At 50.5% G+C, this 135664-nt stretch overlaps 7 protein-coding genes across 7 annotated transcripts; 2 read left to right on the top strand and 5 right to left on the bottom strand.

The window, feature by feature from the left end:
• Window positions 1-2633: 2633 nt before the first annotated feature.
• GPR119 (G protein-coupled receptor 119) lies at window positions 2634-3611 on the top strand. The gene has a single exon (XM_063142064.1). The coding sequence runs from the start codon at window positions 2634-2636 to the stop codon at window positions 3609-3611; it is 978 nt and encodes a 325-aa protein (XP_062998134.1).
• An 8351-nt stretch (window positions 3612-11962) lies between these two features.
• On the bottom strand, window positions 11963-27052 carry SLC25A14 (solute carrier family 25 member 14). The gene is made up of 9 exons (XM_063141895.1): window positions 26909-27052; window positions 24029-24176; window positions 23733-23827; window positions 21796-21881; window positions 19892-19987; window positions 16659-16783; window positions 14597-14732; window positions 13868-13948; window positions 11963-12422 (listed from the first exon to the last, which is right to left on the bottom strand). The coding sequence occupies exons 1-9, from the start codon at window positions 26970-26972 to the stop codon at window positions 12381-12383; spliced, it is 873 nt and encodes a 290-aa protein (XP_062997965.1). The 5' UTR covers window positions 26973-27052; the 3' UTR covers window positions 11963-12380.
• Window positions 27053-28917: 1865 nt separating this feature from the next.
• Window positions 28918-35984, bottom strand: RBMX2 (RNA binding motif protein X-linked 2). Its single transcript, XM_063141894.1, has 6 exons — window positions 35905-35984; window positions 35047-35162; window positions 34884-34935; window positions 32463-32592; window positions 31872-32052; window positions 28918-29616 (listed from the first exon to the last, which is right to left on the bottom strand). The coding sequence occupies exons 1-6, from the start codon at window positions 35931-35933 to the stop codon at window positions 29201-29203; spliced, it is 924 nt and encodes a 307-aa protein (XP_062997964.1). The 5' UTR covers window positions 35934-35984; the 3' UTR covers window positions 28918-29200.
• Window positions 35985-43161: 7177 nt separating this feature from the next.
• Window positions 43162-49893, bottom strand: RAB33A (RAB33A, member RAS oncogene family). The gene is made up of 2 exons (XM_063141805.1): window positions 49568-49893; window positions 43162-44199 (listed from the first exon to the last, which is right to left on the bottom strand). Exons 1-2 carry the CDS (start codon window positions 49760-49762, stop codon window positions 43744-43746), a joined length of 651 nt encoding a protein of 216 aa, XP_062997875.1. The 5' UTR covers window positions 49763-49893; the 3' UTR covers window positions 43162-43743.
• Window positions 49894-54577: 4684 nt separating this feature from the next.
• MARS2 (methionyl-tRNA synthetase 2, mitochondrial) lies at window positions 54578-58386 on the bottom strand. The gene is made up of 3 exons (XM_063142030.1): window positions 58131-58386; window positions 56881-57215; window positions 54578-56468 (listed from the first exon to the last, which is right to left on the bottom strand). Exons 1-3 carry the CDS (start codon window positions 58384-58386, stop codon window positions 55320-55322), a joined length of 1740 nt encoding a protein of 579 aa, XP_062998100.1. The 3' UTR covers window positions 54578-55319.
• A 202-nt stretch (window positions 58387-58588) lies between these two features.
• On the top strand, window positions 58589-86886 carry AIFM1 (apoptosis inducing factor mitochondria associated 1). The gene is made up of 17 exons (XM_063141882.1): window positions 58589-58702; window positions 62993-63138; window positions 69109-69202; window positions 71076-71105; window positions 72220-72344; window positions 72437-72567; window positions 73950-74040; window positions 75462-75546; window positions 76556-76632; window positions 77102-77210; window positions 77658-77765; window positions 80265-80353; window positions 81295-81435; window positions 82050-82192; window positions 83164-83288; window positions 85270-85466; window positions 86628-86886. The coding sequence occupies exons 1-17, from the start codon at window positions 58630-58632 to the stop codon at window positions 86697-86699; spliced, it is 1836 nt and encodes a 611-aa protein (XP_062997952.1). The 5' UTR covers window positions 58589-58629; the 3' UTR covers window positions 86700-86886.
• Window positions 86887-90426: 3540 nt separating this feature from the next.
• On the bottom strand, window positions 90427-125382 carry BCORL1 (BCL6 corepressor like 1). Its single transcript, XM_063141696.1, is given in 15 exon segments — window positions 90427-91958; window positions 93075-93231; window positions 94097-94174; window positions 95477-95622; window positions 97710-97876; window positions 97964-98170; window positions 99486-99706; window positions 103573-103998; window positions 104462-104542; window positions 105889-106030; window positions 109075-109137; window positions 109139-111493; window positions 112438-112528; window positions 113945-114077; window positions 125198-125382. Coding segments are annotated over 14 exon segments (4503 nt in total). The 5' UTR covers window positions 114031-114077; window positions 125198-125382; the 3' UTR covers window positions 90427-91675.
• Window positions 125383-135664: the final 10282 nt, after the last annotated feature.

Here is a 135664-nt window from a genome sequence, read left to right as displayed (position 1 = left end):
ATGGTAGCAAGTGTGCGGCTGTGGGCCAGGCCTAGAAGATGATGCTCATGTTTATCTTTATTTCAATGTTATATATCCCTCTTTATCCAGAAGGCTCAAGAGAGTGAGCCAGATATTATTTTTTTGAAGAACAAATAACACACACAGAGACACAAATTCCTGGGGAGTTTGTTTCCTACATTTGTAGTTGGAGAAATGCTGTGTTAATTACTATAGGTAGACCACAGGAAAGTGCAAGAAGACCCGTGTAGCCTAAGGATGTAATCCTATGCGTGTTAGACAAAAAAGATCCTAAAACTGCCAGCATTCCTCAGTCAGACTCAGCCAAATTGTGGTTTGAGCAAAACTTCACAAATACTTCAATGTGTGGGGAGAAAATCCTTCATCTTTGCGGAGTAGAAAAGCAAACGGAGAAAAACCAAAAAGGTCTTTAAATAAATTCCTGGAGGAGAAGGCTATCAATGGCTACTAGTCTTGACGGCTCTGTGCTGCCTTCAGTAGCAGAGGCAGTAAGCCTGTGTGCACCAGTTGCTGGGGAACATGGGCAAGAGGGTGCTGTTGCAGTGCACCCATGTCCTCGTTGTGGGTTCCTGGTCAGCAGCTGGTTGGCTACTGTGTGAACAGAATACTGAACTAGATGGAGCCTTGACCTAATTCAGCATAGCTCTTCTTATGTTCTTAAATCCCATCCATGTGTTCCTGTAGCTGGCACAAGAATTTTGGCACAAGGCGTATATTTCCTTACAACTAGCATGTACCTCTTTGAAGTTTTTTCAGATCTCTGTTTGTATCAGTGTCCTGCAAATCTAGTTTTTGTGAACCGCCCAGGGAGCTTCAGCTGTTGGGCGGTATAAAAATGCAAATAATAATAATAATAATAATAATAATAATAATAATAATAATAATAGACCCTAAATATGATAAATTTCAGTACTCAAGAGAAACCATTAACATTTTATGAGAATCCTCTCTGCTGTTTTGGAACATACTGTGCTAAAAGTACTCAGCACAGCAGCAACCAAAAGTACCTAGCGATGACAACTCCAAACAGTTAAAATGTGGAGACATTTTGAATGGTATGGGTTGGTGAGCAGACGTTGAGTCAAAGTACCAAAAGAAGTAACAGCGATCAGTGAGGCCCAAAACCAAGGTGGCCACATAAGTATCACCAGATAAAAGTACAAAAAGACACAGATTTACATAAAGATTAACTGTGACCAGCTGAACTGTGTGCCTGCTCAATCCACCATCTGGGTGCCAACTGCTGATGGACATCTTCAAGGCCTCTGTTTCTCTCCTCTTTTATCTTTAAACCCATGTTGGACTGGGCAGTCCCTCAAATAAAGCAGTCATTCCCAACCTGATGCCCTCCAGATGTGTTGGACTACAATTCCCAGCATTCCCTAGCCAGCATAGCTAACTAGGGGATTCTGGGAGTTGTAATCCAACACATCTGTGGGGCTTGAGGTTGGGGAAGATTGAAATAGAGGACACCTTCAAATAGAGCAATGTCCTCTTTAAAGTAGGACACACGGCCACCTTACGTGACAGGCTAGGCCTTATTCTTGGATCAAGATGTTGGATGGTTTGGGATTCTGGTTGGTGCCAGGAGAAGGGCCAAAAGTTGGGGAAAGGGAGAGAACGCCACTACAAAGGAGCAGAAGCTATGGTGAGCAGTGTGTGTATGTGTGGTGGTGGGTGGCTATTGGAGCAAAGAAGGAAAAGTACCTGCAAGAAGGAATATGGGAATGTTGCTAGGGTATAAGAAACTATTGGGAGTAATGAAGCTTTCAGTATGCAGTTCGCCAAGGAACTAGGGAAAAACACTCTTGGTGTCTCCCTATCCACATTCTCCGTGCCATGCATAATTTCGTACACCTTTATACCGTCTCCCTTTAGCCTCTTTTTTTCCAAGCTAAACATGCCCTGCTGCTGCATTTGGGGGCCCTTCTGCTCATTCTGCTGAGTGGGCCCCCGAACCTCTGTCCGGAAATCTTACCCTGATGGCCCCACTGCATAGCTGCAGCCTCCCCCAACTGCTTCCTTTTGCCCGGTGTGCCTTCTTGAACAACTGAACATGATGTTTTTTAGACCTTTTGAAAATGGCTTTCTGTGCGAGGATGCTCAAGGAAATGTTCAAATAGAAAAAACCATTTAAAAATCCACAGTGTTCCATAAAAATTAGGAATACAATCAAATCATTTATGATTACACACACACACACACACCAAAAAAAAGGGGGTGGACTGTAAAAGCCCAGAGACAAACTACCCAAGACTCTTGGAAAGCTGAGTGCATGCAACAAAGCTGCAGGAAACATTTGAGCTCCTCACTCTCACGTTGTCTGGAAACTGGGGGAGGGCTTAGCACTTTAGCAGTTACTGCCGGTATGAGCCTTGGAAGGTTAGCAAGCTGAAGGTGACAGAAGGCGCTGGCTAAATGGGTTAGCTCTCCCAGGAAAAGACAGGATACACACCCAGACCCAAGTCCTGGTTTTTGAGATTTCCCTAAGACGTTCTACAACCAAGGTGGATCTACCTGAAAACGTTCACCCTGGTACTCCTGGTGAACCTCAGCCAAGGAGAACTAGTGTCTCACAACCCTTGCCTTGTTCCAGTCAAGAAAAAAACACCATGGGAAATGTTAGCTTTGGGGTGATCCTTGCTGTCTTGGCCTCACTCATCATGGCCATCAACGCCGTTGTGGTCGTGGCGTTGGTACGGCTGATCTGGAAAAGCGGCTGCCTTGGTCTGTGCTTCGTCTTAAACCTTGCTATTGCCGACTCCTTGGTTGGCTTCACCATCACGGGTCTGGTTGCTGAAGAGCTGTCCAGTTCTGAGCACCGGACCTCTCAAAAGTACTGCGTCCTGCGAATGGCCTGTATCACCTGCCCCTCGGCTGCCTCCATCCTCACCGTTATCCTGGTGGCCTTCGACAGGTACCTGGCCATCAAGCATCCTTTCCGGTACGTCAAAGTCATGCGCAGTCCAGTCGTTGGGTCTTTTATCGGAGGACTGTGGTTCCTGGCCTGCTTGATCGGCTTCCTCCCGGTGATTGCTCGTAGCTTCCAACAGCAGAGCTATCAGGGACCGTGCACCTTCTTTGGAGTCTTCCAGCCCACCTACCTGCTCACTGTCTTCTGCGTCGGCTTCTTCCCGGCTTTCTTCATCTTCATCTACTTCCACTGCCACCTGCTGAAGATTGCCTCTCTCCATGTCCAGCAGATTCGGGAACTGGAGCACATCGGGTTGGCGGAGCCTCCGCCCTTGAGCGAAACCAAGGCTCTGCGCACGGTGGCCATCCTCGTGGGCTGTTTTGCCCTCTCTTGGTCGCCCTTTTTCGTCGGGAGCATGGTGCAGATCACCTGCCGGCGCTGCGTCCTGCACCACCTCCTGGAGCGGTACCTCTGGGTGCTGGGCGTGTGCAACTCTCTGGTGAACCCCTTGGTTTACGCCTACTGGCAGAAGGACGTGCGCTTGCAGATCTATCAGATGTGCCTGTGCGTGAAGAGCAAGGTCTTCCCGTTGTTCCGGGTGGACAGCCGCCCTCATGCTCCCAGAGAGGCCGTGGCTTCGGTGCACACCATCTCGCTGGCTCGGCTCGAAGAGTGATGGGGTAAGCCAAGAGTCTGAGTGGACATTAGGAACCTAGGAGCCTTACACTGAGACAGACCATGGGTCCATCTCACCCAGTATTGTCTACACTGACCTACAATGACTCGCCAGGGCTTCAGGCCGGATTTTTTCTGGCCCTGCCTGGAAATGCAGGGGATTGAACCCAGGACCTTTTGCATGCAAATCAAGGGCTATGCCACTGAGACACAGCCCCTCCCCTTCCTATTTTTTTTGTTTTCCTGGCTAGGCCCTTTGACTTGAACGAGAACTCTTGCCTTGTGGGAGACGTTCAAAATAAAGTTTCACACTCTTTTCCTTTCAGTGGTAAGACGCTCAGGGCAAACTTGTATAGCTGTAAGTTACCTTTGGAGGGTTCTGAACAGGCTGTGTGACTCTCTCCTCTTACAAAAGGGGAATGGCTGGAGGGCTCAGAAGGAATGGCTGAGCAGGGAGCGGTTGCTGCCACCTCCCAGCAACTGCCGCCTGAAGTGATTGCCTCACTCTGCCTAATGGCAGGGACGGCCCTGCACACTGCTTCAGCTATTGTTATTATTATTATTATTATTATTATTATTATTATTAATAATAATAATAATAATAATAATAACCTGCCTTTTCCCAATACTTGGACTCAAGGTGGCTTTACAAAATTAAAACATGTACAATTAAAACAGGTTAGCCCCCAATGACAAGCACCCCATGCCTGGGGGAGAGAATAATGTCTCAATTCTCTCCAACAGAGCAACATGGCTCACAGCACTGCGCATGCTTGCCTATCAGCAAGAATGTTATACTTTGTTAGTACAACTCGTTTGGTTTTTATGAAAGGAGGAGGCAGGGGTGGTGCCAAGGGGCCAGCATTGTCGGGGCCCTGCCAAGGCCCACGATGTTGTAGCAGGGTCCCGGCTGCTGATACCCAGAATCTCCTTGCTCTGTTGCTCCTCTTTACTGTTGCTCTCTATTCAACTGCCCTACTCAAACGTGTGAAAGCAGGGACCACAGCAAAGAAGAGGAGGAGCAGGAGGAGCCTTTGCTTGTATCCCCCTTGCCTTGGTGAGGATTGGGCCCAGAGGGAGAGGGCAAGCGAATGGGCAGTGGTGACTGCAGAAAGGATGTGGGAGCCCCAAAGTCAACAAAACACAGGCAAAAGCCCAGAATCTATCATCTTGAGGGCAGCAAGTGTGTTCCCCAAAGTCAACAAAACGCTAGAAGGCCAGAAGGCATTGTCTTGAGGGCAGAACAAGTGTACGTGTGTACCCCAAAGTCAACAAAACACTAGCAGAAGGCCAGAAGGTATTGTCTTGGGGGCAGAAAATGTGTGTGTGTGTGTGTCCATCCCAAAGTCAACACAACACTAGCAGAAGCCCAGAAGATATTGACTTGAGGGCAGAAAGTGTGTTTTTGTGTATCCCAAAGTCAACAAAACACTAGCAAGCCAGAAGGTATTGTTTTAAGGGCAGAAAGTGTGCGTATGTGTGCCCCAAAATCAACAAAATACTAGAAGCCCAGATAGTATTGTCTTTATGGCAGAAAGTGTGTGTGAATTCAGCTCATCATGCTCCACAGGGTTTGTGCAAATTGGGAACCCGAGTCATATAGGAGCTCCACGCACGCCTTGGAGCACTGGCAGACATTTGGAGAAGGTTCCAGGTTTATACATGCCCTCATTTTGCACATGAATTCTGGCAAAGGAGAAAGACCTGCTTATGACAATAAAACAAGAGCCCTGGCTGAACCTATGGCCAGCAGACAGAGAGCGGAAAACACAACTTTGCTTGTGAGCAGTGAAGTGTGAAACTTTCTATTTCAGGCCCTGCCTAGTCATACAAGAGGAAGGAAGCCAAACAAATCAACCATTTTGCTTTGACGCAAATGCTGATTGGATAAGATAACAGATCACAGTAAAGTCCAAACTCACTTCCCAAAAGTACCCAACATTCTGACTGGAATGCAGCAGATACACAAAGCACAGGTGAATTGGGGATGCACTATTATTATTGCTATTATTATTACTTTTTATTATTATTTTTATCTTGTACACTATCTTGGGAGGTGTTCTCCGTCTTAGAAATAACTTTAAACAACTCAATTTTAAATAAATAAAAATACATTATTGTTGTTATTCTTGTTATTTAAAACACCTGAAGTTTTCTAAGCACTGTACAAAGATTGAAAGACAAGACAGCCCCTTCTGCAGGCCCACAATCTAAAAGACACAATACAAGAAAAAGGAATGCAACACAGGAACTGCAGCTTTTTCTTCAGTTGATGGATGGGGCCAGGTTCATCTCAGTTTTTTTTAATAGGTGTAATTTCCAGAAGGGAAGGGCAAAAGCAAGCGTCTTCTTTGGCTGATATACAGGGCCAGGTTGGATTCCCCGTACCTCTTGCCATGATGTTCTTTTGGGAGTGTTGCGTCCCAGTGGCCCTAGGTCCTGATGGATGAGGCCAGAATATGCTGCCTTTCAGTTCTACAGTCGCACCCTGAGCAACATTGCTAAACCCAAGAGCAAGGAAATACAGAGATCTCCGTCCTTGTTTGTATGTATTGCCCTCGGCACCCCTCTGGAATCAGGATGGTCAATCCCTACAGTAGCTAAGGCAGCACTCACACCAATTTGCAGCAGGACTCAGGAAATGGCACGTAAAGAGCTCTTCTGGAGCACATAGATGGCAGGGTGAGGCAGGGCCTCTCATGCCCTTTTTTATAGATGGGTTGACCATGTGTCCTGTTTCACAGAGGACAGTCCTCTATTTCATGGGCTGACTAATCCAAGTCTAGTTAAGAAACTTTTTAAAAAATGAAGGGAGAGCAAATTGCCCATGACACTGACAACAAAGGTCCGCATAGTTAAAGCAATGGTATTCCCCGTAGTAATCTATGGCTGCGAGAGCTGGACCATAAGGAAAGCTGAGCGAAGGAAGATAGATGCTTTTGAACTGTGGTGTTGGAGGAAAATTCTGAGAGTGCCTTGGACTGCAAGAAGATCAAACCAGTCCATACTCCAGGAAATAAAGCCAGACTGCTCACTTGAGGGAATGGTATTAAAGGCAAAACTGAAGTACTTTGGCCACATAATGAGAAGACAGGATACCCTGGAGAAGAGGCTGATGCTAGGGAAAGTGGAAGGCAAAAGGAAGAGGGGCCGACCAAGGGCAAGATGGATGGATGATATTCTGGAGGTGACAGACTTGACCTTGGGGGAGCTAGGGGTGGCGCCAGCAGGCAGAAAGCTCTGGTGTGGGCTGGTCCATGAAGTCACGAAGAGTCGGAAGCGACTGAACGAATAACCAACAAAGTACCGGGACCACAGACTGAATGACAGGCACGGAGATCACCTGGTCAGTTCTCTCACCTATGGTGAGTTGTAGTTTTTCTATTTACAGTATAGTAATTACTCATAAATGTGCATCTACAGATACAAATGAGCATATGCAAATGTTATCCTAACCTATGTCCCCTTTTTTATGCATTTCCTCTTCTTTTTTTGAGCAACTCTTAAATGGCTAACACCCTATCTGCACCCTATGAGCCATAGTCCTGTCCCTCTAGTCAAGTGGTTCTCAAACTTCAATGCTACTTTCAGGGAAGTCTTTCCACATCAGCCTGTCCGTCAAAAGAACCTTTGTGCATTACAGAGGACCGTGGATCAAGTTCCCCACGCATACGCAATTCAAGTGGGGAAGTGGCTGGGCCTTGAGCGCCATTTTTCTTGGTACATAGACCTGTCTCTCCATGCATGAAATGGGAGCATGGGCCACAAGAAAGCCAGCATAGAAACATTATGCCAATATTGATGATGAGGTTTGAAATAACAAGGACCATGGGGAGTGGCAAACTCACTTAAGCTGGGCAAAATTATGGCATACAAAACAGAATATGCATAACAAGTGCCAGTGAATCCGGTTTTATGGAAAGTTGATTTTGTTGCACTCACTCGTTGTTGCTTTTCACAAGAACACGTGGTTTTTACAGAGGCTGCAAGCTTTAGAACTCCACTGACTTGGTTGAGGCTAATGGAGTTCTCCAACTCTCTGGCCATTGACTGTAGCTAGGTGGGATATTATGCTCCAGCCATTGCCAGTGAATGCAACAGTTTAATTTTGTCTTCATGTTAGGAGTAGTGAGAGAAATAATACCGTGTACTGATGCCTCATGGAGAAAGGCAAACCTTTGATCACTTCTATACATTAAGGAACAGGATAGGAAAACAAAGGAGAAAGAACTGAACTGTTGATGTAAAACAGAATTGCATCTCTTTAAGAAAATTATGAATAAATTTCAGATTTTCTGCAGTAAACAGAGAAATTAAGTAGTGATGATTTCATATTTGTTGGGGCTGGCAGGTGGGCAACTTGCTTATACGCTATTCAGCTATTAATAGCTTGGATTCTCAAAACTGGAACCTCGTAAAGAACAGGTGGGGATAGGGCAGTGCAAAAGCAGTAGCCGTATGTCTCTTGGCTCTCTTCCCTAGGGAAGCAGAAATGCAGAAGGGAAATGGCAACATAGGTGAGGATATGGATGGGAAGTTTGGACAAGAAAATGTAATGCACTAGAGCCAATGCCTCTACCCGTTGATACTAAGGGCAGTATCCAACCATGTCATTCTATTAGTGCAAATGATGTGCTAGTGGAAACTAGGCTCTGAACAATGTGCAAGACAAGAATCCAACTAAAGTTACATTTGCGCAAACGATTTTGCATTATGCTTGTGCAGCTGCTTGCACCCGCTGTGCATCCAGTTGCACAACTGCTTTACACCCACCCTGCAACCACTTGCACAAGCATAATGGGCACCTGGCATACGCAACAGATTCAGGGAAGCTCTGCTAGCGCTATTTGCATTTGCGGGATGTCATCGTTGGATACTGCCCTGAGCTTACAACAAAACCTCTGGGCGTACAAGCTGTAGAGGCACAGGCCCTGGCCAGAGCTTTGTCCCCATTAAAAGGCAGTGCGGAGCAGTAAGTAGGGCTACATGAGGCCCAGGGAGATTAAGGTTCAAATTTCTGCTGAGGCCCACAGCTCACTGAGTGACTTTGAGCCTAGTCTCTCAGCCTAACCTACCTCACTTCGGTTGGTGCAAGGACAACTAGGTGCATTTGCCTGAGCTCCTTGGGAGTAAAGACAGGACAAAAATGTAATAAAACACATGGAGGTTGGAGATAGGGACAATGGGTATCATCACATCTACACATTCATAGCCTCATATACATCACATTACTAGGGCTCCTTTAAATTCCCACTTACGGATTTCATACTGAGAGAAAACGGCAGACATCGCGTACCGAGACAATATCCCAGGATCCAGCCAAGCTAGGAGGGAAGTGAGCTACATCATACAGTGTTTGCTTCCCATGTAGACTAGACTTATGAACCAACAATGGCCTGGGGTGTCATAACTGCTCTGGGGTGGCAGAAGCTAAATGGAAGTTTTCTTCCAAGCTATAAATGACTAAGGCCAGAGCTACACCTTGTGTCAAATCATTATGAATGTGGAATAAAAAGCAGGATATAACACTACGAAAGCAGTATATGGAATGTGGATTGGGCCCCAACTGTTATCAGTGCACTTCAATCCCGCTATAAAGAAGTAGTGTAGATCTAGCCTAAGGTAGCTAGTCATGTGTGGGCAGATGACTAGTGGAAAATGTTGTGGGGTGCCACCTTTTGCCAACTTAACTAGGGAATTTGATTTTGGTGACCCGCTTATGAGGAAGGGATGTCTGTATCCAAACCCTGAACAATCCTTGCTGTCCAGTTAACACCTAATATTATAAAGTTAACATGCTTCCAAACATGCAAACATAAAAGCCGCAAGCCATTTCCTCTTCGGCCAACTTTATTGTTCCTTGATTGTATTTGCACTTGCAAAAAAAAAAAAAGAGAAAAGAACCCTGCATGAATATTGGAAAGACCCTGAAGAAATAAACATTTTCTGAGGCCACCAGTGAGGGAGGAAGCAGCAGCCAGGCACCTCTCCACCGTGCCTGGGTCCAGCTCCAGCTGAGAGCCTCCCCCCCTGCTACCAACTGTCTCTGCAGAGGCCACCAGTGAGGGAGGAAGCAGCAGCCGGGCACCTCTCCACCATGCCTGGGTCCAGCTCCAGCTGAGAGCCCCCTCCCTCCTGCTACCAACTATCTCTGGAGAGGCCACCAGTGAGGGAAGAAGCAACAGCCAGGCACCTCTCCACCATGCCTGGGTCTAGCTCCAGCTGAGAGCCCCCTCCCTCCTGCTACCAACTATCTCTGGAGAGGCCACCAGTGAGGGAAGAAGCAGCAGCCAGGCACCTCTCCACCGTGCCTGGGTCCAGCTCCAGCTGAGAACCCCTCCCTCCTGCTGTCACCTGTAACTGCTGAACTTTCCAACTAAGATTGTAGTGCCTGAATTTGCTTTCCTTTTCCCCCTCCTCCTCCTCCCTCCCAATCCCCTTTCCTTTTGTGTCATGTCTTTTAGATTGTAAGCCTGTGGGCAGGGACTGTCAAGAAATACCTTTGTAAGCCGCCGTGAGAGCCTTTTTTGGCTGAATGGCGGCATAAAAATCCTTAAATAAATAAATAAATAAAAATAAACATTAGCTAACACGCTGGGGCAGAGAGCAAAAGTGCCATCTGTGAGAGCCGCCAATGCTCGCCAGCAGCTGTCCTGAACGCTGCCTGATAAAAGCATGAACTTTGTCCCAGGAAGACAAAGTGGGCGCAGTGGGCAGGAGGAGGTGGTGTAAGTCCATCTGACTACTGCAGGGTAGGGACGCTGCCCTGGCTGCTCTTCCACAGTGTCAGCTCCACAAAGCTCCTGAGAAGGGTCAAGGAAGGCAGCCCCTTGGTTTCATGCAGGCTCTTTGGCGTAGCTGTTGTTATGCAGACCCAGGCTCAGCCACATCACTAGAGCAATTTCTAGAACAGCCTTTCTCAACCTGGGGCGCTCCAGATGTGTTGGACTACAACTCCCAGAATGCCCCAGCCAGCTGGCTGGGGCATTCTGGGAGATGCAGTCCAACACATCTGGAGCGCCCCAGGTTGAGAAAGGCTGTTCTAGAAGGATAGCTGTCTTCTGCAGCAAACACAACGAACAGGTCTTGTAGCACCTTAAAGAGAAACACACTTAAACTGGCATGTGCCTTTCCTGGACACTGTCCACATCATCAGATGCACAAAGTGTTAGCTACAAATTGGGAGATTTATATACACATGCGACAGGGTGGGGCAGGGAGTGATATAAACTGTGGTTTCACAGGGAATTGAGGTTAACCCTCCATGCGTCTGATGCAGGTGGACTGTGGTTATGAAAGCTGATGGCTTTAGCACATTCTCTGGAGGGTAAAGGGCTGGATAATGCACTAGGGGTAACCAACAGCCTTACTTCTATCCATTTTTCTTCATAGCATTGGCTAACAGGCAGTAAATCTAACATGGAGACATTCAGAAACCTGTTCTGCAGGGCTATTTTTATTACTTCCCTGCCCTGCCTTGCACCTGTGTTCTCCAATCTGTAATTGAATTTCACCAGCAGGATACATTTTCCATCCCAATGGGCAATCCCGTTTCCAATAATGTCTCAGATGTCCACATCCTTAAAAAGAAACTCATTTATCATGTGTTAGCATTTGTTTGCCACTTGTATGCGATGGACCCTTTATTTTCCCTCCCTCACCTTCAGTAACTTCATACATAGGAGCTCCTTTATGTATTGTTTCTGACCTTCCCGAGGTAAAAAACAAACAAGCAAGCAAAAAACCTCAAGTGAGTCATTCTCAGTCCCCTTAGAAGGAAGTCTATCACCTTTATGAGCATGGTTAAAACGTATCAAGGGGTTTCCAGTTTCTGATTTGACCTTTAATAAGCTCAAGAGCACCTGTGATGGCAAGTATATTTACTAGAAACACACAGCCATGTTATTTGGTTATTTCAAAATAATATAGGACATTCTCATCCTCTCTGACGCCCTGTTTTCCCCAACTGTCTAGCCTCCCTCCCGTCAAAACAATACAGCCCTTATTGGTAGCCCCACCTTTCTTATCACTAGCCCAAGCATGAATTATCACCCCAGCCAAACTGACTTTCCAACTCCTTGAATGACGCTGCAGAAATGTTGAATTTTCAGAACTGATCCTTTCTCCACGGCAGTTAGAATGTTCGCCAACATTCTGTGTCATCACAACAGTTCGGTTCTAGGACTTAACATTCTACAACATCACAGCAGTCCAATTTTGATGGCTGGTAAACAGGGCAGTTGGACAAGTAATTCTCGTTTTTCATCTAACAGAAGACCAGCTGTTTTAGTGCCTGCTCCAGCAGCAATACGAGACTACTATGCAATTAAAAAACAACACAAGGCACCCACCTCCAATAAATAGTTTAATACGGTCACATGACAATGGAGGGAATGCAGCAGCCCCTTTGAGTCCACCCCGTCGCCTCAGGCATGACTTCGGGGAAGGCACAGCCTACTGCAAAACCCACATTGCAATAAGCTGAACTGGGAAGGACCTCAAACACACATGGCTCTTCACAGAAGATACAGACTCGGACCCATGCGCTCTCCCCGTCACACCCCACCCTTCCCCTTGTGGGGAAGCACATGCAACAGGCTCTGAGGGTTTCTGGCCCCACTATCCCCCTTCTCATCCAAGCCAGGCTCTTGAGACTGAGCATTCAGCTGGGTCTGGTGGGCCTCAGTCTGCATAGGCAAAAAGGCATGAAGATGCAGGAAAGGAGGACATGAGCAGGAAGGGCAGCCGGATCACCAATCTGAGCCAGTCCCTAGAAAGTGAGCCTCTTCAGCTGTTCATAGGTGATAAAAAACTGCCACCGAGTTAAAGAAATGCTTTCAAAGGCTGGGTTTCCCCATTCCATTACCCATGTGTCATTTTCAGCTTAGCAGCCATTTTAGTTTCCCATTTCAAAGTAGTTTAAAGAACGGGCAGCAGACCAGTCACACTCGCTTTTGGGCTGCTATTGCTGGGACAAGGAGACCCCCAACCAAGCTCTTGCTCTGGCTAAGGAAAGGAAAGGAACCTCTCGTGCCAGCACTGAGTCATTACTGACTCTTGGAGGGATGCCAGCTTTCGCTGTCGTTTTCTTGGCAAGCCTTATAGCGGGGTGGTTTGCCGTTGCCTTCCCCGGCCATTATTACCTTTCCCCCAGCTAACTGGGTACTCGTTTTACCGACCTCGGGAGGATGGAAGGTTGAGTCGACCCGAGCCGGCTGCCTGAAACCAGCTTCCGCTGGAATCAAACTCAGGCCGTGGGGAGAGTTTCAGCTGCAGAAACTGCTGCTTTACTGCTCTGCGCCACACGAGGCTTTTTTTGCTCGGGCTAACCACCTACAAATTTTCACTTCCAAAACTTTGGAGAAGCCACTTCCCACCCCAAATCACAAGGCAGCTCCGCCATCCAGACTTGCAGAAGTTAAGGGAATAGGACTCTTTGGTCAAAAAGCAGGACAAGAGTCAAATCCAGTAAACAAATATCCCTGGGACTTCCCCGATTACTTTCATTTGGAATCTACAAAGGCTGCTTTTGCTTGGTCGTGTTGGAGGATGGCATTCCCCCCCCCCCCGATCCCCTAACTGTAACTGGGGAAAGGGGAAAGCCTTCCCCACCATCGGAGAGGAGAAGACAGCTGTTCCCTCAAAGACAGGCTAGTGGAAACCTTGACTCTACATCTAGTCAAAATGCAGTGAACATATGAATAAGGATCAAGATGGTTCTCCAGGGTCACTCTTTCCCAGTCCTGACACCTATTAGAACTGGAGCTGCCAGGGATTGAACTGGGACCTTCTGCATGGAAAGTGAAAAGCTCTGTCACCGCTGTACTCTGTAGTATCTCCGGCCCCTTCCTGACTCTCTGCTCTAGCCTTCCCTTGCCCACAGACTAGTGCAGGTGTATGACACTTCATTACACAGAAGCAGAGTTGGGAAAGGCCAGAAAAGGGGGCCAACTCTCCCTACACCTGTCAATTCTGGGAAGATAACCTGTCAATTGGGTGCTCTCTAAATCTGCATAGCACTGCACAAAAGGCTCTGCGGAGTGAATATTTCCAGACGACACTACAAGGACTAGAATGTTGTCATCTTTGTTGTCTAAAAGAACCACTACTCCCACAATCCCACACAATATTGCACCTACAAAAACCCCAGCTGTGACAACGGACCTAAGTCCCCCCAAAATGATTATGCAGCAACTGCTTTGAGAACCCCCTCCATCCCTCCTTGCCCAACAAGGCCTCACATTATATGAAGGATACAATGATGTTCCAAGGGCCGAGCCTCAGCCAATTTGGCCAGAATCCTTTGTAAAGAGCGAAGAAGCCCTCGCTTTTCCATGTCTGGGAAGGAGATAGAAAACATTCAGAATTCCTTCGGATCAACAGTCCCTAGTGCCCTCAAAGGAATAAGGCTATATGGCGGAGCAGAAAACAATTTGCTTTCCAATTGGTTAACCTCAATTTCCTCACCAGTTTCCTCCGCCCTGCAAGAGTTTTCACCTCCAGTAGGCAGGCTGGGCACTGGAAACTGCCAGAAACACAGAGACATGTGCTTGTGGGCCAGTCTCATTTATTAGAATGGGGCTTGCGACAGGACAGATTCCTGGTCGGTTGTTCCCGGGGATGAAGACCATCCCACTTCACCTCACCTATGAGAAGAAGCCTTCTTAAAGGAGCCAAATCCTTGAACCGTCTATATCCATGCTTATTTATTATTTTTGGTAAAGGAGAAAGGGATTGAAAGAGGGCCCTTCATACCCCTAAAAAGTGCAAACGCACAGCAAAAGTGCTGGGCTCCTTTGGGGAACGAGCGCTTTTGAGGAGGCAAGAATTCCACCACCTCTCTAGACACAAAACTGAATTCGTCTACAACGGTATGAGCAAAATCAAAAGCATTTTAGGAATTCCCTATTTATTTCTTTATTTTTAGGATTTCCCCGTCTCTCTGTCATTAAAGACGACCCCCCCTCTCAAAGGGACTGCATTTACCTTTACCAGACCATCCAGCGTACCCCTGTAGAGGTCTATGCTTCCCACGATGGCCCGCTGATTCATCATCCGGGTCCGCACCACATCCACCGGATTTGAAGCAATGGCGCCAGCTAGCCCGCAGGTAAAGCTGGAACTAGAGAGACAAGCATGCCAGAGGGCACTCTGAACAAAGCCATTTGGGGTTGCGAAATCCACCCACCCTGGATATACTCCTTCCAGAAACAGGCCCACCCTATTTCTCTGAACGTGTGGATGGAGCAAACGATGTGTGGAGGAATCCACAGATTTTAGCTGGACTTCGCAGTCAACTATTGTTTGCAGTCACCGCCAACCCCCTGCCAAACCCTCTTGTGCAGGCGCAGAATCCCAAGGAGGACTGGGGTAGATCCTTGGCCTGGAGCTCGCTTTGGTGCAAGTCAGAAGCAGCAAAAGTCTCCCTCTCTCTGCTGCTTCTGACCTTTCCTCAGTCCCTGGTGTGAACTTAAGAGAGGAGACGCCTTTTCCTCCCGGAGCTCTCTGTATGTGTCAGAGGACACAACAGGAGACAGTGCTGACTTCTCATTCCCAGCATGGAGCAAGAGACTGAACCCTTTCCCCTCCTAATTATCTGCAAAGTGTGGATGGCTCAGAGCCACAGGCGGGCGGAGAGAGAGAGGAGGTGCCTGTCAGAACTGAATGTAAAGTTACTACTAATGATCTGGCAACTGCATTTGTGGATTTCTTGACGTGTGTACATCAGATGGGTACTTCCAGAATACAGAGAGACACAGAAAAGAGCACACCCAGCCTTCAGGAAGGGCAGAAGGGAGACATCTCGCAGAGATGTAGTGCTAAAAAAGCTTAAAGGAGATGCAACCAAGCCTCCAAATGTAAGCAGGAGCAAGTCCAGCCATTCCTTGGACCCCAAATGTGGGCTCTCTTGCCAGGCTCCATATTTCTAATCTTCCTCCGGTGGGGAGGGGCCGTAGAGCACCTGCTTTGCATGTTGAAGGCCCCAGGTTCAATCCTGGACGTCTCCAGGAAGGGCTGGAGAAACTCCTGCCTAGTCAAAGAGCCACAGCTAGTCAGTGTTGGCAGCACTAGGCTAGATGGACCAATGGTCTGACTCAATATAAGACAGTTTCCTATGTCCCCTTTTATAGCACAAGTTGTATGGGGCAGACGTTTCATGGGCCACCAGATGAAGAGAGGCTGAAACAACTGGGCATGTTTAGCCTGGAGAAGAGAAGATTGAGGGGAGACATGATAGCACCCTTCAAATACTTAAAAGGTTGTCACACAGAGGAGGGCCAGGATCTCTTCTCGATCCTCCCAGAGTGCAGGACATGGAATAACAGGCTGAAGTTACAGGAAGTCAGATTCTAAAACCCTAAAACCAAGAACATTGACACAGAGAACAAGCGGACCTTCCTCTCTCTGGCAGTACACGGCAGTACTACATGGCAGTACTACTCTGGCAGTACTACTCTCTGGCAGGACACGGAATAACAGGCTCAAGTTAAAGGAAGCCAGATTCCAGCTGGACATCAGGAAAAACTTCCTGACTGTTAGAGCAGGACGACAATGGAATCAGTTTCCTGGTGAGGTTGTGGGCTCTCCCACACTAGAGGCATTCAAGAGGCAGCTGGACAACCATCTGTCAGGGATGCTTTAGGATGGATTCCTGCATTGAGCAGGGGGTTGGACTTGATGGCTTCATAGGCCCCTTCCAACTCTACTATTCTATGATTCTATGTATCTTCAGCCCTTGATATGGGACGGCACTCCTAGGGCTCTCCTATTCAGGCCCCCTTGCCTGCCCCCCCCCCCCCCGCCCCCCCAAGATCTAGCAAAGTGGCTGATTTGCCTGCAAACAGATAACGGAAGGAATCCCCAGAGACCACGGGGGGAGGCTCAACACAGACCTAAGGCACGTTGCAGGGCTGATGCAAACGGGCTGGTCTCACACCTTCATAGCAATGCCTTGGCTGCTCCGCGCCAACAATTCCTTCAAAGAAACACACCAGCTCCTCTCACAGCCTACAAAGCTCACGAAGCAGGCCAGCTGACAGACACTCACATAAAATGGGTGAGGATCGTGTCCCCCATCAGTCCCGAAAGGATTAAGTGCTTCTTCGTGATGTCGTAGACTGGCAGCTCGACTCCCACCACAATGGCAGCACGCTGAGCAGTGGGGACCACGCCCTGCCAAGTGAAAAGGCTGGAAGTTAAGAGCGTGCTTGGCCCCGAGGTCACTAGGAGAGCCTCCCCCTGCAGTAATACCCTTTCATCCCCATCCTTGTCTTGCTGTTTGCAGTCTGCAAAAGCTTTCGGAAGACAAAGGCCCAGTGGCTGTTAGGTTTACTTCCAGGATTCTGGGCAAAACTTCAACTATGCCTAGAAAATTTAGCTTGCTGTGTCCCTACCACCATCACCACCACCACCACCAGTTCAATGTTCCTTGGCCAAATTCTCAGTTTTGTAATAGAAATCCAAACAGGAACACACTCTGACGATTTGCGTATATTACTCTGTCATTCCGTCTCTTATCTAAGAATTTGCATCTTATTCTTTTTTGTTTGTGCTAAGCTTGAGAAAAGAACAGGGGAATACGGTTGCATTGGATCCTAATTTGTGGACTTGCAGGCCTGGTTCACAAATAAAGCTAATCCATGGGTTCTTTAACCCATAGTTTGTTAGCCTAGATATGATTTGTCTGGTAGATGATCAAACAAACTTTGGTTTGTTTTCTGTTTTTGGATTGTTCGTTCCCTCCTTCGCCTACTCCTTCCCTGTATCTCAAATGCTTTTGCAGTGGTGTAGTACTGGCATGGAAAATGGCTGAGTTTCTTTTACTGCCTGCCTCTGTAACCCGGCAAAACAACCTATGAATAAGCCATCGTTCTTGGTTCGCACATAACAACAAGCCACGGTTCAAAACCCAACAACTCACAGGTTCTCTTCCTGGGTTGTTCGTGGTTAACAAATCATGGTTTGTTAGCATGGCCACGTTCATACATCACAACCCAGAATTCAACAACTCATACCATGAGATAGCGTTATGTGTGAACCAGGCCAAAGAGTTCTAAATCCCCTTGGTTATACCACCTCAGTTCAGCTCTACAAATCCTACTAGTCTGCAATGACAACCCCAATCACTTCTAAAGCTACTGAAACCACCAGGCGAACTGGGCAAATCAAGATCCCGCAGAGTTTTTTATTCCCCGGATTCAGCAGCTACAAGAGGGTGAGAAAAAGGCAGTGACTGATAGGTGTTGCTGGACTCAAGTCAAGTTCATCTTCTTTGCATTCCGACGCTTTGCTAGGCATGCGACCAAACTGACAGGTCATTTAAGCCTCCAACTGTGTAACAGAATGAGCTTGCTTTGATCATCCCAGCAGAGGCAAAGACACCATATGAACAAAGTTGGTTTAAGGATCATATGAAGTGACCCAGAAGATTCCCCCCTTTTAGTGCATGGAGGTTCAGCTGAGATTAGGAAACTCTGGTAACAGAGTCACGGAGAGCGTCTTTGGACGCAAGCCAGAGAGCGGGAGCTGCAGGTGCACAAATCGTTAGTCTGGAATTCTTAGAGTTTCAGCTGCAGGTTAAAAAGGAAGTCGCTGGACTTTTAGCGGAGAAAATCTTGAAAATAAGTGGGCTCAAAGGGGGGGTAGGGGAAGATGTGTAGTCATATCTACATAGCCCTTAAACTCTGCCCTAGGTCATTAGTGTCCCCTATTTCATACTTCTCTGCTCTGGGGGGGAAACACTCACCAAATTTTGCAATTAGAACGGTGCCTATAAATAACACTGCATATATTACTCCACTTTTTGTTGCTGTTGTTCTGAGAACACAATTTGCATTTGCACAGAGTTGGGCTAATCCTGATTCAGATCAAAGAAAGATCTGCTTAGGAACAAAAAGAACAGGACCTTAAGAAAGGAAAGACCCTTAGCAGCAATTCAGTTCTTATGGAGTTCCAAAGATAGACCTGTTGTAAGTACAGTGATACAGGCAGCGAGCCTTAAGGGCAAATGCCCCCAGTAAAAGTACTGAAACCACTGTGGTGATGTAGATAAGAGTGTTGGACCAACCAGGGAGATCCGGGTTCAAATCCCTTCTCAGCCCTGACGGCTACTCGGTGTCCTTGCACCAGGGTTAGCAGCGTGGCGCCTGTGAGCACCAATTCCTTGGTGCCCATCGAGCCTTCAGAAGCTCAAAAAGGCTGAGCCCATCTCGGAAGTTCTGTGAGCAGGAAGGTAACAGCGCAACGGCATCAAAGTCTCTCTATATTTGGCACTATTTGGAGCACCGACTCATTTTGTCGGAAAGAGATTTGTCCTGGATTAGGGAAAAAGCAGGCATGAATTTGCCACATTTTCTTTCCCGCATATTTCAAGCCAAGTCCTTGGCACAGAGAAATGACTGTACCAACTGGATTGAGTTCCCTGTGTGCTTTAAGACACAAGGATGCCCTCAAGGACGGCTTGCCTTGAAGGACAGCCTGCCTCCACATATACCTACCTGGATTTTCACCAGGTGAAAAGATCCTCAGACGAGGTGTGCCGGGTGACTAGAGGGGAAAGGGCCTTTTCAATGGTGGCCCTACAACTACAGAATGCCCCTCCCTCCCCAGAGAGGGTTGCTGGGCACCCACCGCCACTGTAATTCTGGCACCAGGTAAAGACCTTTCTATTTTTCCAGGCCTTTTAATCTGTTCCAGTTCTAACTTCTTCAATCCTTGCTACTGTTTTTATAAGTTTTTTTTCCTAGTAGACTGGTGGGATGCAGTTTTCATTTCTTCTTACTTCCATGCAGCATTAAGATGACAGTCAACCATGGAGAGAATCCTAAAACAGTGCTCAAATTGTGGGAGAAAAGGTAAAGGCCCCCTTAATGGAATCCGTAAGCCCAACTCTCTGACTCCTCCTAATTTTAACGAAATCGTGCCTCCCTCAATAGCTTATAAAACCAGTAGTTAAGGGGGAATCACTAAAGATAAATGGCCTAGGCCCCTTCTTGCTCCCTTTTCCCGTTGTGTTTTGAGCTCTATCTTTAGACAGGACATGCTGATATTAGGACACACTAGGAATATTCACCTGTTTCCTCTGCTACACAATCACCGGACTAAAACAAAATGGTTATCTACATAGTTCTGAAACCAAAGTTCGGCAACTGTTGCTGTCTTTGACGAGTCTTCTCCACAAGGGTTTCTTCTCTAAAGAAACAAGACTGCAAAATGCAGATGGGTGGTGATGCAGGCATTTCAAGAAGTTAGGTGTTAGTGAAATGCTCAAGCAGCACGTACCCTATAGAGCCCCCGTGTGCCTTCCTGCTGGTAGATGTCTATGAAGCTTCCAATCATTCCTCCCTGGAACAGACTGCCCTGAGCCTGCATTCGGATCTAAAAGAGGAGAGAGAGAGAGGCCAGCAAGTGAATCCCCTGACAAGTGAATCAACAAAGTTCATGGAAATTTGAAACAGCCAGCTGCCATCCAAAATAGTTGCTTGTATGACCAAAACACTAAAACATGACTATTCCTTTCTGGGAGCACAAGCCTATACAGCAGTCTCACACACTCTCAAAATCAGCTGTTCTACACAACTGTAGCCGCCACGGCTCGGAGTGCCTTTTACCATCTTCGGTTGGTTCGCCAACTACGGCCTCTCCTGGACAGGGATAGCTTGACCACGGTAGTACAGGCATTGGTAACCTCAAGATTGGATTACTGCAACACGCTCTATGTGGGGCTGCCCTTGAAGCTGCTCCGGAAGCTGGAGCTAGTGCAGAATGCTGCAGCTCGGCTGTTGTCTGGAGCTGCCCCTTTCCAGCGTGTAACTCCTCTGCTGAGGGAACTGCACTGGCTGCCTATTCGCTACCGGGCCAGGTTTAAGGTTCTTGCACTTGTGTACAAAGCCCTAAACAACTTGAGACCAGGATACCTGAGAGAGCGCCTTCTCCCTTACCAACCTGCCCGGTCACTGAGGTCATCCGAGGGCCTGCTCCTGGTGGTTCCACCTAGATCCATCCTCCGATTGGAATCCACCAGGGGAAGAGCCTTCAGCGTGGTGGCGCCCCTCCTGTGGAATTCCCTGCCTCTGGAGGTCAGACAGGCACCAACCTTGTACTCCTTTCGGCGCCTCCTGAAAACATCTTTATTCCAAGAAGCCTTTCTCTAACATGCAGCCTTGGATTACTGTTATTGCTTCTTTTAAATTTTGTTTTAACTGTTTATATTCTGTTTTTATTTTCATTTTACCTTGTACACCGCTCCGAAATTTTTCAATGGGGAGCGTTATATAAATATTCTAAATAAATAAATAAATAATAAATAAATAAACTGGCCTTTAACCAGTGGTTTGGGCCTCACAAATGGGTCATGCTCTAGTGCAGGGGTAAGGAACCTTGGCTGGGGGGTGCATTCCTTCAGGGGGGGGGGTAATCTGTCAGGGACAGCACACTGGCAGTGGGTGGGGCTAGAGCTGGAAGTGGGCAGGGCACCCCCTTCTCTCTCTCTTTCTGCCGCCTCCTTCTCTCTATCCTCCATCCTGCACAGCAGCCTGCTGGGGGAGGGACAGATCTTTTGTGCCAGAGATCTGAAGGCTTTTGAAGTTGGGCTGAGGGCAGCAGGTTGCCCATCGCACCGTAATATACCACCACCACGGCCTTTAGTTTATTTATATGGATATTCTGAGAGAGAGAAAACAAAGACAGGGTGACCAGATGCAGAGAGGACAGGCCTCCTGCACCTTTAAAATATTGTCCAGAAGGTGGAATTTTAAGAGGTGTAGCTTTTCTCATCCCTGAATGACAAGCGGCACCTGCTGACATTCCCTCTTCTGCACAGCTCTTTGTTCTTTACATCTGGTCGCCCGACAGCGAGGAGGAGGAAAACGGCCATGCGTGGTTAAATAAATAAATAAAATGGGGGTTTGTGTTATGATTAAATGCGGATCCTGGATCTGAAAAGGTTGGAAATTATTGCTCTACATCCTCTCTAAACCATTACAAGAGTAAGCTGAATCAAGCAAAGGCAAAAGCTGAGCAATACTGTACTCCATCTCTTCCCTTCTTCCTTGCTTTTGTTCTTGGAAAGAAGAGTGGGACACATGTGGGACTAGCAGCTATAGCAGCAAGAGTATCTACAGTTTAGGCCCCAGTGTAGATGGCACATGGAAGCGGCAGACACGCAAGCAAAGCAGGCCCCTTACCTTCAGCACATCTGTTGGATTCGCCAGCGCAGAGGAGATCACCCCTGACACTACCCCACAGATGACATTGATCAGTAACGTTTCGTCTGCAATCAGGAAGAAGGAGTTTGGAGAAGGCGTTATAACCCAAAGACTGCCCAAGGCGGCAGAGTAAAATTCAGGAAGGAAAAGTGAAGAGGACGAAGAGACGATGCTACGTAAAGACCAAGCGCTCCCAACTTTCCAGCCTCATCTTTCCTGGGCCTACGGCATCAAGGACGGCATTGTGTGACCGCTGGATTATAATCAACGCTTCTGCAACTTGATAAGTGAGAGCAAGAGATCAGACTACCATTTAACTTGTTCTTCACTGCAGCTAACTCTAAAGCAGACGAACGGAATTTTAGGCCTGGGGTCTAATCCAGCCTGCTTAGGTTCCTCAGATGGCCCCACACTCTTTCCCTGGACCCACCCCCAATCACTGATCGTCTGGTGGTTTCTGCTTTTTGTGAACTTTCCCTACCCCACTTCTGTTTTAAAACGTTGAAATGCCTCTCCCAAGGCTTAGTCACTGACAGGAAAAGCTCTAAGCTTGAAATACGCTTGTATTTTTGGCCCAGCCCACCCCTGGGATGCAGCCCTCCGAGAGCTTCTCTGCCATTGAATTCGGCCCTCTGGCTGAAAGTGGTTCAACACTCCTGCTCCAAAGGAATGGCACCCAATCCCGTGGGCCTCTCAATGTTCAAACACCTTTGAAAGGGGGAGAGGGGATTCTATTGAGAGCGCGAACTGAAAAACCCAGCAGAGGAGATTAGGCAGTTAGTTCAGAAAGGAAAAGCCAAGAGTTAGAGGGAAGTTACGCTGGGAAGGGCAGTTGTACTGACCGCAGCGCTCTCCAAAAGAGACCGGGTCACTGGCTGCCCCAGGCCTGCAGAGAAACAAAATTTAGGACATAGTACCCATAAGCAGAGAGACTGCAACACAGCACATGTGACAGGGCACAGAGAGAGGCAACTTTGCTGAGCAGTGAAAAGACAAGCAGGGAGGCACGATGGCTAGATTTTAATCAAGGTGTGATGTTCCATTCTTGCGTGTTCTAGAGGATTTTTTCCCCTTTATCTGCTCTACATCAGCAGCCTGGAGGTGGCAGGACTACCAACTCAACATGGATTCTTTAAGAGCAACAGCACTGAGGTCCAAGCTTCCAGAAAGGAAGAGAAACTGTATTTTAATCTATCTATCTTTCTATACTGTCCAATTGCAGAAGTTCTCTGTACTGCCCAGGGACTTTATTCCAATTCACAAGAAATGCTAGAGAGGTTGCCAGGAAATGGAAGCAGGTGAAACTAAGTAGCAGCCACTAGCCTGAATGAAGGCTACAGCTTTGCTGACTGCAGCAGCTTCACTTAATTCCATGAAGGAGCATTCCCCCCACCCCGCCTCCCCAATTTGGAATAGCCTGTATGCCATCTGTGTAGAAGCATCCCTGCATGCTTAACCCGGTGTATCCAACACCAAAAGATTCGATCTCAGGTAGAAGCTATTGATGAACATCGAGCAGGAAGTCTGTTTTAGCCTGAATCGTGAGGAGACAATTATATCCAAAGATGTTGAAGAAAGCAGCAGAGACAGCAATTAAGTGGAGAGAAAGGTAGCACCCTCTCCCTTGAAAAAGCTGAAGGAAGGAAGAAAAAAGTCCCCTAAGGAAGAGTGATGGAACTAGAAACATGTTAGATCTTTTAAGAATAAAAGTAACTTTCAACAGCATCTTTGGGTGCAATTATGCATTTTGTGCATTGGATCGGTACAGAACTTTTGTCCACCTTGAGATGAAAAAACAACATGGGAGCCAGAGCCAGATAAATAATGGATTATTATTTATACAACAGCATCATTATATACGGCACTTTACAAATCAAGGGGAAAAAAGACCCACAATGTTTTCCTGACATACTGACCTTCTAAACGATCCACAAAAAGCCGTTTCAAACTCTGGTATATACCAATCTTTATGGTGCCGTAAGATGCTTGCCTTAACAAGGCTGGCGCAATCCTACGGTAGGGAAAGAAAGAACATTTAGATGCATTTAAGAGAGCAGCAGCCCCACCATTCTTTGGCGGGGGAAGGGGGCTGTGCTCCCCCAGCATTTCAGTCCTATGTAAGTTCAGACAGAAGGAAAGCCTCAACTGAGAGGATGAGAGAAATACATGAGACACTGTGTGGTGATTGACAGGGAGATGGACCAAGCATTACCCGGAGTAGAGTGCCAGAACGCCTTCCTCCCTGGAGATGCGGAACAAGGCGTGGAACATGCCCCGATACTTGATCTCTCGGAATCGGGCATCGATGCTTTGGCCTTGGACCTGAAGTCGTGTTTTGGTGAGATCCACAGGGAAGGTCCCTGCAAGGGAAAAAAAAGAGGCCACAGCTCAGACATTACAGTGACAGATAAGAAAGGAGGTGACTGGGTGATCTTGCCTAACATTCAGGTCAGCAGAAGCCACCCTGTAGCAACCTGTGGATTTGACTAGGATGCAAATAGGCTCATACAGTGTGGTGTAGTGGCTAAGGTGTCGGACTGGGAGTCGAGAGATCTGGGTTCTAGTCCCCACTCGGCCATGGAAACCCACTGGGTGACTTTGGGCCAGTCACAGACTCTCAGCCCAACCCACCTCACAGGGTTGTTGTTGTGAGGATAAAACAGGAGGATTGTGTATGCCAACTTGGGTTCCTTGAAGGAAAAAAGGTGAGATATAAATGCAATAAATAATAATAATAATAATAATAATAAATTTGCTTTCCTTTCTACAAAGCATGGCCTATGCTATTCTAAGCCATCCAAACAGATCCCTTAAGATTTGTTCCATCTGTATTTCACATTTCCCCAAATAGGTCTGAGCAGCATCAATGATATTTTTTTGCAGTGTTCCATAGACGTGTTCGGGAAAACCCCACTTACTTATCTTCAGAGATGGAATTATAACCAGCAGTCAGTTATATTTACAGTGATGATGAACCAATAACATTGCCACTTTGTAAGTTACTGCAGTGTAGGAGCCAATGACATGGCTGTAAATCTGACGGCCCTAACCCCCATCTCCACAAGTGTGGCAGGCAGTCTAAAAGAAGCTTACAATGTCTCAGTCATGCATTCTACAGTAATACTGACCTACATTACAGAGCCGTTGTAAGGATTACTGAGACAATGTAGGAGAAGTGCTTTGAACACACTGAATTGTGATGTATTTACTTGCCACATCGATATATTGCTTTTCTACTAATGCAGTCAAAATAGTGTACAATATGTACAAAAGGAGGTGAAACAAATGGTCGAGGGATGAGAAAACACCAAATTCAGGTACCAGTTCTCTTAGAATGTTATATAATGACATTATATAACCACCACGTGGAACAATCATTGGAATGACAAACACAAGCAGGTAAATGCTAGTTATTGATTGGGAGAAAGCTACAGGCAAGTCAGGGCATTTATACAACTCAAAGGCAAATTCAAAAGGTTTCATTTGTTACAGAAAAGAGGAGAAAAGTGGGGGGGGGAAGAGTGTTGGGCACTTTATGGACTGATTAACTGTGGCATGAATTTTTGTGGACCAAGGATCACTTCATCAGATGAATTCTGTGTGTGTTTGATAACTACACACACACATGAAATATATATATTATTATGCCCAATTCCCTCCTAAAAAGGGAGAAATGAGGCATCCAGCCCCACTCCATCAGCTCAGCTGGGAATAACTGTCATTTTGTTCCCCTTCTCCTAGAACTGTCTCCTTCAGTAGTCATTTCACCTGGTAATTGTTAAGCAGTTTATTATACATATCTACACACAGAGAGAACATTTCCTGCAGGTAAAGAAGTGGGCTCCAGTCAACAAAAGCCTGTGCCACAATGAATCTGCTTAACCTTGAAGGTGCCACAGGAGGATTCTCAGTTGCTTTTACAGCCAGAAAACGAAGACTCATGCACATGGCTAACCAGTCCCCATATCAGCGGGGAGACACTGGAGAACAGACTCTGCCATGGCTTCGCTTTAACTGCCACATGTTTGTCCCGCTCTTTCTCTAAGGAGCATAGTTTGGCAAGCAAGCGATCTTCATTCTCCTAACAACAACACTTTGAGGTAGGTTAGGCTGCAGGAGAATGCCAGGGATTCAAACCAAGTTCTCTCCTAGCCGAGCCCTCTTATCACTGCCATGAGGCCACCCAGGCTTCCCTTCCTATCCCATCTTCCTTCCATGGGGGGCAATGGGTGCACATGGTTTTCCTAATTTTCTCCACAACAATAGGGTGACCCTATGGAAACGAGGACCGGGATCCTGTACCTTTAACAGTTGCATAGAAAAGGGAATTTCAGCAGGTGTCATTTGTATATATGGAGAACCTGGTGAAGTTTCCTCTTCATCACAACAGTTAAAGCTGCAGGAGCCCTGCCCTCTTTTATTCCAAGAAGCCTTTCTTTAACATGCAGCCCTGGATCTCTGTTTTTGCTTCTTTTTAAATTTTGTTTTAACTGTTTTATTCTGTTTTAATTTTTATTTTACCTTGTACACTGCTCCGAAATTTTTCAATGGGGAGTGGTATATAAATATTCTAAATAAAATAAATAAATAAATAAATCCGGTCACTCTAGTATAGCTCCTGCACTTTAACTGTGGTGATGAAGAGGGAATTTCACCAGGTTCTCCATATATACAAATGACACCTGCTGAAATTTCCTTTTCTATGCAACTGTTAAAGGTACAGGAGCCCTGTTCTCCTTCCCATAGGGTCACCCTACACAACAACCCTATGAGGTAGGCCAGGTGAGGTGGGCCCAAGGTCACCCACTGGGCTCCGGGGCTAGGAGGGGATTTGGGCCAGGGTCTCCCCCTCAGCCCGAGCCTGACTCTCTGCCACGGCACTAGAGCGGCTCCCCTGCCCCCATGAGCAGCCATCAAGGGGTCGGCCTAGACCTCCACAGCAGCCTCGGAGCAGGGCCACGTCGTTGCTAGGCAGCGGGAAAGGGCGTGGCCTGTTGCCCGGTAACGGGGGCGGGGCGGGGCTACGCGCGCGCCTACGGCCTATCCTTTCCTCCGTCCCCCGCCCCCTTTTTTCCCCTGCCCTCTCACCCACCGAATTCGGCCACGAGCGAGGCCAAGCCGCCGTAGACGAACGGCTTCCAGCTCAGCACGGACATCGCGGCTGAGGAGAAGGAAGGGAGCCGCCGGGGCCCCCTTCCTACCTTCCCGGGCGGCAGCGTCAGTCGCGCGGCGCTCCTTTTTTTTTTTTTTTCCCTCAGCTGAAGAGAAGACCGGGTTCTGGACAGTAGCCGGTAAAGGCCAAAAAGGGCTCCGCCGCCGGGTGATCGGCAATGCGCAAGGCCGTTCCAAAGCGTGTGACTGGACGAGCCAATGGACGCTCAGGAGGGACGGGACAAACCTAACCAATGGCAGGGCCGCTGAGGGTCAAGGTCCCGCCTGCGCCGTGAGCGTGACTTTGTAGGCGTCCGCCCCGCCTCCTTTTTCTAGGCAGGATGAGGAGGCGCGGCTTGATAGTAACGATAGTAACGAGGCGGGGGGGGGGCAGCAAAGTGCGTAGAGATAGAAAATGGAAGAGTGGGCTGTATGATCGACAGATGCTGAGGACACCCTTGTGCAAGCTGAGATATGCCAAGCGAGGGATGCTAAAAGGCGACCTAGGGCAAACATTTTTGGCCTTCTAAAGCCAACAGAAAGGGACTCCCTCCCCCCAAAAGCCAAGGGCAAAGGGATAAAAAAAAGATGTTTAATATAAAAGAGCTCTTTTATATTAAACACACTTTTTCCTACCCCTTTGCCCTTGACTTTGGGCGTCTAGCAAGCCTTTTTCAGCTTTAAATTACTGAGTAGGCAGAATTCAATAGGCTTCCTCGTCCCTGACAGGAATGATCTTCTATTATTATTATTATTATTATTATTATTATTATTATATTTATTTGTATCTCACCTTTTGCCTAATACTGGGCCTCAAAGTGGCCTTACAAAATTTAAAAACCTATACATTTTAAACCTAGGAAAAGAAATGTACATTTTTTTAAAAAAAAAATACAATATTAAAACATAAACGTTTAAAATACACAACAATTTTACAAGTCCTTAGCATAAATGGAGGACCAGATTATTCTCCAAAGGCCTGTTGGAACAAAGCCCATCAAGGAGGGAGCCAGTCTAGCTTCCCCGGGAAGAGAATTCCAAAGCACTGGAGCAGCCACCGAGAAGGCCCTCTCCCATGTTCCCACCAAGCGCGCCTGTGGAAATGGAGGGACTGAAAGAAGGGCTTTCCCAGAAGATCTTAATGCACAGGCAGGTTCATAAGGGAGAATATGGTCTTTCAGATAACCTGGACCCGAGCCATACAAGGCTTTATAGGTCATAACTTTGAATTGTGCCCGGAAACAGACTGGAAGCCAGTGGAGCTGTTTTAACAGGGGAGTTGTCTGCTCCCTGTAACCAGCCCGTCAGTAATTGTTGAATTTCTACCTGCCATACACAGCTATAAAAGACACACAAGCACCGGCAATGAAAATAGCCATCCTTCCAGAATTCCATCTGCCTTTATGAACTAGAGAAAGGGCGGGGGAGAATGGTCCTGCCCACTTTTGGCTTAGGGCACACTCACTACCTGTATGCAACACCCAACCACTTCCCTGAAGCAGGGGTGGAGAACCTCTTTTGGTTCCAACACCGAATTCAACACCAGGGCTAAACCCACCAAAAATAGCAGCATATTTTAGCTGAAAACTGGTGCTGCCAGCAGCTAAGAATCAGGAGAGGCATTTCAAGTGCTGGGAATGGGGAGGGGTGGGGAGGGGAATACCACAAGGCCAACCCCAAACGATTGGTGGAAAGAGGATGGGGACATCTGTGGAACCCTAAGGCCTGGATCGGGACCCCGGGGGGTTGGATTTGGCTCCTGAACCTGAGTTTCCCCACCCGAGATAATACCACACTGCCCCCTGCCCCCGATTCCCAAGAGGCTGCCCGTCCTTGCCTGAGTGTTTACACAGCCTGATTCAACAATGATACGTACAAAAGTCCAAGCAGCAGGAATGTAAGCTCTGTACGCACCAGGCTCTTTGGGAATAAACTAGTGCAAGCAACCACAACCATTCAACATGGATTTATTAATCCCAGATTTGAAAAATAAAAAATAAAATTCCAGAATACTGCTTGCGATCCAAAATTCAGGGGATGAAGATGGAGAGCCCAGATCTGTTCCTTATGCCTCTCTTTTCTGAAGAGAGGAAGCAAGCTCAGCAGAAAAGACTGCCCCATATCACCCCCCAAAAAGGATTCAGGCCAGTCACCCGACCCCCAAGTTGATAGACTGGCAGTTTGGCCACCATGTCCCTCTTTCCCGCTTGCAAGAGTGGAAAGGGCAGGTGGGTTAGTAGCGGCTCGAGGACTTCTTCTCCCTGGAAGGCTTGTCTCTGCTCTCCCACTGCTCTCGGGATCGTCTGCTTTCAGCTGCTTGGAGCCTTTCTTTGGGAGCGTCTGCCTTCTTGTGCTTCTCCTCACTGTGGGATGTCCTCTGCTCTTGCCTGTCCCGATCGGTGCCTCTTTCCCGAGACCTCTCTCTCACCCGCTCGTACTTGGGCTCTTGTTCTTGCTGCACCCGGCTTGCATGTTTGTGCCCGGACATGTTGCTCCAGGATGGCTGACTTCCGCTAGCGTATCGTTCATAGCCCGGGTCTTCCTTCTCCACTTTGATCCTGGCTTTAGAAGGTGGGACATCAGCAAGCGTTTCCTCTTTCACACGCTTCCGATGCCCTCGCTTTTCTTTCTTCTTCTTCTTGCTTTTCTCTTTACAGAGAGGACAATACATGGATGTCAAAAAGGTTGCTGCAAATATCCCTCCCTCAGCCCTTCATGGCCTCTCCTCTTCTATAGCTACCTAACATATGCTCAGATCTTCCACCTTTCCAGAAAACTCTTCTTCCTAGCATTTCTAGAACCAAAACTGCCCCACTACAGTGAACATTTTTTTAATTCATGATCTCAGCCCTACTGCTTATTCTGCCTTATACATCAAGCAGAGACTCTTACCCTTAATCCTTACAAAGGCCCCGTTCAGACAACACACTAAATCATGCTGCTTAACCACAAAATGGTTTTTTTAATTATTATTATTAATTATTATTATTATCATCATCATCATTTGTATATCGCCCCATAGCCGAAGCTCTTTGGGCGGTTCACAGAAAATAAAACACTTAAAAACAATATACAAAGATTAAAAAACACAAAAACAAGCAAAATACACATACATTTAAAACCACTATAACAACTTTAAAAACGATGTGCCAAAAAACCAGGGTCATTACATATTGCTAAATGCCTGGGAGAAGAGAAAAGTCTTGACCTGGCGCTGAAAAGATGACAATGTCGGTGCCAGGCAGGCCTCGTCAGGGAGATTGTTCCACAGTTGTGGGGGCCACCACAGAGAAGGCCCTCTCTCTTGTTGCCACCCTCCAAGCTTCCCTTGGAGTAGGCACCCAGAGGAGGACCTTAGATGTTGAACGTAGTGTTCGGGTAGGTTCATGTCAGGAAAGGCATTCTGTCAGGTATTGTGGTCCCAAGCTGTGTAAGGCTTTATAGGTTAAAACCAGCACCTTGAATTGGGCTCGGAAACATAGAGACAGCCAATGCGAGTGGGTCTTATATGCTCGAACCTTCTGGTCCCAGTTATCAATTTGGCCGCTGCATTTTGCACAAGCTGCAGCTTCTGAACCGTCTTCAAGGCAGCCCCACGTAGAGGGCATTGCAGTAATCTAATTTGGAGGTTACCAGAGCATAGACAACTGCAGCCAGGTTATCCCTGTCCAGTTAGGGGCATAGCTGGGCCACCAGCTGAAGCTGGTAAAAGGCACTCCCTGCCACTGAGGCCACCTGGGCCTCAAGTGACAGAGATGGATCGAGGAGAACCCCAAGCTACAAGCCTGCTCCTTCAGGGGGTGTGCAACCCCATCCAGAACACATTGAACACCCTCTATCCAGTCAGAGGAACCACCCACTAACAGCATCTCAGTCTTGTCTGGATGGAATTTCAGTTTATTATTTATTTATTTATTATTTATTTAGAATATTTATATACCGCTCCCCACTGAAAAATATCGGAGCAGTGTGCAAGATAAAATGAAAATAAAAACAGAATAAAACAGTTAAAACAAAATTTAAAAGAAGCAAAAACAGAAATCCAAGGCTGCATATTAAAGAAAGGCTTCTTGGAATAAAGATGTTTTTATTAGCCCTCATCCAGTCCATTGTTGCAGCCAAGTACCGGTTCAGCACATCCACATTCTGTTAACCATTTTGTGGTTAAGCAGCATAGTTTAGCGCAGCGGTTCTCAACCTGTGGGTCGCGACCCCTTTGGGGGTCGAACGACCCTTTCACAGGGGTCGCCTAAGACCATCGGAAAACACATATTTCCGATGGTCTTAGGAACAGAGACACTGCTACACCATGCTTCAAGACAAAATTTCATTTATTTGTAATTAGAAATAAATATTTCACAATATATAATTACATATTGTTTTTGTGATTAATCACTATGCTTTAATCATGTTCAATTTGTAACAATGAAAATACATCCTGCATATCAGATATTTACATTACAATTCATAACAGTAGCAAAATTACAGTTATGAAGTAGCAACAAAAATAATTTTATGGTTGGGGGTCACCACAACATGAGGAACTGTATTAAAGGGTCGCGGCATTAGGAAGGTTGAGAACCACTGGTTTAGTATGTTGTCTGAACGGGGCCAAAGATGTATAATTTGCCCCCTCCAATAGAAATTCAGATTAGAATGAATTAGAATGAATGATTAAAGCATACATCCCAGTACAGCTATCCTACAGCCCATGCTAATCAGATAAAAGGCTCAGAAGCCAAGAAAGACAGAAAAATGACAGGACTTTGGACTCCCAGCATGCCTTGCTACTTTCCTGCCCTGTACTCCTTTCCAGGGAGCAGAAACTGGCTCATATCCAGCATTCCTACACTTGAGATCTTCAAATGGACTTAAAATGCAACACAAAGAACGAGCAATATCACCTTTTTTGTGCTTCTTCACTTCCACCTCAACGTCTTCAGAGGACTCAGAAGAACTTGGGGGAGGCGTTTTAATACCACATCCCTTTTCCCGGAGGGTTTTCGTAACATCATCGATGTCCTCTGAGTCTTTTGGTGGGCGATAGTTAGCCACGTGATCCACACGAATTGTCCTTCCCTTTATCTGTGAACACAGAATCATTACTGTTAGGAAACAACCATACAATATTCGACAATATTCTTCTTTCCCTTTTCTTTGGGGTGAGGTGGGAGGGGAGCCCCAAAATAAAGACTTGCAGCAAAATAAGGAAGTCTATCTTGTAAGTTAAAAGGCCTGGGAGAATGCTTGGATTAGTTCTTCGAGTGCTCTTGAAAAGGCTTGATTTCTGTGGCTACAACATGAGAAAAGGGCTGTTCCTTCTGGCAAGAGCCCTTAGGAGCCCTACTCTAGACTCACCATCCACTTCTACAAACCCTCTATAGGAGCTGTTGAGTGTAATTTCAGAACAGGAGCTCATCACAGCCCAACCCTAGTAGCCAGACAGAGCGGAGAGGATTCCCAGACGCTTCAGTGCCTCCAATTGCCAAACCAACCTTTATCCCGTTAAAATTATCAACCGCGAGAATGGTGCTTCGCTGGTCTTCATAACAAATGAAGCAGAAACCTTTGGATTTCCCTGTCTTCTTATCGCGGACCAGGTTTATGTTCACAATTTCCCCATACCTGAAGGGAAAGACAACAGAGGTGACAAGAGCTTAGCCTTCTCACTAAAATGGAAATCAAGGAAACAGCTCAAGAAGAGGAAGTACTGGAGGAAATGCAAAGGTTAATGTAGGACTTCAAGCTGGAGAATTCATCAAAACAGGTCAGTGAAATGAGCATAATCCTGCTCCATAAATTGGGACTATGGACATAACAATTGCCTTGCAGACCACACCAAGATCTATCTAGCTTAGCATTCCATTTCCAGCAGAAGCCAACTAGTTGCCTTTGAGCACTCAGAAACAAAAGTATGAAGGCGACGGCCTTCTGTTCCCATTTGTCTCTAACATTTGGTATTGGGCAGTATGCTGCCTTTGGTACATGGATCTTCCATTAGCTATCCTGGCGGATATCTGTCCTCTCCTATTATGTCGAATAATTCTTCAAGGCCCCTACCTGCTTTACAAAGAATAACATCCTGTGTGACCCAAGGCTGGTGCTCAAAATCATGTTTCCAGAGGGAGTTCTTTCCCCTGTGGCCACTGGGCAGCAACAGCAATATGAAGGCAGGGCAGACCTGTGAGGCCACCAGTGAAGGAGGACGCAGCAGCCAGGCACCTCTCCATCGTGCCTGGGTCCAGCTCCGGCTGGGAGCCCCCTCCCTCCTGCTGCCAACTGTCTCGGCAGAGGCCACCAGTGAAGGAGGACGCAGCAGCCAGGCACCTCTCCATCGTGCCTGGGTCCAGCTCCGGCTGGAAGCCCCCTCCCTCCTGTTGCCAACTGTCAACTAACTGCTGAACTTTGCAACTAAGACTGTAGTGCCTGAATTTGCTTTCCTTTCCCCCCTCCTCCTCCTCCTCCCTCCCAATCCCCTTTCCTTTTGTGTCATGTCTTTTAGATTGTAAGCCTGTGGGCAGGGACTGTCAAGAAATACTTTTATAAGCCACCGTGAGAGCCTTTTTTGGCTGAATGGCGGCATAAAAATGCTTAAATAAATAAACAAACTGTTGTGCATCAGGCCAGTGTCTCCAGCAGTCACCACCATCAGAGTTCAGAGACCCAAGACCAACTTCCCAGCAAGGTCTAAAATAGGTGGGGAACAGGGTTTTTTTGGGGTGGGTGGGTAGGGTCTTTGGCCCACACAAAAGTCAATCAGGAGCTGTACCTAATAATAGATAAGAGTTTTCAGTATTATGAGATTGCATAGCTTTTCCTTTCTCTCTCTCTCTCACGCACACACCAGAAGTGATTCTCAAAGAGATGGTCCAGAGCGCAAGAATGGGTCCATAGTATCTAGGGCACTAGCTGATGCTGGCGACCGCATAAACTAAACTAAGGGCTGCATGCAGGCCCTGCACATAAGGACATAAAAAGAGCTCTCCTGAATCAGACCAAAGGCCTGTCTAGTCCAGCGTTCTGTTCAGACAGTAGTCAACCAAGCTGCTGGTGGGAAACCCAAACGTAGGACTTGAAGCTGCCCACCCCGGATCTAAAAGAATCAAAGAACCTCCTATTCAAAGAAGACGGCTGATGAAACCATAGTGAGAACCTTCAAGATATTTTAATCATTCTCCAGTCTAAGTATGTAAACTCCTTTGAGAACTTGTTGTTGAAAAGTGGCATATTCAAATGTTGCATATAAATACAAAAATAAAGCTAAGAGCCTTCACCACATACTGAGAAAGAAACCTGGCCCGGATACTTATTATTGTCAGCACAAAGTGATCCAGTGATGATCTGTAGGCAATGGGAGTTAACAGCAAAGGCAGATGGGGGTATTCTTTGTAACCACTCTGTGGCTTTGGAGTTTACTTCTCTTAGAGGTCCACTAAGCATAAAAAGAACTGTTGGATCTTTCTCCTGTAAAGCATTCAGCAGTCAGGGATGAGCAGGGGATTTTTTTAATGGCATGAATTCAGACAGCTTATTGGTCATTTTTTTAAATATACATTTTATTAAGGGACTTCAAATTTAGACTTAAAATCTAAATAAATAAAAACGTTTCCTAGCAACACAGCGATCGGAGAGAACCAGCAACACAGCTGGAGCTGCAATGACTCAAGGCTACAATCCTATATTCACTTACCTAGGAGTAAATTCCACTGAACTCAATGGGACTTGCTTCTGAGTAGATATGTAACGTACTGCACTGTAAATCTTTTAAAGTAATTTTGTAAACTACCTTTTTAAAAAAACAACAATTTTGTTACCTGCTTTGGGAATGAGTTTTAATCAAAAAGTAGCATTTTAAAAACTTTAATCCTTAAAACAAGTTCTCCGCTTCTGATATTAGATCTTAATTTCTCACTTACTGTGAAAAAACACAGATAATGTCACCTTCTGTCAACTCATACGGCAGACCCCCTAGGATAAAAGACAAGAGGGTTAATAAGTATGTTTTTAGCAAAAATGATTTGTCAGTTACTATATTCCAGGGTCTGAGCACCCAACGTTGTCTTTGCGCTTGACACACACCCACAAACACCCAGGCACTGTCACTGTACTCCGCATGCCAGGAGACCTTATCTTGCACGCCCAGCTGTGCCTCACGTTCATTCAGTTCATTGATCAGCTTCACTTTGGTTAGCGGGCTAGAGAAAAAGACAGAGAGGATAACACAAAATTGAGTCGCAGGCAGGACCTCACGCTGCATTGCTAATCACCTGATTTCTAAAGAGAGGTGTACATGTTAAGATTTAATTATATTTTCACATATTTTTATCCCACCCTTTCACCAAGGCACTCAGGGTGATATATATGGCTCTCCTCCCCAATTTCCCTCACAACAACAATCTTGTGAGGAAAGTTAGGCTGAGAGAGAATGGCTGGGCCACGGCCACCCCGTGAATTTCTTGACCACGGAGTGCCCCCAGTCCCACTCTGACACCAACTTTCCCCAACCTGTTGCCTTCCAGACGTGCAGGACTGCAACTCCCATCACCCCCGGCCAGTTCAACCCAATGGCCAGGCCAGCTGGGAATGATGGGGGCTGTAGTCCATCACATTTGGAAGGCACCAGATTGGGGAAGGCTGGTCTAACGACTACACCATGCTTTGCGGCTCAAGACTATCCCCAAATTCAGAACCCTAACTCTAGGAGCGCGCGAGTGGGCTGCAGTTACAGCATGATGACAAGACACTCTGTGCAAGCTCAGAAGCACTCTTCCCGTGCTTGTACTTCACATGTTCCAGGCCAAAGCCTGGTTCACAAATATAGGCACCGGGAATGATCGCCGGTTCAAGAACAGTCCTGCTCCTGTTCCCACTCCTCCGTAACTACCTATTCTCTCCCCGGCCCCCCAATTCAGCCCCAATGACGACTCTCCCACCTACTTCATCTTGGCACCTTCGCTTCTGCGCATGCGTCCCGCGTCCTAGCATACTGCGGGAGCGTGATCCCGCCTCCCCGCTCCCTCATAGGCCGTGCCTCCTGCGCAGAGCACCAATCCCGATTCTTCCTTCTCCCGTCAATCTTTACGATAACCCCGCCCACCTTGCCTTCAGTAGTTGGAACATAGAGATAGACATTGAGAGTGACATATAGCTTAAACTTCCATTCAAAATTAAAAGCCAACTTGATTCTCTGTCGTCACAGAGTGCCGTCGCTCTGGAACAGAGGGTAAGCAACCAGTGCCCTCCAGAAGTGTTGGACTACAATTCCCATGATCCCTGTCTATTACCCATGCTGGCTGAGGTTTATGGGAGTTGTAGTCAAAAACATCTGGAATGTTGAAAATCCCCTATAAAGTATAGGATATTTTCGTACAGGAAGGTAGAATGAAGGTGGGGAGTAGTTCCATTTGAGATCGGAAGTGTTATGAAAACTGCTATGGTATGTGACTCTATTTTTTTAATCTATGCTCTGATAATGCATTCCATAAAACTATTTAGTTAGGGTGACCATATGAAAAGGAGGACAGGGCTCCAGTATCTTTAACAGTTGCATAGAAACCCTGAATTTCAGCAGGTGTCATTTGTATATATGGAGAACCTGCTGAAATCCCCTCTTCATCATACCAGTTAAAACTGCAGTTGCCCTGCCCTCTTTTAAATCTGGTCACTCTAGTATAGCTCCTGCAGCTTTAACTGCTGTGATGAAAAGGGAATTTCACCATATATGCAAATGACACCTGCTGAAATTCCCTTTTCTATGCAACTATTAAAGATACAGGAGCCTTGTCCTCCTTTTCATATGGTAACCCTAATTTAGTAAATGCAAGACATCCATTTAATACATTTAAATGTAACAGTTTAAAATACATTTTAATAAGTTTAATGAATGTGTTAAGCTGCAAACCAATGCACACTTGTATGTGGGAGTAAATCCCATTGACCACAGAGGCAATTCATTGGCTAGTACTGTTTTTATCGCACCACAAGACTCTATGCACGTTATGCTCTTGAATTATATAAACTGTGCTCCAGCAGCACCCTGGATGCAAACGAACAAAAGATGGTTGTTTCCTTGCAGATGCTATCCAGCTGATGCCCTTAGCACAGCCCAATAATGGTGCCCCCTTGGCCCTTCCATTGCTTAGCCAGCACTCTAGGTATATATTGAGACAAAGATTGTCAGAAAGTTATCTCAGATGTCAGATGACGCCGTGGGACACATAGAGCCTAAAACTGGTTGATTGGGTGTAATAAAATAAAGCCCAAATAATTTTTTTAAAATGCCGCTCTTAGAATATGCCCCAAGGCCTTTTCTATGAATCTGGAATTCCTTAAAATTCGATGGCTACAGCTATGGTACCGGTACTCTGTGGTGCCACCCTTCCCTTGGTGCCCTAAGCACGTGCTTATATTGCTTAAAGGTAGGGTGACCATATGTAAAGGAGGACAGGGCTCCTGTATCTTTAACAGTTGCCTAGAAAAGGGACTTTCAGCAGGTGTCATTTGTATATATGGAGAACCTGGTGAAATTCCCTCTTCATCTCCACAGTTAAAGCTGCAGGAGCTATACTAGAGTGGCCAGATTTAAAAGAGGGTAGGGCACCTGCAGCTTTAACTGTTGTGATGAAGAGGAAATTTCACCAGGTTCTTCATATATACAAGTGATACCTGCTGAGATTCCCTTTTCAATACAGCTGTTAAAGATACAGGAGCCCTGTCCTCCTTTTCATATGGTCACCCAACTTAAAGGTTAATCCAGGGCTGTTACTGACCATTATCTGAAGCCCAAAATCCAGTTCCCTGCCCTCACTTGGTGGGAGAATTCCTAGCCGCCTTCTAAATATGAGCAAAAAGACAGATCTGGGTGAGGGGAAAGGGTAATGATTCAGAATTATATAGTACAACTAGATAGGGCCAAACCAATAGGAAGAATAAAGATGTGTGTGTGTGTGTGCACGCGTGTATGAGAGAGAGAACAAGAGACAGAAATTTGGAACAGAGAAGAGGCCACAGATCTCCCTTATTCAATCTCCCACAACCACCACTGTCTGTTAAAGGCTTCTGTTCTCACCCTGAAATGGTGAGGAACGAAACGATCCCAATTCCCTTCCAATTAATGTGTGCACATAATATATTTATAGCCTAGAAGGAAAAAGGTCCTAATTGCATAGCTAGCATTGCTCTGTGTCATTCAGACCTGAAGCTCAATTTACAATTTTTTAAAAAATATAACCTATGTTTATAACTTTAAAAACCCAGCATATTATTTACATACTTGTTACAGTTATTTATTTGTCACTGTTCAGGATGAAAATCCTGCCAAGGCTGCTTACGTAAAAAAGAATAAAATCGCAATCTACATCATTAACATTTTTTCTAAAACCGTCAAGCTCCTTCCCACAGGACAGTTGGTGAATGGTGGTCCTGGGGTCCAGGAGAGACCAGGAGGAGATGCTCTCCCTCTTCTGGAATCCTTCTCACTGGGTAGTGGATGGTAGATAGCTGGTCGCTACCACAAATTCAAATGGCTTTAAAAGGGGGGTTGGATGAATTCCTGGAGGAGAAAGCTATCAACGGCAATTAGTCCTGATGGCCATGTGCTACCTCCGGTATCAGAGGCAGTAAGTCTATAAACACCAGTTGCTGTGGAACATGGGTGGAAAGGTGCTGTTGCACCACATCCTGCTTTGTTGGTCCCTGGCCAATGGCTGGTTGGCCACTGTATGAACAAAGTGCTGGATCAATCAATCAATCAATCAATCAGTTTATTACGGTCTGAGACCAGCACAACATTAATCCAGCAACAGCAACAAAGTGGCTTACTCCACTGGCAGTAAGTCTATAAACACCAGTTGCTGTGGAGCATGGGTGGGAGGGTGCTGTTGCACCTTTGTCCTGCTTGTGGGTTTCCCCATAGGCAGCTGGTTGGCCACTGTGTGAACAGAGTGCTGGACTAGATGGACCATTGATCTGATCCAGCATGGTTCATATGTTCTTACATGGTCAAAGATTATATGGATGAAGGTGGTCCTTCAAATATCCTGGTCTTCTTAGGTTTCATTGGACTTGCCAGTTTTGGCTTCTCTTTAGTCTATCTGCAACGTTCATGGTTTTTGTGGTTAATTCACTAACCTAAAGCCAACCCTCCCACCATGTACAATAATCAAAGCTGTGATGTATAACCTTTCAAGACATTTTGCTCTCTTAGGAACATAGGAAGCTGTCTTTTGCTGAGCCAGACCATTGGTCCATCTAGCTCGGTATTGTCAACACTGACTGGCAGCAACAGCTCTCCAGTGTTTCAGATGGGATTTCTCTTCCTCGCCCTACCTGGAGAAACCGGGGATCGAACCTGGGTCCTTCTGCCTGCAAAGCATGTGCTTTATTGGACTGAGCTATGACTCCTCTTGACACCCATTCTTTCCTTGCAGCATGAATCAGAAGTAGGTCTGTTAAGAGACAGTTCATCAGTTAACCATATTAAAATATGTTTACATATTACACGAACCTTGCTGGAAAATGACAGAGGAAGATGCCTTAGATAGGTAGAAAGCTGGATATGTCAGTCCTTTGTTAAACACAGTGCTAGGGGGAAATACATGGCTTACTGACTTACCCTGCTCCTCTGACATTTCCAGCAGATTTGTGGAGAAGGCAAGCAGTCAGGTGTGAGCAACGGCAGCTAGCCAACCTTGCAAAATGCCAGCTAATTATTTTTTGGAAGGCAATGACCTCATTGGTGCCTGAGCTGCAGTCCATTTCTGAGCCTTTACCTCACCCTTGGGGGAAAAGAAAAATCCTCTCTCTGGCTTACTACAACTGACATCAGGAAGCCACAGCTGCAGAATATTCTTAGGACGCTGAGCACCAGGATAGCGTAAACTTTTGTTTGCTTCACCCTGGACCATGTTTTTGGCAGCCTGGTCCATTTGGCTGCCCAAAACAGGGAGGCACCAAATAGCTAAAAAAGGCCATGTGTAGCAACCGGATGCTTTTGACTAGTGCTGGTAAGAGGGTGGGTGGTTGTATTTATTATATTTTAAGTGTTTGTAACATTCACGTATGAGGTTTATTTGTGATGTTGTGTGTGTGTTGAAAGTTTGTAATGCCGTTGTGAATAGATGTAGTTATTTAGACTGCATCCATGGTATGTTTGGTGCTGTACATATATTCTGGATGTATTTTTTTATTTTTTTATTTTAGCACTTTGATCCCGCTCTTTAGCCAAAAAGGCTCTCAAGGCGGCTTACAAAAATATTTCTTAAGACATGTATGTGTATAGAATTATATGTCACCCTGTGTTTCTCTGAAACATTGCACAGGCTGGCACAAAATAAACAGGCACTTTTGTGATTTTGTGTCACTTTAGTTTTATGGTCCATTTGGCTACCAAATGGGGAGTTCGAAACATACACACACGTTGCAACAATCTAGCATTGCCCTGAGCAGGAAGAGAAACTTAGGTCAAAAGAACTCACCACATTATCTAAATTAGGGCTGGGCAGAAAGTAGATCTCTAGATGATTTGGACTTCAATTCCCAGAAGCCCCTGCCACCAAGGCCAGTGATCATGAATGCTGGGAGTTGGGAGTCCAGACCATCCAGCAATCTATTTTCTATCCATCCCTGATTTAAATCACAGGTAGGTGACATCTGGCCCTCCAGATGTTGGACTATAGCTCCCATGATCTCTGACCATTGGTCCTGCTGGCTGGGGCTGATGGCAGTGGGAGTGCAACAACCTCTGGAGGGTTGGGGATGGCTGCATTAACAGAATGCCCAAATAGGCCATGTCCATAGGAAAGAATAACGTGGAGCCAATCACAGCTGTAATTCCTCCCCATTCTATATTCTCCTACCTCCCTGGGAGAGCCAGGCAGCAATACTGTAGGAAGGCATCACATTCTTCATCCAACCCATATGGTTTCTTCCCCTGAGATGGCCCAGGCTATTTTGGTGTCCGAAGAGTAAACATCTAAATGTCATTCCGCATCCCAGTGAAAAAAGTATCATACATACATTAGCAGAAACTGAATTCTCAGAGTGTGCGAACCCTGATGTAGCCAGAAGAAACTATTAGCAGCCTTGGGAGAACCCCAGGGTTTGCAGAAGGAATTAAAAGCAAAAAGCAAAACCCCAAAACAGTCCACTGATGTACTCGGTACTCAAGGAACAACAGCTGACTGTTGCGGGGGAGAATTGATAACTAGGGGGAGAGGGGAGGGAACATCCCAGAAGAGGGTATGGCTGCCTTGAACCCCAAACAAAAGCACTCCAGACTGCAATATTTTGTTGCATGTCCCAAATTAATTGTGAATTTGCTGTCCTTTAATGTACCCTATTATACCGAGTCTGAACCTTGTATTGCTGATGCTGGTTCTCCAGGCTTTCAGGCAGGAGTTTTTCCTGGCTACCTAGAGAATGCCGGGGATCCTCTCTTGCATACAAAGCTGGTGCTCTATCACTGAGCCACGGCTCCTCCCTTAATTGCATTACTTAATTACTACAGTGACACACAACAAGACCACTGGAAAGCATGTCCCACATGCCTCTAGCAAAGTAAGACTCAGGCCTTTCTCAACAATTAGATTGTAAGCCTATGCGGCAGGGCCTTGCTATTTACTGTTTTACTCTGTACAGCACCATGTACATTGATGGTGCTATATAAATAAATAAATAATAATAATAATAATTGGATTTCCACTATCTGGAGGGCCCAATCGCTGAGCATCACAATCTTTTTTCCAGATGTAGGACGCAACTTTACCCTGCAACAAGGAATTGACTTATGCCGTCGTTGTTAACCACACAGGGCTATCTTCCTGGTTTTCATTAGTTTTTTAAATGGCGCTTCGTTACATACCATGGCCTGGTTTGCATGATCACGGCGGGGGGAAAGTCACGGTGATTTATTTCCCCACTGCGTGTGCCGGTCCCATGCTGGGGGGGATTTGTGTAATTACCATCTCCAGCATGGCTTGCTGTGTCTCGCGAACCAGGCAAGGGGGTTAAGTAGCCACCCAGAACCCATGGGCAGTTTTAAAGTTCTGGGGTGGCTTGTTAACCATAGCAACAAGCCACACTCACCGGGTTTGCACAACACAGCAATTTTACCTCCAAGACTTCAGCATAGCCTTTTACATTGCTTTAGTACCCACTCTACGTTCCCCTTTTGCCACCTATTGTATTCCTTTAATAAACACCTTTTTTCAATTTGGACCTGAGGTTTGAGCATGAGTTTCTGACAACCCCACGAGAGTGGCTTCACTCCGCATCTACCTAGCTTGGGCTCACCTTAGCTGCGTTTACCTATTTGCACCTAAGAGGAAGTAACAGGCTGCCTGCCCAGGGCAATGAGCGGTCACTCCAGCACCTAACTAGTTTGTAGCTCCGGGGTTCCCCTACCCAGGGTTAGAGGGAGAAAAAGAGGCGTGGTGGCAGCAACCTACCAATCATAATGAAGCGTGCACAACTGACCTAACTTGCCTTTTGCCAACCTCTGTGGTAAGGCCTCCCATGACTGAACCTGTGCAGTGCTGATCCGCCAGCATGCACAGACACATGAATATTACACACAACAGCATGCACAGACGCAGGAATATTGACACACAACAGCCCCTTAGGCTTGTCAAACCCATCTATCCCTTCTCTCCAGTATTGGCTTGGTCCTCACTTAACCAATAACCCATGGTTTATTTAACCCATGGCTTGTTGCGCTACACAGTTGATTGAACAAGCCACGGTCCCCCCCCCCATTTTCTAGGTTGTTTCTTTCCCTCCTCCTTTGCCTGCTCCCTCCCTGTATCCCAAATGCCTTTGCGGCACTGTAATACTGACATGCAGAGTGGGTGGTTTATTTGACCATTCTTGCCCACTGCCTCCATAGCCTGCTGAAACAACATACGGTTCCAAGTTCACAAGTAACAACAACCTATGGTTTAAATAACTCAGAGTTCATTACCCAACAAAACATAGTTTCTCTTTCTGTGTTGTTCTCTTTCTGGGTTGTTCATGGTTAACCATGGTTTGTTTGTGCAACCGCGTTCACACTTCATGAGAACCCAGAATTCTACAACCCAAACTACTGAGCTAGTGTTATTCGCAAATATTCCTACTTCTTGTGCCGGTATTCTAAATTTCCCTGCAACAGGGAATAGCTTTCACCCGCTTTTGTCTTGCAAAAATAAACACACACCATTTTAAGTATTGCATTATTGGTTTTTATTTTTTAAAGGCCCAGTGCTGCAACAAGCTTGATAGACGTACTTTTTCATATTGATCAACTCAAAGAGATTGTAAAACCTGTCCCAAGTTGCTTGATGGTGGCCTTTTACTCTTTGAAGTACTCAGCATTGTGGTTAAATCCAGCCCAGGGAAACTGGGGAAGAACCAGACAGTTGAGAACAGGAGTAAGGCGACTTAGAGCTCTCCGGATGTTTTGGACTACAACTCCCAGCAACCCCAGCCAGGATGGCCAATGAGAGGAGAGAAGCTTTAGTTCAAAACATCTGGAGGGCACCAAGTTGCCTTAAATCCTGGTTTAGGAATTGAAGTCTACCACTGCTTGTGCTCAGGGCTTTTTCAGGCCACACACCTGCAAAGACAAACTCACACCCAAACTGGTTGTGAGCCATACAAATTTTATTATTAACTTAACATTAACTTAGATTGAGACAAGCGGGTCTTGATTCAGTTTATCGGGGCACAAAACCATCTGCCGTTTTCTGCCTCCCTCTCCCCTCAACCTATGAAACGGTCAGGAATGGCAAACTCAGCAGTTCAGCAAGGGCAGGCGTTTTTGCCACTAGCTTCCGGCGTGAGCTCCGTTTTCTGCCCCTTGCCCTGCTGTCTTTCCATGTCCCGATAAAGTAGCGACTTCTGGGCCTTCAGCCGGCAAGCCAGGCACATGAAAATAGACTCCACGTTCTGGCTCTCTTTGGGGTCCTTGGCCGAGGTCTCGAACAAAAGCATATTGTGAGCGTCAGCAAACTTTAGGGCAACGCCGGAGGGCACCTGGATTTGGTTCCGCAAGTCACACTTGTTCCCCACGAGTACCTTCGGGACGAGGGCAGGGACTGCGTGGCCGTTGCACTCCTCAATCCAGGTTTTCAGGTTAAGGAAGGAGGCCATCTTGGTGACGTCATAGACGAAGACGACAGCGTGGACGTTACGGTAGTAATGCTCCACCATGCTCTTCCGGAACCTCTCCTGGCCTGCTGTGTCCCACACCTGCACCTGGAAAAACAACAGCAACAGAATTCCTAATGAGACTACAAATCATAACAGACTTCCCCAACCTGAGGGGATGCTTTCGACCCCAACTCCCATCATCCCCTAACCATTGCTCATACTGGCTTGGGCTGCGGGGGAGTTGTATTCCATAAAAATCTAAAGGGCACCATGTTGGGGAAGGCTAAGTTAAAGCGTTTATTATGGCATTTATAGAGGGCCTACTCCAGGCCTCAGTGGGCCCTTGGCAAAATGCCTTCTGGCGGGGCCCCTCTTATGTTGGTGAGTCCCCAGCTCTGGCCTTACCTGGTAGCAGCAGCAGGCAGCAATGAGTCACCATTTTAAATTTCCCAGAGTGCTCCTGCTGTAAGTGTCGCCCATAAGGGCTGCTACTTTAGTTTTGCAGTGACGTGGAGTGAAGCAAATGTTGGGGGCATTGTGGGAAATTTAAAATGGTGGCTCAGCCACCCACTGTGGGGGACCCAGGGCAGGTGTCTATGCTAATAGTGGACCCTGCTGAGGGTCACTGGAATCCTGGCAGCTCCTAGAGGATGCCAGACCTGTGTTTAGATCTGTTTTTTCCTCGAAGAAAAATGGGGATGGAATACATGGCTCTTCCCTGTCTGTTTTATCCTCAGAGTAACTCTGTCATGTCTGAGAGAGACAGGCCAGATATAACACTTTGAAAGTGGTTTGAAAATTGTATATGGAATGTGCCCTGGGCCCCAACAGTTGTCAATACCATTATTGCTACCATTATTGCTACCTAGGGAGCATTATTGCTACCTAGGGAGCTACCTAGGGAGGTTGTGGGCTCTCCCACACTAGAGGCATTCAAGAGGCAGCTGGACAACCGTCTGTCAGGGATGCTTTAGGGTGGATTCCTGCATTGAGCAGGGGGTTGGACTCGATGGCCTTGTAGGCCCCTTCCAGCTCTGCTATTCTATGATTCTATGATTCTATAAACCGTTATAAAGCAGTAGTGTAGATCCTGCCAGAGAGAAAGAGAGACCGGCCCAAGGTCTCCAAATGAGCTTCATGGCTGGATGGAGATTTGACCTCAGGTCTCTCCAGTCCTTCTTGGAAACTTCATGGGTGGAACCAGCCCTCTCCCTAACTCAGGCACGGAATGCTGGAACAAGAAAAGGAGGGCTAAGTAAACACAGGTTAATGTAAACCTTAATGTAAACCTTCCCCTCAGCAAGCAATCTTTGCACATGGTGGCCTTTGTACTGTGACCTAGAAGCCTCCCTAGGCCACAGGACCATTCTTTGTCCTTAAAAGGTAGAGGTGTGTATGTGTGGGAGAGAGAGACAGACAGACAGACAGAGGCCATGGCTAGACCAGGCCTATATCTGGGGATCGTCTGGAGATCATCCCTGTGCATCCAAATGATACACAGGGGATCCCGGGAGCATGCAGGGACGACCCCTCCATTTGCCTGAGATAATCCTTAGGTCTAGCTAAGGCCAGAGTCTACACATACAGCATAATGAGGTGAATTCACTCTACCATTCCATACTTGTGTTGTAGGGGAAGGAACACACCATTTTTTAATTCTCCCCCACATTTAAAACATATAGGCCCGGTTCAAACAACACGCTAAACCAAGCAGCATGGTTTAGCGTGTTGTCTGAACGGGGCCATTGATATCTGCAAGCGGGGCGAACAACTTATCTGAGGGGGAAAGGGCTCAGCCCTTTACCTGCTGTGCAGGATGGCCCTTTGAAGGGAGGTTTTCCCAACACAGCGGTGCATTCAAAGAGGGGATTCTCTCACCCAAAGTGGTCCAGTCCATTCTGTCACCTCATTTTGCTGCAGGTACAGATCGAGCCATAGTTTTTTACATCACAAAGATGGCATCTGCCCATGCATCCTCCTTCACACCCAGCCCACTGTGCCAGCAACAGTCAGGCAGAGATTCTGCCTGGCACAATACAGCAATTGCATTCCTTATAGCTGCAGGGTGGGTGGGACACACACCTCAAACTGACATGCACGGACCTTTGACAGTCCCTAGAAAATCTCAGCTTTTGCCACCGGGGAGCAAAACTGAGAGCGTTGCTGCACCAGCTGCCGAAAGCAAGTAAGGGAAGTTGGCATTGGGTACGTATTTTCACCTCAACCAACCTCTGCTGTAGGGATAACATACTTTGTTGGGAAAGGATGCAAGCTTGCATTACAAAGAGGGAAAATGTGCAGTTGCGACCATGCGTGGCAGGAGAAAACTACTTGGGGAGAGGGTGATTTGGAGCAAAGAAATGAAGGTGAGAAAAGGAGCAAGTCCTCCCTTTCTGGCAACCTGTCCATTGAAAACTGCCCTGCCCATTGAAAATTCCCCGTTCCGAAGCACCTTCTTTTTTTGACCCCAAATCCACAGTTGGGAATACCTTGATTAGAATCAAGCAAAATGCCACAAAAGTGTGCAAGGTATCTTTTAGTTCTAATAAAAGTATTGCCCAACTGCAGATTCTGGGTTTTCCCCCTCCCTCATTGACCAGCACGGCTATCTTTTTAAAAAGCATCTAAATATTACATCTATTAGTACACTGATCACCAAACTGGTGGGTTGGCATCAGCAACCAGATGGCACTGTGGAACACAGGAAGCTGCCTTATACGGAGTCAGATCATGGGTCCATCTAGCCCAGTATTGCTGACACGGACTGGCAGCAACGGCTCTCCAGGGTTTCTTTCCTTGCTCTACTGGGAGAACTCAGGGATTGAACCTGGGACCTTCTGCATGCAAAGTAGGTGCTCTGTCAGAATGAACAGTGTGATTTGTTGCATCTCTACCATTTCTTTTATTTTTTTAAAAACGGAGAAACAAAAACCAGGACCGGACTGCTAATGTGAGGCAGAGCGAGTGGGCTGCCTCAGGCAGCAAATAGCTGGGGGGTGGGTGGGTGGGCCGGGGCATATAGGAAGCAATTGCAGAGTTTGGGAGGACGGAGCGGTGTCTGTATGTCATAGGATTTTCTTTGTGTCCCCTAAGCTAATGGAAGATGCTCTCCCATTGCAATAAAGGTAGGCATTGCAATAAAGGTTGGACTACAACCCCCTTAATCCCTGACCATTGGCCATGCTGGCTGGGGCTTCTGGGAGTTGTAGTCCAACCACCTGAAGGATACCAGATTGCCTAGCCCTGATAGTAAAAGCAAGATTCAACTGCCAGTCCAAATTGGCATCTATATCTAAAAATGGGGATTCACGTCATCTTCTCCTTTGTCTCAGACAGCAAAATGTCTTTGGCCAGCTCTGAAAAGGGGACAGAGTCCATTTACCTTTCGGTGTTGTATAGAAGAAGGAATCCTGGTGGTTGCAGGAGGTCAGGAAAGCTGCAACTGTCCCCAAATCTCCTCTCCTGCACAAACCTCTAGGAGCCCTACTATTCTTATTTGCATCTGGGCATCCTAGTGCCAAAAAAAAAGGGATGGACATATAGACTAAAAACAAAATAAAAAGCACACATAAAAACTGGGTCATACGTTACAAGGTAGGATGAAAGATAAGCCCTGGGTCTGGAAAGGTGGACGAGTAGTGTGGTAGTTTGCCCCAAATTTGGTCCAACACACGACCCTGAATGCTTCTGCAGAAATTGGTTCAATGAAAGGCTATCTTCTGAACTATTCTGGAATTGTATGCCTCTTCCCCCAACCCTCTGCAATATCAGAGCTCTTGATTGGCATAACGTAACAAGGATGCAGCAAAGAGGACAGCCAGACTTGTATTACCCAGGCCTCCCTCCATGATATTCAGGGTGAGCGACAACAAACATTTCCGGGCCAAATGCTGGTTTAAAACCCCACACAATGTGTCCTCAGTCTTTTGTGTAACCACACAGAGAATGCAATAGAAAGATGCATAACGGCACAGTCCCTGGGCTGGAATGAGACCATCACAATGACCTCACCCCATTTCTCCTAGGCCTTTGCTTAGTAGAACATGTGAACTATTCCCAAAGAAGGGAGTGCATCTGAGCATAGTACAGAGTTCAGGGCTGTTTCATCCATGCAAAAATCTCTCTGAAGCAATGCAGATCTAATAATAACGCAGACTGGATTTTCATCTCAAGTGCAACATTTTCCAGTGCATCGAGGCAGGCGGGGGGGGAGGTGTCTGTTCAGAGACACAACTGCAAGTCATCGAAAGTTGAGTAATAATGTAAATGCAACTTGTATACCGGTCCCGTTTTCTTTTGGTACTGGGGAACTGCAATCAGCTTCAACACATCAGGGGGATGGGGGGGAAGGAAGGCTCCCAAAATAATTGACTTACAGAGATGGTGGAGGCCTAAACATTTCTCATTTCAGAAAGTAAACACTGTGCTTTTGCTTTTGCTTTCTCTCTCTCTCTCTCTCTCTCTCTCTCTCTCTCTCTCTCTCTCACACACACACCACAAAGAGCTAACTGTCTTTAGATTCATTATGATGTAGCCATCAGGGCAACGTTCCCCTAATTGTTGCCCTCCAAATGTGTTGGACTGCAATCCCCATCAACCCCACTCAGCAGGGCCAAATGGCTGTGCTGGCTGTGGATTATGGGAACTGTGGCCCAATGCCTCTGGCAGGTGCTGAGCTGGGGAGAATTAGAACAGTCTTCTTTAACCTGGTGCCCTCCAAAGGTGTTGGACTACAACTCCCATAATTCCCCAGCCAGCTAGCAGCGTTGTTTGGGGAAGGCCGCACTAGGGTGTTAGTTCAGGAAGAGGTCGGAGACCAAGTTTCAAATCCTGGCTGCTTTGTCATGGAGTTTCCTGGGGGTGTCTGCAGGCCGGTCACTTCCTCTCATCCTAAAGTCCACTCTACAGGGTTGTGAGGCAGCCGGGCGGGGGCGGTAGGCAGAGCAGAAGAATCCCGCGATTCAAATGAGATGAAACACAGACATCCTTTTCTTTTTACATCTTGTCCATCCTTGGTTTGAGCTCGTTCAGATAATTGGAAGCTGGGGTGACATAAGACGAGCCATGCTGGATCAGACCAAGGGTCGGTGGGGTGGGGGTGGGGGTGGGCTGCTGCCTCCGCCACTACTCCCCCCCCTTGCTATAGGGCTTTCCTGTGGTCTTCCAAGACCAAATACGGTTTCACACATCCTCCCTCCCTCACTGGGAGACCATCGATCTCTGCCTCCCTGCTCTCTACCAACCTTCCACAGCTCCATGGGGGGGACTCTCCCACCCGCTTCCCTTCAGACAAGACCAGCGGAGAACGGGCCTTCCAGACCCCACCTTCTCCTCCTCCGATCATGGCTGCAGGAGAAACCGGTACCCACAGACGAAACCATCTGGAAGGATGGAGACGCCGTCTCTGTGCATGTGCAAGGTGGGGTGGTGGGTGGTGGGTCCCCCCCTCCCAGGCCCCTTCACCCCTCCCTACCTTGATGTGCTCGCCCTCGATCTCCACCGCCTTCTCCCTGAAGTCGACGCCGATGGTGGCTTCGGTGCTGGTGGGGAAGGCCCCCCCGCAGAAGCGCACCGTCAGGCAGGTCTTGCCCACGTTGGAGTCGCCGATGACGATGATCTTGAAGATGCGCGTCTGCACCGACTGCTCCAGCGAGGCCTCCAGCTCCATCCCGGGAGGAGGAGGAGGAGCAGCGCGCGCCGTCGGCTCCGAGGGGGCGCTGGGTTAGAGCCCGCGAGCGGGAGGCGACGCGGAGCCCAGCCCAGCTCAGCCGAGCGCACGGCCGCGGAGGACAGCGCCGCGCACGGGACGCGCCCAGCCAGGCTCACGACCGGCTCTGCGGGGCCGGCATCGAGGCACGCGGAGGGGCGCGCTTACTCACCCGCCCGCCTGCCTGCCTGCCTCTCCGAGCTATCGGTCCAGCCAGCCGCCTTTCCGCGGCGAGCAGCAGCAGCAGCAGCAGCCACCGGAGCGCCCTCGCTTCGCCGGCCGGGAGCCGCCCCTCCGGCCGCCTTTCCATTGGCTGCCGGCCGCCAGCCGGCTCCGAGCGCCCAGCCCCAGCGAGGCGGAGCCTCGGCGGTGGCGGCCCCCCGCCGACGCCTGGTGCTACGCCAAGCTCAGCCGGGAAGGAGCGTGGGTATACAGACCGGCAGGGCCGGTGCCAGACTATTTTGCGCCCTAGGCAAGGTGAGCTACTTACACACACACACACACACACACACACCCCAAATGCCAACTTTGATTTTTAAGAACATATGTTTCCTGGAAAAAATAAGAAGCACAAAACTTGAAACTGCTAAATTTATTTTAAAGTGCAAGAAATACGTCATGCCAATTATAGCAAACAAATTGGAAAGGAACGTCTATGGGTCTAAAATGCATTATTTAATAGGAATATCACCTCCAAATCATCCCCCCCCAAACTCACACACGTGCACACACACACACTCAGCATCACTCACTCCAAACAAACACACGCATGAACACATGCATTCACTCAAAGTCCCCATGCACCCCATTCACCCATACATTCTCTCTCTCTCTCTCTCTTCTGGGTGCGTTCCAGATGTCCAAACGTGGAGCCACCCCCCACCCCACCCCAGCATCCCTGGCTTCGCTTTGGCTGGGCGGGCGCGGGGCGCCATCTTGCCCGCCCAGGCCCAGCTGAATCCTCGGACTGGGCCGGCTCACAGCCAACACCCCTCTTAGCTTGGCGCTCTAGGCGGCTGCCTGAGTGGCCTCTATGGTAGCACCGCCCCTGCAGGCCAGCTCCTGCCTGCCTACCCAACACCCCCATCCATTGTTACTTTTATATCTGGCCTTTGGCAAAGAGCCCAAGGCGGCTTTTATGGCCCTCTTTCTTCTCTCCATTTCATTCTCACAACAACCCTGTGAGGTAGAGTGGGCTAAGAGTCAGGGGCCGGGCCAAACTCACCCAGCTTCCCACTCCCGATCTGAAAACAAGGGAATACTTCCTTCCCCGCCGAACAACTGTACTCCTGCGCAGATTTAATAAACCACTTAAAGCCCATAATTAATTCAGGTGTATTTAATGAGCCTGCAGCGATACATTTTAATACGTTACATGTTTTACAATCTTCCTTCCTGCCTCACCTCTCATTGTATCTAGCTTATATCTATGCAAGATAGGGGGAAATATATCCGGTTGAGCCACGGGAGGGAGAAACCAGCTTACTGCCCTCTATTTAAAACGTCAACCCAGACCCAAACTTGGAAAGATGCCAGTAGGTGGCTACTGGATTTCAGCATTTCTGGGCCTAATCTACACCAAGCAGGATATTGCACTATGAAAGCGGTATATAAAAGGCAGGAGCCACACGCCCGCCTTATAGTAGCATTGAACTGTTGGACCCCATTGACACATAAAATATACTGCTTTCATTCCGCTATATTTTTGTGAACCACCCAGAGAGCTCCGGCTATTGGGTGGTATAGAAATGTAATATATAAATAAATAAACAAATAAATACATCCTGCTTGGTGTGGCTCCTGCTTTTTATATGCCGCTTTCATAGTGCAATTAGCCTGCTTGGTGGTTTCAAAGGAACACTGACAAGCTAAAATTAGTCAACGTTTTGCATTCAAAGTAATGCCTGAGAAAATTATGCTGATATCGGCAAAGTGTGAAATAACTGCAACCCTCTAGCTCTTGAAGATGCTCACCTTGTCCTCTTTCCGTATATTCCCTTTGCAGGTCTTTTTCCTGGGTTTCAATTGCATTATCCTTGAATAGCTCCTTTGTTTTGTGATGGGAGATGTTACTGTTCATGGCGACGTGGAAACACCTACTGAAATGAATGGGATTTTCCTCCGAGAAAACATGGCTCCAGTTGGACTGTCTGGCATTATCTTGTACACTGATGTTTAATTACATTAGTAGATTGGTTTGGCTACAGCCCAGTTCCAGTGCTTCACTTCTGACTAAATTAAAAATTGCTTCATCTCCTCTAGCTTCCAGGATTGGCTGCTTATAAAGAGATACTTTTATAGCAACCATAAATTGAATGCACATAGAGAAACAACGTTTCATCGGTCAGTAAGAAATCAATAGAAATCACCCTTTCCTAGTACTTGGCGCTATTGTGGCCTCTCTAATCTCCTCCAGCAATTAGAAAGCATCAGAAGTAAAGCATTTTAGACGCAGTTTTATAATTAGTTTTCTTCGCCTCTGAAAGCAGGAAAGAAATTAAGCCATTAATACTGGGAATGGTGAAGACGCAGCTGTGAGGAGTGGACAAAGGCTGCGATCAAAGAAAGACTTGGGCTAGGTTCACACATGCATATTCCATCACTTGACAAGGGTTAATATCAAGTCGTGCCTGGTTAAGTGTGAATCAGCCATTGGAGTTTAAATATCAGACGGAGAACTTTCATCTTATCTCCAGAGCAATGCTTTTCACTGGAGTTGTCACATTCAGCTGCAAGACGTCAAGTATTAGAAATGCATGTGTGAAAACAACACACACACACACACGGTTCCAATCTGGAAGCCTTTTATCCCCAAGTTCAGGGGAGTGTGCCTGGGCACATCCCTTGTGCACGCCAGTGCCGGTCTCATGGTGAGCCTGCCCAGTTGATAAGCTCTGCAGGAGGGGATTTTGAGGGCACCACAGTCCTATTCGTGGGTTACACGTGAAACAGCTTTCCCTTATGTCACTCCCAAACTCTGCAACGCACTCCCACAACAATAACAAATAGCCTCACTTGCTCAACTTTTAAAGAAGGGGTGGAGGCACATCTTTTTAATTTAGCCTATTAGGGGTGCAATCCCATTGGGATGCCTGTCAGTGAATTCGGAGGTTGATGGGCATCCTTTGCAGGGTGGGAGAAACTCAGGGACTATCTTCACCTTTGCGCTCCTCCGGCTCTGCATTTGTGCTAGATGTGCTTTTTTCCCTGGGGCTCTGCGGAGTGGGAGAGAAGCAGACTGGGGAGGCTGGAGGTTTCTTTGGAAACTGGCTTTCCCAGTCCTCTGCCCTCTGTGTCCACAAAACTCCTTCCTTTTCCTCCTCTCCAAGGTTGCCTGTGTGACCTCGGAGACGAAGTTAGCATAGTTCTTTCTGTGCCCGCTTCAAGAGGGTGGGGAGCTCGGATGTCTGTGTCCGAGGTCGGAGCATGGCGTCTGATCTCAGATCCAGGAATCTGAGAAATCCTGGGCAGTATCCAGCAGCGACATTCTGCAAATTCAGATACTATTAGCTCTGCTAAATCTTTCTGTTGCATGAGCACTTGCGCAAATGTAACTTTTGTTGGATTCTCTTCTTGCGTAAAGTCCAGAACCTAGTTTCTGCTAGAGCAATGTCATTTGCACTAGTACAGTGGTTCCCAATTGGTGGTCCGTGGACCCCAGGGGGTCCGTGTAACCCACCCAGGGGGTTCGTGGTGCCATTCATTTCTGCAGTCCACTGATGCCGAATTCCTACCAGAAGTAAAATATAACATCACTGAGCACCTGTGTGATTTAGCGACTAGCCTCAGAGATTACTTCCCTGCACCTAATCCTGAAAATTCATGGATAAGGAATCCTTCTGAATGTGGTGATGTACAATCAACAACTCTATCTGCGGAAGAGCGAGATGCACTTGTTGACGTGACTTGTGATGGTTCATTGAAATCATTTTTCAAAGAATATAGACTGGGCCAATTCTGGGTGACGGTTTTTCCTGATTCTAAGAAGTTAGGTGAAAAAGCTTTGAAACATCTAGTTCCCTTTTGTTCCACATACCTTTGTGAACAAACCTTTTCAACATTTTGTTGTATGAAGAACAAGCATAGAAATCGGCTTGGTGTTGATCCAGATTTGAGATTAAAAGTAGGAAATACTGAACTGGATGTGGAAGGGATTGTTCAGGACAAAAAGAGGCATGATTTCTCCCATCACATTTAGGTTTAGTAGCTGCTAGACATGTCATAACTTGTTCAGTTGTAAACTAGACGTTAGTGAAATTAAATTCGTCTTTATATTCCTAACTAAATCATTGTCATTTTTGCGTGGTAATATCCCAAAATTTATGGTGTTTTTTTAAGTATAACTAAAATCCTTTGCTTATTAGGGGCTAACCCTTATTTGCTCCAAAAAATTGCTTCGCACAGGTAACTACCATAGAGATAACAATTTTTTCAAAAGTAGGGGGTCCATGGCTTGGCATTTGAAAAACAAGGGGTCCACAGTACATAGCTAATTGGGAATGACTGCACTAGTAGAATGACACAGGTGGATACTGCTCCCTATGGCCCCCCCAGATGCTTTCTAGGGGCCCTAAACTCTTTTGCTGTTTTAATGTCTCACTGGCTTTCATTGCTCTTGGGTTTTGTGTGTGTGTTAAGGCTTTATTGTTTTACATTGGACACCGCCTTGATGGCCTTTTTTAGCAACTTAAGCCAGCATGTTTGTATTAATAATACATAAACAGTAAATAAGACCTTTAGTCCTCTCCCACCTGCTTTGCGTCAGCCCCGCCACGGCTGCCGTTCCACCAAGAAAAAACTGGCACGTTCAATGCGTTGACATGTTTCACACTTCAAGGTACGCCTCTGAATATGTATTTCTAAGGAACATCCCGAGTGTGGGCTTCCCATTGGCACATGGAGCTAGCCACTGTGGGAACAGAACGCCGGTCTACATGGGACTTTCGTTTGACCCAGCAGGGCTCTTCTGACGTTCTCAAGAGCTAAGGCACCGTCAGGAAAGAACAGCGAAGAGAAGGAGCTCTCAAGGCACAAGTTGGGTGTTACGCTAATTCGTGTGTTTGCATGAGAGAGAGGCACCTAAACAGGAATTCTTATCCCCGGTGGGACCATCAGAGGATGATGCATCCCAGCCAGCCAGGCTGGCTCTCACTTCAAGCGTTTGGAATGGTCCTTTGTCAAGAGAATTCTTGTGAATTTAACCAGAGACAAAACATACACTCAGCGCCTGCAGCCATTGGCCAAAGCATCATCAGGCGGAGATGCTACCAATGTTTTCCTTCCGAAAGCAGGAAATAGACCGGCCTTCCCTAACCTGGCGCTCTCCAGAGGTGTTGGACTACAACACCTATCATTCCCCAGCCAGGAGTGATGGGAGTTGTAATCCAACACTTTTGAAGGGCACCAGGTTGGGGACTGCGGAAACAGACACTCTCAGAAGACTCCATTCTCCCTGTGCCACATCTTCTTCCCAAATATTTTATTCAGAATGATTGCTTTTTAAAATGTAAGGTTCTCCTCAGCTTCCGTCTTTGGCTTTCTTCAGCTTGGGAAACAGGAGCCCAGCATCAGGTCCGAGCGTCCTCCCTTCAAAGGGGGATTTTTTGCCGTGGTAGCGGGAAAGGAAGTCCACGTTGCTCAGAGACCTTTCTGCGGGACTCCTCACTCCCAGCCTGGTGAGGAGCTTATCTGCCATGGCTGGGATCACCGGTTGCAGCAGGGTCCCGTAAACCCGGAGACATTCTAGAGCGACGTGGAGGATGGTGTCTAGCCATAGCTGCTGTTCTGGATCCTCACGGCTCAGTTTCCAGGGTCTGTGCCTCTGGACGAAGCCGTTGGTCTGCCTCACGCAGTTCACAATGGCCTCCAAAGCCTTGTAGATCTGGAAGCATTCAAAATGGCTGCTCACCTGCTGAGGCAGGGCTCCTACCGATGACACCAGCTCATAGTCCTCCACTGAGGCCTTGCCAGAGCCCCCGCTGTCCCTAGGGAAGCAGGCCTCCGAAAAGCCTGGGTAGGTGCTGCTGGGGTTCAGGCTGGGGGACGTGCAACGGTTGAGGAGCCCCCCCAGAGCGTCTGCCAGCTCCGAATTGATCAGCTTGACCGCCTTCTCGTCGTAGTAGTCGCCATCGCGCTCGGGGACGCCCTGCCTCAGCAGGAAGTACCGGAAGCCGTCCACTGAGTACCGACGGAAACAGGCCCATGGATCCACCACATTTCCCAGGCTCTTGGACATCTTCTGTCCTTGCACCGTCCAGTGAGAGTGGACCAAGATCTGCTCCGGAGGCTCCAGCCCAGCAGCCATCAACAGGGCTGGCCAGTAGATGGCGTGGAACTTGAGGATGTCTTTGCCCACCACATGGCAGGCGGCGGGCCACCAGGCGCGGTGTCCCTCAGGATAGCCCATGATGGTGAGATAGTTGACCAGGGCGTCCACCCAAACGTAGATGGTCTGGGTCGGGTCGCCGGGCACAGGGATGCCCCACCACAGCCGGGCCCGGTCACGTGATACGGAGAGGTCAGGCAGGTCTTGCTCTAACCACTGCAGGACCTGCTGGTAGAAGGGCTTGGGAGTTATGGCCAGCTTCCTCTCCTGGAGCCATCTCAGCAAGGGTTCCCGGAACTCGGACAGCTTGAACATATAGTTCTCCTCTTTAGTCCAGTGCACCTGAGATGCAAGAGAGAAATTGGTCACCACCAGTGCCAGCTCCTGGCTTCTGAGAGCCCTTTCCCCCTCAGTGAGTCTATTTTCTCACCACCAGTGTGGCCGCCTCCTCCTCCTCCTCATCATCATCGCTATGACAAGTAGGCCTCTACCTGTGATATTTCTATTCCGCCTTTCTTAACTCGAAAACCAAGGCAGAAAGCAGACCAAAAGGTCTTCTAAAGATAAAAGGCTTCCTAAATACACCGTACACCGGGCAGATCTGGGCCCTCTTGAGCAGGGAGTACTACAAGCTTGGAGCCATCACAGAGGAGGCTCTGTTGCAACCCCCCAAAGACACGTTCCTGAGTGAAGGAACTCAAAGCAGGCCTTCTCCCACAGATCTGGGAACTCAGATGGTTGGGTGGCTTGATACCTGGTGGCCACTCTCCAGTGAGACCACATGCCTGCGGCCTAGGGCATCCGGGCGTTCCGTGACCTGGGAAGTGGCCAAGAAGCTCTCTTCAGCTGTGCAGTACCAGCCTTCATAATAAGCCCGGTAGAGCCAGCCCCGGTCCCGTAGGGTGGTCCAGAAATGCTCTACGGCCCGCTTGTGCTGCGGCTCTGTGGTACGGATGAAATCAGTGTAGCTGATGCCCGCCTGGGTGAAGAGCTCCCGGAATTTGGCTGAGACGCGGTCACAGAACCGTTCGGGGGATGTGCCTGCAGCTGCCGCTGTCGTCTGGATCTTCAGACCATGTTCATCGGTTCCTGGGTTGAGAAACAGGACAGTGCAATGGGCTAAGGAAGCAATGGACAAACGATCCAGTAGCCGCAACAGAATCATGAAGCTGATTGGCGGGAGATTTAGGAAAGATCAAAGGAAGCACCTTGTGGAATTTACTACCACAAGATGTAGTGATGGCCACCAGTTTGGACGGCTTTAAAAGAGGATTGGGCAAATTCATGGAGAAGGCGGCTATCAATGGCAACTAGTCCAGTATCAGAGGCAGTAAGCCTATATACGCCAGTTGCTGGGGATCATGGGTGGGAGGGGGCTATGGCACTTGTGCCCTGCTTGTAGTTTTTTTCCCTGTGGGCAGCTGGTTGGCCAGAATGCTGGGCTAGGCGGACCTTTGGTCTGACCCAGCCTGGGTCTCACATTCTGACGTTCTGGTGATCAAGAACGCTGTTAAAGTGAGGGAGCCGCCGATGTGAAGTCAGACCGTCTCGCAGGTGAGATGCTGCTGATAACGCAGGTGAGATGCTGCGGATTGTTGTTTTTATACTGTTTTTATGTTTTTTAAATTTTTGTATACTTTTAATGTTTACTATTTTTAATTGTTGTAAACCGCCCAGAGAGCTTTGGCTGTGGGGCGGTATATAAATGTAATTAATTAATTAATTAAATAAATAAATAACACATACCGGTGGGTGTGGTGTTTCTTGCAGCACATGAGATGCTGCAGCATCTCATGCGCTGCAAGAAACACCACACCCACCGGTATGAAAAAAGACGAAGAGGTCAAACCGGGGAGGAACCTACACGCGCATGCACCTTCTACGAACGACCAAGCACAATCCCACAGCCTCCTGACCCGAAGCACACACGTGTCTGCAGCATCCCCGTTCACACGACCACCACACACACCCACACACACCCCCCGCTCCTCCTCCTCCACTGACCGGTGGCAAAGCGGCCCCCTGCCTGGCCCAGCAGCTGCCGGTGCCGGTGCATCGCATCCGCCAGCAACGCGGAGTAAAGGTGCCCGATGTGCGGCGGGCCGTTCACGTAGAAGATGGGCGTGGAGATCAGCCGCTGGCTGGGGCTCCCGGCGCCCAACGAAGCCCGGCAGCGCCTCCACGGCCGCGGCCAGGAAGCAGCAGCAGCAGCAGCAGCCCGGAGCTGGCGCCGCGCGGAGGGAGAACGGAGCAGCGGCATGCCGGCCGGCCGGCTCTTCCTCCTCTTCCTCCTCCCCCCCCCCCCCGCCTTGCCCTCCCCGGAAGGCGTAGAGCGCGGGTGCCTAGAGCGTCGCTGGTGCCGCGTGCCGGCCCGGCCGACCACGCGTGCGCGGGGGGAGGGGGGAGGTGGGCCGGCCGGGTGGCGCGCGCGTGCGCACAAGAGGCGAGCCCTCCGGCCGCGCTGAGGGGAACAGCCGGAGCGGGTCCGGGGTTCGTCGCCATCATGTTCCGGTGCCGCGTGGCTATCCGGCTGGTGCGGGGGCTCGGGCCAAGGTCGCGAGGTCGTGCGGGGGCAGGTGAGTGAGTGTGTGTGTGTGTGGGGGGGGGTTCGTCGGGGTGGCCTGGAAAGAGAGAGGGAGGGGCGAGAGAAAGAAGAAGAAGCCTCAGTCTTCCCCTCCGCGGAATGGGCTCAGCGGTCGCTTGGCTGGGTTGATGGGCAGCTGTCAAAAATGAGGGGTGGGGTGGGGGGCCTGACGGATTCCACGTCGTGCCTTGGATTGCAAAGTAGCAGTGGAGAAATATAAATTGAGCTGAGGAGTGGGACCCTTCTGTCAATAATTCGATTTAAATCCAGTGTATTTCTTTCTTATTTCCTTCCTCCTCCCCCCCCGAATCTTTATTTTTCTCTATCTCCCCCCCTCCGTTGATATTGTTTTGAAAACTAATAAAATATTTTCTAAAAACAATGCCGTGGGGTGCTGTTGCTGCTTTAAAATGTGTATTATTATTATTATTATTATTATTATTATTATTATTATTTTAAAAGTAAGTTAGAATTATGGATCTAGGCCCTTGTAACCAACTTTACATTATTTTATTCAAGTAGCATTTAAATTTATGTTTAGGTGGCTCAACTAATCTTTGCCTCTCAGTTTTATTGTACTGGTGTTTTCATTTGATGTCTTGATTGTGCCGAATGTTGGGTCTTTATGTACACAGCTCTGCAACCCTCTTTGAGATGAAGGCGCAGTTTATAAACTGGTAAAATAAACAAATAAGGAAATTGATTTCATTTCCATGGAATCTTGGGAGCACTATTTAGGGGAACCATTTAAGACTGAGTTTACAGTTGACAAAATATGGTGGGTATCCTGAATAAAGTTAGCACTTGATTGCAAGAAAATTATAGCTAAACATGAATTCTTATAAGTAAAATATTTAAAAGTTGCTGTGCTTTTTGGGAGTAAATGCATAGGATTGCACAGTTAGGCTTTCTTTCCTAAGCTCTTAAATCAGCCTTTCCCAACTTGTTGCCTTCCAAATGTGTTGGACTAAAGCTCCCATGCTGGCTGGGGCTGATGTGAGTTGTAGTTCACATCTGGAGGGCACCTGGTTGGGGAAAGCTGCCTTAAAAGGGGGGGAAAAAACTGCATTCAACCTATTCTTCCCAAACTTGGGGCTCATCTACACCAAGCAGGATATTCCACTACGAAAGTGGTATGAAAGCTGTATATAAAAGGCAGGAGCCACACAACTGCTTTATAGCGATATTGAAGTGCACTGACAACTGTTGGGGCCCATTGACACAGACCATATACCGCTTTCATACTGCTATATCCTGCTTGTTGTAGATGTTGTCAGTGCACTTCAGTACCACTATAAAGCAGTAGTGTGGCTCCTGCCTTTTACATACCACTTTCAGAGTGGAATATCCTGCTTGGTGTAGGCGAGCCCTTAGAGGCTAGTCCCATTGATTTCACTGGAACTTACTGCTTCAATAATAAACATACCAAGGCAATAGATCTTTATTGCTGTTTATTTATACTGGCTTTTTGCTGGTTATTTATACAGCTTCATGTGTCTTAGGGTGCAATTCTCTGCATATTTAGAAAGAAATGCTGGGAATTGTAGGCCTTTTTTCTATCTAAGCATGCATACGATTGCATCCATCTTAACATCTGAAAGGAACACAGACTTTCCTAGCTTAAGAAGTAGAACGATTGTTTCAAACTATACAGAGCCATGTATAACTGTTGTTCATCTTTACTTATACCCTAAAAAGCCTCTGTTGGCATCCATACGTGAGTACTCTCTGAGCTTGTGGAGAACCTTTATTTCTGTATTTTCAAATTGATTGGGATTGCATTTAGGATGGCTGCACCACGGTGTTAATTTCAGACTACTGTGAGTGGAGAATTCAACATCAGCGGATTGGCAAATATCAAAGCACAGTGTATAGAATGAACATGCCCTACAGTCTTGGGCAATCAAATGCAAGAGAAGATCAGCATTTGGGGGTGTTTCTGCATTAGATTAGTTGGGCAATTTATGCCCCAAAGGCTCAACCTGGTTGTTTGCAAGAAATGTTTTCTTGGAAGTAAGTCCCAATCATTTTGGTGCAACTTCCTTGTTGTATGCTTAGGAGTGTGTCTTAGTGGCAAGCGCTGTACTCCACCATTCCTTAAGTCAAGCTAGTAATATAAGCAGCATTGAAAAGCTCTTAAGAAAAAGCCATGCAAAACAAATTCATTTTTGGAGCCCATTTAAAGACTTGAAACGTCAGGATCAAAGGCAGCCTAGTGGGGAAAGTGTTCCACCACTACAGAAAGGAAGGCCTCCCAGCCATGTAGAATTTCCAGGTGTGTGTGTGTGTGTGTGCTCCTAGGAGAGTCTCATTGCATGGGCAGGTGTGTATAGGTTTGGGGCAACCTTCCCCAACCTGGTGCCCTCTAGATTTGTTGGAATACAACTCCCATCAGTACCTGCCTGGCAGGCCAAAGGCCAGAAATTATGGGAATTGTATTTTAAAACATCTGATGGGCACCAGGTTGAGGAAAGGTTGGTTTAGGGCTTTCAGGCTAAAACAGCTGTCAGCTGAGTTGGCCAACTGAGGCAGAAATGGGGAAAGACTACAGTGTAAGCTGTCCTGAGAATAGATTGAGTCCCCCCCCCCCCCAATGATTTCTATCCCCCTTCTTGAAGCAGTTCACATTAATGCTACCGCTACAAACTGTAAAATGTGAAATCATAATTGCAAATGCAAACTAACCATAAAATAGTAAAACATGGCAGTTAAAACATCCAAGAGGCCATATTCAAAGAACGTTCGCTGGAATAAATTGCCTTCACCTGTCAAGAAACAGGTTGTCAGGGGGTGGGGGCAAACTCATCTCCATGGTTAAGCTGTTCTGTTTTACGAGAACCTTGAACTCCACTCATGCCGCATTTTCACATAACACTAAACCATGGTTTAGCACAATATGTGCAAGCTGGAGAGAGGTTTGGGCTTACACACTCCTCGTCCTCCCCTTCTCCTCTTGCAAGGCTAAGAGAAGGGGTTCAGAAATATTTGCTTACCCTTTGGGTTAATTGCAGCTTCCTGTCTTTGAACTAGGAACTGTGGTTAACACTAACTATGGTTAGTGTCAACAAGCCAGTTTCATAACCCATGACATTGGCTTTTTTGAAATTAACCATAGTTTGAGTTAACCACAGTTCACTGCACCAGACAACACAACAAACCAAGGTTAAGGGAAAGCAAAAGCTTCCAAATGTCTCCAGCTATCTGTGCCGGAGGAGGGGGGAACGCTGTAGCTTGTTCCCACTCAAGCACATTGCGCTAAACCAGGATTTATTTATTTATTTATTTATTTATCATATTTATACCCCGCTCCTCAGCCAAAAAAGGCTCTCGGAGCGGCTTACACTTAGCAAAAAAGACAGTCCCTGCCCTCAGGCTTACAGTCTAATAAAGACATGACACACAAGGAAAAGGAGTTCAGGAGGGAAGAGGTAAAGAGAGAGAGAAATTAAGTGGACTGGGGAAAGGGCTGATGGGATTGTCCTGCTCCCGAAGGTGGGGAGTCCAACTGGAGCAGGCCCCGATGTTTCCTCGGCCTGCTCCTGTCCCCTCGGTCCTTCTTCTTCCCCACAGGACCAAGATGGCAGTTTGCCCTGTGGGGGTGGGGGAAGAGTCCAACAGGAGCAGGCCCCGATGTTTCCTTGGCCTGCTCCTGTCCCCTCGGTCTTTCTTCTGATTTAGCACGATGTGCGCAGATGACCATAGTATATATCTGTTTCTATAAAGTTTTTATAGGAATGTGGGCACTCAACTGAGTTAGAGGTATGTGAAACGTGTAATGTGAGGATTAGAATCAATTCATCTCTCTTTGAGAGAAGATCCACGAACCCCACAGTTGTGCTTAAAATCTGGTCAAAAGCAAGTCGCTTTATCTGAACATGATCTGGGTTCTCTCAGTCAACATTATCAAATACTTTCATGAAGATTTTATCTCTTGACTTAACCTTCTTCACTGGGTAGTTATAAAGATAAATGTGCACCGGAGAGAGGGGAGAAATCCTGATGAAAGCTATCTTAAACCTCTTGGAGAAAGCGAGACACAAACGTCCTGAGTAAACAAAGGGACTGGCCTTTATGGGTGTTCTTAATGCATATGTCCCTTTGTCTTTTGAAACAGAGGGTTAAAAGCTTCAACTTTTAGCACTGTCATTGGGATGTCCCAGCGAAAGGATTTCACTGCCAATGTACGGACTGGCGGATTGTTCAAGTGTCTTTTTCTAATTTAGTACAGTGGTGTGTGAGAGCACATTGCTGACTATTCTCCATTAACAAATTGTGTTTCCAGGCAACTTGTGTCAGCGATGGAAAGTTCCCTTAGAAGTTCAGCTGAGCAGACAAATGGCTACTAGTTCTGGTGTTCCGGGGGGCACAGGCGAAAATGCCTTCTATGCCTTCCTTGTGGGCTTGTCCACCTTAGGAGCAGGGGCCTATGTAAGTAGAAACGCTTGATGGCCAACGAAAGGGCGATGTGTCCCCTGCTTCCCATGGGCTGTTCTTCTTTTTTCAGTTTATGCTCTTCTTGCTTCATAGCTCTATGTCCCCCCCCCCCTTTTCTGGCAAATCTTGCAGGGATCTTAATACCTTAAGGAAGCAAAGCTGTGATTGCCTCTGAGCTAACTGTTTCTCCCCTCGTCGTTTCAGTTATCTCACCAGAAGGGCACATGGGACACAAACGAAAATGAGCTGTTGCCTGGCCTGTTATCTTGGGTTGGCCAATAAACCAGCTTGGAATTCTGTGTTTACTCTCACCAGTTAAGATACCGATATTTAAAAAGAGAGAGAGAGAGAGAGAGAAAAAAACTTAGGACAGGATTTCTTATTTTTATTTATTTATTTTTATTTATTTAAGCATTTTTATGCCGCCATTCAGCCCAAAAAGGCTCTCACGGCGGCTTACAAAAGTATTTCTTGACAGTCCCTGCCCACAGGCTTACAATCTAAAAGACATGACACAAAAGGAAAGGGGATTGGGAGGGAGGAGGAGGAGGAGGGGGAAAAGGAAAGCAAATTCAGGCACGACAATCTTAATTGCAAAGTTCAGCAGTTACAGTTGACAGTTGGCAGCAGATTTCTTGTACTATAAATGGAGTGTGCCTAATGGGGAATGCTGTAAATGACATTGATCATGACATTAGCTGCAGGTGAACCTCGTTCTTTCTTTCTTGTCCCAGAATACTGACACCTCCTCCAGTAATTTTGGGAGACGAGTACATGCAAATTCATGAGGTCCAAGAATTCCCCTCCCATGGTATCCTAAAAAGAGTGTGCAAAATAATTCCGGTTACGCCACGGTTTAAGACAGAGATGCAGACCTGCATGCTCCAGCACCTAAATTGCAGCCTCCAACGGTGCCCCGACCCCACTGCCAAATCCCAACCCCCACTGATCCTGATACAGAGATGACTTTCCACTCCCCAACCCCTAGATCCTCATACAGTGTGTTCTTTCCCCGGTGCTAGTACCAGCAAGAAAAGCGTGGTCTGTGTCAGGATCATTGGGGGTGGGGGGCAGTGGTGCACGCATTCATGCAGCCCCCAAACCATTATCACAAGTGGCTGAAAAAGTCGTGCTCCCCTGATTTAAAATCAGCTTCTGACATGGCAAGGACTCATCTGAGGGCAAAAAAGCTGATTTGGCTCAGTTCTCACAGTTTGGCTAACAGGGCCATACTTGGCCTCATGCACTACCTCCACCTGTCACACGCTCTGATACCCTCTCTCATTTCCCTCTTTGGATAAACCATGGTTTGCCTTTATATCCAAATTGGGTAAACTAAAGTTTGCCTCCATACCAGAGTTGGAAATGGAAAGCTGTTTCAAGCCATGATTTCCAAGAGATCAATAAATACCTCATGACGGCAAAACCGTGGCTTGTCTGTCAATGTGAGAACGGAACCTCCGAGTCTTTAAGTAGCCCTGGATTTTCAAGAAGCTTTGACGATGTTCATATGTTATCACCTACGCTTTAGGCCAGTGGTTCCCAAACTTTTTCAGGTAACCACCCCCTTGGTTCCACAAACTCATGCCCAGTGCCCGCTACCCCACACTATAAAAACCATTATTCAGAATAGCGGTTTTCAACGACCCACTAAGGAAGATAATAACAATAAAATTCAAAACAGTAACAATTAATTGAATATTTATTCAAAATCCAATTTCATTTTTTTACTTTATTCAATTAAACATAATTGATGAACTTGATCCAGTGATATCATCTTTTCAAAGTCTGATAGTCATTTAGCAAGTATATTAGATATCACATTTAGTAACTAGGGTAGATTTGATTTGATTTGATTTATTGCATCTATATACCGCCCCATAGCTAAAGCTCTCTGGGCGGTAGAGTACCTCACTATTCTTTAAATTCTTAATGTGATGGATGGGCTTGATGAAGTGATACCAGTTTCCCAATGTCTGGTTTAAAGTCACTTAACATGAGTCTTAAGTCACCACGTTTAGTAATCTGTTTTGTAGCCAGCGTGGCGGGGCACACCACGCAGGGTATGTCTCTTCATTAGCGTTTTGGTGCTTTTGAAACATTTCAATTTACCGTCAAAAGGACTCTTCTTAAACGGTATTAATACATGTGTGGATTCTTCCCCTATATGGCTTGGGACCAAACTACCTTCTCCCATAAAAATGTCCCTGGGTTTTAAGACCTTCTGGAGAGGTGCTTCTCGGAAAAGACCACCTCGAGCACCCCCCTGCTGCCCCCTTGCCTCTTAAAGCCCCTCTATGCAATCCCACCGCCTCCAAGGGGGCAGTACGCCCACTTTTTGGAACCACTGCTTTAGGCTCATTTGTCCTGATTGAAGCCTGATTCAACAGGCTTCTCATGTACCACTAGAGACTCTTATAAAAGTGGAGACGCTGCTTTTATTCAGTGTCACTTCCCCTGTTGAGTGGCCCTTCTTCAGCGGCTCTGCCAAACTGGCCGATAAAGCTGTACTCCTCAGCTATGGCTGATCCCTTTAAGAACGGGGTGACAGGCGGTCTTGAGGCATGTTTTGATGGTGTGCAATGACCTGCCAACTTAGGGACACCATGGCAGGATGCCCAAACAGAGAGTAGTGTGACTAGTCACAAACTGCAACCGGATGAAGATTATTCCAAGTGTAGGTTTCAGTGGTCTTGAATGACAGGAAAAGACCCTTGGAATCGTTTGCACTTCCGGGGCAACATTGGCCGCTTCGCACATCATGTCCAGGAGTCAAAATGTCGAGAACCCAAGGTCAAAGAGACAAAATGGCGAGAACCCAAGGTCAAACAGGTGGCACCAGGGTGGGTGGGGAGAGTTGTGGAGCTGTGGGATCCAGGAGTAAGTCAGTTTCTGGCCTAATCTTGTCTTCTGCAAGAAGATGTTGGCGAATCAGTCCGTGTCGTGGAGTTGAGCCTCTCTAGTGTCTTGGCTGCACAAGAGAGAGGCCTTCTGGACAGGTCATCCTCTCTCCATGGAGAAAGCTAAATCTACCATGAATAAGGGATGAAAGGAGGCCTTTTTAAAAGTGTCGATGAACAAAGCTTAATCATGTTGACACCTTCTATCTTCTAGCTGTTCTGGTTTTGACAAAGGGTAACTGAAACAGACATCAGCCCTTGCTTGCTCCCAGACCTGTGTAATCCGGTGTTCTCATTTAATACTCTGCGCTCTGTGCTTCTTCTCTCCCCTTTTCTTCCCTTGCCTGTCTCCCTCTGCAGTTTTGCAGTGTCCGCATCTCAGACCCCCTTCTAGATCTCTCACGTCTCCAGGTGCTCCCGGCAAGGATGGCAGCAACCTAGTGTACTTCTTAATTGTAGGCGGAGCGGTCGCAGGGGCAGGCGCTTATGTAAGATGCTCACCCTTGAGTTTGGTTCTGGGGCCGGGTGGGTAGTGGTGCTGCTGCTGCATGACCCAACTGCAGTTTGTCTTCCCATGTGTGCCAAATTAAATTCTCACGACCCAGTCCTGCTACGAAGTTGTCCCTTATTGCAACTGAATTCTAAAAGGATGCTATAAAATCGTTTCTCCCTCCTCTTGATCAGTTTGGTTTTACAGATGGAAGTCTTCTTCCATTCCCTAAATGTACAATGCTAGTTACCAACCAGCAGTTGCACGGGCATGCTGAAAGTGATGTTTTCTTTTTCTTAATATTTCCAATTAGAATATAAGAAGCTGCTATATCCTGAGTCTGTCCGTTGTTGTCAACTCTGACTGGCAGCAAGTCTCTGAGCACTTGAGCGGTCTTTCTGATCCGTGCTACGTGAAATTCGTTTATTTTATTTACAATATATTATATACGTCTCCCCATCCAAAAGTTTGGAGCGGAGTATAAAATAAAATAAAAACAGAATAAAAACACATTAATAATAGGTTTTTAAAAGAAGAAAGTGAGCCGTGGCTGGTCATCGAGGGAACCCTTCATGGAGCAACGGCTTTTGCAAGAGGTGTTGAAAGGAATACAAAGTTGGTGCCTGCCTGACCTCCAGAGGCAGGGAGTTCCGTAGGAGATATCAGGGGTTGAATCTGGGATCTGACACGTGCAAAGCATATGCTTTGCCACTGAGAAATGGGTCCCTCCCTGAATAGTTTCAGACCCATCCTATTCCATCCTATACTCCGTGGGTTTACTACGTGTTTGAAGCCCCCAGTGAGAATCATGACCCTTGTCCAATGAACCCTTGCTTAAAGAAAGTCACAGCCCCTCTCAGAATCCAGCAGTGGCATTCTGCAGCTTGCGGGTCTGGCACAAAAGACGTACCTGGATATGCCCCTTCCATCCTTTCTAAGCACGTGCCTCTGCTGACGTTGGATGTCATGCCTATGGCTTCGGGTTCTGCTGTCTGACGGAGTCGTGTCTCAGTTTATGACTCTTCGTGCGACCGCTCTCGGAGAACTCCGCAACAGATTCAGATGAGTTCAGATTTCTATGACTCTGATCTACAGATTCCGCAGCAGATGGCCTTTTCCCAAATTTGCATGGATCCCTCAGAGTTGCGTACCGGTTTTTCCACTCCGGAAGGGGTTTGTCCCAACACGCGCTTGCCCTAATGTGGAAATGTGGATTTGCACTAATGCGGATTAGCGCAAGTGGAACGAAACTTCGGTTAACCTCTCCACAAATTCCGTCAATGAGCTGATGACGGAACAAAAGATGCCTGAGAATCCAGGAAACACAGACAGAAGATATATCACACACACACACACACACACACACACACACACACACACACACACAGAGAGAGAGAGTTCTGATTCCATTTTCTACCTGCTTTGCATGCTTCCATGTTTAGCATTTTCTACAAGCTGCTGCTCTTTCTTCTTCTCCTCCTTCCTCCTCTTGGTCTTTTTTTGCTTCTTGCTAAGAAATGCTTTTACCCCCCTTTTGCCTGGAGTTGGGCAGCCCTGCTCCTGGGGTGCTGTGTGTCCTTTTTCCTTCTTCTTTTTCAGTTCCCTGCTTAAGTGTTTACATGTGTGCACGAGTGGGGTGGGTAGGTGGGGTGGGGAATTAGCCTGCCCAGAAGTTTTGAAGCATCCATATTGCTAAGAAATACAGTCAGCAGCCGGCTTTACCGGAGGGCTTGGAGGATTAATGGCAAAAAAAACCCCAAGTGGTCTGCTGGCAAGTCCCACGGCCCCAGCCGCTGCTCCCCGCCTATAACCTCCTGCCTCTGGATTAATGGTACCTATGGGGGCTGGGATTCATCCCCAGAGGCCAATAGTTCCTGATCCTATACTCAGGTTTGTCTGTAGTTTGCACCTTAAAAATGCAGACAAACAAAGTCTCAGCTTTTTCTGTCCTCTGCAGCAAACTTCGCTTGGAGTTCTAGAAATCCCTTGCTTGTGCAGGGGTGCAGAAGCTCAGAGCCGGGGGACAAAGCCAGCCCTCCTGGGGTTCCCAATCTGTTCCTCTGGGGTTGGCCAGGCTCCTTCTCCACCCTCTTTCCCCTCAACCGCTGGTCATTTGGTGGTTTCTCTGTTTTGGGGCAGGCCTCCACCCTCCATTTTAAAAGGTTGAAATGCCTTTCCTAAGGCTTAGTGGCCGGCAGCAAAAGCTTTAAATTAAATGTGCTGTGTTTTAGCCCCGCCCCTTTTGTTTTAGCCCCGCCCTCCACTGGGATGCGTGGGGGGGGGCAGCTTCTTTGAAATTGGATGTGGCCCTCTGGCTGAAAGAGGTTCAACTTGCCAGTTCTGGTGCCTCTAGCAAGGCCTTTGAAGAAAGAGGGACCCTCGTCCCCACAACCCCGTCCCTGCCATGCAGATGTTTTCCCTTTCCTGCACAGCTGGCTGGGTTTTACTTTGCGCCCTTGACAAGAAATGGGCAGGGTGCAAAGCTGAGCATGCCCCCCCCCCCCCTGCCAAGGGTGTGTGTGTGTGTGTGCATGTGTGCGCGTGCGTAAAATGCCATGTCTTTGGTTACCTTAGGTGTACAAGATACTGCGGGATGATCAAGAACGGTACAACAAGCGCATGAAAGCAATGGGCCAGCGCCCCCAGGAGGACGAGAAGCCCTTGTCAGGTAGGTGCCAGGATGGGGGACGTGCCTCCCTCCGGGAGTTGTTGGACCGCAACTCCCATCATCCCTCACTATTGGCTACCCTGGCTAGGGCTGATGGGGGATGCGGTTCAACCCCACGTTCCCTGCAACCCTGCTTTTGGAGGCTGGCTCTCAAGCGGGGTGGTGGGGGTGGTGTCTGCAGGTGCTCCTTTCAAAGACAGACGCCTGAAGTTTTTGTCCAGAGCCTATTTTCCGTAGTGTCAGGACATTGCCATCACTTACATTGTAATTCTATTCCATCGTGAAACTCAAGGTGGCTTCTTGGGATTCCCAGGTGGTCTCCCCTCCAAGCACTGGCCAGACTCAGGCTTGCTTAGCTTCAGCAAGGTGGCTGCTTCATGTGCCTTCAGACCATGGACTGTCAAGAAATACTTTTGTAAGCCGCCTGCGTCTGAAGGCACATGAAGCAGCCACCTTGCTGAAGAGGGTGAACAATCCTCTTGCTGTCAGGTAGGGGTGAGCAAGGCTAGGGGCTCCAGACTTCAGTTTCAACCTGCCAGGGCTGCACGACCCCTATGAGTGCACCAACCCTTATGCCCCCCTCCTCATTCCAGGAACTTGGCTCTTGAGCACTGAGAGGGGCCTAAAGTTCAGGCCTCTTCCTCCTCCTAGCAATCAAAGTTGCTGGGATTAGTGGGGGGGCTTTAACCTTGTCCCCCACCCCCCAATCCCCAATCCCAGCAACCTGGTGGAGAATAGTGAGGGCAGGGCTCCTGCGTAGCTGCCTGTGGGTTGCCCACCGCTGCTGTAAGGCTTGGTAGCAAACACAATTCTGCCCCTATTAGGGATGGATGAATCTGTCAGTGTTGCTTCCTCCCACATTTATTTATTTATTTATTTATTGCACTTATATACCACTCCCATAGCCAGGGCTCTCTGGGCGGTTTACAGAAATTCTAAAATTGAGATAAAAACAAGTATACAAAATTTAAAATTCTAAAACATAGAACATACACACATAAAGCATTAAAAACCGTTAAAAAAAAACTAAACATGTGGGTGATTAAGATGTGCCGCCATATGCCTGGGCAAAGAGGAAAGTCTTAACCTGGCGCCGGAAAGACAGCAGCGTTGCTGCTAGGCAAGCCTCGTCAGGGAGATCATTCCACAGTCTGGGGGCCACCACTGAAAAGGCCCTGTTCCTCGTTGCCACACTCCGAGCCTCTCTCGGAGTAAGCACCTGGAGGAGAACCTTAGATGTTGAAAGTAGTGACCGGGTATATTCACGTCAGGAGAGGCGTTCTGTCAGGTATTGTGGTCCCAAGCCATGTTCAGTGTTGTTGTTTTTTGAATCCCCAATTATTTCTGCCCCGTTTATGAAGATGTGTGTGAATTTTGGTAGATTCCTATCAAAACTGAACAAAATTCTCACCGGCCAAATTCAATAGGTAGAGGAGGATGTTGTACCTGCCTGTCATGGGACTGTTAAGAAATGAGCCCCTCAGGAAAAAAAAAGGAAATGGAAACCTAAACTCAGCATCACAAATGGGGTTTAATACACAGGATTCAAACCTAGGCTTTTAAGAGCTAGGCAATCAAAGCCCCTGGGCCTGGTTGGGAAAAATATGTCAGTTTCAGTTTATCCCACAAACCCCTTTTTTCCCCCTTAAAAAGAAAAATATAATCTCAAGTTCTTTCTGGAAAAAAACGTACATGTTTTGGTAAGTTCCTATCAAAACCTGAACTGAGCAGCCTTCTCACTTCTCCCTAGCCTTTTTGAGCTGCTGCAGCCATCCCCATAAAACGGTCATGTTGTCATGGTCGGTGTGATGTGAAATGCATTCTGTTTACCTGCGCTGGGCATCTTTCCAAATGGCTTCCTCTCTCTTTCCAGAAGCAGATGCTGCCTCCCAGAGCACAGCAGGTGAGAGAGCGCTTTAAAGACCTGCAGAAGCTGGTCCCACGAAGTGCCTTAAGCTTAGGATTCTTTCTACGAGGCGTGCTGGTAACGAGCCGCTCCGTCTGCCAGGGGGAAGGGAAAACCAAACCCTGTTCTGATGGAGGCGAACCCATTCGTCTCCATTTTGGGTTATAAGATGGCGGAAGTGCAGGCGAGGAAGACTGAGCTGTGAATCGGGACGTTTGACTCTCTTCCCCTACTGTTAAGTCTCTAGACAGCCATTAGCCAACCGGCTGTTCGCTCAGCTCTACCCCAGCCCCTCATTCTGCAATAGTGACCTACCTCGCAGGGCCGGTCTAAGGACTGCAATGAGAAAATCTGTGTGATGGGTTTTGAAACACTTGAGATCACTATATGCAGGCTGTCATGTCTAACCCTACTGCCCCTGTTTGGGGAGAAGATGTTTCAGGTAATCAATCAGAATCAGATTCAGAACTAGAAGACGCAGCGCCAGACACCAGCCAGCCTGGACCAGTGGGGGAGGAAGCTCTCATGGGCGATTCCCCAGCTGGGAGTCAGCCCTCTCCAGAGCTAATCTCCTCAAGGCCAAATCCTACACACTCGGTGGGAAGTGAGGCTTCTTTCGGAGGTGAGCGTCCTGCCAAGCTAGCTGATGCTAGGGTCCGCCAGAAGCTGAAACGCATGGGGCGGAAGGAAGGTGTGAGAAAGTTGGTTCGATTACACCAGAACCTGCCTCTGCACCAGGCTCTCTGAAGTTACGGGCGTTTGGGAAGTGGCTTCCTATTCTTCTTGAGCAGACACTTGTCTTGCTTAGTTTGCCTAGTTTTGCCTAGGGGGACGTTTCCAAGAGGTTAGACTCTCTTCAGGTAGAAGAGACGTTTGTTGCTTAATAAAAGCTTTGTGGATTGCTTAGCAAGCCTCGTCATTTGCCTCCCATCGGAAGCAGGAGTGTTCTGAGAAACACGACACAGGCCTAGCATAACTATCATCATCCTCTGCAGAGAGATCAAAGCTATCTCTCTCTTTCTCTCTCTCTTTTTTTTTTGGGGGGGGGGAAGGCAGAGTTCTTTTCAGGCGTGTCTTTGGGAGTGCCTTCACTGCCTTCTGTTCCTTGCAGCTCCAGCAAAGAAGGCAACCGCTCTCTCTGAAGTTCCGTCCCACGCACCTTTCCTTCTCATCGGCGGAGGCACCGCCGCTTTTGCCGCTGCCAGATCCATCCGGGCTCGGGATCCTGGGGCCAGGGTAAGTGACGGCAGCTCAGGGCAAGCGACGGCGGTTCTGCTGGGTCGTCTGTTTTTGTGGTTGAGACTCTGAGACGAATCTTGCCGTTCAAGGTGCTGATTGTGTCCGAAGATCCCGAGCTTCCCTACATGCGGCCTCCGCTTTCCAAAGAACTCTGGTTTTCGGAGGACCCGGACGTCACGGAAACTCTGCGGTTCAAGCAGTGGAATGGCAAAGAGCGGAGGTTGGTTTCCTGCTCCCCTTTCTCCCCCTCCCCTTCCCCCGAATGAGAATTGATAGGAGCCTGCGTTTGAGACTTTCATCCAAACATGTCCAGGGAAGGAGTTACTGCCATCCCAATCGGTTGCCCTGGCCTGTACTTGGTGGTGAGTGGAACAGAATGACTCCCCAAAGTCCTCGTCCTCGGGTGGGCAGCGTTTGGGATCAGGGGCAGCTGCGCCTGCAATTGCCACCGCCGTTTGCTGCTGTTGCAGCGGCGCGGAAGCAGAGAAAGGAGTGGGTTTGCCAGCAAATGGGCCCTGGGAAGTGGGCGTCTGGTTTGTGAGCAGAACTGCGCCCCTGGGAGGCTTCTCGTAGCCCTTTCCCGAACTTGAGGAAGGTGATGGTGATGCTTTGGACAGGGCTTGCTTCCTCTGAAGATATTAAAGCGTGTGGTGGTAGATATGGGAGGAATCACCCCTTAAGGCAGGGGTAAAGCGGCCCAAGTTGATGTCGCCTTCTGCGAGAGATCAGGTCATAGCTCTGTCCCTCTCTCAGCAGCCTGCTGGACGGGGAGAGAGGCAAAGCGAGAGAGGAGGGTGGGGTTGCCCACCGCCGGCTTCAGCCCCCAACAGATGTCCCCTGAAGCAGTGTCGACCCCTTGGTAGAAAGGAAGGTTCCATGCCCCTGGAATTGTTGTAGATCACAAGCTGAAAATGAGCCAACAGTGTGATGTGGCTGCAAAAAAAGCAAACGCTATTTTGGGGCTGCATTAATAGAAGTATAGCTTCCAAATCGCGCGAGGTACCAGTTCCCCTCTATTCGGCACTGCTTAGGCCTCATCTTGAGAATTGCGTCCAGTTCTGGGCACCGCACTTCAAGAAGGATGCAGACAAGCTGGAGGGGGTTCAGAGGAGGGCAACGAGGATGATCAGGGGTCTGGAAACAAAGCCCTATGAGGAGAGACTGAAAGAACTGGGCGTGTTTAGCCCTGAGAAGAGACATGATAGCACTCTTCAAGGACTTGAAAGGTTGTCACACAGAGGAGGGCGAGGATCTCTTCTTGATCCTCCTAGAGTACAGGACATGGAATAACGGGCTGCAGTTACAGGAAGCCAGATTCTGGCTGGACACCAGGAAAAATGTCCTGACTGTTAGAGCAGTATGACAATGGAACCAATGACCTAGGGAGGCCGTGGGCTCTCTCATACTAGAGTCATTGAAGAGGCAGCTGGACAGCCATCTGTCAGGGATGCTTTAAGGTGGATTCCTGCATTGAGCAGGGGGTTGGACTCGATGGCCTTATAGGCCCCTTCCAACTCTACTATCCTGTGCCCTGAGGTAATGGCCTCTTTACAGTGGAGTATCTCTTTTCTTACCTCCCCTGTACCCACCCACCTTCTGCAGTATATATTTCCAGCCACCTTCTTTCTACGTATCTGCTCGCGACCTGCCTCAAATAGAGAATGGTGGAGTGGCCGTCCTCACGGGAAGGAAGGTTAGTGTAACGTAGGTCGCAGCTGTTGTATCAGTCCTGTGGCTCTTTGATACCTGCAGCCAGGCTGTATTTTTATTTTACTTTATGAAGGGGTTTATATCCTGCCCTTCAAAAAAAAAAAAATCCAAAAAATCCAGGGCAGTTTACAACACACTGAAAGAAAAATACAATCAGAGGAGGGGGGGAAATTACATTGGTATAAAAAATAAAACAGATAGAACTGTGTATATAAAAACAGCACAAGGCATTTCAGCAGGGAGTTCGGGTTAGTGGCCTAGGTCTTTGGGAGAGCACATGTTCTGCAGGCAGAGAGACCCAGGTTTAATCCTGGGCCTGTCTGGGTAGGACTGGGAAAGACCCCTTCTGAAACCCTGGAGGTGCTTGCAATGGCTGCCTATACGTTTCCGAGCCCAATTCAAGGTACTGATTTTAATCTATAAAGCCTTACACGGCTCGGGACCACAATATCTGACGGAACGCCTCTCCCGACATGAACCTACCCGCACACGATGCTCAACATCTGAGGTCCTCCTCCGAGGGAAGCTCGGAGGATGGCAACAAGGGAGAGAGCCTTTTCAGTGGTGGCCCCCCAATTGTGGAATGATCTCCCCGACGAGGCTCGCCTGGCGCCAACATTGTTATCTTTCCGGCGTCAGGTCAAGACTTTTCTCTTTTCCCGGGCAGTTAACAACATGTGCTGACTTTGTTTGTTTGACCCCAGAATCGTTGTTTTAAAAGGATATTGTTGTTTTTATGTTCTTGATGGTTTTAAATTTTGTATACTTGTTTTTAATGTTCACTGTTTTTAACTTCTGTAAACCGCCCAGAGAGCTCTGGCTATGGGGCGATATATAAATGTAATAAAATAAAAATAAATTGAGAAATAATAAATAGATTGAGGGGAGACATGATAGCACTCTTCAAATATTTGAAAGGTTGTTACACAGAGGAGGGCCAGGATCTCTTCTCGATCCTCCCAGAGTGCAGGACACGGAATAACGGGCTCAAGTGACAGGAAGCCAGATTCTGGCTGGACATCAGGAAAAACTTCCTGACTGTTAGAGCAGTACGACAATGGAACTGGTTCCCTAGGGAGGTTGTGGGCTCTCCCACACTAGAGGCCTTCAAGAGGCAGCTGGGCAACCATCTGTCAGGGATGCTTTAAGGTGCATTCCTGCATTGAGCAGGGGGTTGGACTCGATGGCCTTCTAAGCCCCTTCCAACTCTGCTGTTCTATGATTCTATAAAGAAAAGAAAATAAAGAACCAGTTAGTATAGATCATGGGTGGGCAGATTTTAGGCTTGTGGGATCTACTTTGTATTTTACTAGAACCCTGAGGTCTACCTGCGAGGTGATGGGGCAGGCAAGCTGCTGCCCAGCCCTGGAACTTAGAAGCTGCCTTCTACTTTATGACTTTCAGGTGGTCCACATGGATGTCAGGGGCAATGTTGTGAAGCTGGACAACGGCGCGCAGATCTCCTACGACAAGTGCTTAATCGCCACAGGTGAGCGCTGGAAGGTCTCTCCTCCTCCTTAGTCTATTGGCAGTGCCGGCTCCAGGTTTCCGAGAGCCCTTGGAGGGTGTCTTGTGTAATGATTGTGTGTTGATTGGGTTAAAAGAGTAAATTTGTTAGAAGGAGAGGAAGGAATAGAAATATCTAAACAATATGAAGATGTGTTTCAGGGATTAGATGTTTGCCAGGTCAGTATGTAATTAAAATGGATCCACAGGTAACACCAGTGGTGCCGCTTCTCGCAAAATTCCAGTTATGTTAAGAGCAAAAGTGGATAAAGAACTTAGAAGAATGGAGCAAATGGGTGTAATTGTTAAAGTAGAAGAACCTACTGAATGGGCAAATTCAATAGTAATTGTGGACAAACCTGGTAAAGATCAAATAAGAATTTGTTTGGATCCAAGGGATATGAATAAAGCAATCCGGAGAGAATACTTTCAATTACCAACACCCTCCATGGCCCCCCTCCCTCGGTGAATCCTTCTTTTCACCACCATCGCCATCCGCTGCTTCCTGTTCTTCATCTTCATTTGCATCGTGGCCCCCCCTTGCATTTCTGACTGGGAGGCAGTGGGAACGGCGGCTCCTCCTTCTCACCGTCACTGTTGCCTGGTCAGAGCGAGAGGCAGGTGAACATGGGGGATTGCAGTGGTGGAAAGAATGAGCAAGTCCAGGGGACTCCTGTCTGTGGGCCCCTACTGAGATCAGGGCCCTTGACAGGTGTCCGACCATGTTGACCCTGGACATTGGCCCTGTCTGCAGGTGGGAGGGCAGCAGGGGATGCCAGAGAGTTCTGATCTCCCAGTGACCTAGGGAGGTGGTGGGCTCTCCCACACTAGAGGCATTCGAGAGGCAACGGGACAACCATCTGTCAGGGATGCTTGAAGGTGGATTCCTGCATTGAGCAGGGGGTTGGACTAGATGGCCTTATAGGACCCTTCCAACTCTACTATTCTATGATTCTATGAATGTGACCTTGGTCTCTGTCTTCTGTGCCCAGGTGGTTCTCCAAGGAACCTTCCTGTGATTGAAAGAGGAGGCAAAGAGGTGCAAAAGAGACTCACTCTGTTCCGGAAGGTAATCTTGAGGGGGGCATCTTTTTCTTAAGGTTCATCCACCAGCTGCTGTGCTGCGTTTATGTTTATTAAAGTACTGTTAACTTAAAACACACACACACACACACACCAGTATTGAATTGCAAGTAGATTGATTTTTTTATTGTTAGATAATTTCTTATATCATTTGGTTTATTGTTTTGATACTGTTGCATCTTTTTTTTTTTTTTAGTATGCTTTAGTGGGCTTCTTTGGGAGAAAAAATGGAGCACAAATATTGAAATTATTTTTTAAAAAACGAAGGAAATGCAGTCAAAATGTGGGGCGAATGGCAGAGTTTCCTTAAGCCTCTTGTGCCCCCAAACTATAGGAAAAGAGAATGGGCTCCTAGCGTCTCTGTTTGCTCCTGGCAGCCTTCTGGTTTCAATGAGAATCTTGTCTGATAAAGGTACTGGGAGAGACAAATGAAATGGATCCCTTTCTCCTTGCAGATTGAAGATTTCCGTTCACTGGAGAAAATTTCCAGGGAAGTCAAGTCGATCACCATTATCGGCGGCGGTTTCCTGGGTAGCGAGTTGGCTTGTGCTTTGGGGCGAAAAGGTGAGTTTGACAGACTAATGGTAAAAGCCAGGAAATGGCAGCGTCTCTGTGTGTGTGTGAGGCCTGGATTTAAATAGCCACTCAAGCCAATTGGCTAAGTCCTTCTCGCTCTCTGGCTAACATGCTTTGGAGGGTGGCTTCCGTGAAGGTAATTGAGGCAAGAAGAATTGTAGAGTGCTCTATGCACAAGGCAAGGCAACAAGTTGCTTTGTATTGTATGATTCAATACAGCCCTGATTGTTTGTCTCATTCAATACAGCCCTGATTGTTTGTCTCACTCAATACAGCCCTGATTGTTTGTCTCTTTCAATACGGCCCTGATTGTTTGTCTGAGACATTTTTCGGGGTATATGATCATTCAGATGCCCGGTCTCAGGCCATTGAGAGCTTAAACGCGCACTTTTGCATTGTGGATAGGTAGCCTAAGTTCTCCACTTCCCTTTGCAGCGCAGTTGAGGGGCCTAGAGGTCATCCAGCTTTTCCCAGAGAATGGCAACATGGGCAAGGTTCTTCCTGAGTACCTGAGCAACTGGACCACCAACAAAGTCATGCGAGGTAAGACATGCTCCCCTCCTTTTTTCCAGTCTTCTTGATGCTGCAGTTTGGAGGCCACTTGAGAGCGCCAGGGCGCACGTTGGCCTGTGCTCTCGGCCGACGCAGCCTGGTTTTGAGTCTGCCACGTCCTCTGGGGAGGATTGTCTCTGTTGGGAACCGTCTCTGTTGGGAACCGTCCGCCTCATCTCACAGCGGTCGCAGAACAGAGATGAGGCAGCTCCGCAATTCAGTCCCAGGAGGCTCAGCTGAGGCTTGAAAACCCAGCATCCCCATCGCCAGGTCTGCAAGCAGGGTCAAGCCACGTCCTTCCGACCTAGAGGAAATCTTCCAGCCCTGCTCCTTACGTGGTCTAAGACAGCTGCCCTTGCGTCAGCGTATCCCAGCTGCCCTCAGCGCCTTTTCTGTCTTTCAGATGGCCTGATAGCTCAGCCTTCCCCAACTTAGCGCTTTCTGGGTGTGTAGGACTGCAACCCCCATCTAGCCATCCCCATCATTCCTGGAAATGATGGGGATTACAGTCCACCGCATCCACAGGGCATCCCTTAGGGAAGCCTGCCTGAGCTCAGACTGCAACCTCTCCTACTTACAGAATTAAGGAATTCGTTAAGGCGAGAGGTAGCGATGGCCACCAATGTGGATGGCTTTAAAAGGGGGTTTGACAGATCCGAGGAGGAGGAGGCTATCAGTGGCTACTAGTCCTGATGGATGTGTGCTCCCTCCAGTCTCAGAGGCAGAGTGTGCCTGTGTACACCAGTTGCTGGGGAACATGGGGTGGGGGAGGGTGCTGTTCCACTACTTGTGAGCTTTCCAGAGGCAGCTGGTTGGCCAATGTGTGAACAGAATGCTCGACTCCATGGACCCGTGGCCTAACGCCGCGTGGCTCTTGTAATGCCTGGGGCTTCTTACGCTTTGACCTCCCCACTGCTTTTCACAACCCGAGGTAATACCCTCTTTTTACAGACCACATCCTGGTCTGCTGTGCCTCTCTAACTCACCTGCTGAGTCTCTCTCGTCTCTGAGTAACGTCACCTGTAGATTTCTCTTTCTCTCTCTGCTGTGCTGAAATGGCTGCAGGCACCCATGTCCCCAACCACCACGTTGGATTATTTATTTGCAAAGCTCTTAAACGTTTACCCAGCCCTGTACAAAGATTGGGAAAGCACCACAGCCCCTGCTTTGCGGGCTCATTTTAAGACGGCCTTCCCTAACCCAGTGCCCGCCAGATAGTTTGGACTGCAACTCCCATGAGCCCCAGCCAGCCTGGCCGATGATTAGGGAGGCTTGGGGCTGTAGTCCAAAATGTCTGGAGGGCCCCAGGCAGGGGAGGTTGATCTGATAGGCACGATACAGATGTTTAAAAAGGCAAAGAGGGGATGAGCAGGAAACGGAACAAATTGAAGCGTAATGGTTCAAAACAGGCACATAAAGTGGCACCCATGCGCACACATCCAGCGTTTTGAGGAAACGCAGCAGCCGGGACTACGGTGCCAGCAAGTGTTGGAAGCAGCCAACTGTGTGTGTGCACGCGCATGCGTTTGGAAGTGGGTTGAGGCGCATGTGATTGAATCATAGAATAGTAGAGTTGGAAGGGGCCTATAAGGCCATCGAGTCCAACCCCCTGCTCAATGCAGGAATCCACTTTAAAGCATCCCTGACAGATGGTTGTCCAGCTGCCTCTTGAAGGCCTCTAGTGTGGGAGAGGCCACAACCTCACCAGGCAACTGATTCAATTGTCGTACTGCTCTAACAGTCAGGAAGTTTTTCCTGATGTCCAGCTGGAATCGGGCTTCCTTTAACTTGAGCCCGTTATTCCGTGTCCTGCACTCTGGGGGGATCGAGAAGAGATCCTGGCCCTCCTCTGTGCGACAACCTTTCAAGTATTTGAAGAGTGCTCTCACGTCTCCCCTCAATCTTCTCTTCTCCAGGCTAAACACGCCCAGTTCTTTCAGTCTCTCCTCGTAGGGTTTGGTTTCCAGACCCCTGATCATCCTTGTTGCCCTCCTCTGAACACGCTCCAGCATTTGTAATTGGGTCAGCCTGCACCACAAGTTGTTTTGCTCGCTGGCTTAAATGGAGGGTGTCACTCTGCCAACTGTGTTTCCTTTTTAAATAATCCTGTAGGGAGTGAGATGTAGTCGGGTTATTGGTGCTCGTTGCTACCATGCGCCTCTTGTGTGCCATACGGGAACGGCTGTAGCTCAGCAGTAAAAGCAGCATTGCATGCAGAAGGCCCCAGGTTTGATGCCCGGCATCTCCGGGTAATACTGGAAAAATGCCCGCCTGAAACCTATGAGAGCCGCTGCTGCCAGTCCGTGTCAACAATATTGGGCTAGACGGACCCTTGGTCTGATTCGGTATAAGGCAGCTTCCTGTGTTCCTAGGCTGGGCTCCACGGTCTGACCTACAGGCCCAATTTGTCGGGGGGGGGGCAAGGTCACTGGCTCCCCCCACCGCACCTCTTCCCCAGGCTGCAGGTGTCTTCTGTGCGTTTGCTTTCAGAGGGGGTGAATGTGATGCCCAACGCAGTGGTGAAGTCGGTGTCTGTTGCTGATGGCCGGCTGCTAATCAAGCTGAAGGATGGAAGGAAAGTGAGTACCGCAGAGCAAGAACGTGGGGCGGAAGGCTGGGGAAAGAGAGTTCCCCCTCATTAGAATGTGGGACATCGACTCCCATCATCCGTGATTGCTGGGGCTGATGGGAGCGGTAGTCCCAAACATCTGGAGGGACCCAATGCTGGGGAAGGCTGTCCTATTGTAACCAACCCTAAGACTGTTAGGCGGGATAGAAAGGAGAAGTATGTGAAAGAAATGCATATTCTCCCCCCCCCCCCCTCGGTCGGGTTTTGGGTTGTAAGCCCCTTGGGGCAGGGACCCGTCGTCTTGCCCCTTGCAGAGCGCCGCACATACTGGCTAAATACATAACGGCCGGTTGCATGTGTGCTTTTTATTTATTTATTTATTTATTTATTTAATTACATTTATATACCGCCCCATCAGCCGAAGCTGTCTGGGCGGTTTACAACATTAAAAATAGTAAACATTAAAAGTATACAATTTTTTTTTAAAAAAAACATAAAAACAGTATAAAAACAACAGTATCCATTTAAAAACAACAATTCTGGGATCCGTTAAAAACAAACTTTACGTTGTTAAATGCTGTTAAAATGCCTGGGAGAAGAGAAAAGTCTTGACCTGGCGTCGAAAAGATAACAACTTTGGCGCCAGGCGAGCCTCATCGGGGAGATCATTCCACAGTCAGGGGGCCACCACTGAGAAGGCTCTCTCCCTTGTTGCCATCCTCCGAGCTTCCCTCGGAGTAGGCACTCGGAGGAGGATCTTAGATGTGGAGCGCAGTGTACGGGTAGGTTCATGTCGGGAGAGGCGTTCCATCAGGTATTGCGGTCCCAAGCCATGTAGGGCTTTATAGGTTAAGACCAGCACCTTGAATTGGGCTCGGAAACATATAGACAGCCAATGCAAGCGGGCCAGAATCGGTGTTATATGCTCACCGGTGTTTTTCTGCTACTCAGGTGGAGACGGATCACATCGTGGCAGCCGTGGGCCTGGAGCCCAACATGGAGCTGGCAAAGTCGGCTGGCCTGGAGGTGGACTCGGACTTCGGGGGCTTTCGGGTTAACGCCGAGCTGCAGGCCCGCTCCAATATCTGGGTGGTAAGTGGGCTTGGGATTTCTCTGTATTGGCTTGAGCTACCAGAGGCCACATATACGGGAAGGCTTATTACGCCCTGATCTTGAGAGAAACAAAACCCAGGCATGTCGGGGTCAGGGGAGAAGTCTTGGAATAATGACTTCCATGGCTAATCGCGTAGAATCTGCTATAGTGCAGACGGGGTGTCCTGAGAATTTGAGATCCCATTTGAAGAGGGGAAAGCTACGCTTCTAGTCCTCATGGTGGATCCAGGGCTTTGGATCCCAAACTCTCCCCTGCCAACGGAATAGTTTGAAGTAGTTTCTGCTAAGCTCTGGCAAACTCGGAACGGTGCCTGACTCCAGTCACGTTTGACTCTGGGGCAGCTTCGCTCAGCACTTTCCGTCCCTGTCCAAGGTCGGTCTGCCTCTTTGCTTCTGCCTCGCCCAGTCCCCCACCCCCACCCCACTTGGGTGAGTCCAGCACTGCTTTCATCAGTTGGAGGCCGAAAACACCCCAACCCGAAGCCGCCGTGTGACTTTGAAAGAGCTGACGAATGCCTCCCAGGTTACCTTTGTCCTCCTTAACTTGACCTTTTTCTGGTCCCTTTCCTTTTACGTCTGTGTTTCCTCTCCAGGCCGGGGACGCTGCTTGCTTCTACGACATCAAACTAGGCAGGCGGCGGGTGGAGCACCACGATCACGCTGTTGTGAGCGGCAGATTGGCCGGAGAAAACATGACGGGGGCCGCAAAGCCGTATTGGCACCAGTCTATGTTCTGGTAACGTGGGCTCTCTCGTTCTGCGTAGCTTTGCTCCGCTGGAGCCTGCATCCTTGGCCTTCTACTGGGCAACGTGTGACCCTTGCGCTGTTTTGGCACGCAACGCCCCCACCCTTCACCACGCTGACTAGGGCTGATGGGAGTTGTAGTCCAAAACATCTGGAGAGCACAAGTTGCATGGATCTGCAATCCAGCGCACCTTCTGTGCATGCTCCTACTTGGAGTTGCCAGGGACCGAACCTAGGACCTTCTGCACTCAGCGCAGGGGCTCTGCCCTTGCGCCATGGCCCTTCCCCGTTTGCTTAAAAACAACCAGAGATGTGCTGGTCTGCGTAATTTGTCCCCGTGGCAAGAGTTGGGCTTTTCTTTGCACCAAAGAGAGCTGTGCTAGAAATTATCACAGAATCATAGAATAAGTAGAGTTGGCAGGGGCCTATAAGGCCATCAAGTCCAATGCAGGAATCCACCCTAAAGCATCCCTGACAGACGGTTGTCCAGCTGCCTCTTGAAGGCCTCTAGTGTGGGAGAGCCCACAACCTCCCTAGGTAACTGATTCCATTGTCGTACTGCTCTAACAGTCAGGAAGTTTTTCCTGATGTCCAGCTGGAATCTGGCTTCCTTTAACTTGAGCCCGTGCACTCTGGGAGGATCAAGAAGAGATCCTGGCCCTCCTCTGTGTGACCTTTTAAGTGTTTGAAGAGTGCTGTCATGTCTCCCCTCAATCTTCTCTTCTCCAGGCTAAACCATCCCCAGTTGTTTCAGTCTCCTTACATCTCCCAGATGCCGATATGGGTGTATGTTAAAATAATCTCCCTGTGTAGTAGTAGCAAGATGCAAAGTATTTATCTTTCTGTGTTCAATTGCCATTCATTTCTTTGCACTTTGAACAACAACAACAACAAAAAAAAATACAGCCAGCTGTCACGGATTTCCGCACCTGCCTCACAGCTATATTTGTCTGGTTCTTTTAGGAGTGATTTGGGTCCAGATGTTGGCTATGAAGCCATCGGTCTTGTGGACAGCAGCTTGCCCACTGTAGGGGTCTTTGCTCAAGCGACTGCGAAGGACACCCCCAAATCGGCAACAGAGCAGTCAGGTAAGCCTTTTTTAATTTATTTTATTATTTTTTGCATTTATAGCCTGCCTTTTTTCCAAGGAACCCAAGGCAGCATACATAAAAATGCAAAATGCAGCGGCCAGATTGATTTCAGGAACCAGAAGGTTCGACCATATAACACCTGCTCTGGTCCGCTTGCACTGGCTGCCTGTATGTTTCCGAGCCCAATTCAAGGTGCTGGTTTTGACCTATAAAGCCTTACACGGCTTGGGACCACAATACCTGATGGAACGCCTCTCCCAACATGAATATACCTGGTCACTATGTACAACAACTAAGGTCCTCCTCCGGGTGCCTACTCCGAGAGAGGCTTAGAGTGTGGCAACGAGGGATAGGGCCTTTTCAGTGGTGGCCCCCAGACTATGGAACGATCTCCCTGACGAGGCTCGCCTGGCGCCAACGCTGCTATCTTTCCGGCGCCAGGTTAAGACTTTCCTCTTTGCCCAGGCATATGGCGGCACATCTTAATCACCCATATGTTTAGTTTTTTAACGGTTTTTAATGCTTTGTGTGTACGTTCTGCGTTTTAGAATTTTAAATGTTGTATACTTGTTTTTAATCTCAATTTTAGAATTTCTGTAAATCGCCCAGAGAGCCCTGGCTATGGGAGCAGTATATAAGTGTAAAAAATAAATAAATAATGCTCTCCCATTTTATCCTCACAACAACTACCCTGTGAGGTAGGCTGGGCTGAGAGTCTGTGACTGGCCCAAAGTCACCCAGTGGGTTTCCATGGCCAAGTGGGGACTAGAACCCAGATCTCCCAAGTCCCAGCCCAACACTTTAGCCACTACACCACACTGTCCCTTTGTTTTGTAGCGGTGCTGCAGGTGGGGGGCTCTGGCTGCCATTTTGGCAAGGGTTGGAGGAGGTATTCGGCTCCTCTCCCTTAGAGTGGGTGGACGTCCCATGAACAATTCCTTCCATTTATCAGTCTCTGGAGGAGCCGGGCTAAATTAGATTTTCTGTCTCTGCTAGTGGAGGGCAACACCTTCCGCCTTTGGGCAAGATCAAGACTCAGTTATGCTCGTAGTGATCTGGGGTGTGAGGAGCGGTGGTGTAGCGGACCCAGGGTTCACAAGCCTGCAGCGTTTTATTAGCGGGGACACTGATGCCATCTGCCCGCCCTGTTCTCTCTCAGCTTAGTTGCAGTCCCCCCAGTAGCGATCCTCGGTTTTCTCAGCAAGGATAGATAGTGGTGAGCGATCCCTGTTGTAATGCAAAGTATTTGGGGCGGAGGGTGGGGAGTAGATCTTGAATGGAGAATTAAGACCCATTTGATTCATACAAGACCTGCTGCTGGCGGACATGCAAAAAGCTAGAACTGGTTTGCTTAGATGGATCCGCACACAACGGGCGTGGCTAGGGGGGACTGTCACGAGGACATTTGCCCCAAAGACAAGCTGGAGCGTGTTCAGAGGAGGGCAACCAGGATGATCAGGGGTCTGGAAACAAAGCCCTATGAGGAGAGACTGAAAGAACTGGGCCTGTTTATCCTGGAGAAGAGAAGATGGAGGGGAGACATGATAGCACTCTTCAAATACTTAAAAGGTTGTCACACAGAGGAGGGCCAGGATCTTTTCTCGATCCTCCCAGAGTGCAGGACACGGAATAACGGGCTCAAGTTAAAGGAAGCCAGATTCCGGCTGGACTTCAGGAAAAACTTCCTGACTGTTAGAGCAGTACAACAATGGAATCAGTTCCCTAGGGAGGTTGTGGGCTCTCCCACACTTGAGGCCTTCAAGAGGCAGCTGGACAAGCATCTGTCAGGGATGCTTTAGGGTGGATTCCTGCATTGAGCAGGGGGTTGGACTCGATGGCCTTTCAGGCCCCTTCCAACTCTACGATTCCATGAGGAGCGCCTGCACTTTGAAATGGACGGCTACACCACTGGTGAGGGCAGGGGGGCTCCCGGGGCCCCCCGTACAGGGCTTTGACCAGCTTGTGCGCGTCTGTCTAGGAACTGGAATCCGCTCCGAGAGCGAGACTGAAACGGAAGCGTTGGAGCTCAAGGTTTCGGCCGCTTCGCCCTCCAGCCCGCAGGCTCCACAGCAGGGAGAGGACTACGGGAAAGGAGTCGTTTTCTACCTCAGGGATAAGGTGGTGGTGGGCATCGTGCTGTGGAACATCTTCAACCGGATGCCGATCGCTCGCAAGGTCAGTTGGCCTCCGCCGGAGTCAGACCTGCCCCCAGGAATAGGGGTCTCAGTTTGCGTCCTTCGGACAGAAAATGCAAGCTTCTAGCCCTCAGGATGGAGGGAGACTTGCTTGGAGAAAACAATGGATCTATTCCAGAGCAATTTGACAGTCCTGAACAGTTGATTCTTTTAAGTGATGCAAGCTGTGGAACTCACTGCCACAGGATGTTGAACTGGAAGTTGGCATAGCTTTTAGAAAGGATTTAATATACACAGATCAAACAGCACTAATCCGAGGACTGTGAATGTGAGTTTCTGGGGCATCTAGTTAGCTGCTGTCACTGAACTGATGGCAGTTGTGACCTAACGGGACGATTCTAGCAAAGATCTGAACGGTGCCCCTAGTGGGTGAGCAGTTCTCTCTCTCCCAATTGCAGAACGTCCTTGGGTCTGGCCTGTAGTGCTATTTATAACAATTACAGTGCGTGAAGCACCTCTCTGTTCCCTCCACTCTCCCAGTCAGGAACTGAAATCTGCACGCATAGAAAAGCAGAGAGCTTGCAGCTGGGATCTAGTGTTGCAAAAGCCCAAGCCTGCTGCTATAAATTTAGTCCCAGTTGCAGAATAGGTGCGATACGTTCTTGATAGGCGAATGCAGCTGAAGTGCAGGACTAATGTCCCGTGCTTCCTTGTAACACAAGCCTCCCTCAACCTGGTGCCCTCCGGATATGTTGGACTGCCGTTGGCCCTGCTGGGTGGGGATGATGGGAGTGACAGTCTGGAGGGCACCAAGGTGAGGAAGGGTGTTGTAACACCAAAGGAATTGGGCTGGATATAGACTCTCAAGGGAGCAGAGGGATTGCGTCCGGCGTCAGAGGCCAGGGTTTTCGTTTGCCCTGCCTAACCGCTTTTCCGAGAGCACGTTCAGGTCAGCCTTTGGGCCGTGTGAAAAGGGGGCCACTCAGTGGAGAAGAGGGGAGCGGCTTGGGCAGGGGTGGGCCAAGGACCTCTTGTTTGAGGACGTCGAACACTCGCCAGCAGAGGCAGTGGCTAGGGATGCTGGGCGTTGAAGGTGAACGCCCATGGAGGGCAGCAGCTGCATTGGTTGTGCCGGCGCAATGCAAGAGCAGTGTTTTGCCGCTGTGGCCTCTAGCGCTTTGCTCTCTCTTTCTCTTAACAGATCATTAAGGACGGAGAAGAGCACACTGACCTCAACGAAGTTGCCAAGCTCTTCAACATCCACGAGGAGTGAGCGGCCCCCATCCCGAGGCCGGGGATGAGTTTGGAGACCGGAGAGGAGGGGGTGCAGGCTGCCTGGACCCTCCCACCGGCGGGTCTCCCCTTCCCCACCCTGTGCGCGTGAATGTCTGTGAATGTTTGGAATGGCTCCGAGCGCTCTTTGCACCGTGAATTAAACCAGATTGACGTCTAACTTACAAGCCAGGCCTCTCGGCACCTCTCTGCTCTTGATGGGGGGCGTGGGCCATGTGTGAAGGTTAAGGACGGGCTGCGTCCTTGGTGGTCACTGCTTAAAAACCCTTCCTTCCATCGGCCTCTTCCTAGGGCCCTGGATTTATTCCAGAGTGAAATAGATCTGGTGTCAGTTGGATCCAAGTGACCACTGGTGCCAGTAGTGTTTCCCCCTCATCTTAATTGCCATTCAAGGGGCTGTTTTCAAGGGGGGGGGGGTTGTAACTTGGGAGGAAACTTAACTCTCTTCTCTTGCAGGGCAATTAAGCTTGGGGAAAGAATGGTTTGGGATCCTCTGGCTCTGGGTGCTAATCAGTGGAAGATTTCCTTTCAAACACTTGGAGGAGAAATTAATTGGCTGTGAAATGTATATACATTCTTGTAATTATTTCTGAATTTGCATACAGAGATACAAACAAGGCTATGCAGATTTGTGTCTTGTGGGCCTGGCCTCTTACTCGCCCTGGAAAGTAACAATTCTTGAGAAAACGACACTGCTGAGTTGCAAAGAAATCTCCAGCGTTTGCCCGGGCATGTAAAGAATTCCTGTTGCGGTAGGCTGTGCCTCCGTAACGGCAAGAGGGTTATGGGATACCTTCCCCAGCGGTCTGGGCAAAGTCAAGGGAGTTTTCTTTAGGGTGAGGGCTTGACTACCCTTTCCTTGAAAGCTGTGATGAGAGGGTTCAGTTTTGTTCAATTGGGGGTGGAGCTTTCCCATCACGTGGCAGGAAGTCCCCTTGTCCTTGCCTGACTAATATTAACCCAACGAATATTAAATCCAGCTGTTCGTTTGACCCCCCCAAAAAAGGGTCCATGGAGAATGCCGTATTGCCTTGGAGCTGGCTGTTCAGGAGCGGGGAAGCACAGCTATTGCTGATTTGGGGGGTGGGCAAGCAAGGAGTCATTTGTATAGCCCTCTCTCTGGAGCCAGCAGGCGTCACCTACTTAATTGGCCAGTCTCCGGTTTGTGGGATAGCCAAGGGTGGAACCTGAAGCCAATTTGCACCTTGGATAGCTCCTTGAAGAGTTCGGGCTGAAACCTGGAGTGGATTCACACACGCACTGGAGCTGCCAGCGTCCATTAGATGGAACTCGTACCTTATACCTAGTCAGACCACTGATGCCTCTGGCTCAGCCCAGTCTTCAGGACTGGCAGCAGCAACCGCTCTCCGGGCTTCGAGAAAGGGCTTTCCCAGCCCGGCCATCTACCCTCTTCCCTGGACAGCTGCTGAAAATCACAGGCCGGAGCCTTCCGTGACAACTGCTATGCAAGGAGGGCGATTTGGCTTGTGGCCTTCTCTATGTCCGTGCTTGACTCTTCGTGTCCTTGACGAAGAAAATCCAGGAAGAGTTTGTGGGCTTCTGCCCCGTGAGTGGCCCCCAGCAATTTTGAATGAGCCCGAGTCAGCATGGCCAGTGCCAGTCCTATCCCTCATCATCCTTGACCATGGGCCACGCTGGCTAGGGCCGCTGGGAGCTGGAGTCCAAGAACAGCTAGAGCAGCACCAGGCTTCCCACCCTTGCCTTACAGGAGGGGATCGTGCCCACTCGCTCTGGTGAACAGCCAAGAAATGCCAGCCAGGGTCGAGCTAGACTTCGCCTCTTGAAAGCTAACCTTATCCAACAGAGCTTGGCAGGTGTCTCTTGTGCTGCAACACCATCATCCCCTGCCGTCAAGACGCTCCAACGAACCAGCTTGAATCAGGAATGGATAGCATGCGGAACCAGCCTTCCCCAAGCAGTCGCCCTCCAGATGTTATGGGCGATTGCTCCCAACAGCCCCAGCCAGCACAGCCAATGGCGTGGCGCGCAGAGAACCGGGGGTCCAAAACGCCTGGGGAAGCCCTGTGCTAAACGTCGCAAAGCCGAGCGGAAAAGGAGGTGGCGGCAAAAGGGAGCCGTTGGCCTTGGCCTGCCAGGATCCAGCCAAGCATCTTCAGTGAGAGCGTGCAGCAGGTCTGGGTGAGAGGAGCGTGCTCCTCGGTGAGGTGAGGGAGCTGCCGTGATGCAGGGGGGTCCCAGAAATTGACCTGCTTGACCCAACAACGCACAGCCCCCTCCGTCAGGCAAGCAAGCAAGCAAGCAAGCTCCCAGGGCCAGGAGAAGCTCTGCCTTGAGCAGAGAAACCGCCTCCTCCGCAGAAGGAAAAGGGGAGGCGATTCTGTCCAAGAACACAACAGCTCACCACTGCCGCCTTCTGCAAAAGCCCAAACAGGACGCAGCTGAAGCTGCCCCTTCCTTTCCTCCATGGACATTTTTTTTTGGGGGGGGGGAGAAGGAGGAGCCGTTTTCTCCATCTTCCTTTGGGGGCTTTTTCAAGAAGTGCCGGCGGCAACGGCAGCCACACAGCGCTGCTTGCGCCGTCTGCTGGAACCCAGGTTAATGGGGAAAGTTGGCAATGGCAACCGGGCCACAACAGGCCTGGCTGGTAAGCTCAGCCCACGTCCGTGGCTCCCTGCGGAGTAATCCCTTTTTGGAATAGCCAAACTGGGGGGAGCGGCCCAACGTCAGAGAGCACGGATTTCTTCAACAGGAGAACGGGCTCAAGCCCTCTCTGTGCCGCGGGCTCCTTTCTCTTCTCCCGGCACAAGCCCGAGCGGCGCGTCTAAAAACAGGGCACGGCGAGCAGCTGCCGGCCGTGGCGGACTGCCTGGGGAGGGTGAATGCAGCAGGGGCCCTGGAGATCTGCCTACAAACAGATGAGGGTGCTCTGACACACATTTTGGGTTTTTTTCGCCCAAAAAAGAGAATGTGGGAAAGCGGCAGGGAAAAACGTCAAAGATTAACCCGAATGGTGCCCCTGTGTGGTTATCCTGGGACTACAGCTCTCATCATCCACAACCGCTGGACATGTTGGCTGGAGATGATGGGAGCTGCAGTCCAAAACATCTGGAGGGCTGGGGAAAGCTTAGATTCCTTGCCCTTTTAAAACAAACCTTAAAACACAAATTGGTCTCCATTGGAAATCTTGCTTTTTCTCTCTCTCTCTCACACACACACACACACTTGCAGAGGTTAGCTTTCTTCCTTCCCCAGCGAGGCTAACAGCAGCTCAGGTGAGGAAGAGGGAAAAGGTGTCTGTCACGAGGAACACAGCAACACGATTTCTGCTCTCAGTTTGTAAACAGTGGCCAGAGACGGAAACGGCTCTTTTCTGCCTTGGCCCTCACTCTTCCGAAACAGAGGTGATGGACCCACGCAGAGCAGTCCCCTCTCCCCGCCCCCCCCCCCCCCCGGGAAGGACAGGGCAAGGAACTGTTTCCGTGGCACCCCTAAATGCCAGAGGGCAGCTGTAAAATGCTTTGGGGGCGTCTCGAAGGCGACGCGGGCGGCATTCGGCGCGGCCTCCGTCTTTGGGCTCGCTGGCCGAACGGGTGGGCGGAGCAGCCATTCTGGGCCCCAGGCAGCAATCACACACACACACACACACCCAGCAACGGCACTAACGGAAGGGCGCCGCTGCGTGCCGGGCAAGACCCCAGACCCAAAGATGAGGCAGGAGACGGGGGCCCTGATGCAGGTTTTTCTGTACATAAGTGTTTTTGACACCAAAGCGTTGCTTAAGAATAAAACAAATCAGAAAAGGGAGGGGGGGGGAAGAGAACCTCAGCAGCCGGAACACACACTCCAAAGGCCCGAAAGCCTTGGTGAAAAAGAGAGAGAACGGTTTGGTTTTCCCCACCCCAAGGTAGGGGGGGGGGGCGCAGAAGAGGCCGCCTACGTGGGAAGTGGGGGTGGGTGGAGATGCAAGGAAATGCAGCTCCCCGAGCGGGAAGGTGGGGTGGGTGGGTAACCACAACACAAAAGAACGAAAAAGTTAACACCCAAACGCCCCGCTCCCAGTGCAGGGAGGAGCCAGAAAAGAGATTGTCCAGTCCTTGTTAGCACCTGTACAATAAAACTGTACCATCTACGTCCCCCTCTGCCCTCAAAGCCTCCCAACAGGGCAAGTCTCCGCTGCCCTCCCCTGCCTCTTGACACCTGAACTGATTGAATGAAAGGGGGGGGGGGTTTAAAAAAAAGGGGGGGAGATGGAGGGAGGGAGAGGAAAGGGAGATAGCCGGAGGATGCCTTTGGCTCTTTATGGATTCTGTCAGCCTCTCCACGGCAGCGGCGGCGGCAGGAGGCAAAACAACGTGAAAGGCAGGAGGGGGGGCAAGGGCAAAGAGAGGACCGCGCCCCTGCAAAAAACAAGAAAAGGAGCTTGGGGCCATCAACGTAAAGGCAGCCGGGGGTGGGGGGAGAGGTCGTGGGGCTCTCTCCGCCTCCCTGTCTCGTGAAAACGGAGGAGGGAAGTGACGGCCCGGTCCTTCAGCGTAGCCCCGTGGGGTCAGGTGGCTGTAGGGAACCCCCCTCCTCCCCCCCCCACCATTCAAATCACAGTGATACAGACTTGGTAGGAACAAAAAAGGAACACCACAAATTAAATACTAATTAAATAAATACTCTGGAAGAGCTTGGGGAGGGGGCTGGGGAGGGGAGGGGAGGGGAGGGACGCAGCAGCTCCACGGAGAGGCTTCAGAACCACCAAGGCCTGCGGCGGGCGGAGGAGCCGAGAGTCTCGGGCGAGGGAGGGGGCCGCTTCTGAGCCCTCCTTGCCCCCAAGCAGGGCGGGCGGCGAGCGCTGGCTGCTGTTGGTCAGAGGGGCCCCCGTGGGCGGAGCCCCTTGCCGCAGGCCGCCTCCCCCCCGTTGGTCCGTATTGTTGCCTCGCGGTGCAGTCCGACGGCAGCGGAGGGAGCGGCCCGCCCCCACCCCCGTCAGCTGCTCCAGGCCTCGAAGACCACCTCCGAGCCCAGCAGCCGGGCCAACTCGGGCTCGTAGCGCACCAGCTCCACCGTCTCTACGGCGCCCGGAGCCGAGGGGTCCGCCAGGTGCTCCTGGATCTCTTCCGGGGCCAGCACCTGGCTCAGCGAGAGCTGGTGCTGGAACTCCGCCTTGGGCAAGGTCGTCACCTCGAAGTGCGGGAAGCGGGCCTGGAAAATGCGGGACGACAGCTTGAGCCGCTTCAGCACGTCCGAGAAGAGGAACCAGTTGCAGGGTCTGGGGGCGAGAGAGGGAGAGAAGGGGAGGGCGGTCAGGGGGTGGGTGGGGAGGGGAGGGGGGACACCCCTCTGGCCCCACCCCACGGGGAGTTATTTCTCATCTCGAAGCCGCTTTCTCCCAGGCTCTGCCGCCATCTTTCCTAGGGCTTCACCTGAAAACGACGGGTGCTCTGAATCACACAACTAAGGGAATCCTGGTTCCTTGCAGGGAGTCTTGTCTTTTCCCCTAAGGCAACCTACCTCAACCTGGGGTGCTCCAGATGTGTTGGACTGCATCTCCCAGAATGCCCCAGCCTGGGAGTTGTAGTCCAACACATCTGGAGCGCCCCAGGTTGAGGCCTAGGGTCAGGTTCGCACGGGACAAAGCGGCGAGAATCTCGGTTTTCTCCATTTTCATTCATTGTCATAAAACATCGAGGTTCCTCGTGGGTATGTGGTCTAGCTTGAACGCACTGCAGTCGGTCCCTGCCGATATCTCTGAAGCTGGGGTGGGGGGGCTTCAGCCTGCTGCTTGGCTCTTTCTTCTCTGCGCCCCCCACCCCACCCCAAACGCAGCTTCTGCCACGCCATCGCGGAGTAAACGGCACAAAACGGGCCAGCCCGTTCAGCAATCTGCTTCCCGCGCTGCCCTTTATCGGATCACACAGCTCTGCAGCGGCGGCAGGGCGTTTGAACCCCGCTGGCTTGGCGGATGCCGCGGACGCCGGCCTTTCGGGACGGCTCCGCCTCTCCCTCGGCATGCGGAGCGAGCCTCCCACGCAACGCAGCACACACGCCCCGCCACGAAGCCTGCTCTTTTGCGTCACTTTCTCCTCCCTCTCACAGCCTGTCATTTGCCACAGCAGGCCGTCTGAATGCCCCCCCTTCTCCGAGCAGCTGGCAAGCCCCTGCCGGCCCCTGCATGAGCGGGGGGGGGCGTTGCTCCTGGGCCGGCCCCTCTGCCTGGGCTCTCAAAAGCTGCTCCCGGCCGCTCCTTTGTCTCCTCCGGGCTGGTCCTCCTACCCCTGCTGCGAACGGCCAGGCCCGCCTCCCAATCCCTGCTCGCCATCGCGAAGGGGTGGGCGGCTGGGCGCATCCCCCAAACGGGGCCCGGCTCCTTCCCGCAACCACTCACCCCCGGGAGACGGACACTTGCAGGTTGTAGCAGGGAAGCAGCTGCTTGTCGGAGAACTCGAACATGAAGCGGTCCGAGTCCTGCTCGTCTTCCTCCTCCTGGTCGGAGCTCCCCGGAGGGTTGAGAAGAAGGTCACAGCCGATCTCGTCTTTCCCCTCTGAAAGAAGGAAAAGCAGGAGGGGGAGGTGAGGGGGGGAGCGACGCTGCCCCCCCCCCCCCGAGGGCTCTGCACATGCAGCCCGGCTCCCTAAGCCTCCCTAAACCGGGCCCAGCCAGCCATCGCCATAGCAACCCCGCCACTGGCTGCAGCAGAGGCCCAGCCCGGAGCAAAACGCCAGCGACGGCGTGCCAGAAACGCGCCGTCCCTGTTCGGAGACCACACCCGGGGCTGTGCGTGTTGCTCTTCACGCAGGCTGGGTGCAGTGCTCGGCTGCCCGGGAACGGCCGTTTCGCGTTTGGGTGGGTTCGTTTAAAATAAAACCCAAGTTTCTAGTCCTTCGGGCTAGAGGGTTGCCCGAAAGTGCACAAGCAACGTCTCGCCACAGCCAGCAGCTGGGGGACTTGACGGGCTCTTTAGCCTTCCACAGGACTAGCAGAACCAGAAAAGAAACCATGCCAAAAATGACAAACAACTGCAGAACGAATGATGCACAGGAAGATCAATGATGCACATTTGCTCGACTTGTGCGTTTCTGCAGGCCCTGGAATTCAGCTCTCCTAGACTGCATAGATTAAAAAGAAATGGATCTTTTTAAAAATGCATATTTTGCTGTTTAGTGCAGGGTACAAAGAGTCCTGCCCAAAGACTAGCTCTCTATCAAGCTCAGAGGTCTCACCAGCGGCGATGCAGAAATAAAGCAAAGCAAAGGCCGCCTGCTCCCCTCAATGCTTAGAAGGAACGGGCTCTTTTCCCCAGGGAGATCAGCTGGAATGCCGGCACGAGATACACCCAGAGCTATCTGTCCCCTGCAGCTTGCCGGGCCGGGGGATGGAAAAGGCGGGCGGGCAGGGGCTCTCCTCACCTAGGACGGTGCTGCTGTAGAAGTCCCAGGCCGTTTGGGGGTCCCCCTCAGCTCGCCCCTGCAGATCCGAGAGGTAATCTGGAAGAGGACAACACAAAACAAGGAAGCAGAGGATCGCCGTGGAACACATGAAGCTGCCTTAGACCGAGTCAGACCCACCTAGCCCAGCGCTGGTGACACGCACTGGCAGCAGCGGCTCTCCAGGGTTTCAGGCAAGAGTCTTTCCTAGTCCCTACCCGGAGACGCTCGGGATTGAACCCGGGACCTTTTGCCTGCAACGCCTGTGCTCTGTGTCACACTGAGCTCCTGGCCCCTCTGGAGGAGGTGGTGAGGATTCCAACAGAGCAGCCTAGATGTCTTGGACTGCAACTCCCAGCATCCCCCAGCCAGCTATGAGGGCGCCAGGTTGGGGGAGGCTGCCACAGAGTATATTTCAAGGAAGGCGGGGGGGGGGGGGAAATCACATCGGAAGGATACACCCATGGCGATTTTGCAAGTATGTTTCACGGAGCAAGACCCTGTTGCAAAATCCCACATTTCCTGGGCGTTTCCGTCCCGTGTAAAACCCTCCTTTGGAGGAAAAAAACAATGTGTCAGAACTGAAACCTATGATGTGGCAGGTATCTACTTAGTGGTGGCTACAAAGAAGAGGGCCTTTTCTGCTGTGGCACCCCCTGTTGAGGTATAAGCTTCCCAGAGAAGCCTGCCTGGTGCCTACATTGTGCTCTTTCGGGGTCACCAGGTTAAGACCTTTTCATTTGCCCAGTTATTTTAGTTTTTAAGTTTGTTTTAAAACTTGTATTGTATTTTAAATCTTTGCACTGCTGCTAGTTTCTATTTGGTTATCGCTTCTGTGTTGTATATTGCAGTTTTGAACTATATTGTATTTTATCACCTTGCAATTATTTTACAGTTTTAATTGTGAACCGCCCAGAGAGCTTCGGCTATCGAGCGGTATAGAAACGTAATTGATAAAATACATAAAAAATATCTATCTTGCAAGAAGTAGCACTCTCTCCTGGAAATCAGGCCTCTTTCCTCCATGTGAATTTCCCTGAGATCCTTGGGCTATAGGGCGGGATAGAAATGTTGTGAACCGCCCAGAGAGCTCCGGCTATTGGGCGGTATAGAAATGTAATAAATAAATAAATAAATAGTAAAATAAATAAGTGACTTCCCTGATACCGGGGGTGGGCCACACTTGAAGTGCTCCAGACGTTTTGCCTGGGAACGCCGTCCTCTCTCGCCATTGGCTCTGCTGGTTGGGGATGATGGGAATTGTAGCCCCAAAGTCTACACTGCCCACCCCCCATGGGAAGAAAAACAACAGCCCACCGCCGCCCAGACGGTTGCCTGGCCTCCGACAAAAAGGGACCTTACCAGTAAGGAAGCTTTTCATCACTTCGCTGCTGGCCAGCTTCAAGGCCGTCTGCCCCGAATATGTCGCCAAGGTGGGGTCAGCCCCGTAGGAGAGCAGGAGCCACATCGTCTCCAGGTTGTCGTTCGCCACCGCGTCGTGGACGGGCCTGCCGGGCGAGGGGGAGCGTTCAGCAGAGCATGCAACGGATGGAGCGGGTGGAGGATCACCTGGACTGCCCCACCTTGCACACTCATCGGGGCGAGAGACGAGGGCCTACAGCAGCCCTCTCCAAGCTGGCGCCCTGCAGCAATGCTGGACAACGCCTAGCATGCTGGCTGGGGGAAACGGGAGCTGTAGTCCCGCACATTTGCAGGGCGCCCGCTTGGGAGAAGCCTGGCTGACACGGGGGAACCGATTTCTATGGCTCCTTCGTTAACCCACAAATCACACCCATTCCGCCGGCTTGCATTCACATAAGACTGCGGGAAGCCGGCTTGTACGGAGTCAGACCATTAGTCCACGTAGGCCAGCGTTGCCGACACTGACTGGCAGCAGCTCTCCAAGGGTTCAGAGGCAGGGGTTTTCCTCGCCCTACCTGGAGATGCCGGGAATCGAACCTGGGCCCTTCTGTGCGCAAAGCGGGGGCTCTGCCCCCAAGCGATGGCCCTTCTCTATTCACACAACGCTTGGCTTCTTTCTCCCCCTGGAGAAAGATTTCCCAGTATTTTAAGTGCTTTTTGGCATGGGAAAAGCGGCCACTGTACCTCTGTTCTTGGCAACCGAAGCCACCACTGGATTACAAGTAAGTCGCAGTATGAGCTGCGGGGATTTTAAAAAGACCGAGCACCGAGGGGGGAGCCGCCACCCCACAGCAAAGCGTGCGTCTTTCACGCACGCGGTCGCCGATTCACATCCCTTGAATTTTCGGGTGGGTGGGAGATCTGAAGTCTGCGGAACCGCTGCCGGTCCGGGTAGGTAAAGTACCGCACGAGAGGGCTCAGCCGTCCACTACGCAAGCGCCAGGTGTTCGGGAGAGCCCTGCGGTGCGGTCTCTCGCAGGACTGTACCGCTTCAGACTGCAAATTGGAATGCTCTTGTTCTGAAGGGGGGGCATTTCACCAGGCAGCTGCCCCAGCTCCCACTTGCAGTGGGGAGAGGTGCAGTTCTGCGCGCTCCAAGGAGAAACTAAAGCAGACGGGTCTCGCTGATTACGTTTATAGCCCATCCAGCCTCCACAGAGCCCGGGGCAGCGTCCGAGGCGCTCCTCCCCAATTTTATCCTTGCGACAACCTTGTGAGGTAGAATCATCCATTAGTAGAGTTGGAAGGGGCCTCTAAGGCCATCGAGTCCCACCCCCTCCCTGCTGTTCAATCAATCAATCATCAGTTTATTGTGCTAGCCGAAGGCCATGACAAATACATCCATAGAAAAGCATACAACTATAAAAGTGCACAACAGTTTAAAATAACCAAGAGAGCCATACAGACCACCTTAAATTTACTGTGACTAAAGCTCTCATTTCGCTCAGCACTTTGAGTCTCCCTGGCAGTTTATAGCAATTTTATGTAGTTCTCTCTTCCTAATCTTTTTCGCTGCCAGTGCAAACAGGGCCACTTTATGAGTGACGTAACTGTTGGTATCGCTAAGGAGGAAGAGAACTGTTTCTGCTTGGGCATTCATGCCTCCATATGTCAGCAGCGGTTTCAGGAGTCTCTCTCTTGGGCAAGTTAACATATAGTGCGTTATGGCTTCCACTTGTTGTTGACCACAGATACATAATCTCGATTCAAATGGTACCTTGTGGTAGCGTCCATCCAGCACTGCAGTTGGCATCACTTGAAACCTCCCTGCTCTTCGCAGGAATTAGGCTGAGAGTCAATGACCGGCCCAAAGTCGCCCAGGGGGGCTTCATGAGGACGGGCTCCTGCATCTCCCGAGTCCCAGTCCAACACTGTAACCCAGCCTGGTGCACTCCAGATGTGTTGGACTACAACCTCCATGCTAGCTGTGCATGATGGGAACTGTAGTCCGGACATATCTGGAGGGCACCAGCTTTGGGGGGGGAGGCGGCTCTAACAACTGCACCGCGTTGCTTCTCTTTTAACCACCGGGGAACTCCCTAGATCCAGAGGTTGGGAGGGGCACATCTGGGCCCGCACCCTCAGAGGAATACGTAGCCGCTGGCTAATTTCTCATGAGCCGGCTTTGGCCGAGCCCCTGGTTCCCAGCCTCCCAGGCTCGCCACGGACTTGCCTGGTGCCATCCTGCGCACTGCAGTTCACGTTTGCGCCGTGCTCCAGCAAGGTGTTCAAGATGTCCGTCCAGCCCCGGGCGCAGGCCTCGTGCAGGGCGGTGTAGCCGGCGTTGTCCCGGTGGTTGACGTCGTTGTTTTCCTTCTGTAGGCAATACATCACCACGTCCTGCAGAAATCAACACCCGCCCCCCCCAGCGTTAGTCGCAACGGCGCAGTTCCCCGCTGGCTACTTGGGCGAAAAACTGGCACCCACCTTGTAGCCGAGCCGGGCGGCTCTCTGCAGCAGCGTCTCCCCAGCGTTCTTGTTCACGATCAGGCGCCGAGCTTCGGGGGGCACTGGGGGGGGCGTGCGGGGCTCGGGGGCTTTATCGGAGCTGTGCCGCCGCGCCTTGCTGAACGGGCACGGATCCCGGGCCTTCTTTGGAGAGCGCATTTTAGCCTGGTTCCCCCGGGCCTTGGCCTGAAAGAAGCAAGAGGAAAGGAACACAATCAAAGGGGGGGGGTGGCATCAAGAGTGGGGAGTCCAAGGGATCTAGAAGCAGAATTCTGCAAGCTGCGTACATTTTTTAAAAAAATTTCATCTGCGATATTTATATACCGCTCCGTTATCTAAAATAGATTCCGTTATGTACATGACACGTGTATCTGCATACTCAAAATTCGGAGGAAGAGCAGAGAACTTCATAGAACGGCCTGCCACAACTTGGTGCCCTCCAGATGATTTGGACTAAAACTCCCATCTGTTCCAGGCAGCATGGTCAATGGTCAGCAATGCTGGGAGCTGTAGTCGAAAACATCTGGAGGGCCCCAGGATGAGGAAGGCAGACATACAACACCAAAGCCCTGTAAACCTATCAGTGCATATCATGTCCACCATCACGGCCACGTCTCCTAAAATCTTAGAGACGCTTTAAAATCTTAAGGGCTAGAACACTGGTTCCCAAACTTTTTCAGGTCACCGCCCCCTTTGTTCCACAAACTCATGCACAGTGCCCCCTACCCTACACTATAAAAATCATTATTCAGAATAGCGGTTTTCAACAACCCACTAAGGAAGAAAATAACAATAAAATTTAAAACAGTAACAGTTAATTGAATATTTATTCAAAATCTGAAGCACCCACTGCAGGCTTGCCGAGGGAGGGAGGGAAAAGAGAGCGAACACCTCTGTTTTGCAGCCAGCGTGGCAGGGCACACCAAGCAGGATATGTCTCTTCTTTAGCATTTTGGTGATTTTGAAACATTTCAATTCACCGTTAAAAGGACTCTTCTTAAACGGTATTAATACATGTGTGGATTCTTCCCCTATATGGCTTGGGACCAAACTACCTTCTCCCATAAAAATGTCCCTGGGTTTTAAGGCCTTCTGGAGAGGCACTTCTTTCCCACCTTCCACTGCTGCTTTTCGGATCAAGTCCGGAGCCCTCTGAAGCTGCTTTAAAGTGAAAAATAAAGACACCAGGAGATCCATTTGCAGGAACCTCGGAAGAAGCTTTATACCAGGCCGGAACCTGTGCCTGTCCAGCCCTACTCTTGACCAGCAGCTGCCCTCCAAAGCCTCAGGCCCAGGTGTTTCCCATCCCCTGCTCCCAGACACTTTTAACCGGAGACACCGGGGATTGAACGCGGAACCTCCTGCAAGCAAAGCAGGTGTCCTAGCAGTGAGCCAAGGCCCCTGCCCGAATCGTGGATCTTGGGGCTTGGTCCTCACACAACTCCCAGCTGCCCCACCCCAGCCTGAAACTTGCAGGAGCCCCACCTAACAGACATCGTACCTTCCCCTCTTCACAGAGGCCCGACAGGTGTTTGGTTTTGCATTTGCGTTTCCCGGATGGTTTCTCTAGCGCTTCCTCGATGGGAGCCGAGTCGGGGTGTTCCAAGAGGAATCCGTTGCGGAAATCCAGGTGCCCTGGGAGGGTCGGAGAAAGCCGGCTCCTCAGGCGCAGCTCCGAGCCTTTGCCTGGTGCGGAGCCCTTGTGCTTCCGGTACCTGAAGTCTGGCAGGTGAAGCACAGGGAGAGGAAGGTTAGAGAGCCAACAAAGCCATAAAGCAAAGGATTCCCAGAAACGGGAACCGATCCCTCGGACCGGACATCAAGCGCCTCAAAAATGACCCCCTCAAATATGCAAACAGGACTGCAGGAACCGGAGGGCCTCTCAGGAGGCTGAGCTCAGCGGCAACTGGAGAGAAAGACAGATTAGAGGGCCACTGGTGTCCAAAAGCAATGGATTCTGGGAAACGGGAACCAATCCCTCGGACCGGACATCAAGCGCCTCAAAAATGACCCCCTCAAATATGCAAACAGGACTGCAGGAACCGGAGGGCCTCTCAGGAGGCTGAGCTCAGTGGCAACTGGAGAGAAAGACGGATTAGAGGGCCACTGGTGTCCAAAAGCAATGGATTCTGGGAAACGGGAACCGATCCCTCGGACCGGACATCAAGCGCCTCAAAAATGACCCCCTCAAATATGCAAACAGGACTGCAGGAACTGGACGACCACTCCGGAGGCTGAGCTCAGCGGCAACTGGAGAGAAAGACGGATTAGAGGGCCACTGGTGTCCAAAAGCAATGGATTCTGGGAAACCGAAGACCCAGAAGCAAAGGGTTCACTCACAAACCAGCGGGGGAGGCAGACCGTCCGACCCTCACCAAGCACACTGCCCAAGATCCACCACCACAGGCTTCCGCAAAGGCTCGCGAGAGAAGCTGCTCTTTCGTCCTTCACGTGTTTCTCTCGCTAATGCTGTCCCCCCACCCTCCGCACCCAGCGACCCTCTCCTCACCCCCACGCCCTCCGCGCTTCCGGGCCTTCAAGGCTCCTCGCAAAGTCTCCGCGGCCTTTTCCGCCCTGCGGTCGCCGCGCGGCCTGTGCAGGGGCAGCCCGCCCCCTGGTGGCCGCTGCCGGCGGCAAGCCAGGAGGCCGCAGCCTGTTACGGCCGCCACGGAGGCTTCCTCCTGGCTTGCGGTGAGCAGGGCCGCGTTCGAAGGCCGGCTTTGTTGGAGCGGACTACGGGACGCCTGCGGGGCTCTTCTTTCCCAAACCCCCACCCTTTCAAGACGATTCAACGAAGATGCCAGAAAGGGGAGGGAATCCCCTCACGTTAAGCATGGCCATTCATATTCCAAGGAAGGAGGCCATTCCATGTATGAAGGGCGTCCTAGAGCTGGAACTGCAGCTCCACGACGCAGCAAGCGGCCTATAAGGAGGTTTTCCGAAAGGAAGTCGGGTGGGTCTCCATCGGGGCCGTTTTCAGACGAAGGCAAAGCTGAGTGCTGTGTGCAATCCCATGCCAAGTGTCACACGGGCGCGGAAACTGGTGTCGGATGAAGTTTCTCGTCCTTATGGCTCCGTTACCGGGGCTCAACCCAGACAGGGGATGCCAGGCAAAATCTCAGAAGGTGGAGATGGAAGCGGAGGAGGGGGAGGCCCGGATTCCCGGCACTCCAGGCATTGTTTTCTCTCATAGCCGTTTGTTCCTCTCTCGTGGCCAGCAGACTCCATTACGCAAAGCCGGGCAATGTGTGTCCGTTGCCACAATGGATACACGGGGCAAGGGTTCGGCCTCTGAACGCTGGTTTTGTTTGATCCACACCGTGTATCATTTCTTGGGGAGGGGTTGGTATAAGACAGCCTTCCCAAACCTGGCCATTGGCCATGCTGGATGGGGATGATGGGTCCAATACTTCTGGAGGGCACCAAGTTGGGCCAGGCTGGGATTGACGGTGAAGGAGTGCCTTTCCCCACTCTGCCCAGGGTACGCCCACTTCAACTATTTCCGGGGGCGGGGGGGGGAGGCACTCCTCTGGAGCCATCAGGGTCAGAGTTCGGGGCAGAAACCCAAGGCTCCATCAGCGGGGGGGGGGGGGGGGGGGGGCAAATTCGGCAGGGCTGACTGATCCCATTTTGAAGGGAGTGAATCCCTCTAAAGGCTCAGGCCCCTGTAAGGCCACGACGTCCAGCCTAAAACGATCAAACTGCATCACGTCTGCAACCCACCATATCACCTCTTCAGCAATCAAACCCCATCCTCGTTCATTACTATCAGGATGTCGTTGTTTTAGGAACTGCGACACGAGTTTGTTCTTATTTTCCCCTCCACCCTTTTTCCTTCTGTGTCACATCTTTTGGAACGTAAGCCTGAGAACAGGGACGGTCGTTGGGATGGGTTTTTTTTTTTAAAAAAATTGATCTATCCACTGCTCTGGCAGCCTTTTTGGCTGAAGAGAGGGGTGAAGATGCTTTCAGTAAATGAACGTCCAGAGCCCTGTACACAGCCGCATGCAGAGAGCCTCCTGCAGCACCCGGGAGCATCTCTGGCTTCTAATGGCCCCCAAACACTGACGTTAGTAGAGGAACTGAGCATCTCAACAGTCCCTTCTCAAACTAGCATGCCGGGAAAGACCACTGTGGAGGGTGGGGGGAAGGAAAGGAAGGAGTTCTGGGCTCAGAATCTCCTTTACATTCCCTGCAGCCTCCCTAGATAGCACAGCAGTAGGTGCCTGTTGCACTGGCGCCGGGAGGACAGCTAGACCCGTTCCCTCCCGGGTCTCTCCTGCCCCTCAGGCACCTTGGGCTTCCATTTCAGAACTCCCATCCAAAATGGTTTTGCCTTTTCATAGAATCACAGAATAGTAGAGTTGGAAGGGGGCCTATAAGGCCATCGAGTCCAACCCCCTGCTCAATGCAGGAATCCACCCTAAAGCATCCCTGACAGATGGTTGTCCAGCTGCCTCTTGAAGGCCTCTAGTGTGGGAGAGCCCACAACCTCCCTGGGTAACTGATTCCATTGTCATACTGCTCTAACAGTCAGGAAGTTTTTCCTGATGTCCAGCCGGAATTTGGCTTCCTGTAACTTGAGCCCGTTATTCCGTGTCCTGCATTCTGGGAGGATCGAGAAGAGATCCTGGTCCTCCTCTGTGTGACAACCTTTCAAGTATTTGAAGAGTGCTCTCATGTCCCCCCTCAATCTTCTCTTTTCCAGGCTAAACATGTCCAGTTCTTTCAGTCTCTCTTCATAGGGCTTTGTTTCCAGACCCCTGATCATCCCGGTTGCCCTCCTCTGAACATGCTCCAGCTTGTCTGCATCCTTCTTGAATTGTGGAGCCCAGAACTGGACGCAATACTCTAGATGAGGCCTAACCAGGGCCGAATGGAGAGGAACCAGTACCTCACGCGATTTGGAAGCTATACTTCTATTAATGCATCCCAAAATAGCCTTTGCCTTTCTTGCAGCTGTATCACACTGTTGGCTCCTATTCAGCTTGTGATCTCAACAGGGAGTGTGCAAAGCTCCTCCCAAGCAGCCCTCTGCACCTCTGCTGCTTCAAACGGCCACCGCTGCTGTGCAGGTCTCTGCTGCACATGTGCAGAAGCACAAGGAAGCCCGACGGGCAGGATTAAGGCTGCTGGCAAGCACCACGGGCAAGCGGGCGCAGGGGATGAGCAGCGCCTTCTGGCCGCAGGTACCGGGCAGCCATGTAAAGAAGTCCACAAAAGCCACTAGCCTGCCATTATGCTTTCATTCTTCAGCGTCTTCCGTGGCAGCATGGAAACGTGGGCTAGCAGCCGCTGAACGGACTAGAAAAACAACCACAACGGCTTCTACCGAGAGGGTTGGCACAGGAGGCCTCGAGGAGTCGGCGGCTCCCCTGGCAGCCTGCTCGCTCGCTGCTTGGGACTGCCTGGTCGCCTATGGCGAACAAACGAGTTGTTCAAGATGTAAGGCTGCCAAACAACACCAGCATCAGCTTTGGGATTACGGAGCGCATGAAAGCTATGCCAGGGCCTGCTGCCTTGATGACATCGACCCCCAGCCCCCGCAGGCACACATTCCTGCACCCTCCCCCCCTCCCCGCCATTACCTGCTTTCGATTTCCGCCGCTTATGGCAACAGCTCGTGTGCTCTTCTTTGTCCCGCTCTATCAAGTACTCCCCCGTCTGGTACTTCCAGCTCTTCTGCCGCCTCCTTTTCTTCCTCTTGACGTGGCCGCTCTCCTCTTCAGCCTCCTTGCGGCCCCACAGCTGCCCGGTGGCTTCCACTTGCCACGGCAGCCCTCTGTTCTTGCCCGGGTGGAAAGCGCCTCTTTCCGACCGAGACCGGTCTCGCTCTCTGTCTCGGCAGCCGGAGTGAGGGGAGAGGCGGTGGGATTTTCTCAGCCGGCGATGCTTCGGGGAGAGCTCTTCCTCTGCCTTGTCGTCCTCCTCTTCCTCTTCCAGCAGTGGCGCGATCTCCTGGCCAGCCGCGTCGTACTCCCCCAAAACGCTAGCCGAAGAGCCCCCCACGCTTCCTGCAGGGGGAAGGAAGGAAAAGAACGCAGCCCGTCAGAATTAAGAGCGGCATCTAGGGCTTCAGTTAGGGCCCTACCTCACTTTTTTGGGGGTGGGTGGGGCTGCTTTATTTCCTCCACTCATAATCCCCCCCAAAATGTGATCCCCGCGCAAATATGGAAAAGAAACACAAAAATCTACACCCTGATTTTCCTTTGACATTCAGCCTGAAGAAGAGTCCTGTGTAACGCGAAAGCTTGCACGCTCCGTTTCAAAATAAGTCAAGTCCCAAATAAAGCTATTGCCTGCCTTGTTTGGTGCTGTTGGGTTTTTTTTTTGGGGGGGGGGGGTTTGAAGGGCCAATGGTGTTACTAAGATGCCCTCGCGCAAGACGTTCCAGCCTGACTGCAAATGCCTCCCCCTCTGCCCCCACGACCGGCTCCCCTACCCAGGCCTGAGAAGTCCCTCTGCTCAGCCACCAACCTGACTGGCTGCGTGTCCGGCTGCTCAGCACCACTGGGATGAAGTCCCGGAAATTGTTCTTGGCTTTCTTCTCAATATAAGCTGAGGGGGTTGTATTTGGGAGGGGATGCAGGTGAAAAAAAAAAAAAAAAAGAGAGAGAGAGAAGAGATCTCTGAAAACTAACTGCAACCTGGAGAGACGCGACTCTTGGCCCCGGGACGTCTTGCTTCGCTTATCCCCTCCCCAGGTCACCAAAGGGATCTTAACTGGCTGTGAGCGTCAGAAAGCGAGCCCCCCCCTCAAATGCAAGATCGCTGGGGGTCTTGAGAGACCGCGTAGGAAACCGATTTGTGTTCTACAAACCAAAGCGTGTGCCGCCATATTGAGTGTGCGATCCTGTGCCTGTTTCACCAGAAAAAAAAAAAGCCCTGCAACTCCTGCATGCCCCAGCCAGCTGGGGCACGCTGGGAGCTGACAAAACGTGTACAGGATCACACCCTTAATGGCGTCGTTTGCCGGTGCGAAAAACGGCCTCACTCTCCATCCCCAAAAGAAGAAGAAGAAGAAAACGTGTGGAGGACCAAACACCAATATTCTCAACCGTTCCGCCACTTTTCCGTGGACCACGTGAATAGAGCCCACGGTCCGCAGCTGGAGAAGTCCTGCAGGAGGGCTTTTTCAGGCACGCAATTTACGTCATGCGCAGTTTCACACATCGCGCGTCTGCGGAATTAAGGGGAGGAAGGAGAGGTGCTGGCGACAGTGGTTCCAGGTACTCTAAGGTGCAGCAGCATGAACTTGCTGACCTACACAACCGGGAAGTGGTCCTGCCACCGTCTCACGGGCAGAAATCGCCCAGGAGATAAAGCTACGCTGCTGTGGGGTGGGGTGAATCAATGCCAAAAGCAGCAAAACAATCCAAAACGCTTAATGCGTATTTAACGTTAAAAAAACAGCACCCCTTTTTTTTAGGACATTAACGCCAAGGCCGACTGCTAAAATCAAGTGCCTGTCCAGCACTGCTTCCCTTTCAGCCATTGGATGTGATACTGGGAAGACAGGACAGGCTTTACTCCTTTGTGATTGGCTCAAATTCTGGTTGCACATTTTTTTCCTTTTACTTATAAAATAAAATAATAAAAGGGACTAGATACTTAATTTTTTTTTTTTAAAAAAAAGGAAGGCAAACAAAATTCAGGAAAGGGGCCAGACGCCACAGCGCAGGGAGATGGCTTTGTCCTTCCTGGGCTGATCTCTCCCTGCAGCGAGGATACTATTCCTCGTCCCGAAATCCTGTTTCTTACAAGGCAGGCAAAGAGAACCCATGACCAGCTAAAAAAAGGCTCCCTTCTGAGATCTATGACAGGGGTACGGGGTAAGATCCTTCCACGGGTGCAGGGCACGACTGGCAGAGGCGATCACCACGGCCCAGGCCGGATCCTGATACCTTCTTCGCAGCTGTGCCCACGGTGCCCTGGGGACGGCTTCCGACGTTTGCGCTTGGCCCGCAGGCTGCTCCGTTCCTTGGCGGAGCCCAGCCGGCCCTCTCGCTTGCTGAGCCCGTGCAGGTCGCCGTGATGCTTCCGCCACTGCAGGGGCAGGGAGAGAAACGTCAATCGGGGCCCGCTCGGCCTCGGCTTACCACATTTACACCCCCACCTTCAACCACCACGTCTCGTTAAAACGAACTCTTTAAAAAACGCAACACCGCTCGGAATAAAAACATGGAAATAAAACATGCCGGCAAAAATCAGCAGGAAAAAAAAATCAGAGAGGCGTGGGCGTTAACACCTTCTCCCCATTGTCAATCATTTGGTGGCTTCCCAAGTTTGGGCATGGTCCCCCCCCCCTGCCCCCCCCCCCCACCCTGAATGGTGGATATGCCTCTCCCAAGGTTTAGTTACAGGCAGGAAGACCTTTAAGCTAAAACCTGCTGGTAGCTTTTTGGCCCACCTCTTTTGTCCTGTTGGGGGCACCTGGGGAATGTATTTCAGCCCCCAGGGCTGGGAGAGGACCCGGACCCCTTGCTTCAGGCTTAGGGGGTCAGCTTTGTTTTTCAATCGAACCCCAAGGTCCACCAACTGGAGCTGGGTGCAAAGAAGTGGCTCAGGCAGAAGGATGCAGGCTTGGTGCCTCTGAGCATGTGCGCCCAGCCCGGGAAGACGTTTTCAGGACCAGACCAGGAGCTCTCTTCCCGTACTCTCGTTTTCTCCGAGCTTACTTTTTCCCCATTTTTTAAAGCAAACTTAATTTAGGAAATGGAAAAGGCTTTTCGTTTTCACTACCGTAAAAGCAGACAAGCCTCGACCGTCTACCGCAAGTCACCCGGAGGCGGGCCGGTAGGTTGCAATCTGCTTCCTGCCTCGATCTCACTGCCGAGTAAATCACAGCCCCCCTGGACACCAGGGAAGAACACCCGGCCCGGTGCAAAGGCCAGACCGCCGAAGCAAGAATCCCAATACCTCCCCGTGCGTAAAAATGGGAAGATAAGGAAACTTGTCTCGCAGGATCGTCACGAGGCTGGCTGAGAGGTCAAAGGGGGTGGGAATCCGTGGCTAGGAGCTGCTTTTGACACCGCCTGTCCGGTCCCCGGTTTAAAAACACACAACGCCCAGCCCAACGCATGTCGAGTCAAACCCAGGGGAGGGTCGAGGACATCCCGGTAAGGTCGGAACGGTCAGGGACAAGCAGACACGTCCCTGGAGTTCGCGCACTGCCTGACCGCTTCAGTGTTGCGCAAAGGCGCAATTTGGCCCCATACTGAACGTGTAAAACAGGGCTGCAAAATCTCTTTCAGCAGCCCGAGGGGTTGGAAGCTATTTTGGAGAAGGTCCTGGAGGTTTTTTTTTGCACATTCCAGTGGTGGGAGGGTCCGGAGGTAAACGGGGTGGAGCCAAAATGCCAGCATATTTCATTTTAAGGGGTTTTTACTGCCAGGAACTATGCCTTAGGGGAGACATTTCAACCTTTCAGAATGGGGGGGACAAAAAGCAGCAGAAAAGTTGGGGGAAAAAAACCCTCGAATGGGTGGTAACCAATGTTAGTCTTACTTAGAGTAGACCCATTCAAATAAATGGGACTTCAGTTAGTCATGACTAACTGAAGTCCCGTCCATTTCAATGGGACTGCTGTAGGGGAAAAGGAGTGTCACCCTCTGGGAAACTCTGGAGGGTTGGATTGGGACTCGACGGAGGGCCAGTTCTGGTCCCCGGGCCTCAGGCGCTGCACCCCTGATGTAAAGAAAAGTAACGGCCCTCTTCATACAATTATTCCCCTGCGATCCGTTTGGCGAATTGAGCAATAGCCGGAGATTGGCCGCGGAAAGCAAAAAACCCCGAATCGAAAACAGCCAAACACCACGTTAATGCTAACAAATGGCAGCAATTATAATTGCACCTTCGTGCGTCGTGCAAAGCACTTGTTGCGAGAGACGCTTACGAGAGAATGACTTGAGTGAGAAACTCAGGTTTCTCACCATAACCAGTTCCCAGTTCTGCCAGGAGGGCGTTTCCTCGGCCTGTAATATTAGAATTACCCCGAAGAGCCCTGTCAGCCTTCCAGGAAGGTGCCTAGTTAACTTCTACCAACATCTGTCAAACTTACCTGGAGGTATCCCTTAGCTGCAGCACTCGGCAAGTTACTAGTCCTCACTAGTGGTCCCCAACCTTCATGGAACGATCTCCCTGACCAGGCCTGCCTGGCACCGACATGGCTGTCTTTCCAGCACCAGGTCAAGACTGATCTTTTTTCCCAGGCATTTGGCATCATGGGATGAGTATTGATCAATCCCAGATTTCTTTTAGTTTGGCCAATTGCTCAAGGTTGTTCTTGGATGTATGTTGTCTCTGTGTATATGGTCTGTGGTGCGTTATTTATGATTTTTAACTTTGTAATGTTTTCAATCTTCGTAAACTGCTCAGCGAGCTCCGGCTACGGGGCGGCATAGAAATTAGGGCTGTGCTCCGCTCCGTTTCGGGTCATAGAAGCTGGAACGGAGCGGGCCGATTCGCCTCCGCCAAAGGCGGATCCGAATCGGGTCAGGGGAGCTGCGGATCAAGGCGAAGCGGTTCGCCTCCTTCCGGAGCAATGAACACAGGTAAGTTTGGGGGGGGGGCTCACCGGGCGCCGGCGCCACAGTCTGTGCAGTGACAGCAGCAGAGCCAGGTAAGGGCGGAGGGAGGCTTACCTGTGTCTGTCCCAGTCCAGCGCAGACTTCAACTGAGGCCTGGGCCTCAGCTGAAGCCTGTGCCGGAGGCAGGTAAGTGGGGGGGAGGGGAGCTTACCTGGTTCCGCTGCCGCAATCCATGCAGCGACAGCGGTGGAGCCAGGTAAGGGGGCAGTAGGAAGGGAGACTTATTTGGCCCCCATTTTGTCCCTACTTACCTGTCTCTGTTGCCCGCCACGGAGGCAAATAAGTAGGGAAGTGGGGGCAAAATCTCGATCCGCCCCTCCGGATCTCGCTCCGAGGGGGAGGATCGGATCATCCCAAAGCAGTTCGGGCCTGATCCGAAAGTTCCGGATCGGGCCACGAAGCGGTTCAGGGGGGTCCGTGCTCAGCCCTAATAGAAATGTAACAATAGCAACAGCCACCCTCCGGCGATCCCCGGCTCCCTGCCCCGGCCGCGTCACTCACCTTGCGGGTATGGAGGTTCTGGCTGCTCGACTTGCAGAGCCCGGCGGACTCCTCGCCGGCCCCCCCGGCACTTCATCTTCTTGTGAGACGGCCTGTCGGGGCCCTCGTGCGGTCGCTTGGCCTTGCAAGGGAAGCCCCCCTCCACTTTGATGTGGGCCGCCCCCTTGAGCTTGGCCTTCGGAGGGTCTCTCGAGGCAGCCAAGCAGGCGGAGGCGTCGAAGGGCTCCTCCGGGTCCACCCTCTCCGTCTTCACCCGGCTGAGGTCCACCTGATGCACGGTACGGGGAGGGACCTCCGCCTGCAGCGGGGCCCGGGGCGCGGCGAACCTCCGCTCCTTGCAGCGGCTGTCCGCGGGGGGCGCCGGCTCCGAGGCCGTCCGCACGCTCGGCTGCCTAGCCAAGGGAAGGCCACGGGACAGGTAGGCAGTCAAGAATTGGTTTTTGGGCTTGGTGTCTCCAGGACGCTTGCGACTGCCGCCCTCCGGGGCGGCCTCGGGCGGCGGAGCCACCTTGGCTGCAGGGTCCGCCTCTAACCTCTCCACGCTGTAGTTGGGGGCCGGGCCCTTGGAGCCCCTGGCGCCCGGAAGGTTGGTTTGCAGCGCTGGCGAGACGCACAGAGGGCTGGCCGCGTTCGGCAAGGCGGCCGTGCAGCCCTTGCCCTGCGAAGGAGCGTCCGGGCCCTTCTGGGCCACCGTGGCGGATTCTGCCGGCTGCACGGCGGGGAATGCGGCTGGACCGCCCGTGCCGACCGGCTTGGGGAGGCCGACTTGATTGGGGGAGAGTTGTCCGGCTGCAGAGAGGCCGATTGAAAGCAGGGGACCCGGGTGGCAGTGGGACCACCCCACCGGCAGGAGCTGAGGGCTGGCGGGCTTCCCGTTGAGCGAGCACCGAGGGTACGCGTTCCCTGCCCCGGGGTTCCAAACGGACAGCTCCTTGGACGGGCGCAAGGGGGCGCTTGGGGCCCCTCGGCCATGGAGAAGCTGCCTGGCGGGATCCGGCTGCCCCTCGGCGCTGCTCTTCTTCCCGGAAGGGGTCCCGGCGCTTCGGGGCTCGCCCTGGTCGACGATAGAAATGGCTTCCTGCTTGGGAAGGTGGCGGGAGTCCCTGCCGAAGCCGACGCCGGAATCCTTGCCCAGCAACACGGAGGCCGGCACCGGGTTGGCCACCCCAACGTAGGTGCCCGGGATGGTACTGATGAGGGCCGTTGAGTTCTTCACCCAGGAGCCCTGCTCCCCGTTGCGCAAGAAATCCGGGAAGATGACGAAGGGCGAGGCTGCGGCGGGCGGGTTGCCGGCGGCTTGAGCCACCCGCTGGGACTTGGAGAAGACCGTGGTGAAGAGGGCTTTGCCCGTGGTGTGAACCGGGGTCAGGATGGGCATGGGGGGCGTCTTGCGCTGGCTGGGCGGAGGCAGCTTCTGACGGTTGGACTTGGAGGAGAGATCCAGGGGCATCTCGCTGCACTCCGGGGAGGTTGAGACCATCTCGCGCTCCAGCTGCGGGGGAGATTTCAGCGGGGAGATGGAGGCCAGGACGCCCCCGGCCAGCTGGTCTGGGGCCGCCACCGCTGCTGGGGCTCTAGCAAGCACCCCGGCGGACCCCGACACAGGGACGCTACTGGTGCACGAGGCCACCACGACCGGCGTGCCGGGGGAAAGGTCCGGGCCGTTGGCTGGAGGGGAGGAGCCGGCGGAAACAGGGGCGCCCTTCTCTCCCGAGGAGGGGGGGCAGCTCAACGGGCTCACCTCCGCAGGTGCCGCCTTGGGGTCCGCAGCCAAAGACCTGGCCACGGAGAAATAGGGGTACGTACGCAGCTCAGGAGGGGCCAGGAGGCCCGGTAAGCAAGGGTCTTGCTGGAAGGGGGGTAAGACAGGCAGGGCGAGTGCGGACGAGACCCCCAGGGGGTTCGGAAGAGGCGGGAGGTAAACCAGGGGCTGGCTGGGGGCTAGGACTGCTCCGGCGGGGAAGGAGAGGGCCATTTTTTGCATAGCAGGGGCCTGAGACGTTGAGAAACAGACACTTTTCAAAGTGAAGGTGGCCGGAGCAGGGGCCAACGTGTTGCAGCTGGTGGTGGCGGTGGTGGCAGCGGTGGCCACCGCCAGGGTTGCACCAGCCGCTGGGGTGCTCTTCTCCTTCCCTGCATGCTCGCTCTCCGGAGCCTTCGGGCAAGCAGGGCCAACGTCCGCCGCTGCCGCCTCCTGAGCAGAGGGCCACGCGCAGTCCGGGCCACCGCTCTCCGGCTTTGCAGCCTCGGCCTCTCTCGTTTCGCCTGGGTCGGCGTCATCGCCCTTCAAGGCCTTCCCGGCGAAGTCCGGCTCACGGGACTGCTCCTCAAGCTTGGGCCCGGGTTCCTCCTCCACGATGCCCTCCGCCTCTAACCCTTGGGCACCGCTGCCGTTACTCGAGACCGCTGTGAGCTCCACCTGCAACAAGGGGAGGGGGAGAGGGTTAGGATCACGCCAGTCGCTTCTGGTGCCTCGCTCACACGGGCTTTGGGTAGATTATCATCTTAGGAATTCCGTGGTCAGTCAATAGTCCATACTACTATCCCCATGTGTTGCGTCGGAGTGTGTGTGTGTGTGGGGGGGGGATGTGTCATGCAGGAGGAAAAGGCGAGCAGCTTGCCTAAGGCCATTTAGAGAGCTCATCGCAAAGGCGAGATTCGAACGGAGGACTGCCCGGTCCATATCTCCACTTCTTAGGTACAATGCAACTCTGTCTAGCTCAAGGTAAGAACATAAAAAAAACCCTGCCCTGTGGCATGGTTTTCCTCTTCCATTCCCATCCTTTTCTCCTTGTGTGTCATGTCTTTTGGAGTTTGTAAACCTGCAGGGGACAGGTATTGGCTCATCTCCCAACTGATTGTAAGCTGCTCCAGGAGCTTGGGGAGCGAAATAAAAGCATTTTAAACTAATAAATTCGGATCAAGGGTTGACCCCAACATCTGGCAGTTAGATAGACTGCGGCTGTAAGAGGAGGCTCCATTCACCTCTCGTGGCTAGGAACATGTTTCGTACCAGACTATTGGCTCATCTCCCCTCCCACCACCTACCATGACCGGCAGCGAAAGAAGTTTTCCCATCCCCTGTTACCTGGTCGCTTTATCAAACTAGGGGGATTAAACCAGGATCCCTTCTGCATCCAAAGCATCTGCTACAGAGAAATGGTCCCTGGCCAACAGCCATCGACAGATCTGATCTTCCTCCATGACTCCCTCTAATCCCCTTTCAAAGCCATCCTAGCCTGCAGCCACAATCCCATCTTGTAGCGGTGAGTTCCACAAGTTTTCATTGCACATTGATCCTGTCTGACAGCAAACTAGCCTGACGGTCCTTAAGCGAGGCCGCCGACGCCACCCGCCCCTCACCTTGGAAAAACTGTTGCCAACGCAGAACTCGGGGGAGCCCAGGTGCTGGGAGCCGCTGGTGATAGATTCTTCATCAGAAAGCGGAGCTCTCCTGTTGCGGGGAGAAGAGAAACCCAGTGAAACCCAGAAACATTCCCTTAAAACTGCAAGATTGGATTGCTAATCCAAAGCACACTCCCCACCCACCCCACCGCCCGCCACACACATAATATTTATTTATTTATTTATTGCACTTATATAACGCTCCCATAGCCAGGGCTCTCTGGGCGGTTTACAGAAATTCTAAAATTAAGATAAAGACGAGTATACAAAATTTAAAACTCTAAAACACAGAACATACACACATAAAGCATTAAAAACCATTAAAAAACTAAACGTGTGGGTGATTAAGATGTGCCGCCATATGCCTGGGCAAAGAGGAAAGTCTTAACCTGATGCCGGAAAGATAGCAGCGTTGGCGCCAGGCGAGCCTCATCAGGGAGATCATTCCAAAGTCTGGGGGCCACTAGCGAAAAGGCCCTGTCCCTCGTTGCCACACTCCGAGCCTCTCTCGGAGTAGGCACCCGGAGGAGGACCTTAGATGTTGAACGTAGTGACCGGGTATATTCACGTCGGGAGAGGCGTTCCGTCAGGTATTGTGGTCCCAAGCCGTGTAAGGCTTTATAGGTCAAAATCAGCACCTTGAATTGGGCTCGGAAACATACAGGCAGCCAGTGCAAGCGGACCAGAGCAGGTGTTATATGGTCGAACCTTCTGGTTCCCGAAATCAATCTGGCTGCTGCACATAATCTCGAGGTCATCAGAGGGCATGCTCCTAGTGGTTCTGCACGGACCTATGGCCCGATTGGTGTCTACCCAAAGAAGGCCTTCAGTGTGGTGGCCCCCTTTCTATGGAACTCCCTGCCTCTGGAACTCAGGCAACACTGTGTTGTTTTCGGTGCCTCCAGAATTTCAGGAAGCCTTCCTTGACTGACCAGTCATGGTTTCCACTGGTATTCTATTTTTAAAAGTAACAAACTTTTGATATGCTGTTCTGTTCTTTTATTTTTTATTGTTCACCGCTCCGGAATCTGTTTAGATATGGAGCAGTGTATAAATGTTGCAAATAAATAAATAAATATTGTTATTATTCAATAAAGCCACCCACATTTATCAAAGGGAACGATGATTAAAATTGATTAGGCCAAGGGGTGGGGATCGAACGTTTGCAGGCCTGAGCGGATCGTCTTTTCGGTACAACATTTACATGTGGCCTCGTAACATAAAAGGTCTCTAGGCAGCTTACAATAAAAGAACAGAACAATACCTGATGTGCAAAGCCGGGCTGTCAAATCAGACGGAACGTAAAAGTATGGTAACGAAAGAAAACTCACAGCGCCCCAAAATGAAACCGCAGTTTTCTCCTTTCAGCAAAGTAACTTAAGCTGGGGGAAGGGAACATGGGGGGGGGGTGTGGGTTCTCTCCCGGCCTGGGGAGGCCGCACACGCGCACGTCCACACACCTCACCTCTCTTCGTTGAGGCCGCACATGCGAATCCGCTCAGCGCCGGTCCAGTTGTGCACCCCGCTGTAGAGAGGTGCTGCAGAGATCATGTCAGCCGCTCAGCGCCGACCAGGCCCGCTCTTGTCAGGGGCTCCGCCTGCAAAAGATCAAACCCGTGCAGGGTCAAGGGCGGGTTCCACGGGGGCTGCGAGGAGGCAGGTCACATCCACCCCTGGCTAAGCTGAGACGCAGGCTGCAAACGGCAGGCGGCAAGCAGCATTTTGCAGAGAAAGAAACGCAAAAAGGATGGCGGAGCCCTTAGGCTCAGGGTGCCTGGCCTCTGGAGCGCCAGGACAGGCCCGGGGAAGACTTTTCACCACCTTAGGATGGGAAATCCTCAAGCGGAAATCTTTTCAAGAAGGAAGCCGTTTTTTCTTTAGTACTGCCAGACAGCTAACTTGGGAAGCGGCACCTAGGGAAGCTGTGCAAGACCTGAGCTGCCTGCCGAACGTCTGGGTCCGTGGGGCCACTTTGGGAAGAGATTAAAGGGCCCTGGGAACAGGCCGAAAAGGAGGGTATCGCGACTTCTCGTGAGGAGCAGTTTGCTCAGAGAAGGAAAGCCAGAGAGAGGCAGCACGGCGTGGTGACAAGGATAGAGCGTCAGACAAGGATAGGGTGTGTGGGGGGGGGAGCGAGCTCAAATCTCCCGCTCAGCCATGAAGCTCACGGGGTGACTTTGAGCCTAACCTACTTCACAGGGCTGTTGTTGTGCGGATAAAAGAGAGAGAGAGAACACGAACCGCAGACGTTGCCTTGAGCTCCTGAATGTAATAACTGAAACAAAATAAAAGCCCCAAAAAGAGAAGATGAAGGGAGCGACCCACGGCTGAATACCGTGTGCACTGTCACAAGGACAAGACTCTCTTAAGGTCCCAGAGGCTTTGGGGGGCAGGGGGGTGGATGCAAGTGTCCCAGAAGTTGGCACCAGGCAACCTCAGGAGAAACACCTGTGAGATCTGTGGGGAGGGAGAAAGCAGCCCCCCCCCATGCAAAATGCGGGTGGTTTTTTTTTGCTGTTGCTGGAGCAGCAGCAGCGAAGAGACGACGGAGGCAGGAGCCCCTACAAGCCGGGATGAAAGATGCCAGGAGCCGAGGCGCACGCGTTGGCCGAAGGCGCAAGGGAAGACGGGGTCAGCGGCAGAGCCAGGAAGGCCCCTCCAAGGATGCAGCAGCAGAAACGGACATTGTTGAGAGCATTCTTCTTCTCCTTTTCTTTTTCCTCGGGGAGGATGTGGGAAGTGAGCCAGACAGAAGCATTCCCAGGGAATACAGAGAAGGGGAGGGAGCAGGAATCCTTCCCATCCAGGAGAAGGGAATCGAGAGATTCAAAGTGCGTGGGGGGGGGGGGGGAGAAGGGACAGAAGGAACACAACACCCCAGATCCAAGCGGCACGAAAACATGTTCTGGGGGGGGGGGGCGGCGGAGGGAGAGGAGACCGTGGGGAGTTTCCTTGTGGGCAGGGAGCAGAGGGGGAGGCGCCAAGCGCAGAGAGAATTCCACAAAGGAATTTGCCGGAGCGCCCTCGGCCAAAAGCTCACCGAAGAGTCCAACTTCGCCTTGGAAGTAGGAACCAGACAGGGCTCCGAAGTGCAGGGGGAGCAGACCCTGCGGAGACGCGCGGCAGGTACCTCCTTTCCCCCTCCCCAGGGTGCCCCACCCGCCCCCGCAGGAAGCGAGCGATGCACGCGGCACGGATCCACGGCGGCGTTTCTCGTAATGTCAGTCCTGTGGGGCCTGGCGAGAGATGGCCAGACGCTCTCTGCACCGGCATTTGCTCCTTTACGGAGGAGTCGTGCGGCGGATGGATCCGAAGGGGAGGAGGAGGAGCTGGGTGGGGGGAGAGACAGCCAGACCCAAGCGACTCCCCACACATGTTTTTCCGGACACGTAAGTGGAGCCCTGAGAAACTTCTGCCTGTCCCCAACTGGGGGGGCGGGGGAGGGAAACACATTGCTTATTTTCTGCATTTGAAACTTCCCGTTACACAAAACTCAATTTTCACGGTGGAGCGGCTTGTGCCTACGCAGATTTACTCGGAAAGACGTGTGTCTTCACCCCCGGTTTCAATGGGGCTGACTCAGGAGTAAGTGTGCACAGGATTGCACACTAAGCAGAGGTTGCTGAATTGGTAGCGCCCCCCCCCCTCAGAGGACTTCATTTCGGGGGTACACACAAACTGGTGGGAAAGGGGGAGGGAGGCCGGTTCCCCCCACCCCACGGCTTCCATTTCTTTCTTTCCCCCAAGTTTTTCAAAGCCTGCTCCAGAGAGACAGACTTTCTGAGCGGAGCATAACCCATGACGCAATGCCAGGGCTTTCCTGTGTCCCAATTCGTCTCTCTGAATCAGGGACAGGGAACGTAAAGCCCTCCCAGAGGTGGTGCAACACGGCTCCCATCATCCTGGCCGAGGCTGATGGGCGTTGCAGTCCACCACTCGTTCCCCATCCCGGCGTTAAATAATATCGGTAACGTCATCATTTGGACCTCTGCTTTTGGGCCCAGATACTGAGGTATAAGGGGGACAACCGGCGGTCTGGAAGACTCAGGGGACACAGCCAGAGAATCAGCTCAAAGCATGCCACCACGTTTAAGCTTTCCGTGGGCTACTCCTGCAAGTCAGCAAGGGGCCGTGGCTCAGTGGCAGAGCAGCTGCTTTGCATGCACACGGTCTCAGGTAAAATCCCCGGCATCCCCAGGCAAGACTGGGAAGATTTCCCGGCCTCCAGTCGGGAGTGGAATTTCCCTAGCACGTTGCCTTCCAGATGGACTGCAATTCCCATCAGCCCCAGCCAGCAGAGCCACTGGTCAGGGACAAGGCGAGTTGGAAGTCCAAAACATCTGGAAGGTACCAGGTTGGGAAAGACTGGGGTAGGCAATAAGACAAATTCTCAAGTTCCGATTCGCAGCCAACAGTGCGCTTGATACTCTAAACCTACGGGGTGAGTTGTGGGGCCAGGCTTGCTGCAGAAAGAGGCAACTATACCTGCCCAAAGGTTAGGAAAGGTGCAAGAAGAAGGCAAGAGGGTTGTGGTGGGGTGGGGTGGGAGGGGGCCCAGTTTCAAGGCAAAACCCAGAGAAACAGTTTCGCCGTGTCAGACAGCCCATCCAAGACTCAAAGCAAAGTCTGAAGGACAGAGGTGGAGGCGCCGGGGAAATGCTGAAACCCACAAGAGAGTTCTCCGCGTTTTGTCTTAATGCTACCTTAGTTTCAGCCCCCCCCCCCCATGCAGGCTGGAGTTAGGGCCACGTGCTGGGGGGTTTGGGTTACGCACACGTGCTGCACCCCATCAGCGATCTTGTGGGCGCTATCCGATAGGTGTCCACGGTACTCATACAACCGCATTCCAGGCAGGATTCTAAATAGCAGTTCCACCCCACAACCCCATCTCAACCAGCTGAGCAAAGAATTTCAAATTTCCCAACAACAACACGTTGCTCTCTGCATGTTTTGGGGGCGGGAAGAATGGATTACCCTCTTAAAAGAGAACGACGCAAGCAGTACGTGCATATTTCTTCTGCTGCTATAAACAAAACTCAACTTCCCTCCCCAGGGGAGAGGAAAAGCCCCTGAAATTCAAACACTGGGTGGAACTCACTAGGTCATCCAGTCCACTCCAGTTCCCAGCATTCCCAGCCAGCATAACCAATGGAATGATGGGAGTTGCAGTCCAACACATCTGGCCCTCACCAGGTTGGGGGAGGTGATCTAATCTAGTCCCAGAGTGTTGGTGTAGTTGGTTTGAATCCCTGCTCAGACATGATGCCCAAAGGGTAACTCTGAGCTAGCTGATCTGTCTCTCTCTCTCTCTCCCACCTTCACTTAGTTAGAACAAGACAGAATGGGATCATCCCCATGTATACTGCTCCTTCCAGCAAAGGCAGGAATACAAACATGGTCAACCACAACCATAAATCGCCCCCTTCCCTTAGACAAGCTCTCCCAGGGGGCTGGACTCGATGGCCTTATAGGCCCCTTCCAACTCTACTATTCTATGATTCTAGGTATTATCCAAGGAAGAAGTTCCCACAACCTTTTTAGACAGTTGCTCTACTGCACAACCGCTCCAAATGTCTTAGTCATGTTTAGCCTACATCTGTCCTGCCCGTTAACTGTGGAGTTGGGGAAGTGACAAAAGTTAGGCTCCAGGGCATGGGCGTGCAACTTGTGGCTCTCCAGATGTTTCGTCCTGCAGCCCTAGCCAGTGTATTTAAGAGCAAGGGATGATGGGAGTTGTAGGCCAAAAACATCAGGAGGCCCACAAGTGGCCCACCCCTGTTCTAGTGCAGAGTCATCTGAAACAGCCTCGTACAGCCTATTTCGTTCTTTAAACGCGGAGTTTAAAATATGTCCCAGAGCTTGGTTTAAACCTGTTAAGGATGCAATCCTGTATACTTACCCAGGAGTAAGACTTATTGAACTCTATAACCCTGTTCAGACAACATGCTAAGCTACACTGATTAAAGCATTTTGAGCTAAGCATTATGACTTAACATGTCATGCGAACCATGACCTTAGTGTGTTGTGTGAACCAATCCTAACCCTGGTGGCTACATAACCACGGTTTAAGCACACCCACTAACCGTTTGCTGCAAAAGGATTAGTGGCCTAACCATGGCTTTAGTGTGTTGTCTGAACAGGCCCAATACAGCTTACATCTGGGTAGACACATATAGGATTGTGCCGCAAGTTTTACCCTGCGTCCTCGGTGGAACGGATCCGTCGCAGCCCTAACTTTGTGCAAGTCTGTTTTCTGCCTGGTGGGCTTACTAGATGACATGAAGTAGATTCCCGACTGCAGGGTCTAGACAGACTCTGAAGGGGGCAAACAGGTGGAGGGGACTCACAGCACGTGCAGCCAGCGTAGGAGGAGGTCCCTGGAAAAAGGAGTCCAGAGCCAGTCCTAGTAAAGGGGAAATGGCAAAAGCAGGCAGGCGGAGCATGTGTAGAGAGACGCTTCCCCCCAGAGGCCCAGGTGGTCTCTCCTGATAGAGGACAGGTGGAGGGGAATAAAGTACCAATAAGCTGGTGACGGGGGTCTTCCTTAGGGAAGAAGCAAGAAAGCGGAGAATGGAAGATGTCCACAGAGATTGTTGTTTGTTTAAGTATTTATAAAGTAGGGGCTATTTCTGTAAAATAAAAGCCCCTAAAAGAAGAGCAAGGCACAGAAATCCCAGCAGCAAATTCCAGGTTAGTTTCAAGTGTGAAGCTCCCCTTCAATTGCAATTTAGCCAACTAATACTCTCCCCAGCTCCACGTTTCTACAAAAGCAAGACACACAAGCTTTTCTGGCCACAACGTGCCACTATCAGAGACCGCCAGCTACCGCACGTTCCCATTGGATCTGCGCGTGTGCTCCTGAGCCACACTCGCAGCGAGGGATGAAGCGAGGAAGATGCAGGGAAGAGCCAGTGTGGTGTAGTGGCTAAGGTGTTGGACTGGGAGCCGGGAGAGCCGGGTTCTAGTCCCCACTCAGCCATGGAAACCCACTGGGTGACTTTGGGCCAGTCACAGACTCTCAGCCCAGCCTACCTCACAGGGTAGTTGTTGTGAGGATAAACTGGAGAGGAGGAGGAGGATGTACATCTTCTTGGGTTCATTGGAGGAAAAAAAGGCGAGATATAAATGCAATAATAATAATAATAATAATAATAATAATAATAATAATGGGGCATACTGTAGGGTTTCCCCCCCACCCCTCCCATTATGCTCATCCTGACCACTTCCAAACGTGCCGTGTCTAAGATTCCAGTTCATAAACTGAAAGACGCATCATTCCTGCTAGGTCCAAATCACAGACAAAACCTCTATCCAGGATAGGAGTACTAACAAAGATACACAGCTCCACTTTAGGATGTTCAAGGCACTTCACATGCAATTACTTCAGTAACTCTTACAGCAATCCTGTAAGGTAGGCCAATATTATTATCCCCACCTTCTGGATGGGAAGGGGACAGGCCAAGAGACTGTTTGCTTAACCTATGAGAGGGCAACTTGTGGCCCATCAGATGTTTTGGCCTACAAGTCTCCGACCCCTGGCTTAAGATTTTTATTGGGGACGTCTTCCTCTGTAGCTCAGCCTCCCAATGATGCCACCCTAAACTAGCCTCTCAGAAGTCAGCTCACAGTGCAGAGTTAACGTCTGGACACACCCTTAGATGCTGTTGCAACACTTTTTGCTCAGGCCAAAATAGCAATATATTTAAACCCTAACCCAAATAATTTAAGGAGTATTAAAAATATATATTAATGGAAATTACACCAGTGGCCGGTGCTGGTTTGAGAATTTCAGTGGCTACCAAAACAGTCAACTTGACGTCTCTGCTCAGAAAAGGTGAACTGACACGTGCTGCTTGCTGAGGCAAAGGCGAAAAGAAAAGAAGCTCTGTCAGTAGTTAAAAGCCAGAGAGATTAACAACATTTCTTATAGCTTCCAAGCTTTCAGGTCTGCTGTTGAGATGGAAGAAAAAACGAGGTTTGTTTCCAACCTACAATCTCTTAAAGACAGACACACAGCACATAAACAACCAGCCCGGTGAACGGTATTCCACATATGGCAGCAGAAACTTTTAAAAATGCTAGCCAACTCACCCGACCCACTAAAAAACAACAACACAGCCCCCACCACCTAGGTGCAGTTACCAATTCAGCTACCACGAGTTTCCAAAACTTTAGAACTATGACAAAAAGACCAAGTTATCTTGTTTAGTTGCACACCTTCCTGTCCTGATTTAGGAAGCTGCAGATTCAGAGCAAAGAGTTATCACTAGCTACATGCAATGAAACAGAGTACCTCTGAGTATAAAGAGAGTCCATCATTTGGGGGGGGGAGAGAGAGAGAGAGAGAGAGAGAGAGAGAGAGAGAGAGAGAAAACACACAGCTCAGCTTCTATGCACCTAGGTTGAAGGAGCAAAGTTCCTAGGTCAAAGAAGCAGCTTACAAGCCACCGGCGGAGGCCTTATCACTCCAGCGCCAGATTTGCGAGTAACTCCGGGCGACGGCTTCCGAACAGGTTCGATGTTAAGCATGCCTTTGGTGCGCAGGCCTCACAACCGAAGTCCTCATCTAAACCCAGCCCCTCTTCCTCCGCCACCGCTAACGAGGCAAGAAGGCACGCAAGGACGGCAGGGACGATCTTCGCCCGCACACCTGCTCATCCGCCGTTTGAGCGTCTGTACAACCGGGACAATGCACGCCGAGCGTGCAAGACAGCGGCCCATCCCCACCGAAGCCTTGCAAAGTTTCCAACCATCCTCCAGGAAAGCTTCTCGCCTTGTCCTGGCAATGGGCAAAGCAAGTCCTACTCACTCCGTTTGCACACTGCAGCCTGGCAGTGGAAACCTGTCACAGCTGCACGTAAGCATCACGTTTTCCCCAAAAAAGAAAAAACAGGCAGCTCTGCCATGGCTGGGAAAAACCTCCGCCAAACCCCTTTGAGGAAAGGGGGAAACACACACACACACACGCCTCTCTCTCTCTGTACCGAAAGCCAGCGATTGTCCAGGCGATGACGCGATGCCTGCAGAATATCCCCCCCCTTTTCATCCCCATTTCAGCTTCAAAAACGTCCCATCCCTTCACACTCCCCTGCTGCCACCGCCAGGCTCCGATTTTCTTGGCAGGATCAAAAGCTCCACGACAGTAAACATGCCCAGCCGCTCGCGCCCAACTGCCCTTTGTGGGCCAACCTGGAGGCGGGCAGGAGGAGCCGGCCACCCACCCCGAAGGGGTGCTCATCCTACAACCCCCTACCTGGAGAGGGAGGGCACGGCAGCTGAGAGTGGAGAGGCAATGCCACAAAGCTAAGCCCCCCTTCTCCTCCTCCTCCTCCTCCTCCTCCTCCTCACACAAGCATTCGCCACCTCCAATCATTTGCTCTGCGATACAACCCACAGAGACATCCGATCTAAAGCGAAAGGGCAGGCCCGTTTCGGGAAGGGCCTGCCAGCTAGAGAGCGCTACTCTGCCCACCTACTTCCACCGCTGTGCCACCTCTGCTCCAGCATAACCAAGGCAAGCCCTCTCCCAATCCAGCCTGGAAAGGCAGCCTGGAAAGGCAGCGACCGTCTCCTTACCTCACCCACCCCCACAACCCCTTGTAGGGTCTTTCGCGAGGCTCACAGAAATCAAGGGCGCACTTCTGTTCTGTCTCCAGCAGCCCAGCTCGGATCTTCGGACCGTCTAACATTCGGTTACTCCTTCTCCGATCCGCTGTCCTCCCTCCCCACCCCCACCCCCACGCACTGTGATCTAGGGTGCCCGTCCCCTCTGGGCCCACCCCGGGCATCGCCCTTGTCTCTTGTTGTGGGGCGGGGTGGGGGGAGGCTGTAGGGGAAGGAAAGAAAGAAAGGGAGGGAGGAAGGGAGGGAGGAGTCATCATCATCAGCAAACAGCACCCAAGAGTCCCGCCTCGAAGGAAGCGGCCGGGAAGGGACCAGTGTGTGGGGTGTTTTGGCCATTCGTGGAGGGTTTTGAGTTTCCGGGCGTCGTGGGCGGACCGCCCCTCCCTCCCCACGGCGTGCGGGCGCTGCGAGGTGAAACGAGACCCCTCCCGTCGCCCCGATCCCAGGATTTGAGAGTTGGAGGAGCAGCGCAACGCGGGGCTCCCCAAGGAAAAGACACAACCCCCCCCCCCTCGACGTGCAAAAGAAAAAAGAAAAAAAGGAAGAAAGCACGAAAAATAAGGCCACCGCGCACAGGCACCACCAGCAGCCCTTGTCCTCTCCAGAGACCGCAGATGGGTGGGTGGGCGCTTCCTGGGGCGTCGATCCGCCCCGTCGATGCAAGAGGAGAAGGAAAGGGTGGGTGGACGGGACGCCGCGCAGGAGCCAGTCCCGCTTTCGGGGGGGGGGGGGGTAGGGAGGAAAAAGGGAAAGTGAATCTTCTTCTTCTTCTTCTCCTCCTCCTCCTCCTCCTCCCTGCTGCTTTCTCGCTCCCTCCCCGTCGGGGATCCCCGCGGGCGAAAGCAGCCGCCGCCGCCTGGCCCTGCTGTCACCCGCGTCCTATCCTGGACGGGACCCCTCCGCCCAGGCAGGCAAGGGGGAGGGATCCTGGCCCCCGGGTGGGGGGTGGGGGGTCGTGGAGCGTCGGAGAGAAAAGGGCCGCGGTCCAAGGCCCGCTCCCTGTTTCCATGGAAACCTCACTCACACGCCCCCCCTCCCCGATGGCGACGGAGGAGCGTGGGGCGGCAGGGGGGGGGCGGAGGATTGGGAGCCGGAGAGCGGCGAGGAGACACCGCCGCGGGCCCGCCGAGGAAGGGAAGCGCAGCGCCCGCACGCACCTGCTCCCGGGGCGGGCCCCCGCCGGGGGACCAGGGCCGGGCGAGCGTCGTGGGCCTGGCCCGCGGGAAGCCGTCCGAGCCCAGCCGGGGCGCGAGGGCCGGTCCGCGAGGCTGCGTGGCCCGGCGGCGGCGGTGGCGGCGGCGGCAGCAGCAGCGACGGCAGCACTGGCAAGCCGGAGAGTGAGGACGAGAGCGAGCCGCCGCCGCGGCCGCCGCCGAACTGCTGCTGCTCGCTGCGGGGCCTGCCGGGAAGTGTAGTCCAGCCGCCCGGCGGCCCCTCACGCCCACCCCGAGCGGGGCCCTGCCCTGCGGACTACGGCTCCCAGGCTGCACCGCGGCTGGCCCTGCCCGTATGGGAGGGGAAGGGAGGGGGTTGCTTCTGAGCCAGCCGAGTCCGGAGAGGGAGGGAGAGAGGGAGGGGGGAGATGAGCGGAGGAGGGGCTTTGCGCCCTGCCCGAGGAGGGGGAGGGGCTGGGCAAGGGCGGGGGGCAAGGGCGGGGACCGTCCTCCACCCGAGGGGAGGGAGAGATAAGCGGCGGGGGGGGGGGGGGAGCGAGCGAGGAATAAGCCGCCGCCGCTGCTGGGCTTTGGGTCTCTCTCTCTCTCCAACCCCCACGCACCTTTCCCCGGGGTTGCCCGTTCACACGCACAGAACCAGCCCGCGGGTGGGCACCCATCCCAAAGATGGACATGATTAGCTCTCTCCCCATCGATGAGGTCACGGGACTGGAGCGAGGGAGGACGAGAAGGGAGGGGGGCCGGGGTACGCGAAACCCCGGGGCGGTGGGGGGGGGGGAAGGAAGGCAGGAAGGACGGAGGAAGGGTCGGGGACCTACGAATGAATTTGGGGCCGCTCTTCTTGTTGTTGTTTCCTTTTTTGAAAGTGGGGGGGGGGGGCTGCGAGGGACCCGCGTGGCATAAAGGAAACGGGAGAGGAACCCCCGGTACGCACCGAGTCCGGCCGAGGCTTCCGCGGGCGCTTCTCCGCGCAGGGCGAGCAAGGCGGGCGCGGGATCCCGGACGCTGCTGCCGCCGCCGACGGAGGGAGCCTGCAGGCGACCCGGGGTGGGTCGGGGGTGGGGGTGGAGGGAGGAGAGCCGAGCGAGCTCTGCAGCCACGCGGAGGGGAAGCGCGGCGCCGCTGGCACCTGGGGCAGCAGCCCGCCAACGCCGCCGCCGCCGCTCGCTCGCTCGCCCGCCCGCTCCCCGGGGCTGCTGCTGCGCGCGTTCCGTGCTCCGCACCTGCGTCGGGTGGGCGCCCCCTCGGGGCCGTGGCGCAGCGCCGCGTCCGAGTCTCTCTCCGCCTCGCTCGCAGGCAGGCAGGCTGGCTCGCTCGCTCCCTGGGCGGCGCAAGCCGTGATCAGCACCGGCGCGCCCCGGGGAGCGGTTGGCCTGCCTACCTCCTTCCGTCGCCTGCTCGGCTCCTCTCGGGGATGCGGCCGGAGGGAGGCGCCCCAGTTCGGCCGGAGGATCGGCTGCTGGGCTTGACCCCCCGCCCGCTCGCTCGCCCGCCCGCCCGCCGGCCGGCCAGCAGCAGCAGCAGCAGCAGCAGGCACCGTCGCCTGCTCGGCGGCCGCGCTCTGCTCCGCTCTGCCCTGCCGCCGCCCGTCCGGGGTTGCAACGCCTCTGCCCTGGAAGTTGCTCGAGCTTCGAAGGCCGCGATCGCCGGCCAGGCCCGCCGAGCGAGTCTCACCTCGCGGCGGCGGCGGCGGCACAAGCCGCGAGCCCGCGCCGCTCTGCTCAGTCCGGCCCCCCTGTGGGCCGTCTCGGCGACGATCGCGCCCGGCTCCTGCCTTCCCATGGGCCCGTCTTCCTCGCCGCTGCCCAAGGCCCTCCCCCCTGCTCGGCCGGGACCCTCCTCTCGTCCCCCGCCTGCCCGTGCCTTCCCGCCCCCGGCGGCGGCGGCGTCTTGCCCCCCTCGCCCGAGCCCTCCCCTACCGGGACTGCGGTCCGTCCAGGACGGGCGCCGCTCGAGCCCTTCCGTCCTCCGCCAACCCGACGCGTTCTCGCCCGCGTGTGCGACGCAGCACACTTCTCCCCTCCAGGATACCGTCCAAGCGCTCCGCTCCCTTCGCCACACCTCCGATTCCCCGGCCTTTAAACCGGCTTCCCCTCTGCTCGGACTCAGCGCCTTCCGCCGTCTGCTCGCCCCGTTCTTCCTGCCTCGCTCTAGGCGAGCCCTTTCTTCCTCTCTTTCGCAACGGGCAGAGCAGAGACCCCACGACCACCACCACGTACCACGTACCGCAAACGGTGCAAAGCCCCGGCTCCGGGCGACTTCCTCGAGGCGGCAGGGTGCGGGTGACTTACTCTCGAGGAGGCTTCCTGACGTCTCCTCCAGCTCTTGGGGTGGGGATTTTGAGGCTTGCCCTGCAATCCAGAGGAATGTGTTTTATTACATAGTGGAATGTTAAAATATGGCTTGGCCATTTACAAATAACTTTTTCGTGTGGGGATGGATGGAAGTGTGATCGTCAAGAAAACCCAAAATGCTGCAGACACATTCCTGTGCCTTCCAAAAACATTGGCTCCCCCCCCCCCACTTCATTCTTGTTTACTGCTACTTTTCTTCCCCCTTGTTCCTTCCCTTGCCTTTCTTGCTTCAAACTTCAGTGGGAGGACCTCTTTCAGATTCCCGGTGACCCCCTCCATGACATTAAAGATCCTATCTGCAGTTTAAAATCTATAAAATGGGACAAGGTGATAAAGCCCTAAGAGGCAATTCCACTGCACTACCTGAGCCTGTGTGGCCCAGTCTAGAGAGCATTGCAGATTAGGGGCTGGATGAATACTGCCTAGAATCAAACCTCCAACATCACAGGCAACTGCTTTATGCTAAGTCAGACAGACCACTGGTCCATCCACACAGACAGGTAATGGCTCTTTGAGGTTTCAGGTAGGAGCCTTTTTATCGAGGCCTACCTGGAGATGCCGGGGATTGAACCTTTGGCATGCAAAGCAGGTGCTTTACCACCCTGAGCTACAGCCCTTCCCAAGTCAGAATCATAGAATAGTAGAGTTGGAAGGGGCCTACAAGGCCATCGAGTCCAACCCCTGGTCTGTCTACCCTAACAATATATTCTACTTCCCACCAATACTATGTCCTTCTACCTCCGGCAGAACCTTCTTTCGTTAATGCCCCCCCCCACATGCTCAGATGCCATCACGAGCTTATTTGGTTCCACCAGTAACGGAAATTACACTGGGGGGGATGCAGGAGTTAAAACAGGAGGCTCACGAAGGTGGCGTCACCAGGCATCACCGTGTTGTACCCACCATTAAATGGCAGAGGCTTGATCACAAGAGGAAGCGATAGTGATATTGGACAAAATAGGATAAGCGCTGTGATCTATCTTTCCACAGTGATCCCTCAGTGACTGTTAATTCAAAAGCAGCATGCTTTATAGGTGAAGCAAAGACACTTACACACAATGCACCCACGTCCTTCAACTTGCTTCCCACGGCGTTGGCGAACAGGAGTAAAATAGACATCCGGGTCAGCCTTGCAGCTAACGCATGGCTTGGAGACCCAAGTAAAATGGGCCTGAAGCTACTTGGAAATTGGGAAATGGAAGAAACTTCACCAAGGAACGTGTTGCCTTATAACTGCTCAGCGGCAATTTCCCAATAATAGATGAATAATGGGACCTAATAAAAATAATTCCTCTTATTTTAAGTGGGGTATTTTCATTCAGCTATGGAGATCTGTGTCCTTAGAGCACTGGTGTAGTTTAGGGCTACTAGTAAAGTATTATTGTCTGGGCTCAGTTCACACATTGCAACAAACTGTGATTTGCATTAACCATGGATTAGACCCTACACTACCATTTGAGTCTTCCAAAGGGACAGCCAGGCACCATGGTTTTAGAGTTGCTTTCATTTCCTAGCTGCTCGATCTCTTCCATTTCTAGTGCAGGAGGCTTTCGGAGGAAATTCAGACATCAAACCAAGGCTTGGAAATGCAAACCCCGGTTTGCTGGCAGATTTCCAAACCATGGTTTGTCAATTCAGACTACATGGCCATCCACAGTTGTGAGGTTTGGTGGTAATATCTGGATTGAGCCTAAGAGGGCAAGCCAAACACCACTAATTCAGATATTCCCACGACCTAACTAGGGAGTTGTTGGCAAGCTGTTATTCTCTCAGCCCCAGGACCCCTCCTTCCCAATCTGCAGTGTGGTGATAATAACTGGACTACTTTACAGGATGGTTGCAAGGGATTACTGAGATCGTGGGTGTGAGGTTGCAGCACACTGAGCTGCTATATAATAATAATAATAATAATAATAATAATAATAATAATAATAATAATAATAATAATAATAATAATAATATTCTCCAGCAGTCTTCACCAGCCTGGTGTCTTCCAAATGTATTGACCACAACCCCCCCCAACAATCCTCAGTTAATGGCCATGCTGGCTGAGGATTGTGGGAATTGTAGTCCAACACATCCAGGGAAGATTGCCCTCCAGAATACGTCCAAGCCTCTTCCATGGTTCTTAAATACCTGTGCATTCCCAATGCAAAGAATGCCCATTATGCTTCTTGTGTTGGGATTTCTCTAACGTTCCTTGTAGTTAAGGATACACTTTCTGTTCCTCCGCCCCCAGCTTGTGGCAAATGTAAGAGTTAATGGCACCCCAGCCAGCATCAGGGCCAGGACTTTGTACTGCAGACCAATTTAGGGTCAGGGCATGTTGGCATAGACACAGGAGAAAGAGAAGAGGGGTATATATGAAGTGATAGCTTGCATGTGTGTCTGGGCCTGACCTAATACCAGGAATAGAATTCGGGTGCTTTCTCATAACACCCTGAACACTATTTGCCAAGGGAGGCAGCAACAGCTGTGCATCTATCACTAGTACCTCCTGCACATATGAACCAGCCCTTGATAACAGAACTACTGTACGGAGGAATGCCTTCACTCAAAAGACCTGTTTCTGGTTTGCTCGTTGCTTGTAAAACAAGAAGCGGATACGAGTGTGCTGCATGTCTCTGGAAGAAACTTACGACGATTTGGAGCGATACATGGATTCGTATTTTATATTTAGCTGAAAACAAAAATGAAAGCCATTGTTTTTCAATTTTATATGGGGCAGGAGCAGGCAGACTTTGGGTTTATGCATAATTTGGAGTGGGGGTTATTAGAACCTCTAATATTAGGAATATCTGGTGCCCAAAACTCTAATATCTGTTTTGGGCACCAGAATTGAACGGAGCTCATCGTTCTACAGAAAAATTCAGCTTGTTCTGTTTGTTTTATTTCAGTAGTAGAATTTAGCAGGGAGGTGGGTCATTTGTTGCTGCTATTTTTGAGAGTCAAGAATCCTTTCCAATCTGCTGCAGATCACCCAGAGATCTACTGGTAGGTCCCGGTTTACCTTCTCCCAGACAGGAAATGATTTTTTACCAGGTCGGAACATCCATCCCATCGTTGTCAAATGTCTATTCCTATGGCATCTGCTCTCCAAGCTCTCAACAAGAGCAGGTGTGCTTAAAAGGTTCAGGGGCCTGGACCGAAAGACCCAAATCTCCGTAGAATCTGAATATGCTAATTTATATCTATATGCATGCTTGCAAAAATAATTACTAGGATTTATTTAAATTTCACAGGAGGTGAAGCTGGCCAATTAATTGCCCTTCCACATCATCTCAAATAAATTCTTTGATTAATTTGAACCCTGACCCAGATCATCCCAAACTGATGGATTTCCCCCCTAAGCATAATTGCCACGCAGGGTAAGATTTGGGTGGGTGGGTGGGTGGGTGGAGTTATTGCATTACGTGGGGAAAGGGAGAGTTAACCCTTCCCTCTCCAGCTGCAATCTCCTTCGAGAATTGCTCCCTGCGTGGCCATTAAGCTCAGAAAAACACCCCCCCATCCATTGGCACCAGCTCTGCAGAATAGATCTAAGGCATTGGAAAATAGTAATTCAGCTCACAATCATTCCCAAAGCCCTATTAGGGAATGTCTGGGGTGAAATGGCCTTTTCTACTCTGTGTCAAACTTTTCTTTTTAACTGGAGATGCCACGAACTGACCGTGGGACCTTCTACATGCCTAAGATGCATCCTACCACAAAAGTATGGTATCTCCTGAAAAAAAAAATCCAGATATGAAAGTTCTACATTTGATATGATAGCTGTAACAGCCTGCCATGTACACAAGCAGACTGCACGTGTTTTGCGGCAGTCATCAAGCAAAGGAGCATGCATTCACAAATCTGCCCTTCATCTCCGAGAATTGACTTGGGGGATGGTCATTATGGAGGCCCCGGATTTCTAATACACCCAATATGTTTCTCCTCAAGGCCGGAGGGTCACTGCCCTGGGTAGGAGCTCAAGACCTGCTGAGATAATGAGAGATAGTGATATTATAAGACTGAAAGGAGAGCGGGACAGGTGACAAAGGAGTTGCCCCTGTACCCTGCCGCCGTGGTGGGGAAAAAACACCCATGCAATAGACTTCAGTTATTGGCCGGGGTTCAGGAATCAAGTAACCTCTGAATTCTCTTCCACATTTTCTATACTGTCTGACAAAACACTTTGGGAACAAGTTGCAAAAATTCAAAGCCACAACGCAGAAGTGCATTTTTACGGGGCCATGGTCCCTTTTTTACTTTACTGGGTGTGTTTATGTCGCTATGAAGTTGCATCTCTTCTGTTATTTGCCCCAGTTCTTAGATTCCGGCAAAGGGCAGATTTTGCTGACCTTGGATACAGTGGGTGGGTGAAGACGTGCAGCAGTGTCAACCAAACAAGACAGTTTTAAACTTCCATACTAGGGGTGGGGGGCAGGGAAAGAATCATTCCTTTCCTAATTGGTCATTGTAAAGGGATCAAAGATAAAACTTCCGATCTCATAATGCCTTTCCGGTGCGACCACACTTTTGATGGTGCGACCACACTTTTGAATATCGGGTGCAGTTCAAGTCACTGCACCTCAAAAAGGACATTGTAGAATTGGAAACGGTTGAGAAAAGGGCTAAAAAAATTATCAAAGAGTTGAATCAACTCCCCTATGGGGAAAGGTTACAATATTTGGGGCTCTTTAGATTAGGGGAAGAACCAAGTAAGGTGGGTACGTGATGGAAGTGGATAAAAGGAGGCATGCTACGGAGATTTTTCTTCCTCCCTAATACTAGAACCTGTTATCAGCTGAGAGATTCAGGATGCATAAATGGAAGGACTTTTTTACACAGCGCACACCCCAAATTGCGCGGAAGTCCGAACGTGTGCGCCGAGTGGAGAGCTGGGACTGGCTCACTTCAATTTGGGACCGAGCCGTCAGGAATTCACCGGGACTTACTTCCGTGCGAACGCAACCCGCTATACAGCCTGGCATCCCGATCCCCTCCGCACGTTTACTCGGGAGAATAAGGCTTCCGAGTAAGAAGGCATAGGCGAATCGGGCTGCAGTGTTGCCTCCTGGTGCAACGCTTTCTCTGATGCAAGTCCCGTTGATCCACGCGCGCAGGATCGGGAAGCAGGAGAGTTTGCCTTGCGAGGAGTCCACAAGTCCCTAGCTTTCCTGGGGGAAGGGAGAGGGAGTCCTGCTTGCCTGCCTGCCTGGACATCGCGGCCTGTTTGAGGAGAGAGGCGAGGCGACCCGGTGCCCTTTCCTCGGGAGTAAGGCAGAGGCTGGCTTGAGGCAGGGTTGAGCTCGCCACGTGCTTTTTCTTCTTCTTTTGGCGGCGGCCTCCCGGCTCTAGGAGGGTGGCTTCCAAGTGGCTAGAGTGGCTCTGGGAGGGCGGCTTCCGGGTGGAAGTCTGAACGTGGAGCCGCCCCACCCTCACCCCAGCGTCCCTGGCTTCGCTTCGGCTGGGTGGGGCGCCATCTCGCCCACCCAGGCCCAGCTGAATCCTCGGTCCAGGCTGGGCCGGCTCACAGCCAACAACGCGCGTGAGTGCTGCGCGGCGCTGCGCAGTGCCCCTCTTAGCTTGGCACTCTAGGTGGCCGCCTGAGTGGCCTCTATGGTAGCACCGGCCCTGGTTGGCCACTGTGGGAACAGAATGCTGGACTAGGTAGGCCTATCCATCGGGCTTTCCTCGTGTTCTTCCAGAGGGCCTCCCCCATTGCTCCTTTGGAAACAAAGTGGGTCTCACTCTTTTTTGCCCCTGCCTTGGGGACATGACCCTAGTTTTGGCCTTTCGCGGTGTATCCTGTACGCGAACAGATGCACCGTCTTCTCAGCATCAGCTGTGAAATCTTGCAGGGAACAAAGCTGTATAGAAACATCCTCAGCATATAGGCAAAGGGAAAAGTCAAGGGGGGGGTGGCGGGCGGCAAAAGGAGGCCTCAGAAAGGCAGAGTCACTGCGGAGAGCTGCTGCAACCTAGCTCTTTGTATGCTAGGATCGAGGAAGCGACAAATGTTGATCTTAGGGTGTTTTTTCCCCCTTTCCCCCAGAGGGGTGGGAGGGGGCCATAGCGATTAACATTTTGTGAGCGTTATGCCTGGAGAGAGTGTTAACGTGCCATTGCTTTGCCTCAGGATGACTTTTCTGAAATAGTTTAGCTGAATTTCAGGCCGGCCTCGCCTGGAACATTTGGCATCCAAGAGTGGCTTTGAGCACGTGCAGAGTGTTTTCCCTCCGTGGCAACACGTAGTCTCTCAAGCAAGACACCAGAAACCAGCTCCGCGGCTTAAGCTTTGAAAGCCGTTCGGGGAGCTTTTTTGGGTAAAGGGCTGAGTCTAAATGCTGAAAATAAATAGGTTTAGGACAACCTTCTCCAAGCTGGTGCCCTCCAGATGTTTTGGACTACAACTCCCTGCATCCCTGACCATTCGCATGCTGACTGGGGGTGATGGGAGTTGTAGTCCAAAACATGTGGATCCTGATGTTGCCAAAATGGCACTATCCACACACGAAAGGAAAGTAGCAGCAGGTTCAGCTTGGACCTGAAGGTTTGCAGAAGTACAAACACATTTTAGAAATAATAAAAAGAACTTAAGAGGCACCCACCCACCCCAGTTCTGATGGTTCTCAGTTGCCATAGAAAGCTAATTGATTGTTGGGGTGGGGTGGGGACTGGAATGGAGTATCTTGGAGGAGGGCATGGCTGGCTGCCCACCAACCAAAACAGGAGTATCGGATGCTGCAACATTTTGTTGCAGTACCCCCATTATTATTGATATTACATGTGGAAGCAACAGCACAGACCAAGGTGTTTGTCCTCACAATGGTGTTTTTCAATTATTATTATTTATTTATTTATTTATTTATTTATTTATTTATAGTTCACAAAGGCAAAAACAGGACAGTAAAGGACTCCTGGAGCCAAAAGAGGGTGACCCTATGGAAAGGAGGACAGGGCTCTGACAGTTGTATAGAAAAGGTAATTTCAGCAGGTGTCACTTGTATGCAGGTAGCACCTGGTGAAGTTCCCTCTTCATCACAACAGCTAAAGCTGCAGGAGCCCTGCCCTCTTTTTTTGTCACCCTAGAGATGACCAGGGTGGCCACTTCTGAATTGCCAAAAACTAGGGAAATGCATCATCAAAAGAAAGGACAAACGAGGATGTTAATTTGCATATATTTTGCATGTGGTGATTTATAGGTTATATGTTACCACAAGATGCAGTGATGGCTATCAATTTGGGTGGCTTTAAAAGTGGGTTGAACAAATTCCTGGAAGAGAAGGCCATCAATGGCTACTAGTCCTGATGGCTACTTCCAATATCAGAGGCAGTAAGCCGATATATACCAGTTGCTGGGGAACATGGGCAGGAGGGTGCCGTTGCACCCACGTCCTGCTTGTGGGTCCCTGGTTGACAGCTGGTTGGCCACTGTATGAACAGAGCACTGGACTGGATGGACTCTTATTCTGATCCAGCATGGCTCTTATTATGTTCTTATTAAGCGAAGCTGCACAGTTAAAAGTAATAATTCTAATTTATGTAGAAAGACAGTACATCTCACCCTAGTGCAGGTGACCTGTGCAGCTATCCAGTCTGCTATCCAGATGCTCATGGTTGATGGAGAACTCCAAGGCCCCTGCTGCTCTTCCTCTGAAGATCCTTTATCTTTAAACTGGAAGGTCCCTCTGTAACAGGGGTCACACAGTCCCCCATGTTCTGTTAGCTTCTTGTGCGCTGTGTCAACACATCCCAGTGTAAAAATATGGCCATGCTCCCCCAGATTTTTCTGCGATGGCCAAAAAACTCATGTGTGGTGGTGTTTTTTTTGGGAGGCGGGGAGAGAAGGTCACAGGAGGGTGTTTGCATTTAGAGGGCCAGAGTGTTTGCAGGGGAGAGGGAAGTGGGGGAGGAAAATCCCCTCTGCAAACTGACAGGGCGCCCCAGAGAACTCTAGGGAACTTCTGCTTTTGTGCCCCGACTGTCCATCCCGCCGCTGTTCACTTTTAAGGGAGACCCACGGAGGGCCTCCAAACTTTGAGAGCTTTACAGTTTTCTGCATTTACAGGAAAAGAAGATGGAAATGGTAGGTTGGTAGAGCCCCCCCCCCCCCCCGGATGTTCCCTCTCTTTTGCCGAAGTCCAAAATTTAAGCTTTTTGAATTTTAAGCGGGTCAAAAGCGCTTAGAAATTTTCTTCGCTGCGATCTTTCCCAGCCACGGGCGATAACTTTTTAATCACTTGGAAAACCAGAGTGATTCATGGCATTTTGTTTCTTAAAAACAAAAGGGGACCTTGCCAGTCTAATTTATTTATTTACAGTATTTTGACCCCGCTCTTCGCCATCCCCTTCCCAAAGGCTCCTAGACAATATACATTTATTAGGGAAGCTAATGTGAAATTTAGGCATTAAACAATAAAAGGTAGGAAGGACTTCCACTAAAGCATGGTAGATTTCCAGATGTTTTGGACTGCAACTCCCAGAAGCCCCTGCCAGGTTGGCCAATGGTCAGGAATGTTGAGAACTGAAGTCCAAAACACCTGGGGTTTACTTTCTGCTCATCCCTGCCTTACGGCAAGTGTCTTTCAAAAGAAATGGATCTGGGTGAGCAATTTTGACAAGTCTACGTGGGGTCAGAAGGTAGATCTCTGGATCTTGCAGCAAAAGGCTTTCTGACTCCCAGGTGTTTAACAATAGCGGCAATGAAAAGACTCCATCCCATCCTAAGTTATATTGCTGAAAGCTTGGGTGGATTTGTGCATGGAAGAGTTCTGGTCCTCTAAGCAGGGTTCAGAATTCCTTAATTCCAAATGTAAATCTTTTGCACCAGGCTGCAGTTGGTGAATCTTGGAGTTCTAATAAAAAATGAAATGACAGTAGATCCTGCAAGCATAATGTCTGCTCATCCTTGGTGTAGATGTTGTGAGAGTGATGACTGGGAGACAGTGTGGTGTAGTGGTTAGATTTATTTATTTATTACATTTTATACCGCTCCCTGGATGGTTGATATTGCCTGACTTACATTGACTGACTACGACTGGAGAGTTCTGGGTTCAAATCCCAAATGAGTTGTGACACTCACTGGATGACCTTGGGACAGTCACTGCCTCTCAGCCTAATCTACTTTGCAGGGTTGTTGTGTGAATAAAGAAAGGAGGATGGACAGAACCATGTATGCTGGAGGAAGGGTAGAATAAAAGTGTCCTAAACACATATAATATATACTGTAAATACATATTCTACCACCATTCCCTCCATTTCTGATGTTTGGAAATGTGTTCTGTTGCTGATGGAGCCAAAACAAAATCATCCATGCACAACAGGTCGGTATCAGGTGACTGGGGTCAGTTTGCAGAAATACAGAAAATCATTAGGAGGAAAACAACTGAACCCGCCCCTCCAAACAACCCAATGAGGACAGAGCATGCACCGTGGCTATGAAATGCTGATGGACTGGGGTGGCGGTGGGGGGGGGGGGGGAGAGAAAGAAATGAAGTATTGTAGAGGAGGGCATGGCTGGCTGGCTGACCGAAACAGGAACGCTCCATGCTGCAACATTCTGTTGCAGCTCCCACATGTAATAGCAAAATGTAGGTCAAAGCACCAGAAAGTGTTAAAAAGACAGATAAAGCAATCGGTCTCCAATGATATTTCATTAATTGGGGCTGATTTATTAATTAAAACATTTGTGTCCTGTCTTTTCACCCTTAATGGGAGTCTCCAGGCAGCTAAAAAAAACAGCAGGAAAGATGCAAACAGGCAAATAAAGCTGCACAAGATGAAACCACTAAAAGCGTACAGAAGCGATTCCCTCCTCTAGAACTAGCTGACATGTAGGTGGCAGCATTTTTGCCAGCTGGGAGCTGTGGAAGGTAAAATCCCTTCATTTCTAAAAGGAGCGTTTCCAGAGTTTTTCTGGTTGAGGTCCCATCCCCACCCACTCCATTATCCCCAGGCCTTTGGACCGAGTACACTTAAAAAACACAACCACCCAGCAGCGATATTACTGGCAACGGTAAATACGAAAGCTGGAACCATTTCACCTTG

This window comes from Elgaria multicarinata, chromosome 15 (assembly GCF_023053635.1).
Source record: "Elgaria multicarinata webbii isolate HBS135686 ecotype San Diego chromosome 15, rElgMul1.1.pri, whole genome shotgun sequence".
Classification (NCBI taxonomy): Eukaryota; Metazoa; Chordata; class Lepidosauria; order Squamata; family Anguidae; genus Elgaria; species Elgaria multicarinata.
Note: the sequence above shows the minus strand (reverse complement) of the source record. Positions and strands in the feature narration are given on the sequence as shown.

Excerpts from the sequence above, each read along its gene's own strand:
- GPR119 (XM_063142064.1), top strand. The coding sequence starts at position 2,634 with ATGGGAAATGTTAGCTTTGGGGTGATCCTTGCTGTCTTGGCCTCACTC.
- SLC25A14 (XM_063141895.1), bottom strand. The coding sequence starts at position 26,972 with ATGTCCGTGCTGAGCTGGAAGCCGTTCGTCTACGGCGGCTTGGCCTCG. Across the intron at positions 23,828-24,028 it reads GTTCTGGCACTCTACTCCGG|GATTGCGCCAGCCTTGTTAA; the intron begins GTAATGCTTGGT and ends TCCCTACCGTAG. Across the intron at positions 19,988-21,795 it reads ATCCAACAGATGTGCTGAAG|ATCCGAATGCAGGCTCAGGG; the intron begins GTAAGGGGCCTG and ends CTCCTCTTTTAG.
- RBMX2 (XM_063141894.1), bottom strand. The coding sequence starts at position 35,933 with ATGCGCAGAAGCGAAGGTGCCAAGATGAA. Across the intron at positions 34,936-35,046 it reads CAGTGCCTGGGTGTTTGTGG|GGGGTCTGCCGTATGAGTTG; the intron begins GTGTGTGTCAAG and ends CTTTTATCCTAG. Across the intron at positions 29,617-31,871 it reads AGTGAAGAAGCACAAAAAAG|AGAAAAGCAAGAAGAAGAAG; the intron begins GTGATATTGCTC and ends CTCTCTGTAAAG.
- RAB33A (XM_063141805.1), bottom strand. The coding sequence starts at position 49,762 with ATGGAGCTGGAGGCCTCGCTGGAGCAGTCGGTGCAGACGCGCATCTTC. Across the intron at positions 44,200-49,567 it reads TCGAGGGCGAGCACATCAAG|GTGCAGGTGTGGGACACAGC; the intron begins GTAGGGAGGGGT and ends TTGTTTTTCCAG.
- MARS2 (XM_063142030.1), bottom strand. The coding sequence starts at position 58,386 with ATGCCGCTGCTCCGTTCTCCCTCCGCGCGGCGCCAGCTCCGGGCTGCT. Across the intron at positions 57,216-58,130 it reads AGGGGGCCGCTTTGCCACCG|GAACCGATGAACATGGTCTG; the intron begins GTCAGTGGAGGA and ends TTCTCAACCCAG. Across the intron at positions 56,469-56,880 it reads CACTGGAGAGTGGCCACCAG|GTGCACTGGACTAAAGAGGA; the intron begins GTATCAAGCCAC and ends CTTGCATCTCAG.
- AIFM1 (XM_063141882.1), top strand. The coding sequence starts at position 58,630 with ATGTTCCGGTGCCGCGTGGCTATCCGGCTGGTGCGGGGGCTCGGGCCA. Across the intron at positions 69,203-71,075 it reads GGACGAGAAGCCCTTGTCAG|AAGCAGATGCTGCCTCCCAG; the intron begins GTAGGTGCCAGG and ends CTCTCTTTCCAG. Across the intron at positions 71,106-72,219 it reads TGCCTCCCAGAGCACAGCAG|CTCCAGCAAAGAAGGCAACC; the intron begins GTGAGAGAGCGC and ends TGTTCCTTGCAG.